Consider the following 104,624-nt stretch of genomic DNA (forward strand, 5'->3'; position numbering starts at 1 on the left):
GAATATCTGCATTAGTTTCTATGGCAATGACGTTGCATTGATGGAGGGTTTGCATTTGCAATAGAGATGTTGTCTTATTTAAATTTTGCAACATGGAAATGTGTAGCCGCCACGCGGGACTACTGCGTCTTGAGCCTGCTGCAGAACTGTAGGAGGCTGGTATGCACAGTTTTTTTCCGCGCTCTTGTCTCCGCCGGTTTCAAAATTCAAAAATAATAATAATAATTTTCTGCATGTCCGGCACTTTGCAACAACATAACAGCCTTGCATAAACTACGCGAAATCCGATCAGAGCCAGATTTCAGTCGGGTATGAACAAAAATTGGATTTGGACTGACAGTCTGAACGTAGCCTATGTCGGGATAAGAAATAGAAGGAAGAAGTGTTGGGTCGTCAGTCCATGACTAAGAAGCTAGCTTGTTCGGATCTTTACCACATATTAACGTTAGTTTGTCAATTTCGCGCTCTATATGATTTAGCAGCTTCCACGTGTTTTTTCTATGGTTTAGATATCATAAATTAGTGTAACAATGTGTTCAGTAGTACATAAACAGTGCAATCCATGCTGTTGTTTGCATCTGAGAATCTCCAATATGGCCGCACATCCGGGTAACTGACCAAACCATGGCGTATAGGTGCACACACTCTACACTATTGTATACTGTATGCTTATAGCTGAATTTGAATTTGTCTCATTTTTTATGAAGTTTGCATCACTGATTCTGTTATTTTCCTGTTTATTTCTGCGAAGCTGACTTTTGATCAATTTAAAATATGAATGTCATCAAGATTTTAAATGAATGTCAAATGAATGATTGAAAAATAATAAAAAACAACTACAAATATGCAATACAAGTATGCAGCTCAATGTACAGCAAGCAGATGTTTTCAGAAAGCACACTAATTATGATCTACCCATCACTGTTTAATATAATATTGCCATGAATGTAAGTTAGGCCTGTTATCCAGCGTTCCCAGTGTTTCTTGTTTGCTGTAGGAGCACACAGTGCACCTGTAGAAACTGATAGTACTGTAATTGGAGATGATGTGCCACAGGCAACAGATGCAGTGGAGCCATCGCAGTGGAATAGCCCTCACACCGTCAAACTAGGTCCTTTAGGAACTTTTTACAATCATTTTGACAATCCATTCTGTTTTAGACAATTTCAAATCGCTTTTTAATGAGAACTTTTCAATGAGGAGTGTGATCAGACCAATACTTCTGCATGAAGCAGAGATCATAACCATCTGAAGATGACACCAACAGCACTTTTTCTATATGCAATTTTTCTTGGGATTGGACTCCAATGTGTCCAGACAAGATTATTTACAAACCGTTGGGCGGTTAAAATGACTGGTGGTCCTGATGCTGCTGATCTTATTGCAGACAAATATGGATTTGTGAATATGGGCCAGGTAAGTACACTGTAAAATGTTTTGCCAGTTAAATGGGTTACACTTTATTTTGATTGTCCACTTTATACATTCTACTATCTATAAGTAACTTTGCAACTACATGTCAACTAACTCTCATTAAAGTATTAGTAGATGGTAGTAAACTGTTTGGTTAGGGTTCAGGTCAGTAGAATAAGTCGACATGTAGTTGCAAAGTTACTTATAGTCAGTAGAATGTATGTTGGGGAACTATCAAAATAAAGTGTTATCGTTAAATGTTTCATGTGGCAGCATCTTGTAACAATTGAGCAGTTTCACTTATATATAAGTGGGTGCTATCACATTTATTATAACTTTGTATGTATTGTGTCCTGCTTTAAATTCTTATTATACGTCTGAATGGCCTAAATATTGTGCGATTTATCAACCAAGACAGTATGCTGTTATGTCTTCATGTTTTCTGTAAAATCCCAGAATTGCAACTGGCAACTTTTCATCACAAAAGTACAGTGGTGATACTATGATACAGTGATGGTCACATATGGTAATAACATGGTACTTTGTTATATATTATGGAATTTTCATGCTAGTCAAGTCAAGTCAAGTCAAGACTTATTGTCATTGAAATTGGAAGATGTTGTTTTTGCCAGGACAAAACTTCATAGACAAACTAATATTTTTATTGCACCAACTATGTAAACAAACTGTAGTTCATTTTTACTTTTTTCTTTCAAACTAGTCTTTCATTATAACCAAGCCCATATCGCTGGGTCACTGGCTCTTGTATAATAAATGTGTTTAACAATGCAAGACGAGCTCCTAACCTCGATGGCATCTTATACCCTACTTCAGTTAGTTAACCAACTGGCACACTTTCTTTGTCCCCTTACTGCACAAATAAGTATAGCAGCGGTACATTTAAGAGAGAATTAAATGTAACAGGATGCTCATGGAGATGTATATAAATGTAATTTTCACTTAATTGAATATCTGAGATAAAAAAAAAGAGAAAAAAGAAAAGAAAAGGGTGTGCATAAATGCACTTGAAATGGACATTCAAAGTCTTGGGCATCTACTGTACACTTGCCCAACAGACCATTGTAAGTGTAATTGAAACACTTCTATTCAAAATGTATTTTGAAAGAAATGAATACTTTTATTCAACAGGGATTCATTAAAATGATCAAAAGTGACAGTAAAGTAAATTTTAATGTTACAAAAGATTGCTATTTCAAATAAATGCTGTTCTTCTGAACTTTCTTTTCATCAAAGAATCCAATAAGAAAAATGTATCATGGTTTATACAAAAAATATTAAGCAGCACAACTGTTTTCAACTCTGATAATAACAAGTAACATTTCTTAAGCACCAAAGCAGAATATTAGAATGATTTCTGAAGGATCATGTGCCACTGGATTAATGGCTGCTGGAAATTCAGCTTTGCCATCAAAGAAATAAATTAGAAATCAGAAAATATATTAAAACAGAAAACAATTATTTTAAATTGTAATAATATTTCACTATATTATTGTATTTACTGTATTTTTGATCAAATAAATGCAGCATTGATGAGCAAAAAAGACTTCTTTCATAATCATTACAAATTTTTATAGGGCTAAACTTGGAATATTCCTTTAATATTACTTTTAGGTCATTTCGAATCCCAATGGTTTGTTGTGCAATGCATCATGGGATTTATTTGGCCCACAGTCTCTATTTGTTTTTTTTGTTTGTTTTGCTCTGTGTGATTAGTCTATTTCGCTTTGTGTCATTGAGCACATTTTCAGTGTTAGCAAGGAAACTGACTTCCCACACTCAGTCAATGAAATGTGTAACTGCCGTCTACAGTGGGGCTTTTTAGTTCCTGGTAAATCTGGTATGTCTTCAGCCAACATCATAAAGTCAAGGCACAGGGTGTCAAAGAGATATCAGCAGCCAAAGTTTAAGCTCAGCTGAATTGTGCAGTGCTAGCTCAGGTTGCCTCTGATGGTAAGTCTATCAGCGGTGTAGAATAACCCTTTTGTTGTTTCGTAGGCATACGTCAGGGATGGATACATAATTTATATCTCTGTCAGTCACACCTGAGCAGCGGCTAAAACAATCTTCTTCCCCTTGTGCCTCTGCAGATAGGTGGGCTAGTGGACCATTACCAGTTTCAGCACAGAGGAACCATCAAAAGGTCCACTATTAAAAGCATAGGGAACCACAGTCTCATCACCACAGAGACCAAGGTACAAGGATCATATACCTTCAGTCACAGAGACACCACTGAATAGTTAATAAGTTAGACTACACCACCCTATAAACACCACACACACTTACCAAAACAGATTAAGACAGCGGTACGCCAAACCACACGGATGCATCCTTAAACTTGCCAAAAACAAAATGATACAATGATAATTATTCTTAATGAATTTTTTCATTTAATTGACTGTGGTTTGTGAAGCATGTTATGTATGCAGTAGAACATCATAAATATGTTCTGATGCTGAAGGTGGAGTGGATCCAGCAACAGATGGTTCAGAAGAGAGTAAAAAGAACTGACACAATGGACCAAATCCACGCCACCACCTTCAATGATGCCAAGTGGGACAGCATGTGGTACATTGTTAGTATGCAACACATTACAATCAGCTATTTTATATTCAGATAAAACGCATTATTTACAGTAACTGAACCGAACTACTATGTTAAGCCAATTAATATGTGAAAATATGTACATTTCATTGTATCCTTTAGTTTTAAAAAGAGTAAATTAAATAAAAAAAATTACCCAATAGGGTATAGGACATAAGTATTACTTCTATTGTCTTTAAGGTTTGGGCAATAAGTATGCTGTCAAATGTATTGACAAGCATTTATGGTTAACTAAAATATACGTCTAATGAAACTTGAGTCACACTTTAGATTCAAGTCCAATTCTCACTCGTTAAGTTTAGATACTGAGTAGGAATGTGGTAGGATTAAGGGATGTAAAATACAGTATCATGCAGAATAAATCATGAATATGTGCTTTATAAGTAGGCTACTAATAAACAGCCAATATCCTAATATGCAATTATAAGCAATTAGTTAATAGTGAGAATTGGACCCTAAACTAAAGTGTTACCAAAACTTGTATTAAACATATTTTTAATTACACATTTGTTTTGATTCATTTGCAATTTACATTTACAATGAATAAATGTGCATAAATGAATAAATGTAAAATACATGACAAGTACATTTAAAAAATATTAACTTTAAATGTAATATCAAATAACACTCTACAGTTGAAATCACAGTCAAGTAATTTAGATGTGCTCATACTTTAGATGTGCTTTAGTGTGTTAGTAAGCACATCAAAATAAGTGTACTGTATTAAAGAAGTGAACACTTCTTTAATACATGACAACAGATTATTGAAACATTACTTTAAAATGTACTTTAAAGTAAAACGTTTAAATTGGCATTATTACAAAGTGTACTTTCTAAAAGTTAAGTGTGTCGATTGAAAGATGTCATGAAAGTGTACTCTATAGAATTTTTATATATATATATATATAGAGAGAGAGAGAGAGAGAGAGAGAGAGAGAGATTTTTTTTTTTTTTTTTTTTTTTTTTAAGTAGGCCTATACTTTTAAGATTTGAAGTACAATACAAGTGCACATTCAGTAATTACGCGCACTTCTTTTTCACAATTTAAGGGACTGTAGTGATAACCTGAGACATACTGATACATACTTATATTTTCCTACTGTTCTATAGCACTGTGATCACAACTGCTTGACTGACATGAACATCCAGGCCGCCTGGCGCAGGGGCTACACTGGGAAAGGGGTTGTTGTCTCCATATTGGATGATGGTATAGAAAGACAGCATCCAGATCTTAAACAAAACTATGTAAGTGCTTTGACATCGTAAGATTATCTGAAACAAATAAATTGGTCACACTTTATATTAGGTGTCTTTAACTATAACGTACTTACGTATGTAAAAAAAAGAAAAAAAGAAAGAAAAGTTTGCAACAATCTACTTATTGTGTTAATTCTGTATTGCAAAACACTTTTGCTGCTATTGAGGTAGGATACGGTTAAGGTTTGAGATGGGTTTCTTGGTATGTTTAGGTTTAAAGGTAGGTTAAGGTGTAAGGAAAGGGTCAAAAGTGTAATTATAGAGGTGGCTGATACAATTCTAATATACTGTATTATATGTTAATAATAATATTATATATACATTAAAAATAAATGGAAAACAGAAAATGTACACTATCCATTGACAAACCTGGTGGTTTATTTTCTAGTAATCAGTCAAGTGGGAGTTGTTCACTGGTCAATATCAATAATCTCAAATACTGACTGATTAATTGTCAAGACCAATATATTGGTCTATCAGTCATTTTGATGGTTCAAAATTGTGAGTGAGATATGCAAAGCCCTATTCATATGTTGTTAGTATGCTGGTTTTGTTCCTGTTACTCTTAGTTCCTTTTTTGTATTTCCTGTGTTTAGTTTATGTTTCCTTTGTTACCTTGGTTCTCATTTGCTAGATTACGTTCACCTGTGCCTTGTTTATTTTTTCATTTACCATTGTATTTAATGCTTTTTTTTTCTTCTTCTCCTGTGTGCCTATTTTCTAGTGATCATCTTTGATAGTTTGGGTAAATAAAAAGAAGGCTGCATTTAGATCCTCTTTTTCTCTTCTTTGCCTGACCCGCCATGATGTTATTAATGTGTTATTATATATGTATAAGGATGCAAGAGCCAGCTATGATGTTAACGGCAATGATCCTGATCCAACACCACGTTATGATGCCACCAATGAAAACAAGTCAGTCCATTTCCACTGTGACCCAGTGCAGTCTCACTTCCCTCAGCCTCCGTATATGCTGATTTTAAATACATTTTAAAATACAACGCTCCATACAAATACAGGGTTTTCCATTTCTTTATGATTTCACTAAAGACATGGAACAAGATGTGCTGGTGTGGTGGCTGCCTCTGCAAACAATTCTCTCTGCATTGTCGGAGTTGCCTACAATGCAAAAATTGGTGGTGAGTTATCAGAAATGTATTTTTATGTTTGCATGTATTATACAACAATAAACATTTACAGAATGAAGTGTGGTATTCAAAACATAGCCTATGTTCTTGATATCTATGGAGCTGTCCACTCTCCTCCTGTAGGTGTGCGTATGCTGGATGGCGATATGACTGATATGGTGGAAGCCCAATCACTGAGTCTGAGGCAGCAGTATATTGATATCTATAGCTCCAGCTGGGGTCCAGATGATGATGGCAGAACAGTAGATGGCCCCGGCCCTCTCGTCCGGCTCGCTCTGGAGAGTGGCATACGCAAAGTTAGTGTGTGTTTGTGTGGTTATGTACATTATTGGGTAGAGTTTGAGTAAAGACAACACTGACATTTTATTTTATTTTGGACTAAAAATACTCTACTTTGTTGGTTTGGTCCAAATCTTAAATTTTGACTTAATATTAATTCAAAATATTTATTTTCCCAAATAGTAAAACATTAAACTAAAAGATTGGCAAAAGGTTTTTGATGTCATTGTATGTCATTATAATAATAATATTAATTATTATTATTATTAATTATTTTATTTAGCTTTTTACAACTTAATTTTACCATAAACAAAAGCGAAAGAAGCTATAATATGAAAGTAGAAAAAAGAACTTGTTCAGTACAGACCCTACAAGACCCAAAGACTAATACTAGACCTTCTATGACATATTATTTCATTGTTGCACTTAAAGCTACACAATGTAACTTTTGGTCCTCACACATTTAATTTTGATAAAACTGCATGTTATTTGTGGAGGAACAATGTTTTGGTAATTATGAGTTGTACTAATCTCTGGTACACATTGTACAATTTTGGGCTGTCCCAGATGAAAGATGACCAATCGTGGTGATTTCTGTGTGTAGGCTCCTAAACGGTGGTCATAGAGAGATGTTCATTGACACGGTCTTGCGACCAAAGATCATCATCTTACAGTCTACATATTATTTTCTTTTCTTTTTTTAGTACATATCAGAAAATGTGAATTAAATTTTAAAAAGACAACAGTAAACATTAAAGTCTTTCGAAATTGTTTTTGTTTATAGTAAAAAAAATTTTTAAAAATCAGTGTACAAGGGTTGACACCCAGCATTCAAAAGAAGGTCTCCTGTTATTATTATTATTTTGTATGTCCTTGTATTCTTTTAGGTGAATAATTCATTTAAATGTTGCAAGCAAAATAACTGAAAAAATAAATAAATAAAAAATAAGCAGTAAAAATCCATACAGTAAAAATCCATTAACAAATTTACTGATATATCGCTTGAGACTTACTAATAAAAATATTATGATTAAACTTAATAAAGCTTAATCTCTCTATGACCACCGTTTAGGAGCCTACACACAGAAATCACCACGATTGGTCATCTTTCATCTGGGACAGCCCAAAATTGTACAATGTGTACCAGAGATTAGTACAACTCATAATTACCAAAACATTGTTCCTCCAGTCTTTAAATGCAAGATATTTAAAGTGTACCTAAAGTATACTTGCAATAGTTTTAGCACAATCAAATATACTTAAGTATATCTTTAGTTGGACCTCGGCACTATTTCTGGATAACTAAAGTACATTAAGTACAAAATTAGTTTTACCAATTTAGCAGGCTTTATGTAAATCAATTTAGTATACCAAAAGTACAATTGCAGGCAATTTAAATTAAGTACATACATATGTAAATATATTGTAGTATACTTAACATAAAATAAATGTATTTCAAATACATTTTAGTACATTTATTTTTCACGATTCCTCTTTGCTTCTCAGGGCAGAAAGGGCCGTGGCTCCATTTTTGTGTGGGCATCAGGAAATGGTGGGCAGAGTCAAGACCACTGCTCATGTGACGGTTACACCAACAGCATTTACACCATCTCAGTAGGCAGCACCACTCAGAATGGACAAAAGCCGTGGTACCTGGAGGAGTGCTCGTCTACTCTGTCCACCACCTACAGCAGTGGAGACAGCCACAGCCTGGGCATTGTGAGTTACTCAATCAGTGTTTGTTTGCTATGTGGGAAATTGGTCGATTTTCCTCACTGGACCCGTACATATGTGTGATTTCAGGTGACAACAGATCTGAGGCAGCGTTGCACTGATGAGCACTCTGGCACTTCAGCATCGGCCCCCATGGCTGCAGGAATCATCGCCCTCACGTTGGAGGCAAAGTAAGCAGTCAAGTCTAGTTTATTTGTGCTCTGTCTGTTAGATGTAATCATCTTTCTGTTAGATCTGGCAAGCACTTTGTGGTCAAATCAAGTGTAGCGTTTTCAAACCTGAGGATCTGTCAAATGGCGAGGGTAAAACACTTATCTTGGATCACCTCATTTCAGACACTTTGACTCTTTCAATTGGTTCAGAGCTGAATTCTGTCATTGCTGCTCATGGGCTTTCAGTTCCACAGGTTTTATTGAGCCAATAATGTCTGTAGGACAAATTATTTACTGCCATCCCTTTTAAGCATGTGATGAATAAACTCATTTCTTTGTTCTTCGTCCTCAGTCCAGCTCTGACCTGGAGGGATGTTCAGCACATCATAGTGAAAACGTCACGTCGTGGTCACCTGAGCGCCTCAGACTGGCAGAGCAATGGAGCTGGATATGATGGTAGACTAAAATAAGCTTGTATATTAAAAATCACTTATTATATATTATTCAACATCTATTCAATTTAGCTTAAAAACCAATTTAAATACTGTACCAGCACACTTTTACTGGTAAGTGGATTTACAGAAACCCACACATAAAAAAAACAAGATATCATGCCCACAAATAGTGATTGAACGATATTGATTTTTTTTATGGCCCACCATTATTAAGTATGTTCAAGTACTGGTTCAATGAAATTATTTTACTGCTCAGAACCAAAAATAACTTCATGACAACAATGATAGACTGATGACTGTCCCAAACCCTATCCTGAGCTATGACATGAAATATTACAGTAAGTTGCTTGCAAAGATGTGTATTTTTTTAATGGCCTTCAATAGAGACAGATACTTTTAGATCTGTATGGTGTAGTTACAGCATCTATCAGCAGAGACTCCACAGCATACATTAAGTATGCCCACATACTTTTAGTAGTGATTTGAGAAGCAGGTTAATTCATCCAAAAATGACTCATCAATTACTCACCCTCATATCGTTTCAAACCCATAAGACTTTCGTTCATCTTTGAAATGAAGATATTTTGAAGAGCTTTCTGTCCCTCCATTGACAGTCCACGCAACTACCACTTTGTCGATTTAAAAAGAGATTGAAAACTAATCCACATGAATTGAGTGGTTTAGTCCAAATTTTCTGAAGAGACACGATTGCTTTATACGACGAACAGTTTGAATTTACACTTTTATTCACATATAAACATTGATCACCGAACATAAATAAAAGTTCAACCACACAAGCTTGACGCACGAGAACAAACCTCATTGGTTCTTGTGGAAGCTCAAACGTGCTGCGTAACACAAGAGAGAATGAACTCTATTGGTTCTCGCACGTCAAACAATCATGCTTGAGCTTCTATATCTGATGTGTGCCTTGATGAATAAAAGCCTAAATTCAATCTGTTCATCATATAAAGTGATCGTGTCTCTACAGAAAATTGGGACTAAACCTCTCAATTCATATGGATTAGTTTAATGATCTCTTTATGATTTTTTTTAAATCGTCTAATTGGTAGTTGCGTGGACTGTCAATGGAGGGACAGAAATCTCTCAATTGTGTTTCAAAGATGAACGAACAACATGAGGATGAGTAAATGATGACAGATTTTTTTGTCTGAACTAACCTTTTAATAGTTGCAAAGGAAATGAAGTGTGCTCTCAATAGCAGTATGTAACAAACTGTATCATCACTGGCTCTTGTGCAGTTAGTCACCTTTATGGGTTTGGCTTGATGGATGCTGAAGCCATGGTGAAGGAAGCAGAGACCTGGAAGCAGGTGCCCCCTCAACACATATGTGAGCAAAACATAGTCCAGAATGGAAGGTAACTGTTTGATCGAAATCCTTGTACTTTCTCACTGATGATTCCAAACTGCTGTAACGTTCCTGTATTCATACTAATGCACTTTCTTTACAAAACTGTATTTACTACAACTGTGGTGGTACCATGCTGCAGGGACAGTGGGCGAAATTATTAGAACACGTGACAGAACATTTGTTTGCCTCCAAAACATGATTTAATTTCATAATGTTCATGAAACATGCAGATGGTTGCTCTGAGCACAACAAATATCAAGTGAGTTTTTATCCACTTTTAACTTTAGTATTTTGTATGTTCACCTTTTGCAGCAATTACAGCAGCACATCTCTCTGGCATAGTGTCAATATATTTCCTGAGAACTTCAACACTAATGTCATCCCATGCCTTCTGCAACTGAAGCCAGAGGCTTTCCTTTGAAAGCACAATAGATCTGTCCAGTTTATTTTCCAACTCGCCCCAAATTTGCTCGATGGGGTTTAGGTCCAGACTTTGATGGGTACAGTCCATAATTTTCACTGTTCCAGCAGATTGATTCGGTAGTTCCGGCAATTGTTAGAAGAATGTTTAGGGTCATTGTCCTCTTGGAAAATAACAACTGAAACCTCTTAAATATGCCAAGTGTTCTAATAAGTTTGGCCACCACTGTATATATTGGCACAGTATTAAATGATTACCAATATCTTCTACCAGTGGTATTCCTAGATACTTTAAAGAATATATCATTATTTTTGTTAGTCTTATTGACTGAAGATTCACTCAGATTCTCTGTATTTATCTCAGGATCATAAGTCCAGAGAGGGTGTTGAGGTCAGTGTTCAAGTCCTCAGGCTGCTCTGCTCAGCGTCTGCAGCGGGTGGTCTATCTGGAGCACGTTATTGTACGTGTCACAATCACACATCCTCACCGGGGAGAACTGTCAATCACACTGACATCACCCTCTGGAACCAGATCTCAGCTTCTCTCTAACAGGTACAAATATACTGAGCCAGCTCAGATGGACTGAAATGAACGTAATAACTGTATGATTTATTGAAATACATGATTAACCCTATAAAGCCTAATTTAATCATATTTGATGCATACATTTCTGAGGCTTCTGAATAATCAGTATTATTAAAACCTGTTGTACACAATCTTCTACATGGCTTCTGTTGTCTGATAGTACTTTTTAGCAAAGGCTTTTTAGTGTAATTCTATGCCATTATTCAATACGCTCTAAAATCATTACTGATTTTTATAATGTAAACATAAAAATAAATGTTAAATTGTTAGCAATATTTCAACATGAACACTTACTGGACTAAAGCAACATAGGTTTACTTGATTATCACATCCATATGCATCTATTTTAGAAAAATCATGTTAAATTTGAGTTTCAAATATGAAACATCAGGCTTTTGAGGAACGTTTATTTTACATCTCTCAATTATCATTATATTGAATTAAATATGCCCTAGATATTGTCTAGCCTAAATATTTAAATATTGTCTAGACATATCATTGGGAGATATAGAGTGAAAACTGAAATTTATATGCAGTTTATGTAAGTAGTCTTCTTTATTAATATCAGCAACTGCACCAAATTCCACATTTTTGCTCAGTTTGGTCCTCTGTATAAAACTGTGTTTTTTCCCTCTTCATCGAGTATGATCTACATATTCTCATACATCTTATTATATGATTGTGACCCATAAAAGCCTGATGTATCGATTCTCAAAAAAACAACAAAAAAACATATATGCAAACTTTTTGTTTGTTTTTTTGTTTAAAGAATTAATAAACTGTTCCATTTAAAGAAAATCAGACTATTATTTCATGTCTGGCTTAACTAGTGTTTTGTTTTAATTTAATGAATCTGCTTATAAAATACTATCTACAATAGCTATAAATCTTTACCTTTTCTCACCAATTCTTTAGGATTATCTGAGTGATTGTTTTAATCATTCTGTGGTTATTTCCTGTCAGACCAAATGACCACTCCAGTGAGGGCTTCCTTAAGTGGGAATTCATGACGACTCACTGCTGGGGCGAAAAACCAGCAGGAGACTGGATCCTGGACATCAGAGACACCCCATCTCCACGCAGAAACAGCCGACTCCAAGGTGCCATACCACCTTAACATACTTTAAACTTAACTGTGGTAGAATCCATGGTATATGTACAAAATGTAAACTACAACTATAATAGAATGTAAATTCTTTTTCCTTCTCTATTGTTTATATTAGGGAAACTGGTAGAATGGTCCCTGGTGCTTTATGGAACATCCACACACCCATACATGAGACATGAACAGCCCCGCTCTGCCCAGCTGCCTTCTGAAGATGACATCACAGAGGAGTACAATGGTGATTTACCCAATTCTTTAAAAGCACACTGGCCAAACGACTTTATATATTATAAATAAAAAATACATTATATGAAGTTTATTTTAAGAAAGTTCGGTAGCATGAGAGGAATGCTGTATATATAGTTGTCTCTCACCTTTCCAGTTTTCCAGCATCACCTCCACCATCTCTCGGCTGGTTCCTATATCCCAACCAGGGATATTGGGGGGAGTACTCTGGCTTTGTGCCAAACTCCAAACTCCAAACCCTCCCCTCGAACAGCACACCAAATATGCATACTCTTTACTCTATCTGGTCATATGTAAGCCTGAATTTGTGAAACAGTGCACTCACAAAATACGTAGACACTTAAGTCACAATTAAAATGCATGTACTGCATTAGATAACAAAATAAATACCAATTAGCATCTGCAGAGATTTGGTCAGAATTACAGAATTTAATTTTAATAATATTGTTATTTTTAAATTACTTTTAACCAACTAGGGTCACAATGATTTTTAATGTATGCACGTATATCAGGTGATGTGCAAGTCAGTTCTCCCTAAAGTTCATTACACATGGACATGTTACATTAAAGTGTCCAAACGAGTATATTGTTATATTATTTCAAACCTAGCAAACTTTTTGGGTTTGTTTTAAAAGTGATTTAGCTGTTTTTCTTTCAAATAAATGCAACTTGGTTTGATGTTTTATTATCTAATGCTGGAATTCCCAAACCTTTTTGTCAGCTGAACTCCTTAAATGTAAAATATTTAATTAAATTACCCCCTGAAATTTAACAATGCATTCACATGTTCACAGTTTTCTGTGCTACTTCTACTTCTACTTCTGTCTCTACACTAGCAATATTTCTACTGCTGTGCTGAGACATCCATAGGCTACACAAAAAAATGCTTTACTGCTGATGAAAAAAAAAGTTACTTTTAAGGGTGTTCACACATGGGTTCACTTTTTACAACCAACTAATGTTACAAGTTACAATTTTTGTTTTGGCGGAATATTGGTGAAAAGCTGTAAACTTATGTCTCCACGAAATCTTGTGACTGTATTGTAAAAAAGTAAACCTAGCGCTCATTGCATTCCCAAATGCACACTAAATTCACAACACATGCAGAGATGGAGTACGTGAGAAGCAGCAATTACTGTGGACCGAGCTGCTCTGAAAACATGCTATTATAATCTGCAAGCGTGTAAATGAACACAGTGTCACACTTCACTTTGAAACACAAAGCGCAACTGACTGTAGGTCTATGCTTAATCCAATCACACCATTTATTTGAATGTTACATTCAATTTAATTAATTATTAGCTTTTCATCAACTCACGAACCCCCATCAGTTCCCTCATTAACCCATTTAAGAGCATTTATGTATTTTTAAGTGGGCTTAACTGCCCACTTTTGGAGCCATTGTAAATATAATTATTTGTGAATACTTTGCTTTATCCCTCTACTCTATATAAGGCTCTTGTGACCCAGAATGTAGTGAGGATGGCTGTGAAGGACCTGGATCCCACCAATGTGTTTCCTGCTTGCACTTTTTCCTAAAGTTCAAAAATAACACACGGTCAGGAATTTTTACTTTTCTCTTCGGTCCTTTCCTTCTTCATAAAAAGTTTACTGATGCTACACTAACTCATTTTTCAGGACCTGTGTGTCTGAGTGTCCAGGCGGGTACTGGGGGGATAAGAACAGGTGTAAGAAGTGTTACTCCTTCTGTAAGTCGTGTTTAGGCAGCCGCAGTGATCAGTGCACAGCCTGTAGGTCTGGATACTATCTGAACGAGGAAAAGAACAACTGTGTGACCAGCTGTGAGGATGGCTACTATCTTCACCACGGTAAGAGTGATGCCACCATGTCAATAAGACTGAAAAGCAAGTGGGTTACTTGTTTAAAAAAAATAAACCAAGTACATTACACATTACTCTTAGAGTCCCCCTGTAGTCAATAATTGTATAACTTAAAACTCATCTTTGCTCACCAAAATTACATATTTAAACATTTTTCCTTGAAAAAAAAAAAATTCTTCATGCCTTAAAATAGCTTGAATGTAACTCTACACCCTTGCCTCATATAGTATACATGGTTCTATATGCAAATTAGCCCCACCTCCACTCAGTCACACCAGAGATCCAGAGATCCACTTGAGATTGACGATCACACGTTGACGTGTTTGGTTACAAGGTAGTTTGTGACGTCAGAAACACCAGCGATTTCAAACCGCAATTTTAAAGAGAAATGACTCAGCAATTGTGTTGACTTATGAATTTGCACATGGTTTGTCTTAAACCGTATTAAAAATACCACATGGACATATAACCAACATTAAAAGCTTGATTTTCACCACAGGGGGACTTTAAGTAAAAAATAAAGGTTCTTTCTGCTGAAAAATCCAGCATTGCTGGTCAATGCGTGTTTTGCATGCTGGGACCAGGTTGGGATGTCCATGGGAAGACCAGCTGGTGGTGGACCAGCTACACCAGCTCAGTTTTGATTGAGAACAGCATGACTATGCTGGTCCACCAACTAGACAGCACTATGCTAACTCTAACTAGCATAAACCAGCCTGGACCAACATGGACTTCGTCCTATAGTTGGATTTTTCAGTGTGGCTCATGGGCGTCGGAACCATTGTATATGGGTGGGACAAGACCCACCCACTTTTTAAGACCAATGATATTGGACCCACTTACTTTTACCGTCTCTGATTCGGCACATTTGTCTTTTCATAGTGCTGTCAGTCAAATCCAATTATTAGGGAATTCCCTAATAAATTAAACTCCGCTGAATCGCTACATTATATTTCTCAACGAGCCGCAACTGACGAAAGTAACCGCCCATTGTACCTTTCCAGTCAAATATTGTGTTGCAAACATCAATAACAGCTTTAAATTGTCATTGCTGGCAGATGACCATGGTATTAGCGGGATAATCCACGGATAGCTGTGCATTTAATGCACGACTTGGAGGCAAAGAACTGCCCGACGTGAAGTGGAGTTTAGTTTACTTCCCAGGTGAAAAAGACGTACTGTTAAATGTGTTAAAAATGCATTAAAGTATATTTGTATTGTACTAAAAACATACTCAAGTAAAATTTTTATATATTTAATAGTACGTCTTTTTCACCTGGGTTGTTTTAATTAAAAGGGACCAGAATAGCCTACATGAAATGGTATTTACTCCAGTAAAATTTTTCTGGGGGAGGACCCACCCACTTTTTTTTTTCTTCCGACGCCCATGGTGTGGCTTATTGGCATCTATGGTTCCATGAAGAACCTTTAACATCCATGGAAACTTTAGAGGTTCTTTAGATTTCTTCACACACTAAGAAAAAAAATGGTTCTTTAAGGAACTGCTGACTGAAATGTTTTTTGTGGTACCCAAAATTGTAGTTCTATGGCAGGGATGGGCAACTTCAGTCCTGGAAGGCCACTGTCCTGTAGAGTTTAACTCCAACCCTGATAAAAATTCACCTGCCTGTAGCTTTCTAGTAATCCTGAAGACATTGATTAGCTTGTTCAGGTGTATTTGACTAGGGTTGGAGCTAAACTTTGACTAGGGCTCTGACTGCAGCCACAAAATCTCAAACCCCAGCCACAAAATCTCATTGATCCAAAATCCTATTCCACATCGCTGTATTTTAAACTTCGCTTTTAGTGTTGATGTAATTGAACATGACTTAAAACTGGTTAAGTATTAGAAATGTTTTTAAAACGAGAAAAAAATGTATATATATATATGATATTTTCTGTGACGTGCCTGGTTAGGACACACCTTTTGACTTATTCTGTGTTCATGAATGTTTTTTTCGATGCAGAGGAAAACGTGTGTAGGAAGTGTAATATTGAGAACTGTATGAAATGCACCTCAGCCTCCATTTGCACAGAGTGCTCTGAGGGCACAAGGTAATATATATTTTTATTAAATGTTTGAACCTACTGATATTTCATGAGGCAATGTAGCCATGTCAGTCCACTGTAATGAAAGTTGACTGTTTCTCTCTTCGGCCCTTTCAGTCTTGTGGGCAACAGATGCCAGAAGAGTTGTGAGGCGGGCCATTACTACAGTAAGCCGGAGGACTCATGTGAGCCCTGCCACCCAGCCTGTGCTACATGCAGAGGTGGACAAAGTACACAACTTCCTTACTTGTGTGAAAGCACAGATACTACTGGTCAAATATTACTCCATTACAAGTAAAAGTTGTAAAGACCGATTTTTACTTGAATAAAAGTACAGAAGTACTTGTTTTTAAAAATACTTGAGTATCAAAAGTAAAAAGTAAATGTCAATGCATTGTTTTATTATTGTTGCATTGTTATAGTACCTCATGCCTCTGAAGCAACCTAGTGAATACACTGACCAGTTTTTAGTATCTGTGGAATTAAGTGCTTTTAGAATGTTACAAAATCTATAGAAATTAAACAACTGAATTGATTAAAAAGACTGCCATATTCATCTTAATTTTATCTATTAAACACTCCTACCACCCCCACAAAAAAAGTACACATCTACACTATGTGTATCCATTCATGCACATTTGAAACAAGTGGTCTGTAAATACAGACTGATCAGAAAAAAAAGAAAAAAAAAACAGCTACACAACCATAGTTGTATAACTGCCCAACAGCAAAAAAAAAATCAAGCCCTGACTAACATAACTACTTTCTACTCAAGGACCTTGACAGAAATGTAGTGGAGTAAAAAGTACAATATTTGTCTTTCAAATGTAGTGAAGTTAAAGTAACAAGTTTCCAGTAAAATAATACTGTATAAGTACAGATACTCAAAAAGTGTACTTAAGTACAGTACTCAAGTAAATGTACTTCGTTACTGTCCTCCTCTGGCTACATGTGCTGGTACAACGCACAGAAGTACAACACATCATCAATGACATCCCAACGAATGAATTAAGAACAACATGCCCGAGTCGAACCGATTGTCCACAACAATATTCGAAGACTTCCTACTGTAACTCTAGTTTTGTTTTCATCTATGATCACTCTACTAAATTACATTTTAAAATTGCTAGGATTAAATTTTAGGATTCCATATGGTTTATTAGTTTTTATATTCTACACGTTTTAATCAATTAATTTACTTGACTCTTCTAGTTATCTTAAGTTGTTGTGATTTACTTGATAAGGATTTTTAAAAATATTTTTTACTCACAATATCTACCCAATAAAATATTTTAGAGCTTGACATAACGGGTAAAATATATGTTTGTTTTAATATTTTATTTATGTTATACATTTTATTTATGACTTTTCCAGGTCTAGAAATCACACTTTTAAACATTAGGTTCCTTAACATATCCATGTTGTCCAAGACAGTGGGAACCCTGGATCTTCAAAGGAAATAGTTGTTTTAGCTTATTGTAATGCTTGTTTTGCCTTATTTAAAATAGTTTTAAGTCAACTTGCTGCCCCCTTTGAAGTTTGCTAAGGCCCCCTAGTTGAGAACCAATTCCCACATGTACTTTAGGATTCTTAATCCAAATCAGTTGTAAAGGATCCTAGGAATGTTCATTAAGGAATTCAACATAACGCACAAAAATCTGTTATAACATAGTTCCCGATAGGACTGTTATGATTATGAATAATATACCTTAGCTTTAGAATATCCTAAAGCCACAGATTTTTAGAGCCCATTGACCCCTGGAGGTCTGAGATATGTTAAACATATATAATTAATTAAATATTTAATACTAATACTATTTAAATGAACATTAAGTAATGATCCAATAAGGAGTACATGATGTGATGACATTAATGAAATGAAATGTTTCATTTCTTTGTTCGGAGATGTTGAATGTTCAGAAAATTCATAGTTTTTATCCACTTGTTAGTCGTGACATATGCAAAAGCCGTTTATGAGCACTATATTTAAAGCACACATTTTAACACTTTAAGTATTAAAAAAAAACATGGTTTACAGTGTCTGGGCTCATGGTGCCCTGGACACCAATATTTTAACGATTCAGAGAATATGAATCACAGTCTAGCCAACTGAGATTTCAGGAGATTAAGGTTAGAATCATTTTCCGGTAGTACGAAAACTCACCGTGAGTGCACTGTATATTAGCACCGTTTGTTCTTTGCGTTTGTTATTTCATCTGAATGTTTGGAACAGTAGCAAGTGACGTAACAACTGAATTCTGTCATAATCTGGAACCAGTGGGATCAAACAAGAATCCTTGAAAATCAAATAAAAGTTCAATTCAAATCATTTTTAAACTGAATTTCAGTTTATAGTATGTTAATGGTTTCTTAAAGGATTATCATTCAGGATTAGTTCCAAATTATGATATACTGTAAATTCTATTAGCAATCAGCATTCCTTTAGCATATTGTAATTGTGGAACTGTAGGGCATCATACGATTTTTTTTCTTGAAATTATTATTTTTTTAACTATTGCACTCTAATACTCTTATAATCAAACAAGGGTAAAAAAAAAAAACAAATCTGTGGAAATTCTTGTGTTCTTGATTTATAATATCCAAGATTGTGATCAAATTCCAACAGCAATCCTGTAAAGGAACTTTTGACATGGACATTTTGTGTTTTTAACTGATGTGAGTTTGTTTTCATGTCTTTGTACAGCTGCAGGTCTAGAGTTATGTAATCGCTGTGCTGAAGGCTACCTGATGGAGAACTGGAGATGTGTGTCCTCCTGCAGTCAAGGTTTCTACGCTGTACAACCGAACTCTGACAGCACAGACACTCAGAGCACCTGTGAGAGGTGTGTGTGTGTGTGTGTGCTACAACCTCTCATCTCTTCAACATTTATCATCATCTCTTACCACTAGTTTGATTCTGTGTATATGTGCAGGTGTGATGTGAGCTGTCTGGCCTGTGTCGGGCCGGGTGAAGGAAACTGCAGTGAGTGTGTAGATGGACACACACTTCAGGATGGCATGTGTGTTCTCAGCCACAACTGTGGTGATGGTAAGTTCTGGTTCTTTCAGCCAGAGTATGCAACCTGTTGATGCAAAGTACTGTAAGGTTGTTGTAACACTATCAGATATAATTGCAATTAATTTATTTTTGTGTTTAAAGGGGAATATCAGGATGAGAGTGGAGAGTGTCAGTCATGTGATGTGTCCTGTCATAAATGTAAAGGTCCAAAGAGTGAGGACTGTATCAGCTGCTCCAACACACAGTAAGAAACCTTTTTTCAACAGTTATTTACCTGCTGAAAAGACTCCATGGCTGGTCCCAAGCATGGGATGCTGTTGGCCAGGCTTTTTAAAATCGGCATATCAAAATATTTTTTTCATGGATCTTGTGACTGTCAGGGTTATGTTCAGTTTCTGTTTGGCTGTTTTCCTTTGACCCAGTTTTCCCATGTGTTACACTGATTGTTAAGTGGTTGCACATTTTCCTTGATTTTCTCCTGTTTGGTGTGTTGAGTTTTATATTAAAAGTCTGCTTGAGTGTCCCGTTCATCGTGTGCTTAATTACAGCCACCTGCCAGTGACAATGACACTGAAGACTGGATTAATGGCTGCTGAAAATCTAGCTTTTTCCACCACAGGAATACATTACATTTTAAAATTTATTCAAATATAAAAATATTTTACAATATTTCATATATAATGAAAAATATATTTTTACTGTATTTTTTATCAAATAAATGCGCCATTGGTGAGCATAAGAGATTTCTTTAAAAACATAAAAAATCGTAATTATTACAAACATTTATTTATTTATTGGTGAAGTTTTTATCTTGGCAAAGTAAAGAAAGAATATATGTTGTTATTGTTACTTGTACAGGAGATATTCACAATATATAAAAGTGAATTGTGAAAAGTGATTTGCTGGGTCACAGGAGGCGAGAATAGAGAGAAACAGTTGGTCATTCAGTCAGTTACCAGTAGTTTCTGATAATGTACATTTCCTTTGTACTGCTTTTGTAGATGGCTGGATGAGGGACGTTGTGTGGTCAGCTGCTCAAATGGGAAATACCCATCCAGTGGACAGTGCCACCTCTGTGACCACACCTGTGCCCAGTGCCTTGATGCTGGTCCTGCTAACTGTACCAGCTGTGATACAGGTCAAGATTCATTTCTCATCCTTAGTCCAAATTGCTGCTGTTCCAATAACTCAACTAAATTGTGCAACTGACAGAAACCAATTAATCTTATTTCTAAGAGCTCCAAAATGAAAACTTGCCAAGCACCAAATGTGAGTAAAAAACGTGCTTCATAATACAGTCTGACATTTGCTGTTCAGACTTAAGCAAATTAAATCAAAGAGACACAGTTGGTTTAATGGTCCAATGTGACCAGTGTTTCAAATCTTATAGAAAATCTTTACCTTAGCTGATAATTTACCTTTAGCTTGGAAGAAAAAAAAAAATTATATCATGATCGAAACTCCTCAATTTCATTCCTGGCTTTAAGCCACCAAAATGAAAATAGGAGAAACAGCATCATGATGATCTCACTGTTTTTTGACAGGTGGTGAGAGACTGGCAAGTTTATGATGTTTTAAGTAACACAATGACCTGCAGTATTTGCTGCAAATGTACAAACGTGAAAATATGTATGACTAATACTTATTTTTTATCTGTCTCCATTTACAGTATGTGTCCCTGTGTATATAAATGTGTGTATGTGCTTGTATTATGTGTGCTGTAGATAAGTTTGGGATGGACCGACACCTGTATAATGGCGAGTGTTTGGATGCGTGTCCTCAGGCTCATTTCCACACAAAGTTGAAGGCATGTGAGCCATGTCCTTCACACTGCAAACTCTGCTCCACAGCCACACACTGCATCAGGTGTGACGACTCCTTCTACCTCAGTGATGGTCTCTGTAATAAACCGGGGTGTGGTGAAGGTATGGCTTATTGTACAGTTTTTTTTTTTTTTTGTTAGAACACACCAAAAAAAAGAGAAATATCAAGCGTAGCGTCAGTTCTGGCAGGACACGTTAGTCAAGCTCGCATCAACTGACTCTCAGCTGATCCACATCTACCTATAGACCTTATGTAGCCCCGCCCCTTTTCAGCGCTGCGCTCGTTGTCTTTTGACTTCCAGGCTGTATTTTCACAGCGATTTTCTGTGTTTATTAATGAATGGCTCGTTTTAAAATCTTCCCGGTCGACTGACATTTGTTAAGTCATCTGCTTTAAACAGTCCTCATGATAACTTTCGTTAACTTTACATTAAGTAAATCCTCTTCAAAAGCGAATTACTCCTGGACACCAATGCCATAGAAATATACAGAGCGACCGCAAAAACGGAAGTTAAAAGACAATATTCTAAAGATTTCTCTGGCGCACAAGGTCTATAGGAATACGATATCTATCACTGTATACATATATAAGCTCCTTCAGTATTATCAGCAGCTATCGTGTTTCTCAGGAGCTAATTACCCTAATTACCCTAATTTTTAATTATGTTACTTTAAAATCTTGAATTAATGATATCTGCAATACATTCATGTTGGTTCTGTTCTGTTTACCTGCTCTTATCCATGCTAGGCTGCATGGATGCGCAGGGAGTTCTTGCCCAGAACAGAACCATACTGCCAATCCTAACTGTATACTAATTGTCAATCGTATTTGAAGATAGTGGTCCTGACAGAATTAGCACAATGTCCAAGCTGCTCTTTTTTTATACAATAAAAATTACATTTTCATTTCGGGGTGAAATATTCCTTTAAATATTATTAGTGCTAGGCTTTGGGCTTATTTTTCACTTTCAGGACAGACCTCAATCAATGCAGTTAATTAGTTTGTGTGTGTGTTTTAGGGGAGGTGGAAGACCCAGAATATGATGACTGCATGTCATGTGAAGAGGGATGTAATAAGTGTGTTCTCTGTAAGTTCAGCAGTTTTTTTTTTTTGCATTTAGTAATCACTATGATAGTATTATACAATGTAAACCCGAATGCTCACAATAATTGTTTGGTTTGACTAAAGCAAACTTATATTAAACAAATTAGTTCAATCAAATTAACTTTTATGAGTATTTAGAACTTTCCTTTGATTTCACAAAACTGACACATTTTAAGCAAACTGAATTGTTTTATTGTTTTGAGTTTTGTGAACATGTTTCTTTTAAACTAGACAAACTTAAGTTGAACTGAAACTGGGCTTGGATTTCTATTTCCCAGTACGCGAAAGGGAGAGTAAATGCTAAAATTAAGTGTTGTATAATGTTTTTGTGCAAGATTAATGTTAAGTGAGAGATTTAGTGTGCACAGGTCTGATATGCTAATTTATCATTTAGAAGAGATTATGTTATGTGTTTTTTGTTTTTTTTGTTTTTTTGTTTTTTTGCATAAGTGGAGCATAAGCTTGGGTTGAGAACAGATATATGTTTACTGTTCTATATTGCCATACTCATTCAGCAATTGCTATGCCATGCTGATTCTATCAAAGCATTGTGTTACCAATTAGCAAGGTAGCATTTACTGAATTAGCTAATTAGCTTAATCAAATATTTCTAGTTAAGAGCAATTAAAAATCTGCCAGTTCTGCTCACTGAAACTTTGCATTTCCTAACTTAAAATGTTTTATGTAACTAATAACCTCAACTTTTTTGAGTTATGCCAACTTATTTGGGTTTACAGTGAGTGTTTTAGAATTTAGTAATCACTACGATAGTATTATATTTGTATGATCATTCTTGGGATTAGTTTTCTGTTGGAGCACGTGGCTGACATTAGTGTTTGTTTGTCATGTGCTTTTCGGAATTTCAACAAAATGTCTAAAGTAAAAAAGTACAAAAAAGTAGTTTTAGAACATAATTGACAGATGCCACAAATTGTTTTGACTTCACATTCCACCGTGAACTACAGTTGTCAACATTTAAAGTGGATCAAAAAAGACAAGAACGGGTATTGTTCAAAATTCATGTATAACTTTGATGAAAGGTTTTGATCCACTTCAAATATTGACTACTGTATATTCAGTTGACCAGACAGATGTTTCTGAATAATTTACAGTTCCTTCTACACTTTGCAGATAATCCCAAACACTGTCTGTCCTGCATTGATGGATATTACAAGTAAGAAACATGATGTAACAGAACTATCTGCTGGCTTGTATGTGTATGTTCTTGTGAAAGAAAGAATGGAAGGTTATTTTACAGATGTGTGCTGCTCTGAAATGTGACTGAAATGCTCTGTGTGTGTTGCACAGGTTTGAGGAGGGCTGCTATAAGAACTGTCCTGCTAAGACATACACAGTGGAGGAGACCATGAGCTGTGTGTCCTGTGAGCATGACTGTGTCAGCTGTGATGAAGATGAGTGCCACTGGTGTGAAGCTGACCTCTTCCTGTCAGGTTAGGCTTAAAACGATTTGCATTCATGGTATACATTTTATCAGTTCATGCATTTCCTTGGAATCAAACGTCTTCAAGGTCGAATCAAAGGTTATTCACAAGTTTAATGTACCCTACAGATGGGAAGTGTGTGCAGGAATGTCCCGATGGTTTCTATGGTGATGAAGATTCTCAGGAGTGTGAGGAATGTCACTCAGACTGCAGTTTATGTAGTGGGCCGGAGGACAGTGACTGTGACAGCTGCATTGATGGACTGACACTTGATAATGGAGCTTGTGTGTCTGAACAGGATGTCTGCCCTGCACAGATGTACCTCACTGGTGAGAGCAACACTCCAGAGAGGAAAAATGTATTATTTAGAGACTTCTCGTTCATAACTCCAGAGTTTAATTTAATTTAGTCTCATGGCATAGTCCAGATAATTTGGTCTTGGAAGAATTTGATTTCATACGAGTTCATATTGAATTCCATCTATCTATCCATCCAATTTCCAAACCGCTTGTCCTATATAGGGTTACAGTCATATTGGAATATTCCTTTTGAAATCCACTGTCAAAAGGAAGACTTTGGTATATCTGAGCTCAGACATTGAAACTTAAGGGCAGAGGTCTTGGAGACCAGTGCTGCGTTTGAAATCACATACTGTCATGTAGATACTACATTTGGTTTAAAACATAAGAAAGAATGTTCTATTTAGTAGGAATATGGGTTGTATGTCTAGAAAAGATGTCTAGGAAAAAAAATATTTTTAATAATGATATTAAAGAAATATCATTTGTGACCTATACTTCATTAGAAAACGTCCTGAAAGAGGGAACGGAGACGTTCGTCGGAGGGATCCGGCAGAAATGGGATCTTCACAGAGAGACCAGTCTACTAGAGAAACTAAACGAGCCAATGCATATTGGCACCAGCTGCTTCTATCACACAGTGCGGGTATATAATGAGCAGCAGGTGCAAGGCATCCTTGGTTTTCGTTGAGGAGCTGAGCCAGGGACCCAGCCATCTGCAGCGATGGTACAACAACATGGCGATGGGACGAATGTTGTGTATGACGAGACGTTCCCTTTCATGTCGGTCACTCCAACGTTCGTCGGAGGGATCCGACAGAAATGGGATCCCTACCAACACGCCATGTAGTGTTGTTGGCCCTTTCAGTGCCCTGCATAAGCCTCACTTCTTTCCCTTTATTAGGGACAGAAGCTTATGCGGGGAGACCTGGCCACTGATGCTCCGCAAGACCCACTCAGTGAGAACATTGGATAACACTGGGAAAGCATGCCCTTCCTAGGGGAAGGAGAACGCTGCAGAAGCCACGACCTGCCTGGAGGGAGGTAACGTGCAGAATACATATACTGTATGGACTAGCCTAGCAGGGTAGTGCAACACATGGAAGTCCCTGGGGTGGTTCCAACCTAATCCTAGGGGGGGAAGCGCACTGGCAGAGATAGCAGAGCCCGCTCTGCCAAGGGAAAGACACTGGCTAGCCAACAGGGTAGCCATACCATGGAATTTACACATATGGGGTAGCTGCAGGGACCGCTACATATGGACACCCAGCCTAGCACAGGTTCCTCAATGCATACGAGTGTTAGGACTGTTGTCAGACGCTCCGCAACGTCTGACTGCCGTAGGGGTGACGGAGGAACTCAACAGGGTTAGTCGTCTCTGGGGAACACACTGGAGCAAATAGACGCACGTATCTGGCCGACCAGGCGAGAATGGCGTAGCAAGCCGACACTTGAGTGGGTTTCTCGCACTACTGGCCACTTGGGGCGAGTATACGGGAGGATACCGGCTCTACACGAAGGCTATAAAATCGAGCGAACGTGTTGGGTGTCGCCCAGCCCGTAGCTCTACATATATCTGTCAGTGAGGTGCCTTGAGCCAACGCCCAGGAGGAAGCAACACTTCTAGTTGAGTGCGCTCACAACCCAAATGGGCAAGGCACATCTTGGGATTGATACACCAAGACAATAGCATCCACTATCCAGTGGGCTAACCTCTGGCTGGAGAAAGCTTTACCCTTCTGCTGGCCTCCGTAACAGACGAAGAGCTGGTCTGAGGTCCTAAAGCTTTTCGTTCTGTCCACGTATTACCGCAAGCAGATGGACCATCTGGGGATGGAGTCGCCACTCTCCCGGAAGCATAAACTGTCGTGAGAGCTCGTCTGCTGCACGAGTGAGCTCGCCAGGGATGTGAATGGCACGAAGTGACCTCAGATGCTTCTGACTCCATTTGAGGAGATGGCAGGCGAGTTGTCACATGCGATGGGAGCGCAGACCACCTTGTCGGTTGATGTACGCAACGGTTGCAGTGCTGTCCACACGGACCAGTACATGCTTGTCTTGAAGCGGCACCTTGAAGCGGCTGAGAGCGAGATGTACTGCTAGAAACTTGAGCCAATTAATATGCCAGTGCAGCTGAGGCCCCATCCAAATACCTGAAGCTGCATTCCCGTTGTACGTAGCACCCCAGCCGGTGGCAGAGGCATTTGTGAAGACCACAGCATGAAGAACGTTTTCGGCATGAAGACCGTAGAAAGCCTTGTTGAAGCAGCCTCATATGAAGCAACCCGAGCTCCAGTCCCAGGAGCCTTTGAAAAAGTTTCAGTGGGGCTGCTGTCCTGCGTCTGAATGAATTCAAGCAGTTCAACACCGACTGGACGCGCTCCTCTTTCGATCTCTGCCCGTAAGACAGGAGCACCATTAGCCATCACTGTGGTGAACCGGATGCCCCTGAACTTGGGAGGGCACCAGGCGAACTGAATCGCATAGCCGAGTCTGATGGTGCGGATGAGCCAGGTGGATGGTCTGGGGAGCACTAGCCAGGCTCCGATAGACTGTACCAGTGAGACCAACAGAACCACAGACGTACCGCGGAGGGGCAGCGAGGTGGAGGACAGGGACCCGACCCGAGAGGCACTAAGGCGGCCCGGAGTGGGGTCTGGGTGTGCGGTGCAACACTCACCTGGCTCCACGGGTGGACAGAGGATGCGTGGGAAAGCTTGACTGCGTTCTCGAACCCTATGCTGCTGTCCACTGGCGATTGCAGAAGGGGATGTGAGTGGCTATGTTTCGTAATGGTGCACACTGTCGACCTCGCCTTCTTGTGAAGAGGGGAATGAGAGTGACGAGTGCACTGTCATTCTCACCCTATTGCCAAGAGAGGAACGAGAGCTGTGAGGCATAGCATCGCAAGCTGCCATTCTGGTCCTCTAGGGGAGAGGGGAACGAAAGCGGCGAGGCATGGTGGCATACACTGTCGTCCCCACCCTCGTGGCACCCAAAGATTTCAGAAACTGCTTTTAATTGAAGGTGTGGGTACTGCTGGCTGAGCCGCCATAGCCGGAATTCTTTTTGTGAAATTCTGCACCCAGCCCTCCACTGGGAAAAGAGCAGCTTCATCCCGGTCCGGGTTGCCCGTCTCAGAGGTGATTTTTTACTGACCGTTCACCGGCTGAGACAAACGGCGTTGTTTCCCTGCGAGGCTCAACGTCACAGTAGAGCTGGCTGTGGCGGAGTCCGTTTTTTTTCTTTTTTCCTTTTTTTGCAGGGGAACGACGCCCTTGGCGACAAGCAGACTGAGGGGCAGCCCACGAGCGCTCTTGAAGTACAAAGGGGCAAGCGCTTTGAACGCTCAAGCCCTTGCGAGAAAGGGAAGATGAACAACGTGCCAACGTGGTCATGTTCTCCTGAGAGAACAAGAACCACCCACGAATGCAGTTTCAGCATGCTTAAGCCCAGGCATGTGAGACAGTGATTGTGGCCGTCACATGAGGACAGGGAACGACCACATCCAGAAACACACGAGTGGAATGTCACACTTGTGTAAGCTCTTTTAGGAAATTAGCTCTCTCTAGTGCTGAAGCGCACAGGGGGATGTCCGCGGCCAACAGGGGGAAATAGTGTAATCCACTGAGGCACTCAACCGAACCGCCATGCTCAGAGCTGTGAAAACAGCAGATTTTTTTTCTGAGATGATCCTGCTGTAGTGCGCCGTGACACGCAACACGAAAGTGAGGGCTTCTTCCAAAAAGAACACTCGAAAAGTTGTCACTTCTTTAGAAGTAAGACTGGAACAGAACATGAATCAGCTCGTCTCTGAAGCGAAATGTAAGGATGCGTTGCACCTGCTGCTCATTATATACCCGCACTGCGTGATAGAAGCAGCTGGCGCAATTATCGCATGTTGTTTAGGCTCATTTAGTTTCTCTCGGAGTAGACTGGTCTCTCTGCGAAGATCCCATTTCTGTCGGATCGCTCTGACGAACGTTGGAGTGACCGACATGAAAGGGAGCAAATGATACACTGGGACACTGCCCTAAAAGGGTATCTTTGCACCTTGTTTACCGTAAAAGATTTATAGTAGTACCTTTAGTGCATATTACTACTCTAAGGTAATAAAATACACATTTTAAGGGTTGATAAGGTACAAAGTTGACATTTTAAGGGTACTGCCCAAGTGATAAGCTGTTGTACCCCTAAAGGTACAATTTTTGCAAAACTTTTCTGACTTTGTTAAAATCGTTCTTGATTTTACATTATTGGTTTATTAGATCAATGTAGGCTATTGGTTGGAAGTTGGTTAAGTTGGTTTAGAATTAGAGAATAAAATCGTATTTGTAAAACATAACAACCCTTGTGAAAAAAAGTACACTTTAGCATACTTTTAGAATAATACATTTAAATGTATATTGCATGCCATTAGTTGAACTTGAGAGTGATTTTGACCCACTTAAATAAGACTTAAGTATATTTATATGTAATTTAATTTTCATTTATTTTGTCTTTGAAATATAAAGTGTACAGTCAAATGTACTGACAAGCATGTACTCTCATGTAATTTCTAGTTAAACTTGTAAATCGTGTTTTAAATATATTTGTAAGTAGACATTTGTTATGATTAAGTTGCAATTTAGTACATTTAAAAATTATCACCTTTAATTGTAATATTAAATAACAGCCTATAGTTCAAATTATAATCAAATGCTTTGTGCTTTAGTATGTTTGTCAACACCTCAAAATAAGTGTGCTTCTTTAAAGCATGGCAAAAGTTTATTGAAAAAATTTGAATGTATTTTTTGAATGTAGTAACTTTTAATTTGACATGTATTTAAAAGTGTACTTATGTGTGTAAAGATACATAAAGTGTTCTCTCTTAAAGTACACTTAAGTGGTCTTTATTCAATTCACATTTTTATGTGCAAGTACAGTTTTTTTTAACTTAAAGTACACTATGCACATTTAAAACAATTAAGCACATTTCTTTTTCACAAGGGACGGTTCAGTTATAAAATTTCTGCTGGTTATAACTGCTCTTTCAGATGATGGGGAATGTGAGGCCTGTCACTATTCATGCGAATCCTGTTCGGGGAGAATGAAGACTCAATGCATCACATGTGTTAAAGGTACAACAGGTGCAACTCAATGAAAAATATGATGGATGGAATAATCTTTGGTTGGATGCATGAAGGCTTGGATGAATGTGAATAGACGTTATGTATATGTGTTCCAGGTCGATATCTGACTGCAGATCAGATGTGTGTGACACGATGCCCGACGGGCAGATTTGGCAGCAAGGAAAGTGGGAACTGCGAGAATTGCCCACAAGGTTGTGCCCAGTGCCAGGACGAGCAGCTCTGCACACGCTGCCAGTCAGCACGTAAAAGCCTTCTTTATTTGCAGGCTGGCCAATGTGTGCGCAAGTGCACTAGGTTAGAACCATTTACAGATACTTACAGAATGTAATGCAGATGTGAAAAGAATACCTGAAAACCATATAAGTAAAGTATACAATTATTGTACTCGTACTGAATGTAGGCTCAAAGTCCTCAACAGCCAAGAGACATGCCAGTGCAAAAACAAGGGTTTCACTTTATTTTGATAGTCACTTTAACACATTCTGTTGACTATAAATAATGTTGCTGCTACATATCTACTAACTCTCATTAGAGTATCAGTAGACTGGTAGGGTTAGAATAAGTTGACATGTAGTTGCAAAGTTACTTGTTGTCAGTAGAATGTCTGTTGGAGGACCATCACAATAAAGAGTTTGCAGATATTAAGCAGATAGTCTACTAATACTGTAATTAGTTGACATGTAGCTGTAAAGTTACTTATAGTTAACAGAATGTTAAAAGGGACCATCAAAATAAAGTGTTACCAAAATTGCAATAAATCAAATTTGTGTAACACATTAGTGTTACATCAAATCAATTACATTATTTACAACAATTAATTAAAGTCTCCCTGTATTTTTGTATTTTTATTCTTTGATCACCAAAATTACATATTTAAACATTTTTCCTTGAAAAAAATAATTTATTCATGCCTTAAAATAGTTTGAATGTAATGCCGCGTTCCAGGCAACCTGTAACCCGTGTTTTTCCAACTCGTAACTGGGAGTACATCGATCTAGTACGAGTTCACGGGTGGGAAGTCACAGGTTTGACTGCCGTTCCAGTGCACTTTCACGGGTATAAGGTTGGAAAAACACGGGTTACAGGTTGCCTGGAACGCAGCATAACTTTACACCCTTGCCTCATTTAGTATACACGGTTCTATGCATATGCAAATTAGCCCCACCTCCACTCACTCACACCAGCTCAGAGATCCACTCGTTGACGATCACACGTTGACCTGATTGGTTTCAAGGTAGTTTGTGAGGTCAAGGTCTTTGGTTCACTGCAGTTTTAAAGAGAAAATACTCAGCAATGGTGTTGACTTACACATTTGCACATGGATTGTCTTAAAGCACATTAAAAACACCACATAGACATATAAACAACATTGAAGGCTTGATTTTCACCACAAGGGTACTTTAAAACTTTAAAACAAATTTACTTTCATATAAGAATGTCACATTTCCAATTTTTGATAGTTGTTGACAGACTGCTGTTACGGTATGTAGTAGGCTAGCTATATTGTATATTTATTTATTTTATCAAATGATGTGTGTGCTTGTGTGTTTAGAGGCTACCCTGTGGGTCAGGTGTGTAAGAGCTGTGCATCTGGTTGTACGTCCTGTGAGAAGAATGCAACACATTGTCTGAGCTGTGAGGAGGCGCTGCTGCTACACAAACATGAGTGTGTGGCGAGCTGTCCGTCTGGACACACGGTGAGGAACGGGGAGTGTGTGCAGTGTCCAGAGAGCTGTGTTATTTGCTCTGAGGACAGCTGTACAGGTAAGACTGAAATTTTTCACAGATGTTGCATGTTTTCGTGAACTAATCCTAAAATTATAGTAACAAATATGTGTTATTGATGTGCCAACAGTCTTCTACACTTCTACAACTTCTAAAGGGTGCAAATTAATTTATCACCTATAGTACATATATTATTATTCACTTGTAAATAACAATATTGCACACTTTATTTCTGAGAATGTAGTAGCTTTCTTCTCAGTAGCATTAATACCACAGTGTTTTTGCTTATATTTCATAGTTGTTAAGCTTGGATGATAATAGACTACTGCAGTAATTACATATTTTTGAAAGCCAATCCAGAAGTTAGTATCACCCTGGTTCCTTTGACAAAAACGCAATAGGATTTTATACTGGATTTTGGAATTTATTCATTTATCTTTTTTGTTGTTGTTTGTTTGTTTGTTTGTTTGTTTGTTTGTTCTTTTTTGGAAAATAAGCTATGTGACCAACAAAAGATTATAATTCTTACACATTTTGTTCATCATGATAAACAAACTTTTATTAATTTTAAAGCCTAATATACAATCAGCAGAAGTAAAAACCTAAATGTCACTGTCACTAAGCTTTTGACAAAACGACTTTATTTTAAAAAGAACATTTCCTTGAAAGTCTGAGTTAGAATACTTTGCAAGAGTCCGATTATAAACACAATGATACTGTAAAAGCCGACTAGTGAGTAGATGAGACCATATGACAGCTTAAAATGTAATTTTATTTAATACAAAAATATATACAAGACAAACTAAAATAATTTTTTCAATAAAATACAGTTATTCACTTTTTCATATAACCCATAAATAATTTTTTTAATAATAAACTAATTTTAGAGTTTGATGTACACGCTTCAAAACACAGCTATACAGCATAGTTCAGAACAATGTGGGCAAACAGATGCTCAGAAAAACATCCAAATAGCCTATTCAGAAAAACACAGAGTTAAACCCCTCCCCTCCCTCCACACACAGCTCTCTCAGAACAGGAGACAAACAGATGAGCCAGAATGCTTTACATTTCTTGAAATAATAATTTCTGAACATTGACTCTCAGTCTTTAATCACCTGTTTCTCATGGTTTCTCAATAAAATTAATAAAAGTAACTAATGTTAATTTACCGCTAATGTCATATACTTATGCATATGCTTGGGTTTCCTCCAGGTGCTCTGGTTTCCCCATATCAAAAAACATGCAGTATAGGTGAATTGGAGATGCTAAATTGTCTGTAGGTGTGTGAATCCCAAGCTATGTAATGGGGAGGGTTGGGGAAAGACCTAGTGACCTACCCCGGAAAATTCATGGACAGTCTCTCGCTTATGGCGAGATAGTAAGAGATGGCCCATAGAATATATCCAAGAGTCGGATATGACTAAAAATGTTTAATGAATGGGTAGTGGAGCACATTTTAACCTCCGACACCTGCGCAACCAGATTTAAACCTGGCTATATTGGGCCTTCTGCTAGTTAGCAAAGCATTATCTGAACTTCTAAATAACAGATTTGTGTCCTTTTAAATAAACACTAAAAACTGAGATGAAAAATTCACTTAAGAAATTTACTTTTGCTATGGTTAAAAAAAATATTCAGCGATATTTTCCCAAGATCTGTTCATTTTGGCACAATTTTTGTCTCTATATAGTGTTGATATGGCGACTAGTAAATGCACTCGTCAAGTTTCGTCATGCTTGCATGTTTGGAAATGTTTCTACCGTTACAACTAGCCCTGTTCAAACCTATATCTCACTTTATCTTTCATTTTTCTGTCCTCTAACTCTAGAGTGTAAGGAAGACTTCTTCCTGCATCAGGGTCAGTGTATAGTGGTGTGTCCTGATGGATTTTTCGAGGACCTGGATCAAGGTGTTTGTAAACGTTGCCACATGGATTGTTTGTTATGTGATGGACCTGAATCGAACAACTGTGATGCATGTTTTGAACGTGACAGCACACTGCACAACGGAGCATGTCTTGCCCCCTGTCCCTCACATACTTACAGAGAAAGCAGGTCCAAAGAGTGCATGGGTGAGACTACATTACTTTCCTTACTGTTGGAACACTGTAAAAAATGAATGTAATAGAAACCATAAAAGACTAAAAATCATAGGTAAAAACCTCTTAATTGGTTACCAGTAAGTTCCTGTACCAAATGCGGTGGAAAAACTTTAATATAGCTAGTGGGACATTTCATGTACTTTTACAGTAAAATATAATTTTTACTGTAAATCTTAGTTAAATCCATAAAATCAAAAATTTTGCTATATATATATATTACAGAAAATTCACAAAATAAATAGCACTTTCAACTAATATGTTTAAAGTCATGGTAACACTTTACAATAAGGTTTCATTTGTTAACATTAGTTAAAAGTATTAACTAACATTGAGCAATACATTTTTACAGTATTTATTCATCTTTGTTAAAATTGGTTAATAAAAATCTGTTCATTGTTTGTTCAAGTAAGTTCACAGTGCATTAACTAAAGTTAACAAATACAACTTTTGATTTTATTAATGTATTAATTAACATTAACTAAGATTAATAAATGCTGTAGAAGTATTGTTCTTTCTTAGTCCATGTTAACCAATGAAAACTTATTGTGAAGTGTAACCAAAATGGGAACCACAAACAATTCAATTGAATTCAAATTAAATTACAATTAAGTTGATTGTTCTATAAATTATGACATTTTTAATGACCATAACTAGGTCACATGATGTTGATGAAAGGTCTTTGTCTCTGTTCTGTAGCCTGTGATAGTTCCTGTCTAACCTGTTCTGGTCCTCACGACACATCCTGCACTAGCTGCCCTGAGGGCCTGACGATGGATGCCCACGGGCGCTGCGCCACACCCACCACCTGCCCCTCACACCACTACAGCAACCAGGATGGAGAATGTCACTTGTGTCACAAATATTGCCATGAGTGCTCCGGCCCACATCAGGACAGTTGCCTCAGCTGCAACCAGAACCATTATCTACTCAGTGAGTTCATGCAATTGAGGCTTGGCATGGTACTCTCTTGATTCGCAAAGTGGATGATGACTTCAGTGCAAAGAAATCGGAGAAATGGAGAAAGCTGTATCAGAGGGGCAATGAGTAGTCCCTTATATTTGAAATCAAATGCATTTTCTAGATCTTCTGGGTTAGTTTAGAATCCTAGGTCCATTCTTGAGACAGCCATTAGAGGGATAGTTCACCCAAAAATGAAAATGTTGTCATCATGAACTCACCCTCAAGTTGTTCCAAACCTGTATGAATTTCTTTCTTCTACTGAACACAGAAGAATATATTTAGAAGAATATGGGTAACCAACCAGTTGATGGACCCCATTGACTTACATAGTATAGAGGGAAAAAAATACTATGGTAATCAATGGGGCCCATTGCATTTGATTGCTTTTTTTATTTTTTATATTAGATAATATAAGTTATTAATTGTTCAAAAACATTAACATAATACAGTTTTTAATGTCAGCAGTCCATGGAAAAATGGACATCTGCAGACAAACCTCTGGGGCCCTATTTTAACGATCTAAGTGCATGATCTAAAGCGCAAGTGCACTTGGGGCGTGTCCGAATCCACTTTTGCTAATTTAACGACGGTAGAAATGGTCTGCGTCCCGGCGTATGGTCTAAAAGGGTTGTCCCTATTCTCTTAATGAGTAATGGGTGTGTTTTGGGCATAACGTGAAATAAACCAATCAGAGTCTCATCTCCCATTCCCTTTAAAAGCCAGTTGTGCTCACGCCATGGCGGATGGCTATTTACATGACATAATTTGCAAACAGAAAGACTGAACGTGTCTCCAGAGCACAAACAGATCTGCTTGTGCACAAGGTTAAAGCAGACCATCTACGGGACAAGCTGGATTCCACCATATCTTTATGTACACAATATTAATCTTTTACATTGTAATCCTTTTATTTTTTAAATGTAAAAATAGGCGTTGTGGACCCACCTATAGGCGCACATTACTAACGCGCTCTTTAAATAACAAAAAAAAAATTGTTTTTCAAAAAAAATTCAATTTCAGTTGCCTCAAAATAGCAACGCGCCAACAATGCTCCTGAACACACCTCGTTTTCAGACTAGCAGCACATGGGCGCACAAATAGGCGCAAATGCATTTGCTATTTAAACAACGTGGCGCAGGACGTGAAAATGATAACTGCCCCAGGCTGAAACTAGCATTGCGCCAGGTTTATGATAGGGCCCTCAGAGTTTATTGACAGTTATTATTTCACATTATTATTTCATTCACATTCACATTCATTATTTCATTATTTTTAATATTACACAAAGAAAACACAATTTATTGTTGACATGCTGTATTTTGATATTTATAAATGAATATATTACAGAATTCCTGTTGTCCAAATATTCAGCATCTTGAAAATACAGTTGTACTAAAATATCAAATGTAGACATTTTAACTTAGTTTCAAGCATGTTTGTTAGTATAGAATCAGCTGAATGTGTGCAGTAAATCCACAGGTTCAAATACTATTTCATAAGTAGTAAACAAAGATTCCACTTCATCCACAGATGGCAGCTGTGTGAATGTGTGTCCGGATGAATTCTTCAGAGGGGAAACACAGCGCTGTGAACCCTGTCATCCTAACTGCCTCGACTGCATGGGGCGGCACAGTCACGAGTGCCTGAGCTGCAGAGATCACCTCTACAGAGACGTCAAAGAATGTGTGGACACATGCCGCTCTGGGTAACTACAGTACTGAATACCTATGTTGGTTTATAAACAGTAGTGAATAAAAAATGACTGATAGATTATCTGGTGATTTTTTTTTATGTAGTTTCTTGTTGTGTTTTATAAGCCTGGTTTCACAGACGGGGCTTAGCTTAAGCCAGAATTAGGCCTTAGTTTAATTAGAACAACTAAGTAGTTTTTATAAACGTGCCTTTAAAAAAAACCTTACTGGTGTGCATCTTTAGACAAAACAATGGCACTGACATATTTTAATAGGTAGCCCATTTCATTACAATTTTCTGTTTTCTAATATTTATGACTGAATCTTTCCAGTTACTATGCCTCAGCTGGCTCTAGGACATGTGAGCGGTGTGATGAGAGCTGTGGGGAGTGTCTTCAGGCCGGAGCCGAGGGGTGTGTGAGCTGCAAAGAGGGGTTGCTGTTTATCAGGAAACAGGGTCGCTGTGTGTCCTCCTGTCCTGATGCATACTACCACGACACTCACCACAAAACATGCGAGGCATGCCACCCCACCTGCAGAACATGCACAGGTATGGAACAGTTTACAGATGTGACTAAATATTTCAGACAAACGTCTCGGTTACGTATGTAACCCTCGTTCCCTGAGTAGGGAACGGAGACGTTACGTCGGATGACGACGAATGGGGTTTCGCTTAGAAAGCCTATCATCTTCGAGTATATAAAACGAGCCAATGGCAATGGCAATGGCAATGGCAATGGCCATGGGTCTGCGGAATTTGCATAGCGTATCTCCGCCCCACCCTGGGGGTATATAAGGAAGTACGCCGACAACATGCAGATATGTCTTCGCTGAGGAGCCAAGACTGAACTCAGGCGTTCCAGCGGTACAGCGGAAGTGGCAGGGAGACGTAAGGGTTACATACGTAACCGAGACGTTCCCTTTCGTGGTCCCTCCGAGTTACGTCGGATGACGACGAATGGGGTCCCCAGTCTAATCACGCCACCTCGGCTGTCTTCCAGTGCCCTGCGTAAGTCTGAGCTCCCTGTCGTGAAACTGGCACGGACGAAGGACTCCTACTTAACACAGGAATACCAAGGTACACTGGGAAGCATATCTCAGTGGAAATATGCAATCATGCCCAACCCGAAGGGGGGGACTTGGAATACACATATGACCCCGAAGGGCTACATATGGAGAATCACTGGGGTGTCCAGCCACAGGTGGAATATTTCAACCCCAGGGGTGGCAAGGTGGCTTGCCAAGGGAAAGACACATGCTCAGAGAGGCTTACAGTGGAAATACACATGAGGGGGAACCATGCACATGGAGGCACCTAGCCAAACGCGAAAGCTGCCAGTGGCATAACTCTGGTGTTGACGTCGACAGTGCTGGAGGAGACTCAGGGCTTATTAGGCTCACCTGAGGAAATATCGCACGTATCCTGTCCGTAGAAAGGAATGGCGAGCAAGCGAAGACACCTGAGCAGAATCTAGTACCGGCTAGTTGAAGCGAGTACATGAGAAGAAACTGGCTCCACTCGGAGATTATAGAATCTCGCGAATGTGTTAGGTGTCACCCAGCCTGCAGCTCTACAGATGTCTGTTAGCAAGGCGCCATGCGCTAGACACCAAGAGGATGCCACACTCCGAGTGGAGTGGGCTGTCACACCAAGGGGGCATGGATGACCTTGCTGCTGGTATGCCAAAGCAATGGTGTCCACTATCCAGTGAGACAACCTTTGCTTGGAGAGAGCCTTTCCCTTCAGCTTCCCACCATGACAGACAAAGAGCTGATCTGAGGTCCTGAAACACTGCGTTCTGTCTACGTAAGCACGGAGGGCGCGTACTGGACAGAGCAGTGCCAAGGCTGGGTCTGCCTCCTCCAAGGCCAGCGCTTGCAGGTTCACCACCTGGTCTCGAAAGGGAGTGGTGGGAACCTTGGGCACATATCCAGGCCGGGGTCTCAGGATCACATGAGAGTTAGCCGGTCCGAATTCCAGGCACGCTTCATCAACCGAAAATGCCTGCAGGTCCCCTACCCTCTTGATGGAGGCCAATGCAACCAGGAGCGCTGTCTTCATTGACAGGAACTTAAGCTCCACTGATTGCAGAGGCTCAAAGGGAGCACTCTGCAGGGCAGTTAAAACCACTGAGATGTCCCAAGAGGGTACGAGGGGAGGACGAGGAGGATTCAGTCTCCTCGCTCCCCTCAGGAACCTGATGATCAGGTCGTGCTTTCCCAGAGACTTACCATCAACTGCGTTGTGATGTGCGGCAATGGCGGCAACATACACTTTCAGGGTGGAGGGAGACAGCCTTCGCTCCAACCCTTCTTGCAGGAAGGAAAGCACGACACTGATCGGGCATTTCGTGGGTTCTTGATTTTTAGAAGAACACCAGTTGATGAAGAGTTTCCACTTCAACGCGTAGGCATGTCTCATGGACGATGCTCTAGCGGAAGTGATGGTAGCCACCACCGCAGGTGGTAGGGTACTCAAACCTGCCTCGTCCCGTCCAGGAACCACACGTGGAGGTTCCAAAGATCGGGACGAGGGTGCCATAGGGTGCCGCGTCCCTGAGAAAGCAGGTCCTTCCTCAGGGGAATTGGCCAGGGAGGTGCTGTCGCGAGGAGAACTAGTTCTGAGAACCAAGTGCGGTTGTGCCAATACGTTGTAACGCCGCTCGAATTGCTTCATATGAGACCGCTTCAGCTTTAGCTTCGCGATCGAGTCCCGAGGTGGGCATGGCAGCACGGCACGCTCCGAGTCCCAGTGACTCCGACCTGCCGTCAGACCTTCACCCCGTGGACGAACCTCAGTTTTCTTCGGGCTGGAGTGCCCTTAGAACGAGTGTCCAGGCATGTTGCTGTATCAACAGATGCCTCCACCACGGGCTGGGGGGCCATGTGCAATGGACATGCTGCCGCGGGCTCCTGGACAGGACCCCAGCACCTTTGGCATGTCAATTGCCTCGAGTTGCTGGCTGTACGTCTCGCCCTGCACCGCTTCCGTGCGTTGCTCAGGGGTCGACATGTACTACAGTATATGTACAGTATACATACATATACATACAGTATATGTGCCAATACGGGGCAACCAAAATGACCTGCTCCTCGTCCTCCCTGATCTTGCGCAAAGTCTGCGCAAGGAGGCTCACTGGGGGAAATGCATACTTGTGTAGGCCCCGCGGCCAGCTGTGCGCCAGTGCATCCGTGCCGAGCGTGCCCTCGGTCAGGGAATAATACAGGTCGCAGTGGGACGAGTCGTGGGAGGCAAACAGATCTACCTGTGCAACCCCGAACTGATCCCAAATCAGCTGGACTGTCTGGGGATGGAGTCTCCATTCTCCAGCGAGAGGCCGAAGCCGAGACAGCTCGTCGGCCGCCTGGTTCAGGTCTCCCGGGATATAAATGGCTCGAAGCGACCTCAGATGCTTCTGACTCCAAATGAGGAGGTGGCGAGCGAGTTGCGACATACGGCGGGAGCGTAGACCACCTTGATGGTTGATGTACGCTACTGTAGCGGTATTGTCTGATCGGACTAGTACATGTCGACCCCTGAGCAACGCACGGAAGCGGTGCAGGGCGAGACGTACAGCCAGCAACTCGAGGCAATTGACATGCCAAAGGCGCTGGGGTCCTGTCCAGGAGCCCGCAGCAGCATGTCCATTGCACATGGCCCCCCAGCCCGTGGTGGAGGCATCTGTTGATACAGCAACATGCCTGGACACTCGTTCTAAGGGCACTCCGGCCCGAAGAAAACTGAGGTTCGTCCATGGGGTGAAGGTCTGACGGCAGGTCGGAGTCACTGGGACTCGGAGCGTGCCGTGCTGCCATGCCCACCTCGGGACTCGATCGCGAAGCCAAAGCTGAAGCGGTCTCATATGAAGCAATCCGAGCGGCGTTACAACGGCTGCGGATGCCATATGCCCCAGGAGCCTCTGAAAAAGTTTCAGTGGAACCGCACTCTTGCCCTCAAACTGACGAAGGCAAGTCAGCAGTGACTGCGCGCGCTCGCTCGTAAGCTGCGCACACATGGCGACCGAGTCGATCTTCATACCGAGAAAAGAGATCCTCTGCACGAGGCAGAGTTTGCTCTTCTCCCAGTTGACCCGAAGACCCAGACGAGCTAGGTGCCGGAGCACTAGGTCCCTGTGTTCGCAAACCTGATCTCGAGAGTGAGCTAGGATCAGCCAGTCGTTGAGATAATTCAGGATGCGAACCCCGTGTTCTTGTAGAGGAACAAGGGTTGCCTCGACGACCTTCGTGAAGACACGAGGAGACAGGGCTAGCCCGAAGGGGAGAACCGCGTACTGGTATGCCTGCCCCTCGAAAGCAAACCGAAGAAACGGTCTGTGTCGAGGAAGAATGGAGACATGGAAGTAGGCGGCCAATCCTGCGGCCGTACGCATTAGAAAATGCGTTTGGCCGTGAGCATTTTGAACGGCATCCTGTGAAGGGATTGGTTCAGAACGCGCAAGTCCAGGATTGGTCGTAACCCACCGGATTTCTTCGGTACAATGAAGTAGGGGCTGTAGAAGCCGGACTTCATTTTGGCTGGAGAGACAGTCTCGATCGCACCCTTCGCCAGTAGGGTGGCGACCTCCGCTCTCATGACAGGGGCATTGCCACCGACCATAGTGAAGCGGACTCCCCTGAAGCGGGGAGGAGACCGCGCGAACTGAACCGCGTAGCCGAGCCTGATGGTCCTTGCGACCCAGCGGGACAGTCTGGGAAGCTCTAACCAGGCTCCCAAGAACTGTACCAGCGGGGTCATGCGGACCACAGACGTACCCTCGGTGGTGCAGCGAAGCGGAATGACCAGCCCAGGCGAGGGTGGCATAGCGGCCCGGTGCGGGGGCACGGTCATTAGCCGCATCCTGCCTGAGGAGGACCAGCGTCCCACTGGGGCGTGCTCTGGCAGGGGTCTAGCGACAGAGGGGGACAAGAGTGGCGAGGCTCGTAAGCGGCGCGCACTGTCATCCGAGAACTCTGTGTGCTCAGAGATGGGTGAGTGAGTTCTTTCTTTAACCACAATAGGGTGCTGCCCGTTGAGGGACGAGCAGCGGGAGTGGGAAAACCAAGGATTCTCCCCCGGCCCTCCACCGGGGGAAGGAGCGGCCCTGCTACCGTCTCCTGGGAAGAACTCGAAGCCATCTCTGAGCAGCCCGTCTCAGGAGCGCCGTTTTGCCTGCCGTTTAGCGGGGCGTGGGGTTGGAGAGGGCTGTGGCGCCTTCCTGCAGCCTGGGATATGGGGGTGTCGAGGAACCGGGTTCGCTCGGCCTCCCGCATATCGGCCAGGTTGAGCCACAGGTGTCGCTCCTGGACCACACACGTGGACATCACCTGACCCAGGGAGCGTGCGGTCACCTTCGTCAAGGTCGGTGGCGGCACACAGCTCATCAAAGAGCCCTGGGTCAGTCCTCCCCTCGTGCATGTCACGCAACAACTGGGCCTGGTAGACCTGCAGCGTTGCCATGGCATGCAGTGAGGAGGCTGCCTGCCCCGCAGCTCTATAGGCCTTCGCCACCAGGGTGGAGGAGAACCTACAGGCCTTGGAGGGGTGCTTTGGGTCGCCGCGGGAAGAAGCACTCTGAGGACATAGTTGCATGGCAACAGAGCGTTCAACCTGGGGAACCCCAGTGTACCCTTTGGCAGCCGCCTGATCGAGAGGAGGCAAGGCGGAGGAGGCCGACGAGCGCTCACGGGAAGACAAGGGTGCTTTCCAGGACCTCGTGACCTCCTCATGCACATCCGGGAAGAATGGCATTGGGGTTGGACGCTGACGGGGATCAGCGGCTGCACCCAAAAACCAATCGTCCAGCCGCGAACGCACTGGACCGGGTGGTGGAGACCACTTGAGGCCAATGGCCGCGGCTGCCCGGGAAAGCATGGCCGTCAGCTCGGGATCCGACTCGGGCAATGCTGACACACCCGAAGGTGGTAGCACAGCCGAATCGTCACTTCCCAAGGACTCATGCCCACCTTGTGATGCAGCGATTGACATCTCATCGTCATCTGGAACACTCACGGGTTGCACTGTTGAAGAGGGAGGTGTGGAGCGTGGAATAGTCTGCGCTTTATTCCACACCGTAACCCTCAGGTCACCCTGGCCGCCAGCCGAAGTATCAGCTCTCGTGAAGCTCGTAGATCGGGGTGCGGATGAGGGGACTCTCCCTCGAACGAGGTCATTGAGTCTCGACCGCAACAGCGCGATGGTCATGTTCCCGCAATGGGAACATGATTCATCCACAAACGCTGCCTTAGCGTGGTCAACACCCAGACACGCAAGACAGCGATTGTGCCCATCAGAATCAGATATGAGTCGACCGCAACCAGAAGTGCACAGGCGAGACATCTTTGAAAAGACGTGCCACGTGCAATGCTCTGTTTGTGAAAGGAGATTCTCCGCAGAGTGTTGAAGCGACCAGGGAGAGAACACACAAACACTGGCAAATCACTGCACCAACACCTGGAGAGAGGCTCGTCTCGAAGAGAAGGAGAGATGAAACTCAGGATTGGCTGTGGAGTGAAGTACATCAACTTGGCTCCGAAGCGAAAACATATCTGCATGTTGCCGGCGTACTTCCTTATATACCCCCAGGGTGGGGCGGAGATACGCTATGCAAATTCCGCAGACCCATGGCATTTCATTGCCATTGGCTCGTTTTATATACTCGAAGATGATAGGATTTCTAAGCGAAACCCCATTCGTCGTCATCCGACGTAACTCGGAGTGACCACGAAAGGGAACTAGTCAATTCCACAGGCCCTTTGAAAAATAAATGCACTTAATTGTACTGAAAGTACACCTGTAGTGTGCGGCAAAAATCTGTACTATTAATCAAATAAAAGGCCACTTAAGTGTGTACACTTTCATGACCTTCTTAACACACTGAAGTACAGTTTTCTAAAATGCACTTGAAATAATGTCTTACTAAAAGTTTTACTTCAAAAAGTAAGTTTTAAATCATTGTGTTTTAATACTTTTTTAACATTCTTTAAAGAAGTACACATATTTTGGTGTGCTGACTAACATATTCAAGCACTTTTTAATTTTAACTGTGGTGTGTTATTCAATATTACATATGTTAAAGCTCCAATATGTAGGAATTTTGTAATAAAATTTCCGAAAATAACTTGCACAGTGTGATATATTTCCTCCAGTTGTGTACTTACAATATCTCAAAAGTCTCCAAAGATTTTTTATTTCAGAGAAATTCCGATTTTAAATAACTGGCCGTCCCGGAAAAGAAATGTCGCGCCTCAGTGACGCAATGTCCGCTCTATCCTTTTTTTCCGGTGTGGACCATGTGATAGGATATTCCACCACACCGGATTTTTTTTTTTTTTTTAACAACAACTTTATTGAGTTTTTTTTCTTATCACAATAAACAATAAAGACGTCTGACAAAGAATAAAAAAAGAATAAAATAAAAAATATGACCCACCACACCGGAATATCACATGGTAAAATGCGGAAGTGGTGGTTAAAGCGTTATAGCCATAGACTGTATGGTTATAGCTGTTATGGATCACGATTACTCTTTGGCGAGTATTGAAGTGCCAACAAAACGAAAGCGTCCATATTCGGATACACGCGGAGTCACGGACTGTGTGACAAACGGAGGAATAAAACCCGGATAATATCAGCCAGGCGTTTTCGAGATGGAGAGAGCTGCGCGTCAATCTTGGACTTGACAGAGACTCTCTCGCGAGTGTAACGTTATTGATAGACAGGTAAGACATGCAACTGTCAATAATAGCACTTATAAACAAAGTTATATTGCTCTTTGTACTTCGGTAAGGCTTGTTATCACGTGTGGTGACCGAGATTATGGCAGTACAATTAAATACAATCGGATATGTTGTTAAAAAAATATATTTAGTCATTACTTGCAAATGTTCGTTCAAATTTACTTTTAGATATTGGTTTGAACACGTTAAACAACACGCCATTAACCATAAAAACGTAAAACTGCACAACATAAACCAAACAAATCATTTGACAAATAGCTGTATGTTGTAACGGGATAATATAGCATAACATTTCACGTTCCTTGCAGTTCATTAATTATGATGACATAAAATAATACGATCAGACATACAGGTAATACAAAAACGAATAAATTACCTCATCCGTGATCATGATTCATTAATTCCATTTAGATACATTGCTATGGTGAAAACGCATTAAAAACGACATCTCCCATCGTCACCTCCTTCATAGCGTCATCAAGCTTCGCCTTTGTTATTGTTGAAACTGCGCCCTCTTGTGGTCAAATACCAAAGTTACATAGTGGAGCTTTAAATGTATCGTAAATATATTCTTAATGCACTAAATTCCAACTTCATCATTACAAATGTGTAATTTCAAATATATCTTGACATACAATATTAGAAACATCAAATTTTAGTTTAGCATAAATGCTTGTCAGTACATTCAGCTGTACACTTTAGCCAAATTAAATTGACGTAATTATGAAATTGCCTATAAATAAATATGTACTTAAGTCCTACGTATGTCAAAAATCACTGTTAACTCTTAAATTTCAACTTATTGTCTTTAATATAAATTTATATATAACGGTTTGATTTGATTGCGATTAACGTGCATTTTTAACAATAATAGAATATATTTGAATGCAAACTGAATATTATTTCCATAATAAAGGTATGTCTCACACCAACTCAAAGCAAAAAAAGGACATTTCACATTAAATTCTATATTTAACCGTGAATTATTCAATAATTCAAACCTAAAATACTGGGATGTCCTTTCGATTGACAGGCAAGAGTGTTGAGGATTGTGAGTCATGTCACCCAGGTTATACACTCACAGAGGGTGCTTGCGAGTCACCCTGCATCACAGGAGAATACGTTAAGTCTGAGGTAAACTTCTGTTCTAGTGCAGTTTAACACTCATTTTACTTTAATATTTTTTTTATGAATGTGGTCACCTGATAGCTCTTGTGATCTCTCTACAGGAGCAGGGCTATAACTGTGAATCATGTGATGAATCCTGTTTGGAATGTAAAGGTCCTGGGCATTATAACTGCACCATCTGTCCAGCACAGTTCATCCTGACAGCAGGGGGGCGCTGTCTGCCCTGCTGCACCAACACAGAACAGGAAGACACAGCCCCAGTTCAGCAAGAGTGCTGTAACTGTACTGAAACTAGAGGTATTTGGACTTAAAAGTGACATTTCAAAATATTACCAGTAGGCTACTAACAGATTCATCAATGACAAAAAAAACAACAACAAAGGCTTGTAGGAAAATGTGCCTCTACCTACATTTTTGCAAAACTCCATAAGCTTACCTATTCATATACTTAGCTCACATGGCTAAAAGGAACACTAGTGGCAGTAAAACACCAACAACTTTTATTCCTTTTCATACCAATTATGATTACAGGGGCAGATTATTGATTAATAAAGACTTCTTTTGATTTTCAGTTCCTTGCACAATTACCTCAAAGCATTTTTACCATAGCCCATTATTTGTAAACTAATACATTTTGATATTTGCATAACTTGACCCAGATCCATATGCATGGCTTTGCTGATATTGTAAACTAGCTCACCTGGCACACCACTATACACAAATACGAGTTCTGTGAAATACGAAAAAAAGACTTATGATTAAAAAAAAAGTCACAAGAAAAGAGCTCAGAGTCTTATAGAAACAAGCTAATGGTAACGTTGCTTCAGTGATCATGTTTTTTTTTTCATGCTTGGTTAGGCTTAGGATACGTAACAGTAAATGTAATAAAACCCTGCCAGATTTACAATGATCGAACATAACTGATCATGCTTTTAGGGCCTTCACTGAACATTTCACTTTGAAAGTGCTGCAAAACATGCATGAAGTAACATAATATTTAGCAGAAATGTCATTACAGTTATGTTTTTACAATGAGCCGGGGATGGAATTTTCATTTGAGGGTGAAATGTTCCTTTAATACTAAAATAGTTAGTAACTTAAAAATAGTTGTCCTGTCTTGGTTTATTTGTTGTGTCAGACACTAAAACCAATATTTTATCTCTGTTTAAGGTGAGTGTGTCCTCAGCACTAACTTTGCCTTTCGAAACCATGAGGAAGAAGAGTACACAGGAAACCTGCCACTCTTTATCACCACCTCCATCCTGCTTGTCTTTGCCTCAATCTCCGTAATCATCCTCATTAAGCGTTCTCTTTCCAAACGACCCATGCCAGAGACCGCTATCCCACGTGGGTATGAAAAACTGGGCCATGGTGGCGGCAAAGACGGCTACTACACATCATCATCCACCTCTGCCTTCGGTGGTCAAGCAAGCTCTAGTTCTGGACTTTTCCGTGAGTCACAGCTAGTGGACCTTGGTGATCAGAAGGGGACTCAGGATGATGACGATGAAGATGATGAAGATGAAGATATTGTGTACATGGGGCAGGACGGCACTGTTTATCGTAAATTCAGATACGGGCAACTGGGAGACGAGCAGGAAGATGAGTTAGAATATGACGATGAGAGCTACAACTACCGATAACACCTTCATCTGTTTAAAATTATTCTGCAGGGTTACTGAAAATTGTCACTTAGCATGCAATAGCAACATTGTGTTTGAAAATTATATTTAAAAAGTTCTGTAGAGTTCAGCAAAGTTCTGAACTCATATGTGAATAGTAATATATTGTGTAGGATGATACAATGGCAATCACAAATTCTAGTGTAAAGTCCCCCTGTAGTCAATAATTCTATCCCTTGAAACTCATCTTTGATCACCAAAATTACATATTTAAATGTTTTTTTTTTTCCTTAAAAAAAGTCTTCATGCCTTAAAATAGCTTGAATGTAACTTTACACCCTTTCCTCATTAAGTATACACGGTTCTATGAATGTGTAAATTAGCCCCGCTTCCAGAGATCCACTCGTTGACGATCACACGTTGACGTGATTGGTTACAAGGTAGTTTGTGACGTCAGAAACACCAGCGATTTCAAACATGATTTTGAGACTGTCTTTGGTTCACTGCAGTTTTAAAGTGCAAATACTCAGCAATGGTGTTGACTTACACATTTGCACATGGTTTGTCTTAAAGCACATTAAAAACATCACATATAAACGCCACAGGGGGACTTTAAGATTTTATGCGGTAGTTGGTCCTTTTAGCTTCTTGTCTTTTTTTACATTAATTTTTCATCTTTTATGAAGATTGCTGAGGTTTGTCTCTGTTCTTTTTTTTTTCGTTCTACATGTGTGAGTGATTTATTTATTTATTTTTTGGAACGTGTGCATTAAGTCAACAGATCCTATGCAGTACTTTTGCTAGTAGCAGAAATACAAATGAGCTGTTTTTTGTTTTGTTTTTACCAGAAGACTTCTGGTAATTTTTTGTTGTGAAAGTGTGTCAACTGTAAATTTTAATAAAAGTATAACAATGGTATGTGTTAATTTACCATTTCAATGATCCAAATTAGATTCTACTTCTGCCCCAAGATGTTTGATTGTCTCTCTGGTTTCATTTGTATTTTCATCAAAATTATGATCATACCAAACTACTCAAAAAGTATTGAGCCAAATTTGATTATGCTTTGCACAAATTACTAATCAAGTAATATCAGAGGAAATATTTATATTTGTATGTGATTGACAAATTGCACTGTAAGAAAAAATATCCTGGTAAAAAAAGTCCTGGTAATTTTCTGTCAGGACATTATTGTCACACAATCCTCAATCCATGAGGAAGAAGACAATAAGCCTGGCAAATCTAATTGCTGTGATACTTAATACAAAAGGCAACAATCCACAAACAAAATAAAGGCAACGTATCTGTGCAAAGTACAGTAAACACCAGACAAAGAATATCTGACACTGAGGACTAAATGTACTGAGAAAACTAATGATCTAATAAGGAACAGGTGAAAATCAATGAAAAAATAAATAACCACGACAACCAATGAAAACATACTTAGTAACCAAGGAAATCAGGAAATACTCAGAAACAAACTAAAAGTCAACGAAAACTAATTTTAACACCGTAACAGTCATCATCATAGTTTAAGAGGACCAGATCTGAAAGAAAAAAAAAACTCTTTGTGTGATTCTCAAGGGAGCGATACCAATGGGAGAGGAGGAGGATCCAACCCGATCTCATAGCAATTCGTACAAATTTTATGAGGTGGCTAATTCGTACGAATTCATACGACCTCACTCGTACGAATTCGTATGATTTTTGCGTAATTCAAAATATGGTTAAAAAAATCTTCGTATTAACACTATTTTTATGTAATTTTCTTAGGGTGCGGGCATCTGAAAATTTTATTTTGTTTCATTCAGAATAATCAAGTCAAAATTCAAGTCACTTTTTCATCCAGATTTCAACAGATACATTATGTGCCAATGTGGTAAGGTAAGGATGGTTGCCAAGATTAAAATTAAATTAGGGTTAGGTTAACTGTGAACATTAAATGTTCCAAGACAAATGTGTGTGGCAATCATGGCAAAAAGTACTTTCATCACAAAAGTACAATAAAAGTAGTCCATGACTCGTGCACTTTCTAAGACTCCAAATAGTCTGAAGCCATTTGATAGATTTATGTGAGAAACAGATCAGATTTTATTTGTTATTCATTGAACATACTGATGCTAGAAGTTTGTGTGTGTGTGTGTGTGTGTGTGTATTATTCCTTGAGCATAAAACTTTAACAAAATAGTACATAAAATAGTATCACACAACTGTTCAGATATTAATTAAATTTATTGATATAACTCTGCAATATGACATACATCTCAATCTCAATATGCTCTGCTGGAGAAGGCCTCTGGATCAAAGTTCATATTCATATTCTTAGATAGAATTTCAGTCTAAAAGGATCACATATCAACAACCAGGGACACATGCAGTGATACAATCACACACATAATGTCTCTCAAATATTCACACTCACACACTTGCACACTTCATTTAAATACTGTGCTTGACAGCAATCTTTTTAAGTCCCTTTATTTTAGTTTCCAAACCTGTTAGCAGGAAGAACTTGGTACCTAACAGCATATAAACACATTCACAAACAATCACACACCAAAATACAAACCTATACACATACACTCTTACACACTGACACAAGAGGTGTTCGAAAGTAGACAGAGCAGTCACAATGAAAGTGAAAACCTCTGAAACAGCATGCTCTTAGGATTTGACAGACCTTTGATTGTGGCAACTATTTTTACCTTTATACATGGCAAACACTCAATAAGACATCAAAGTTCTGAAACATCTAGGACTGTTTTTAGTGCTTTGAGCACAAGAACGACTAATGCATTACTACATGGCTTATGATTCTTAAAGGTGAAGTGTGTCATTACGGCACCCCTAGTGGCACCAAACAGAATAGCAAAAATAACTTGTTAAAGACCGACCAACATATATATATATATATATATATGTGTGTGTGTGTGTGTGTGTGTGTGTGTGTGTGTGTGTGTGTGTGTGTGTGTGTGTGTGTGTGTAAATATACAGTTTTTATTTGATTATTTCATTCTCATTGCTTTGTGAGAATGTAGTTCTCTCTCATTAAAGCCTTAAAAGACACATAGTCTTGTAACTGTGTCTTTTTGAAGAAATGTAAAATATTTTTTTGCTTCAAATCAAAGTTTGTAATGTTATGATTCATCTCTTAGCTGATGAGTTTGGTTTGTGGCTTATAACTTTTTTAGAATCCCTATAGGAAAAATGTTTGGGAAAAATACTTCAGGACCCAAGGACACTGAAAAAGTGAGCACTGTTGAACTCTATCATGTTTAAATTAGCAAACACCGGGTTTCGCAAACGTTCTGAGGCCACCTCTTGTGGCAATATCCACTATTGTTAAAAGAAATTCACGTAATTGATTGAGCCAGACATGTTTGACAGCAAAAACTATTATGAAACAATTTTGTGAAAGAGCCACAAAAGTCCTTATGCTACATTGTTCACAGAGTTAACGTATGAAGGGCTTAAAGGGTTAGTCCCCCCCCCCCCCCCCCCCAAAAATAAATAAATATATATATATATATTTTTCATTAATTACTCACTCTCATGTCATTCCAAACCTGTAAGACTTTCGTTCAAGCTTGTACGGTTGAGCTTCTGTTTATTTGTGAACTAAATTCAATTTGTTCATCATATAAAGCGACCGTGTCTCTTCAGAAAATTTGGACTAAACTGCTCGATTCATATGGATTAGTTTTACAATCTCTTTATGAACTTTTTGCAGCTTCAAAGTGGTAGTTGTGTAGCTGTCAGTGGAGGGACAGAAAGCTCTCAGATTCCATTTAAATTTTCTTCATTTGTGTTTCGAAGATGAGCGAAAGTCTGGCAGGTTTGGAATGACATGAGGGTGAGTAATTGATGACAAGTTTTAATTTTTGGGTGAACTAACCCTTTAATGTAATAAAGAAAGCATTTTAACATAATACACTTCACATTTAAGAACTACAAATGATTTATCTCTGCTGGTTTTGAACTGATACATAAATTGATATGAGGCTAAGTTTAAATTCAAACCTGACTGGTACTGTTTCTGTCCATGGAAATAAGTAACTCTAGTCTCTTCTATCTTCTATCTTCTATGTCCCCAAGTCATCAATTTAGCATGAGAGGGTAAAGAGTTAGCATTGGTGCTAACATGATGCTATGCATTGTCTTTGTGTTTAGAATAATCTTGCATGCATTAATATTGATACACAGCAACTGAAGTGACATGATTATTTGCCTATTTTGCCTTTTATACATGCTCCAATTAGAAAAATAACTGACTGTGAAAATTATGAGCCTAAAGGGGAAAAGTACAACATGATATTATTGCTAAAATGCCTCTCATGCATAATTCAAGTAACAAGAGAAACTTTTGCAAGACGATAGGAGACAAAGAATGTTTAAAGCATTGAGCTGGTTTAAGCTACTGTTCTGTGGTGCAAATTCAAATGTGAGAAGAATTATTATATATGAGGTGATTTGTTTTTAAGAATATGTGGTGCTGCTTTAATCATCCCAGCACTGCGAGCTAACAAAAATACCCTTTTCTCTTATTATAAGTGATTATTGCATCCATATTAGCGTGCAATCATTACAATTTGAAAAACTCAAAACCTTTACAGACATATTGTTCTTGCACCCACAGCCAACGACTCTTATGAATTGCTCACATTGGGTTGAGCTCTGCAAACAGATATAAAAAAGTGATATCATTATTATTATTTATATCATTATTTAGTATTATTTAAAAAAAAAATATATATAACTTAAAGTTTACATGAAACAGCATTCATATAACATTTTACTTCTGTAATATGACATTTCCAAGTAAAAAAAATAAATAAATTGAGATGAATGTAGGGTTATAGTTCACCCCAAAAAAATCAAATTCTGTCATCAATTACTCACCCTCGTTCCAAACCTGTAAGACTTTTGTTCATCTTCAGAACAGAACTGAAGATATTTTTAATAAAATCTGAGGAATTTTTGTACCTCCATTGACAGTCTACACAACTACCACTTTTGACGCTTCAAAAAGTTTGTAAAGAGATCGCAAAACTAATCCTAAAAGAGAGGTTTAGTCCAAATTTTCAGAAGAGACACGATCGTTTCATATGATGAACAGATTGAATTTAGGCTTTGAATGACAAAAACATTGATCAGTGAAAATAAACAGAAGTACAACCGAACAAGCAAAAACAAACCTCATTGGTTCTTGCAGAAGCTCAAACGTGCTGCGTAACACTAGAATGAACCTCATTAGTTCTCACACGTCAAGCAAGCGTGCTTTAACTTCCATTTACCACACCTGATGTGTGCTTTGATGAACGTTTATAAATGAATAAAATCCTAAATTAAATCTGTTCATCATATAAAGTGAATGTGTCTCGGACTAAACCGCTCAATTCATATGGATTAGTTTTACAATCTCTTTATAAACTTTTTGATGCATCAAAGTGGTAGTGGCATAGACTGTCAATGGAGGGACAGAAATCAGATTTTATTAAAAAATATCTTCATTTGACTTCAGATGAACGAATGTCTTAAAGATTTGGAATGACATGAGGATGAGTAAAACATAATTTAAATTTTTGGGAGAACAAACCCTTTAAAGGCACAATATGTAAGACTTTTGGATAAAAAAAAAAATCCACAAAAACAATGTTATATATTTTGTTGACTCTTGTACTTAATATTTAAATCAATGTTTAAATCCAGGGAAATCAGTTATTTCAACAAGTGTGTAACGGCCCACATTATTGTGACATCATATCCGTTCTATCCTTGATATCTGTAAAAACCACTGAAACACCAAAGACACTTTAATAAAGACACACAATTTATTGTGTTTTATTAGACAGGTGAGCTGTTTGGATACCTTTATCGACAGAAAACGAATCATAGTTGTATAGCTTGACATGGTTAGTCTTATTGTTTGAATCTTGTTTTCTTGATTTACCGTGAGTAACATGTTTGTACCATGCCTCAAAGACAATGGGTCACATTTTTTGGCCCCATACATCATAAAGAATGTCTTATTTCATAACAGTAACCATTATAAAATGTACTGTTATTCCTAGTGAAGCGTAAATTGCTGTAATGTCAGTTTACTGAAATGAAGCAGCCCCAATGACGTATGCAGCCGACAAATGCAACCTCCGCAGCTTTTGAAATCAGACAGAGCTAATGCTATTTTGTCAAGTGGCTAACATAGCATAATCAGAAAGAGCTTTATTTTAGTAACAGTAATACAGATGTTTTTCCACCATACAATATATTTAAAAATTAATTGCATGCCATTTAGCAACAAAAGACACCCAGCTTTTATTCATATGATATTCTAATATCGTTCTAGCTCACTGAAATGTGCTTTAAGTGTCTCATACCAACCATCGAGCTAACGCAACTTTCAACACACTCAAATGTATTTCTAGTATGATTGTTTTGACACGTAAAAAAATACTGTGTTATCCCGCAAATAATGTGAATTTAATTGATCAAATGTAACTGTAACAGAGTACAAGTTCAGGGAAGGAGGCGGACTTTAAACATAACTTTAATCGTAAAATAAGCATAAGACGAAAGGAGTGGCAGTGGCGGACTGCGGCATATAAGCATAATAAAAACAGTAACGTAAAATGTCCCATACTTTCTGCCTTGCCCTGCCCTTCTTCATCCTACAGTATTGTTAATAAAAATGTAATACATTAGCTCACCCATGAACATAATTTCTGCCTGATTCCTGTTGGATTGCTTTCCATCGGCTGTGAAGGTAAAGACAACAACTCCTATGATTCCACGCTCATTCATAGTCTCATCAAGCTAAGCCTTTGTTATTGACCTCTACTGGTGAAACTTACATACTGTGCCTTTAAGAATTTATTGTATTGGGGAAAATTGTCAAGAATTGAATGGGAGTTTGCTCTGGATTATAAAGGAGCTCACATTACACATTACCACCTGTGCTGTCAACATTTTGTTTTATATATATTGCCAAAATCTTCACTGCATTAATGCTAAACCGCAGTAAATTATTGTGTTAATTATTGGCATTGTTTAAAAAAATGTCTGCATAGCAATTTAGTTATTAATGTGAACCAATAGCCTGCATAATGTTGGTGATGTCAGCAGAAAATGAGAGTTCCCTTACAAAGGTGAACTCAACACTTCATCTGAATCAATGCTATGGGGATATACTATCAGCATGATCGGTGTCTGAAGTACGTTTGCCAACACAAAAAATGTATTAGCCAACAACAGTCCATGAATTCACTACCTGAGCGCCCGTGAGTATAAGAGGGCACCTGCAATGAATGTAATCAGCTTTTCTGTCTTCAGGAACCGTTTGTTTGTGTTAGCGAGTGTAAATAAATGTATCATGGATAAGCACTCGAACAAGCATTTCAGGAAGTGTGTGCCTCTGTTTCTCAGGTTTTTTAAACTTGAAGACCAGCACAACTTGTGCGTTGTGTGTTTAGGTGAGGAGAACGTGTGTTAAGATCTCGGGGAAGCTGAATGCGCTCATTGAGAGAGATTTAAAATGAGGAAGCTCAAGCTGGCCGAGGAATATGAGAATGGTATGTCCCTCTCATGTTCCTCGGTCACTGGCTCGAGCGATCTTCTATATCAGGATGTGCTTTCTCTTGAGTCTTCGGATCCAGCAGACAGCATGTTGCTGGCACAATCCAGCCAGGATGAGGTGGATGTGGTTGAAGAAGGTGAATATATCACTTTTAGTGGGCCCTCTCAGCCTATCAGCCCAGCATACAAGGAGTTTCTGGAGATAATGGTCCGCACCACAACTAGATTGGGTCGGTAGTTTTCAAGAAGTACATCCAGCCCAATCTGAATCTTCGCCTAGGATCTCTGGGGGTCCTGGTCCATCACAGTCTAAGGACTGGAGGCAGGGCCAGAGGGAGAGTGTGGCCACTCGTGCTCCTCCTCCTTTGAGGAGTAGAGCACAGAGGAGGCGGATGCTAGGAGGAAGAGACAAGATCTCAGGGAAATGACTGAAAGAAAGCGATTTGGTAAACAGGTCAGAATCACTGAGGAAAAGTCAAATCCCTTCTCCTTCTCTTCCTTCCTCCATTACTATATATTATATTGTTCTTGTCACTATGGCTAGTGCTGACTGAATCAAGTACAAGCTATAGCAGGTCCTAGAGGAGTGTGTTAGGAGGGTTGAGCTGCCTAGTAGGATAGGATAGGAAGTAGGATAGTCCCTGGTGGCTCCCTTCTAGAAGGGCAGCAGTATCGATGGTTGTAGCAAGCGCTTAGCAGGCTCCCTTTGGTAGGCTGCTCTTCGGGGTTAAGTGTTGAGTAGAACCCTCCGCTGCTGTTGGGGTTTTAAAGTAGGGTCCTCCACTCCATGTTGGAGCCCTAACCGATCTCTTAGAACCTAACAAGTAGAGTTAAATTGCCTTCTAGCATCCCTTCTTGTTATTGGGCACCTTTGCAAGTGCCCCATTTTCTTTGCAAATTCCCCCAATTGTGCGGTGATGGTAGAGCTGAAGCTCCCCTGTGGCTCCCTATGGGTTGGAGTACTATGTTATGAAGCTGATGAATAATTATTCTAGGTGTGACCCCCATATGTGCTCTCCCTGAGGTAGTGGTAGGCCAATGCCGCATTTTAAAATGTTCTCCCTGGGCCAGTATTCCCATGCAAGAGAAATTGACTTAGCTAAACCTAGAGCTCTGTTCTTGAGCCGCATGTGGCTATGCCTGGCCCACAAGGAAGGGAAGAAGGCTGTAGAGGCTGGGACTTTCCTTGTCGGAGCATAAGAGCTTGAGTGTTGACCGAGGGAATATTACAACTTGACAGCTATGAGGCATCGGAAGTGCCTTGAATGATTGACGCATCTGACTCCGGCTAAGTACGTCTCTCCATAGAGTAAAGTGATGTCGTTGACTGTCATCGGCCAATTAAATTGTTGTGTTTGCACACGTGCTTCAGAAAACGGTCACGCTGATGGCGTTACCCATAGCGTCAATTCAAACGTTGAGTCTCGTTCCCCTTTTCAAGAAACCATGGTTACAGTCATAACCTGAGATGTTTTTTTAAATGTCTTTTTTTATTGTTTTGCACAGTAGGACCAGGAACATGTAAAATGTTTGTTGCTATTTCATGTTGACTTTAAAAACCACAATATGCTAATATGACTGTTTACTAAAATAATTTAGAAATCTTACATAGATCCTTGTGGAATCTCACTTCCTTGGAGAAAGCTGCTGATTCTTCATAAAGAAATGAAAAAGATATATTTTGTTATATAGCTAGTGCACTGTATTATATTTTGACGAAAATAGTCAAAGACCTCTAAAAAAATTCTCTAATACTCACGTAGAGCTCTCCGATGCTTCCCGTAACTCCTCATCCAGTCTAGAGATGCAGAAATTAATTCATTTATATTTTAGCTCAGTTATATTTTTAACTTTCTTTAAATTTAGAAAAAAATGTAGAATATATAAATATATAAAATATATTTTAAATAAATATATAAAATATATATAAAAAATGGACAATCAATTCATACAGTATTTATTACATTATTAGATTGTTAGATTATAGGGGTTTGGCAGAAAAAAGGTTGGTGACTCCTGGTAAAACAGATCAATCTTATAATGTTACTCTTCACCCCAGCGTTTTAAATGTCTGTTCCCATAGAAACGTGTCTTCACAGGTTTTAAATTATAGAATCACAACTCCTGTGCAGATTCTCATAAACACACTCAACACCTCTTCAGCAGCTACATCTGTCAGCGATTGTCTCGCTCTCACAATCTATGTGTGCTGCTGATGATCAGTGCCATGATGATCCCACCGTTTACTTTCTCCCATTGTATAGTTCAGTGCCAAAAATAAATTGGCATACATTTAATGAAAGACAGTTAAACATGTCACTCACTGATACTTGCTCACCTGATGATGCACTCGGGTATGTGGACGTACTCCATTGGGATGAGCTCCTCCAGTTCAGCTAAGCTGTTCACATACTTTATTTTACTGCTGAACTTTGAGCTGGAAAACATTTATGAATCCATTTTATTTTGTTTGTTTTTGTCTCCAAAGCCAGTATTTTGTACACTACGACTATGTTCAGACTGCAGGCAAATCAGATTTTTTTCTAAAATCAGATCTTCTCAGGCAGACTGTCCGCACTTTTAATTGCAAGTGATCAAATAAGATTTTTGTATTCAGACATAAACAACCCATCTGCATGGGTTGCTTCGGTAACAATAAGGCGTACTCATGTACAGTTGTGGTCAGAATTAATGGCACCCCTGGTAAATTGGTGATTAAAAATGGTCCATGTTGGTGCTTCTCCTCTTCAGTTCACTCCACTCACCAGGTTGGAGAACTGGGACGGTCATGGCAGAAGCTTCATTTTGTGCTCCGTAACACATTTTTGTGTTGATTTTGATGTTTGTTTTGGATCGTTGTCCTGATGGTAGATCCAACCATGGCCCATTTAGCCAATAAGGTTTCTAGCAGAGGCTGTCAGGTTTTGATTTTTTATCTGTTGGTATTTGCTAGAATCCATGATACCATGCATCTGAACAAGAAGTCCAGGACCTCCAGCAAAAAAAATTGGCCCACAATATTAAAGATCCAGCGGTATATTTAACCGTGGGTATGGGGTACTTGTTTTCCCTGTTTGCACCAAACCCATCTGGTGGCTTTGCTGCCAAAAAGCTCTTTTTTTAAGTTTAATCTGATTATAGAATCCGGTCCCTTTTGAAGATCCAGTCGTGTCTGACAACTGAATATGCTGGAAGATCCAATATTAAGTGTTTGCTCATCTATCCATAGAACGTTTGAAAAGTAACTGACACTACTGGATCTTCAAACGGGACGGGTTCTATGGTTAGATGAGCTTTTTTGGCAGCAAACACTTAATATGGGTTTGGTTCATACAGGGATAAAAAAAATACCCCATGTGTAAAATGAAATACTCTGCTGAATCTTTAATGCTGTGGGTCTAATTTTCTGCCAGAGGTCCTTGACATCTTGTTCAGATACATGGCATTATGGATTCAATCATATACAAACAGATATTAAAAATCAAATCCTGACAGCCTGTGCAAGAAATCTTATAATGGACCATGTTTGGATCTTCCAACAGGACAGTGATCCAAAAACAAACATCAAAATCAAAACAAAAATGTGTCACTGAGCACAAAACCAAGCATCTGCAATGGCCATCCCAGTCCCTGACCTGAACCCTATAGAAAATGAGTGGGCTTAACTGAAGAGAAGAAGCGCCAACATGGATCTGGGAATCTGAAGGATCTGGAGAGATTCTGTATAGAGGAATGGTCTCTGATCTCTTGTCAGGTGTTCTCCAAACTCATCAGGCATTATAGGAGAAGACTCAGGAGGTGTTATATTGGGAAAAGGATTTACAATGCAGATTTATTTTTTATAGCCATCTTTGATCATATTTGCCAAGGGGGCAAATAATTCTGACCAGCACTGCATATTATGATTTGAAATAACTATTTTCTATTTTAAAATGTAATTTATTTCTACGATAGCAAAGCTGAATTTTCAGCAGTCATTACTCCAGTCTCCAGTGTCACGTGAATCATGATCCTTCAGAAATCATTCTAATGTGTTGATTGGTGCACAATAAACATTTCTTATTATCAAGTTATTTTGCTCAATATTTTTGTGGAAACCATTATACATTTTTTTTTCCAGGATTCTTTGATTCATTCTTTAAATGCTGTTTAAATTGTAAATGCTGTTCTTTTGTACTTTCTATTCATCAAAGAATCCTGGAAAAAAAAATGTATAATGGTTTCCACAAAAATATTGAGCAAAATAACTTGATAATAAGAAATGTTTATTGTGCACCAATCAACACATTAGAATGATTTCTGAAGGATCATGATTCACGTGACACTGGAGACTGGAGTAATGACTGCTGAAAATTCAGCTATCATCTTTGATCAATGCAATGCATCCATGCTATTAATCTGCTTTTTTAAAACTTAAGGTAGTTTTTATTTGTCTACAAAACTACTTTCAAGCATTTAAGCATTAACCTTTAGATGATAAGGTTTTTAAGATAATGAGAAACGTATTCTGTCGAGTGCATCTTAACTATTGACCAATACTAAAAAACTAAAACAAGACCAAAAATTGCCAGTCAACATACCTGATAAATGGCTTTGTGATGGCTAGAATTGTCCTAATGAACCATGATGGGTGAACAATAATGAAAGATTTTAAGTTCTTTCTAAGCCTGAAAAAGTGTAAAAAACAAAACAAAAATAAGTCATCATTTTTAATATACTGTATATTGTGCATTGCACATTTTAATATATTTAACATACTGTAAATAGGCAGAATATTGATAAGTAAGGCATATTATATATACCTCCTGTCAATCATCTGGTAACATCTCTTAAGCCAGTTGAGGCCAGGCATCCTCCGGTGTGGAGTGGCTCCATTCAGATAGATGATCATGTAGTCCTCTGCTACCATGAGCTCTAGTGTACTGATAACATACCTGAAGAGTAATTCACATTCATTTAGTGATTTGTTCTCAAAACATTTAATATTATTATATTCTAGGATTATTCTATGGAGGGTATGCACATGACGTCACAGTAGGTGGGAGGTGGGAGTGGCAAAAAAAAGTGACAGCATTGTGTTCAGCTTGAATGCCGCGAAAAACATACAAAACACTTTTAAAATGGGAAAGAGCTTTGCGGTTGACTGTACAAATAGATTTAACAAGAAATCTGAGCTATCTCTTTACATACTGCCGAAAGCAACAAAAAAGAGAAGCAAATAGATTACTGCAATTCGGAAAAAATATACCCTAGCTTATACATTGTTTTGACAACTCATCAATTAAATATTTACCATTTACATTCTACATAGCTGTAAAAATTTTGTCAGCGTTTATTAAAAAACACCCATTATGATGAGCATTGTGTTCTACAAATAGGGATGGTTGGATGTTAGTTGGATGGTAGTTGGATGTAACCTAGGTTCCCTGAAATGAGGGAACGAGACATTGCGTCATTGATGATGATATGGTGAAAAACCTTTCTCCTAGAATACTGCTTTCAAGCACGCGAATCAGGGGTGGATATGCATATAAACAGAGGGCAGCCCAAAACACTGAAGGTGCTTGATGAGCATTCTTTTTTGTTTGCTCAGCGCACTCTCCGAGAGAGCCATGAGCAGCCAATCGTTCAAATAATTCAGAATGCGCACTCAGTTTAGACACAGAGCGGAGAGAACAGCATTTGTGCACTTTGTGAATGTGCGGGGGGCCAAAGATAGGCCGAAAGGAAGGACTGTAAACTGATAAGCAACTCCTTTGAATTCAAATCCTAGAAAGCACCTGTGACGAGGTGTTATCTGGATATGGAAATCTGCATCTTTTAGATCTACCAACCAATCCCTTGCCATACGAGAAAAGGGATTTATTTTACAGTTATCATTCTAAATGATCGCTTCATAAGTTTCAGCGAGGCGTGATTTTCAAGAAACGGCTGTGCTAGACTAACTGGGACTAGTCACAGCACTTACATATTGTTGCTCTATTGTTGGTTTGATTGTTCCTATTGTTCTCAACATTTGCAATTCACTTAGGATAAAAGTGTCTGCTAAATGATTAAATGTTAAATGTAAATGCAAATGCTAATACACAGTATTCTTGGAGAAAGTTGTTTCACCATAGCGTCATACTTGACGCAATGTTGAGAGACCGATATTACAAGGATAGATAGATAGATAGATAGATAGATAGATAGATAGATAGATAGATAGATAGATAGATAGATAGATAGATAGATAGATAGATAGATAGATCTATCTTTGCTTTAGTCCAACTGCCTTTAATTTAAGAATATAATCAATTGCTTTACTCCCATTTTTTCAGTTTCCTCTATTAAGTCGTGTTGCAGGATGTTTTGCCACTCAGTACGGCTGAGGGAAAGTGACTTCAATGCATACCCTCTATTATATTACAGGATTAACAAGCCTTGTAAGATATTTTGACATCAGGGCAACTGATTGGCTCATATTAGACTGAACTCACAGAAAGAGGTTTTCCATGATCTCGTGATAGTCCTCTCTGTCACTGTCAGGGAGGAAGCATGCAGCAAACACAATGATGGCATTTGCACCATTGCTATAGTAGCCTGTGGGTAAATATTAAATATATTTCATAATATTAATTGCTCAACACAATTTAAAGCCATATTACAGGTTACCCTTGTGGAAAAAGTGGGCTAAATTGTAATAAATGTGCACTAAGTAGTGTATTTCAAATATAATTAAAAAATGTACTTGCAGGTGATATAATATTGATGAAATAAAAGCATACTTAAAGCTACACTGTGTAAGATTTTCTCCAATCTAGTGGTGAAATTGTATATGACTACCAACTGAATATTACTTTCTAGCCCCTCCCATTCGGATGTTTTAACTTCTATGGTGGCCGTATTATTCCAAGATTAACATGGCTTCCAGTTTGACTTTGTCCATGAGTTTTCTTTCAAATGATGAGGTTACTTTAGAAAACTATTACAAATTGCATTTAGTTATTTAGTCAGTTAACATGTAGGTTATGACCTCTATGTAAAACGAATAATAGTTTTACGTTATTTTGGTACCATTTCATTGCTAACATCAGCTATCAGGTTCCCAAACGAATGCAAGCTAATTTTAGTAAAGTATCAGTGCTATCTTTATTCTGTATATTGTACAAGATTAATAGTGTAAGGCAATGTTTACAGCGTAGGCTACATAATTTTCTCCGTGAGCAGAGTCAGAGATCTGCCGGCAGTCGCGAGTAATCTCCCCCTTGCATTCGTCACAGAGCCACTGAGTGTAAAAGCGCGAAACTTGAAAACGAAGCTTGAATTTCTAGGTATGTCCCTCTTTGGCTAATGTATTTTCAAGATGGAGGCGCAACATGGCTGCCGCCATTCGAGCAACTCGCTCATATGTATTCTGAATGGCAGATTCTACGTTTACGAGAATACTTGATTAGTTGGTGGAAGTAATTACACATGAATGAGCACATATAATTTTGAAAGAACATAATTATTTGCTAAGAATCAACTTAAAAAATTACGCAGTGTAGCTTTAAAGAGAGTGCACTTTCATAACTATGTTTCTTAACACACTTAAGTACACTTTTAAAAAGTGCACATTTAAGTCTGTTGTCATGCTTTAAAGAAATACACTTATTTTGAAATGTTGACTCAAATACTAAAGCACATGTGAAGTATTTGATTGATGTAACTGTTAATATATTTTAAATGTACTAAACTACAACTTCATCATTGCAAATGTGTAATTACAAATATATTTAAATACATGACATGTTTCAATAGAAATTATCTTTCTATTAATACACAATAAATGCTTGGCAATACATTCGACAATATGCTTTTAGCATATTTCAAAGACAACAGAATTATGAAATTACATATAAACATGCTGAAGTCATACTTTAGTGGGTCAAAAATCACTGTTATGTTTAACTAATTGCATTTAATTGTCAATAACATCTAACTAGATGGTTCTAGATGGTTAGTATCCAACTTAACTAAGAGTTTACATTTAACATTACATTTTACATTTAACATTACATTTAATTTGCACTTAAGTATATTATTTTAAAGTATATTGTTTCCGTATAATAATAGCCTACTCTTTTTAAAAGTATGCTAAGTGTACATCTTTTTCACAAGTGTAAATTCACCTTAAGATATATCACCAGTGTCTGTCTGCTGTTATAATTATATAGATTATATATATATATATATATATATATATATATATATATATATCGGGTAAGAATACAGAACCACAAATAAATTAAAATGCTTAAAAGTATAACCACTTAACCATAACTTTCAAACATTACTCATGATTTGATAGAATCTCTTTACCATCATTTCTGACCAAATTAAATCCTTAATTGGAAGATTTAGGCATTACAGCTCAAATATCTAATATCAAACATTATATTCCATGTCCATGGAAGTCGGGGTGTCCAAACTCGGTCCTGGAGGGCCGCTGTCCTGCACAGTTTAGCTCCAACTTGCCTTAACACACCTGCCTGGAAGTTTCTAGTATGCCTATTAAGAGATTGATTAGCTGTTTCAGGTGTGTTTAACTGGGGATGGAGCTAAACTCTGCAGGACAGTGGCCCTCCAGGAGCAGGACTAGACACACCCTGTTGAAAAATAGGAGCTTCACATTTTTACTTTTGATACTCCATTGACTTCCATTGTAAGGCTATACTGTACATGCATTCTCCTTTGTTTTTGAACACTGAAAAAAAAAGTCTGAATTATTCTCATTGCTAATCACTGTGTCCTTGCTTTATATTTAACACCTGGTCATAAAGGGATAGACATTGTCAGCAACAATACTCAGGTGGGCTGTGGCATTAAATGATGCTCAATAGGGGAAATAAGGCTATCGCAACTTCCGTTTCATGCTGACAAATCGGAATTGTTGGGTCGAGGTTATTGGCCCACCCTCGTGTTAGTGAACACTTCATCAGATGAATAAAAATATGTCATTGCAAAAGGGCGGACATTTTTTTTTGATTAAAGAATATTTGGGCACATTAATTTAAAAAATATATATATGTGTACAGATTAATAATTTATAATAAATACTGCAAAATTCCATCAAAAATAAGAATTGTCTGTTTTGATTTCAGACAGAAAACTACTTTAAATTTTCCTGGAAATATTCCTTTAACGTACCTCCATGGGATATGACTTTTTGGTAAGGTTCAATGCTCTTCATGTTGATGCGGTGCTCTTGCTCTCCAATGATGACAGTTCTCCAGAGTTTGGAATCCTGCCGCTCTTCTTCAGCACTGTATGTGGGAATGGGCTCAGCTGTTTCTTTTACTGAATCTCTCTGGGATGCTTGAGGCTCTGAAAAAATACTGTGTATTAGTAATCTCTTTTTAATAATAAACAATTATTTACAAGTGTTTATGTCCAACCTTCCCAGTCTATTTCATGGTCAGTATAATCTGCTTCATCAGGTGTGTCCAGATCATCAACATTGATGTCGAGGTCATCTGGTGTGTCAAACAGGTCATCCTCACTTTGGTCCAATGATAGACTAATACGAGGAGCGGACAGCTTTTTCCTCTGAGAGGCCACACCCCCTTGGCCCTGTAGGGGCAGGGAGGTGGGCGGAGCTAGTGGAAATTAACAGAAAATCAATTAACATTTATAAAATGATCCAGCATTACACATGGTTCTGTACACTGTTTCATATTGGGTTATTTGAATAGTGTTCCAGGGCCTACAAGGATTCAGAACATGTCCTACTTGAGTAATTATCTATTTCAGTTATGAAACTCTAGAGGGCGCATGCTGATAGGTCCACACATCATTACTGCATGGCACAAGCTGATTGGCCTCTACCGATCCTGCAGCCAATAACATTTCTTGCTCTGCATTTAAATAGTCTGCTTCATTGTTTGCTGTTAGCGAGTCTTGCATTGTGCTATCAGAGTTCCTCTGAAACCCTACACCTCCCCCAGCTCCACCTGCCTATATCTGCTACAGCATTTATCTATACGTCCATTTATGCGTCAGCCGCATATCTTACATGCACACAGCAGCGCGTCTGTGTATCTATTGGCAGTAGCAAGTCCATACTTGCTCTGCAGCAGCAATAATCAAAAGCAGCAGCAACATAGCAGATCTAGTCCGCCAAGACCATATACATTAACATTGCCAAATTCAATAACATGCTAAAACTATTCAGAGAGTTGCTATGATTGAAATCATGTTAAGCCTAACAAGATGAACAGAAGAAGAGAATGTTACTTTACACCTCTGATTTATAACCGATCCACTGTTCTGTGAATCTGAAGCAGTCTTTTTAAATGTATTCAGTCTACTTATATCTTCGGGCAGATTCTATAAGTGTGAGTATTTAGCAGTCTTACCTGGTCTACTCTCTGCACCTTCAAAGCTCATCTTTCGTTCATGAGTCAGGTCCATCCCCACATCGCCAGAAAGGGAACTGTGAGAAACACACACATAACAACGAGAGATCATTATCACTTATCAATGCAGGAAACTATAATAATAAAAATAAATAGATACATTAATAAATAAATAGACCTTTATTTAAAGTTAAAATTTAAAAAACAACAGCAACAACAACAACTCAATAATAATAATAGTAATAATAATAAACTATCCTGTACTTAAATTTGACAGTTTTAACACACCCTTGTTAAAATTGGTGCTACAAACAAGGACTCACAGACACAGAGAGCTGTTTCAAATGAGTCTCCAGCAAAGTAGATGACTTAATACTGTGAATCCGGAAATGTTGTCGCTCTTCAATATGTTGTAATAGCAGTCTTGCATTTGCTGCAGCTGCAATGCACAGCAAACAAACTCACTTAACAGAACTAGTCTCTTTAAATGTATCTGCTCTAAAAAACTGTCCATACCATCCTTTTACCATTCCTGTTTGGAATTTAGAAGCAGTGTGAATTTATCTGTAAATGTATGCATGGACACACAGCCACATGAGAAGAGAAGCCTATCTCGCGGGAGTGTCTACAATAAGCTGCCAGATGGTTGCCAGTTCTCAGACAGAGAATGTGTGTTGAGAGAGACGAGGATGAAAGTGGAAAGGTCTGTTGCTCTCTCCTTCCATCAAGACTTTGGCTTAATCCATCTATTTTTCCATCCTCCACAGCAGGAAACAGGAAAAGTGGGCGGGCGTTATGTCATCATCATCATCATCACCAACAATCCTTTCTACCCTGCTCTCTCTCCCCTCTTCTTTGTGAATCACTCTTCCGCATCAGTGTCCACACACATTTACATTTACAAACACGCAATCACACACACACACACACACACACACACACACAGGCAAATAAATGAGCCATACATGCAGAGCCATGAATTTGAATGATGGCAAAAGCAGGTCAACTGTGCTTATAAGCTGAAACCTCATTACAACAAAACGTGTTTGTATTAAACATGACAAACATTCATTTATGATCCATGCACAAACAAAAGCAGCTGCCCATGTCTTGCATCATAAAGGATGCTGATGCTAAGCCTCTTCCGTCACCAAACACTGATGCATCACAAACAAATGCCCATCCCTCCCTCTTTCCCTTCCCATCTCAACACTCAAGGTTTCAAATAACAACATGCCTGATATAATCACCCACAATACACTCACCACTACAGCTGAGGCACAGTTTTTTCTCCTGCCCTGCGTTTCAGATCATGGATGTGTGCCTGTATCTCTCTCAGTGTCAGGGATGCTCTGTTCACCCACTGCTGAGAGCCTCCACCATTTTGTGGTCATGTGACCCTCTCAAGCACCAAACAAGAGCGTGAGGCTGTTCTCTCCGCCCTGAGCTTGAGATACAAATGAGTGAGACTCGGCACAGCAGTGCACTGCTGTGAGGCGAAATGAAGCTGATGGGCTCTGACTGTACAAGTGAATTGTGAGTGAGTCTGACTGTGCAGATGAGTAAAGAGAGGTGTGTCTGAGGATGAATGAACATTAATGAGTCTGTCTGTGAGAGATGGAGTTTTTCACAAAGCCCATTAGAGCAGCTGTTGAGTCACATGTGACTGGGATCAGATTCATTAAATAAACCGAATCTACTCTACTGAGATTTTGCTTTATATTGACATGACAGCATTGCACAGTTACTGCAGATTTGTTGACTGCACTATGATGTGAATCTCCACCACACCACAAAGGCTTGAGATCTGTGACTGTGGAGGCCATTTGAGTAAAGTGAACTAATTGTCATATTCAAGAAACCAGTTTGAGATTATTTGAGCTGTGTGACATGGCGTGTTTTCCAGCTGGAAGTAACCATTAGAAGATTGGTGCTCGGTGGTCAAAAAGGGATAGACATTGTCAGCAACATGCTGCATACTCAGGTGGGCTGTGGCATTTAAACGATGCTCAATAGGGAAGAAAAGACTATTGCAACTTCCGTTTCATGCTGACAAATCGGAATTGTTGGGTCTACTGTAGGTTATTGGCCCACCCTCATGTTGGTGAACACTTCATCAGATAAATAAAAATATGTCATTGCAAAAGGGCGGAAGTTTTTCTTGAAAAGAATATGAGGGCACATTAATTTAAAAAAAAATATGTGCACAGATTAATCATTTAAAATAAATACTGCAAAATAAGAATTGTCTATTTTGATTTCATGATGACTAAGTACAATTAAGTGGCTTTTGATTTAATTAACATTATTTAAAAATATACTTTAAAGATTTGAAGTACACTTCAAGTCTACAGCTGACAAATAATGCCAACATTAATATTTTTTTGTTGTGTATCTCACAAACCCTGCCAAGAACATGTCAGTTTTATATTTCACCCCAAATTCATAAAGACATTGACACTTTGCATAAAGAAAATGAACCATATGTGACATTATATAATTTTCACATTTACATTTACATTTACATTTAGTCATTTAGCAGACGCTTTTATCCAAAGCGACTTACAAAGTAGGACTAGATTAAGCGAGTCATCATGAAGAGGCAAAAAACAAAAAGCAGCGCAAGAAGTGCTCAAGATACAAAGTTCAGGCATTATTCAGAGTAGCATAAGCCCGATAAGTGAGGTTTAGAGGGAAAGGGGAGGTTTTTTTTTTTTTTTTTTTTTATGTGGTTAAGTGCTCACGGAAGAGATGACATTTTCCCCCAAATTCACGTTCACATAATGTAAGAAAATGTAATTCTCATTAGTGTAATAAAAAATAATAAAAAAAGATATATTATTTATATTAGAAATTATTTTTTACATAGTGGTAGTATTGGTAGTAAATTTATGCTAATAAAAAAATAATTCAAACAGAACGAGATTGTATGTTAAAGGGTTAGTTCACTCAAAATTTTTTATTCTGTCATTATTTATTCACCCTAATGTCATTCCAATCCCGTAAGACATTAGTCCATCTTCAGAACTGTTATAAATGAGGCTGGCACCCATTCATCCAACTGTCAGAGGGAGCTCTCTCCTGAATACTAACATGGACTATTGCTTTGTTGGTTACTTCCTGCCTCACACCAGTATAAATAGCCATGCATTTCCACTGCTTCCTTATGAAGTATTACCAGTCTATCACTGCCTTAACGAGCATTATTCATTGCTTATTCTTTGCCTTCTTGTTATGACCATTGCGCTTGCCTTATTGGATTACTGCCTTTTGGATTACCGTTTTTGCCCTGTTTGCCTGTTTGGACTGATTACGTCTCTGATTACCCTGCCTGCCTTATCGACAACGTCTCTGTCTAGTGTATTGGATTTGTTTGCTGAGCTTAAACAAACTTCCAGTAGGCTATTTGGATTCTATTTTGCCTCCATGTCAAGTCAAAGAGTATAGAAGTAACAAGAGGCGAAACTCCGTTGCAGTTTTGACAACAGCCACTAGGTGGCGCTTCGGTAGCGCGGCCGCCATTTTGGACTGAACCAACGGCTTTACCGTTAGCACAACTACTGTTCAGCATTAACATTATGTCTGGAAATAATTGGAAACAAAGAAAACAGTGTTCTGCCATCAACTGCAACAACTGCAGTGTACAACCAATCAACTAGCATTTCATAGATTCCCCAAAGATCCAGAGAGGTAAAGTAGAAAAGGTTTTTATTAACTTTAAAGTGAGCTAACGTCAACGATAACAGGTGCTGTAACGTTAATGTAAGCTATCCCATAACCGCAGTAACAGTTTGCTAATGTTATTTGGTTATTTGGTCGAAATTGTCAAGACTCGAAATGGGCTTTTTAAATCGCATACTTTCAGAGATATATGAACACCTAACCTGGCAAATGACCGCTTTATTAATTCATTGTTATCACTAAATTAACCCTTTAACTAGTGTCACCTTTTTTTCGCATAAACATGAAAATCACTATCCAAACTTAAATGGTTGTAATTCAAGAATGCTTTGGAATTTAGACCTATGGTTGGTCTTGTTTTAATTTGTCAGATTATTGTTGAAGTGAAATAAATTATGAAAGTGAAACAGAAAAAAGTTATATAAGTTTGAGTTTATTAAAATGTACAAATTTAAAATATAATTATTTATATTTTATATAAAATATATATATTACAAAATATATTTTACTCTAGAACTGCAAGAAAATGAAAGCAAAAAATCTGAACAAGTTGTGTTCCACATTTTAGGTTGATATGTTGATATTTCGCTTCCTCGCCCTTTCTGCCGTGTGCTCTAAGGTTACACGGTTTGGAGCTGCGCGCTCTTGCTCGCTCGCTCTAGATTCCGGGTGATTTTAGCTAATTTGTGGGCATCAGGAAGCCGCTATCAATATGCGGGAGACATGGGATGTCTGCTCTAGAGATATTAAAAACTAGAAACTACTTTTTAGTTAATTTAACCGTTTTTGAATTTGAACCGGTATCGTTCAATTCTATGACAGCTGTGTTGCGTTCAGTCCAAGATGGCGGAGCTGCAGCTCTGCGCATGGGTGAGTTTGTTGCAATGGAACGTTCTATTGAGTTTTGCCTCTTGGTACTTCTATACTCTTTGGTCGAGTCCCTCACAGAATACTTTGCTACAATGGATCCAGAGCAGGTTTCTCAGCTCCAGGCAGCTTTTGCTTACCAGAGTGAAATTCTTAAGGGCTGCCAGGTTCAGCTGACTAATCTGAGAGCTGCCAATGAGAGTTTGACCCAGTATATCCGCTCTCTTCCATCCCCTCAACTTCCCCGGTAAGATTTGCTCTTCCTGACAAATTTGATTGCTCACCTGAGAAATGTAGAGGATTTTTAAGACAATGCAGAATCTACTTTTCAAGTCAACTTGAGTCATTCCACCAAGACTCGAAGAAGTGTGCATTCATGATTACGTTGTTAACTGGGAAAGCTTTAGACTGGGCATCAGCGTTTTGGGAGCGTGACATGCAACTTCAAACGTCATTTGACAACTTCGTATCACATCTACATGAGGTATTTGAATATCCTGAGGGAGGTAAGGATATTTCTGTCCAACTGCTCAATTTACGCCAGGGTTCACGCTCAGCAGCTGACTATGCTATAGAATTCAGAACGCTAGCCGCTCAGAGTGGATGGAATGATGTAGCACTCAAGACAGTATTTAGAGAAGGACTCAATCACAACCTGCAGGCAGAACTGGCATGCAAAGGTGATGAATCTAACCTCACTGATTTCATTTCTTTGGCTATAACAATTGATAACTTACTACGGATCTCACCATGTTTTAGAATTAAGCCCAAGTTACCAACATCCACTCATGGACAAGTCCTGACCTGCCCTGACATGCCAGAACCAATGCAGATTGCATACACTCAGATTTTTACTGAGGAACGGGAACATCGGGAATGACTGTTACTACTGTGGAGGGAAGGATCATCAAAACTCTGCTTGCCCTCACAAAGGGAGGAAACGTCCAGTCTCCAAGACAAGTGTGAGTACCAAGAACCTTTCTTCTCCCTGTTCACACAGTTTTTCACTTCTAATTGAACTCTCTTCTGATGATAAAGCAAAATACGTTTCAAAGCTAGTTGACTAAGGAGCCACACTTAACTTGATCCACCAAGATCTCGTGCAAGAACTACAGATACCTACAGTACCTGGTCTCCCTGCAATCAATATTACTGCTGTAAATAATGCACCCATCGGCACAGGCATCACTCACCAAACCGTTCCAGTAACCCTCCGATTTGGACTATTCCACATAGAAACAACTACCTTGTATGTCATCAACTCCTCCAAGCACACTCTCATCTTGGGCCATCCATGGCTGGCTGTCCATGATCCCATCATTTCCTGGAACCAGGGTGAGCTCAAACAATGGTCAAATTATTGTATGTCAAATTGTCTGCACTTCACTATTACCATGCCATGTCTCACCACAAGTATTGAAAGTCAAGTCACCTTCATTTATATAGCGCTTTTAACAATATGGACTATTTCAAAGCAGCTTTACAGTGATAATAGGAAATTAAAGTAACAGAGATTGTTTTGGCTTTACAGCAACATTATTTTCCAGTTATTTTAGTTTTGATCGATTCACTTCCGTTGCAAAGATCATTCGTTATTAACTTAAGGGCCGCTTACACAACACCGTTCTAACAGAAAACCCTTAACATGCTCCGTCCCACTTCATATATATATATATATCATTATTTTTTTTATTTTTTTTTTAAGTCCTGAGATCCAAACAAAAACCACCATACCCAAGGAATATTCAGAGTTTTCGGAGGTCTTCAGCAAAGTCAAAGCAGCTCAGCTACCTACTCACTGTCCTTGGGATTGTGAAATTTAATTATTACCCTACATGGCACCACCCAAGAGCAAAGCCTACCCATTACCCAGACCTGAAACCATGTCAATGGAGAAATATATTGAAGAAGCACTCGCATCCGGGTTCATCTGTCCTTCTACTTCCCCCGCTGCGGCTGGTTTCTTCTTTGTTGAGAGGAAAGATGGAGGTCTCCTGCCATGCATTGATTACCGGGGTCTCATTACACTCACTGTCAAATACAGGTACCCACTACCTTGAGTCTCATCTGCTCTTGAACAGCTTCGCGAAGCCCATATTTATACCAAGCTGGACCTGAGATGTGCCTATAACCTAGTTCGCATTAGAGAGGGTGATGAGTGGAAAATCGCATTCATTACCACCAGGGGGCACTATGAATCAGGTTGTGCCCTATGGCCTGGCTAACTCACCAGCAGTGTTCCAGCCCTTCATCAACAAAATTTTCAGAGACCTCCTTAACAAGTGTGTCATCACCTACATTGACGATATGCTCATTTACTCTAATGACAAGAACCAGCATATCAAGGACGTCAAGATGGTCCTCTCACGTCTACGAGAGGACCAGCTCTACGTAAAGGCAGAGAAATGTGAGTTCCACACAACCAAAACCACATTCTTGGGTTATATCTTCAGTCATCAAGGTGTTTAAATGGACAACTCAAAGATCCAAGCAGTCACAGAATTGCCAAGACCCTACACAATTAAGGAGTTGCAACATTTTCTAGGCTTTGCAATCTTTTATAGATGCTTTTACAGCCTCATCTCTGCTCCTTTAACTTCTCTTTTAAAGGGAAAACCCTCTAAATTGATCTGGAGTAACACTTCTCAGGAGGCCTTTGAGACACCCAAAACAAGCTTCACAGCCCCCATACTAAAACACTCCGACCCCAATCCACCTTTTATAGTGGAAGTTGATGCATCCGACTGTGGCATTGGTGCAGTCCTTTCCCAACGCCATAGTAATCCCGGCAAGCTGTATCCATGTGCATTCTTCTCACGTGAGTTGAACTCTGCAGAAAGGAACAATGATGTAGGCAACAAAGAGTTACTCTCCATGAAGGCTGCACTGGAAGAGTGGCGCCACTGGCTTGAGGGGTCAATCCATCCGTTCCAAGTAATACCGACCATAAGAACCTTGAATACATGAAGGGGGCCAAACGACTGAATCCAAGACAAGCCCGCTAGTCACTCTTCTTCACAAGATTTCAATTCACAGTCACTTATCATCCAGTAAAAATAGCAAAGCAGATTCCCTTTTCCTGCCATCATGATCCTCCTCACCTTACACCACAAGATGAACCCATAATACCACCATCCGTTATCATTGCACCTATAAGCTGGAATATCATGGAAGAGATCCAAAGAGCACAACAAGCAGACCCAATACCACCTGAATGCCCTCCAACCAAGCAGTATGTACCTTGTACACCTTCGTCAAAGAATGATACAGGGAATTACCTCCCCTAGTACTGGACATCCTGGCATCCACAGAACCATTAGCTTGGTACGTAACTCATTCTGGTGGCCCTCTCTCACTAATGATGTCACAGTTTTTGTTAAAGCTTGTTCAGTATGTGCACAGTCCAAAACCCCCAGAGATCTCCCAGTCGGCCTGCTTCAACCGCTGCCTATCCCTCAGACCCTGGTCCCACCTGTCCATTGACTTCATCAAGGATCTGCCTAACTCCAATGGGTATACCACTATCTTTGTTATCATTGACAGATTTTCAAAGTCATGCAGATTAAATCCCCATGAAAGGTTTACCCACTGCTATGGGAACTACTGGTGCTCTATTCCACCAAGTCTTTAGGATTTATCACCTGCCAGAAGACATTGTGTCCAATCGAGGACCCCAGTTCACCTTCTGCAAACAACTAGACATCAGCATCAGCCTCACATCAGGATATCACCCAGAGTCAAATGGACAGGTGGAAAGGCTCAACCAGGAGATAGGAAGATACCTCAGTTCCTACTGCAGCCGTGAACAACAAAGATGGAGCGACTTTCTTCCTTGGGCGGAAAACGCTCAGAACTCCCTCACTCACTCCTCAACCAGACTCACTCCCTTCCAATGTGTCCTAGGCTACGTGCCTCCATTGTTCCCTTGGACAGGTGAACCCTCTACAGTGCCTGCGGTGAATGATTTGATCAGATGCAGCGAACGGGTGTGAATTGTTCAGAATTGTTAAACAGATCAATCCTGTGACATACCATTTGGAGCTTCCTGCTAACAACCATATTTCTCCCTCCTTTCATGTGTCCTTGCTGAAACTGGTCCACCCGGCATATGGCCCCGGAACCATGGATCAGGCTTAGTAGAGGGTGGGGTTCTCTAATGAATGAGGCTGGCACCCATTCATCCAACCGCCAGAGGGAGCCCTCTCCTGAATACTAACATGGATTATTGCTTCGTTGGTTACTTCCTGCCTCACACCAGTATAAGGCTGGATCCCAAATGGCACACTCCGGCCTAGTAGACCTCCGAGTCCACAAGAGAGTGTATTTTGGGACAGGCTTGATGACATCATGCCACCGAAAGTCAAACAGCCACGAAACTCCTCCCCTCATTTATCTGATTGGGCGTTCGCAACTTCACAATGATTCCTGGGTAGGTAACTCGTGTGAAGGGTGCGAAAGTGTGGGCTTCGCCTAAGTCCGCATCGAGAGCATAAAGGCGGCACTCACGAGCACACCTCTGAGTGATGAAATGCCGAATGGGACACCCTAGGGACACCCTAGGCAATTTAAGGCCATGAGACCGCAAGTCCACATGAAGTGTGCCATTTGGGATCCAGTCTCAATAGCCATGCATTTCTACGACTTCCTTGCGAAGTATTGCCAGTCTATCACTGCCTTACCGAGTGTTATTCATTGCTTATTCTTCTTGTTATCTCCTTCTTGTTATGACCATTGCACCTGCCTTATTGGATTACTGCCTTTTGGATTACCGTTTTTGCCCTGTTTGCCTGTTTGGACTGATTACTTGTCTCTGATTACCCTGCCTGCCTTATCGACCACGTCTCTGTCTATTGTATTGGACTTGTTTGCTGAGATTAAATAAACTTCCAGCATTTGGATTTTATTTTGCCATAGTCCCTCACAGGAACACAAACGAAGATCTTTTTGATGAAATCTGAGAGCTTTCTGTCACTCCATTGACAGCCTACGCAACTACCACTTTCAAGCCCCAGAAAGGTAATGCTATGGTTGGGAATCAAAAATCCATTCCAATTCTGGAATCGGACACTTGTTATAAAATAACTTTAAACTTTTCAAGCACAAGAAGACCCACAAGCTGTTTAATGTGCTGCGCACACATCCAAACCATGCGCCTCTCATACTGTATAGTGCACGATACTGAACTGAGTTCTATTCCGCATTACAGATACACAAACACACACAAAAATCAAAATATCCTAGTAAAAATAGTCGGTTATGTCTTAAGTGAACGTAAACGGTTGTCAAAGAAAACACATGTGTAACAGTATATTGGATCCGTGCAGAATTTTAAAGTGACAGCAGCCTAATATTCCTGGGATATATATTATTCCTATAATAACGTTAATCAGACAACAAAAGACAAAGAGAAAATGCACTCACTGTTCTTGACTGAATAACTTTGTAACTATATTTGCAATGTATATTTTATTTATAAAGTGCAGTGTTATTTTACTTTCTTTTTTTGTGTGTAAAAAAATTATTTGTTTCTGTACCTGAATACCTGAAAATCTTAAAACACTGTTAATTTCAAACGTTGTTTTTGCTAAGGTATTTTTAAACCATAGGCAAAAGTTCCATGTGTAAGTGTTCTTTAGCCTGTTGATTTTTGTTCATGGTATTCAGGTTCAATGAAATGCTTTGCAATACGACTTAGAATAAATGTGAATGATATCTGTCAGTACGTCAGTACAGTGGTAGTTCCTTAGGCTGTCAATAGAGGGACAGAAAGATCTCAGATTTCATTAAAAAAGATGTGTGTTCAAAGATTAACGAAAGTCTTACGGGTCTGGAACGCCATGAGATTTTTGGGTGAACTAAGCCTTTATGGTTAATGTTTCTCAAAATATACAAGGGAAAGTGCATATTTTTATGCTTTCCATTACATGTTTCCCACTATTATGTACTTTTTTCATTTAAATAGTACTACAGTGTAATTAATCGTACAAGAAAATATTCAACATATAGTCTCTAAATTAAAATGAGATTTATGACTTGTTTATTGACCTCTTTTTAATTTAGAGACTATATGTTCAATATTTTCTTATGATTACAACCATCATAGTTACAACCAATCTGTACATACTCAAATCATGTACACTATTGTGGTTACTATGTTATATACTGTAAATAGAGCCTTGTGTTCTCAGTTGATCATTCTCGTGATCACCCATAAAGACTCACTGTCTTGAATCTGCCCCATGAAAGTGTCCATAAAAGAATTTACACCTTAAACCACAAAAGGTAAAAGAAAAAATGTCCTGCTATCCTATGATTTATCATGTTCTGTGATTTAAGATCCCCACAGTGTTGAGAGAACCGTGTTGTGTGTTCAGTTACTCACCAGCTTTTGCAAGTCTCTTTCTGTTGCAAGTCTCTCGTAAGTGTTAAAGGAAGCAATGGGAGGTGCTCTATGACCTCTTACTCAGAAAGTGTTTGGTCCAATGTTCATCGCTACGGCAACTGCCACACCTTACATGACTAAGTGTAAAGTTATAAATCTCTGCTGGAGTTATTTCATTGCTCAGAAACATCTCTCTCTCTCTCTCTCTCTCTCTCTCTCTCTCTCTCACTCACTCACTCACTCACTCACTCACTCACAGGGAATTTCCATAGATATAATGATTTGTATACTGTACAAACTGTATATTTTATCCCCTAAACCTACTTTTAACCCTAAACCTAAACTTTCTGCATTTTTATATTTTCAAAAAACATCACTTAGTATTTGCCTTGCCTTGCCTTGACATTAGTTAATGCATTAAGTAAACTAACAATGAGCAATTTATTTTTACAGCATTTAATAACCTTTGTTAATGTTAGTTATGCAATGTTCATGTTCATGTTAGTTCACAGTCCATTAACAAGTATTAACATATGCAACTTTTGATTTTAATAATGTATTGGTAATGAGCTCCTATGATTGGCTATATTATTCGTTGAAATTCCTTCATTAATCTCCATAACTGGAATAATTTTTAGTCTATTAAGTATCTGGAAATGTAGTATTGTTGACAGAACACAATTTACGCCGAAAAGGACGTAAAACACGACCAATTAGCAACACTGCCGAAACTATCGACCTCGACGCTAACCAGTATGGCCGAAGATGTGGAAGGTTATATGCGCCCTCAATGTGCTGATGCGGGCTCCGCAGCAGACTTCTTCCCGACAGTCAAAGCGGCATTACGTCACGAAAGTGCGGACTCGTAGGAAGACCACAAGTGCTTAGGGTGCCATTTGGGACAGGGCCCTTGTCGGTTACTTTAAAGCTCACGTCGAATGGCTAGTACTTTAAATTGTGTATCATGGAATGTTAGGGGTTTAAATAATCCAGTTAAAAGAAATAAGTTGCTTTCATATTTGAAAAGGGTTAACACTGATATTAGCTTTTATTCAGAAGACTCATCTTACGGATCAGGACCATAGAAAACTTAAGAGAGAATGGGTTGGTCCGGTCTATTACTTATCATTCTCATCTAGTGGTCAAGGTGTAGCATTATTAATTCATAAACAATTAAAATTTTAACCTGATTAATGCACACTCTGATAATACTGGGAGATGTGTAGGCTAATTGTTGAATGTGAGTTGAACAGGGAAAATATAACCTTTGTAAATGTCTATGGTCCTAACCATGATGTTCCAATCTTCTGTTGATGCTTAAATCTTTTTTAAATAAAATACAGTTATTTTATTGATGATGAAGATAATAAACTATTGAATTCAGACATAACTGAGAATGAGGTACTTAAAGCCATGAACGCTTTGGAAAATAACAAGGCCCCTGGACCAGACGGCTTCCCGATTGAGTATTTTAATTCCTTTTCAGATATATTATTAACTCCTTTTACAAGCATGATTAAAAAATCACTTGAGAGAGGCTCACTTTCACTCTCCATGGAATTGGCAACAATAACACTACTTCCTAAACCAGGGAAAGATAGGCAAAAATATCGGACACACCAAACCTGAACTCCTAAGCGAAAGGCAACTGGTGCGTGCATCCACTTCCGTGCTTATACCCGCGCTGCGGGGCGGAGCATGTAATCAAGCACGCCAATGTTGAATTGGCTTGATTAAATAGTAGTACGAAGAAGACAGGCTCCCTAAGCGTGATCCCCCTACGTCTGACGTTCTCGACTGAAAGGAAACTGGCGCTGCAGATAGGCCTACACATAAACAAAGCAGTGTGTGCTTACCGTTTTGAATATTAATCCTGCTAAACACTTTCTTTATTTCACTCCGCTCATGTTAATATTGAAATATTCGCCAAGGAACACTCAGTTAAGATGATTTAACATTAGAACAGCCTTCTATCTGTACCATTTTGACTTCTTTGCTTGCTGTTTTGCTATTATTCTCGTGCAGTGACTTGTTCACTAAGCTGAACAGCCAATCAGAGTTCTCTCTCTCACCGACGGCCCGACGCCGATTCAACGAGTCGAATTGGCCGAAAAAAAGCCGACGAGGACCAATTTCAGCCGACGGTGCGGAACACACTGAGAAAACGTAGTCAGCCGACGCACAAAATTGCCCGACAGCCGACCGTTGGCTTGGTGTGTCCAGGTCCTTATAGGCCGTTAAGTCTTCTTAATGCTGACTGTAAAGTTTTGACCAAATTGCTTACCCTAAGACTAGAAACTGTTATAACAAAAATAATACATCCAGATCAGACAGGATTCGTTAAGAATAGACAAGGCTCCGATAATATTAGAAGGCTATTACAAATAATTGATATTGCTCAAAAGTAGAAATTATCAATGTTTATTCTGTCTATGGATGCCGAAAAGGCTTTTGACAGAATTGAGCCTACTTTTCTTTTTGCAACCCTAAGAAAACATGGGCTTTGGGTCTAAATTCACTGGATATTTAAAAACTATTTTTAATTCTCCTAAAGCACAAATATACACCAATGGTATTATGTCAAGCACCTTTACATTGTCTAGAGGTTGTAGGCAAGGCTGCCCTATATCTCCCTTATTATTTGCCCTGGCTGTTGAACCTCTCGCTATTGCAATAAGGTCCCTGTTCTGCTTCTAGTTTAAATGTCACTTGTATTGTTTTGTATAGTTGTTTTAGTTCTGGCGCCCCCTGTGGTAGTTCTCTAGAAATATAAGTGATCACATTTCATGCAGTCAGCTTCTCCTCGATCTTTGGATGCCATCCTTTGTTTTGCGTTTGTAAAAGCATCATCTGTAAGTTAATTCTTCATTACATAATGCTTGATGATATATATTTGCATATATTTGTGATAGGTTTATTTGAAGCTTTGATTTAAAGTTATTTTTTGTGATAGCCTTTAGCTATTAGCCTAGCCTTTCTTTGATATAGCATTCAGTGTGTTGATTCCATTCTACTTTGATGTGATAACTTCACTATATGAGTCAATATCTGTATTTGTTGCTATTTTCTTTGTTATCCGATAATTCCATTTAAGTAAATTGATGACACTGATTTCATTTGGGGTATTTTCAGATAAGAGTTTCAGAACTACATGAATGGTCTTTAGTCATTGTATTATTGTTCTGATTATTGTTTATTTTGCTGTTATTTACAGTTTTACTCCTAATTCAATAATGTACTTGGCATCTTATTAAATTGCAAAGACTAAGATGAATCCTGACTCATCTGTACTTTATGGATGGAGTTTGGCTGGCTGTTAAATTGCATCTGTACATGCAAGGAGAACAGTACAGTCCCATACTGTAATAAAGGAAATTGGTACTAATGAACACAAATTATCCCTTTATGCTGATGACCTGTTAGTATACCTGACCAATCCACAATTCTCTATCCTCCCCTTACTACGTATATTTAAAGGAATACAGTGATATATCTGGCTATGAATTTAATTATGACAAGAGTGAAGCATTTCCTATTAATATACCAGATGAGTTCAAATATATAGTTACACCATTAACACTGTGCACTAATGGATTTAAACATTTAGGTATTCAGATTGATTTAACACATGATGACATGTTAAAAAAAACATTACTCCATACTTCTGGACAGAGTGAAAGATGATATTATTCTTATTTTAAGGAACTAAAAGTGCTTTCTGCCTTTCTGTGGAAAGGCAAAAACCCTAGAGTAAAACTTCTTAAACTTTAAGCACCATATAAGAAAGGCGGGCTAAACCTTCCCAATTTTAGACCTTACAATTTCGGCCTATATGGATCTGGTTGCATCCTAATAAGGTTGATACTAGCTGGACAGTGATAGAACAGTGGGAGATGAGTTCCATCCCACTAAAGGTTATTCCTTTTTTGGGGTCAAAAAGATGTTTGTCTACATTCACTAAAAATCCAATAATACTTCATACATTTTCTGCATGGATGGAATCGCATAATCTGTTTCCATCATTCCAATCTCCATTTGACAACGTAATCTTGAAGCAAATAAAAACAACAAGGAATGATATTAAATAGAGATTCAAAACAGAAAGCTTTTCGGAGCTTACAGACACAAATCAGCAGCAAGGCAGACAGGAGCAATCCAAGCCGTAGGGATGGGGAAATGAAGCCTCATGAATCACTGAGGCTTTCCCCTGACTATTCCGGGAAAAGATTCAAAGCTTCGAGAGTGTCGAGAACAGCGCCATCTGGTGCTTATTTAAAATAAAGCAGCCAGAAGCCTGTGTTAGAAGCTCTGGCAGATGAAGCAACCACAACACACTCCATAGTTTCAATGTTATGTGTACAAATAAAAGCCTTACATGTTTGATTTGTTCATTAAATAAATTAATTTTCTCTCCTCACAAACCAATCAACCAGGCTGAGCCAACAATGACTCGTTAAATAAGATCTGGGGTTCGAGCCTTCTGACACCCAAAGCGAAACGTGCATGGGATTGGACAGAAAGTGAGGCTTCATTTGTCGTCGATCACGTGACTCTAGTAAACCAATACACACCCCGATACGGGGCTTCGCTAGAAATTGTGCCGCATGTGCGATACGCACATCGAAGCTTCAGTGTCATACGTAACATCACTACCAAGCCGTCCGTCTGCGTCAAGGTATTCATGATTTTTTTTCTGTTATGGACTGAACAAACCCCTTTAAGATAAACTTGACCGTCCATGATGGTCCTTGATGGTCGTTTATGGAATTTCTGGATTATGCCCGTCTGCTTGCTGGTTGCCCTTCTTTTTTGGGGGGGAGGAGGGCAGTAGGCAGCAAGCTCCGGTGGCCACGGATCTTGACCAACCATGGATTCGAGCATGCCATACATTTAGGGCCACAAGCCCAGTGTTTGTAGCAACTTCCACATCAGAGAGTTTTCACAACGTGGCCACCACGCCCGAGTCTTCAGCCAAGATGGCAGCCATATAGGCCACAGTTATATTGTGTGTTTGTGTGGGCTGCACACACATCGGCTCCAGCCCCTGACCAGAGTCCAGTGATGGCTCCAGCCCTCGAGTCCTGTTCAGTGCCGATTCAGCACAGCCAGCTCGGCCCTGCAGCCACCTGCTTAGCTTGCGCCGCCCTGTCCACCTGCTCAGCCTGCTCCGCCTTGGGTTCCTGCTCTGTCTTGGTGTTTAGTTTTGCTTCCATTCCATGGATTTTGTCCTCCATCCTGCTCTCTGGTCCACCTCCGCTCTGCCTCCCTCCAGGATCATGTTAGATGCGTCTGTAAGCTGCTTCTTAGGAGGGGGGCTATGTCACAATCCCTGCTTGTGTTCCCTGTGTCTGTCTTGGACTCTTATTTTGAAGGTCTGTGTATCCTTTGTTGCATTGTTCACTTCATGTTTCCCTGCTGCTCCTTGTTGGTTACCATAGTTACCCTTGGGTGTTCCTATGACAATTAACCACGCCCTCTCATTACCTTGTTAAGCTTGTCTTGTGTATAAATAGCCCTTGTTAAGGGCCAAGCCCCGAAGGGGATAGCCCCAATTGTATCTGTTAGTCTTCTTCTTATTATTATTTTTCCCGAATGGGAGTCAATGGCAGCCCTATCAACGGAACATGGTAAAATTATGAACTTTTGAACCCTTTGATCTAGAGAAATGAAATTTTGGTTCTCATTATGGTGATCACAATCAATATCTTATATTAAGACTCCGCCCATTACAGTAGTGGCCATTTTGAAAAGTACAGTGGTCAGTTTTTTTGCTACTCTTTGCTACTAAATTTTGTGAAATTCTTACAAAAATGAGTGCAGATGATCTTCGGACTGAGCCGCACAGAAATGACTGAACAGGAAAAAAAAATGTATTCATCTTTGTTCAATAAGTTTGGGTGTCGTGAACATAATGAGGTCAACCCAAAATTGCTTCAGAGGCTGTATCTCGGCCAAACTTTGATCAATCGAAACGAAAATTGGTACGCTTCATCGGAACCATGATCTGAGGGGCCATTCCAAATTTAGGAACAGGGCCACCAACAGGTCATGAAATCTGGAAAATGGAGAGTTCCTTTTCATCTGTACTTCTGAACCAGCTGTTTTTTCATGTATGTTCAGTTTCTGATGTTTTTACTCTTCCTGCTCTTCACTGCTGTTGCTGCTGCTTCAGGGGCTTGGCCCCGTATTGCTGCTTGCAGCTATATTGTTATACTTGTGTTTGTCAGTCGTTAAATGTTTGCTGGGATGGCATGTTTTGACTCCTAAATGCAAAAATAAATAGTTACTGCTTGATGGAAATTAAGTATTAAAATGCATTTGATATGCAATCAATTTTATTTTGTTGCACTAAAATACAACTGTATTGCATCTGTTGTAAAAAAAAAAAAAAAAGTAAATACAATTTAATGTCATACTAAAATTTTACACACATTAATTTAGCTTCTACCTAAAGAAATGATCACATTAGAAATTGTGACTGTACATACAGTAAATATTTACAAACATGATACATAGAGTTGTTCCATACAAGGGTAAGTAAATTAACACATTATTATTGTTGTTGAGGGATGGGGAGGCTATTTCTTCAACTTTAAGAAAGAACAGAAATCAGTACACATGATTTCTTTAGATGATCTCATGTTTCTTCAATCACTTCAAACATGATCTCATGTTTTTTCAATCTCATGATCTTCAATTGCTGCCCGGGTGCTACAGAAAATGACTGCCCACTGCTCTGGGTGTGTGTGTCCACGGTTTACAATGCTTGTGTTCACTTCTCACTACACCTAATGTGTGCACTAACTTGAATGGGTTAAATGCAGAGGAAAAATTCTGAGTATGTGTTGGTTACCATACTTGACCTTCACTGTCACTTTCACTGTTTGGTTCTCACTGCAAAAAGGACTTTACATCACTAAATGTAGAAAGTTTAAATAATATCTAAATAAAGTAAAACTATATTTAGTCAATGCACATGCAAAAGTTGGACTAATTATTTTAGAGCAACAGCATTTATTAAACACTACATTATTTTAACTAGTTAACTGCAGTTTTTCCTCTTGTAAACTAAGTAAGTAAGGACCACCCAAATAATCTGTGATCAGATGCATCAATGTCACAGTGAACATGCCACGATATATGTACTGAGGTATCATTCTGGTATCCATGTCAGTGTTGGAGAGACATTGTCTACACATGATTTGCATGGATTCAAATTCTGTCTTTTATGCCACGTCTTAATTCATATTTCATTTAAATTTTGTGTGGAATGGCAGATACTCACTGAGACGGCCACATGAAGTGTTAATGAAAATATAGCACTCATTTACCTGATACCACACATTTAGGGTTTGTAAGGTTGATGGCAAGTTGGCAGGGTCAGAAATCACTGAATTACTGAAAAATAATTAATTAAATTGCTGGTTGTGTTTTTAAATAACATTTAATCAGTTTTTCACATTTATTCTGCATGGGCCTATCAAGCATAATATGGGTTTTAATATAATTAGAAAAATGCTGTCATGAAGGAAAGAAAAAAAAAGTCCCCGGAAATCCAGAGGGTGAATACTAAGAACAAAACTAAAGAGAATATTCACCCAAAAATAATAAATAAAAACATTTTCACTGACTCAGAGGTAAAAAAAATTCAATCTAGCCATATATAAAAGCACTTTTATCACCTAACTCAAGTTAAATGTGGACAGGATGTTCTGCAGAATGGTGTCCTTCACAGCGTTAAAAACAAAGCGGATATTTTCAGTGTCGGTTGCGCATGTGAAATGTGCATAGATGCGTTTATTTGTGTCCCTGTTCTGTTCCTCATACATACTCAAGATGAACTTCATTGCGGCATCTGCATCATTTTGAGGGCCTGTTGAGTAAGCAGATAACACAGATTTCATTATGTCTGTGGAGTTCAGTGGCACTGCAGCAGTGTTGGGGAGTAACTAACAAAATCATTTTCAGTATTATGATAGTAGTTCAAACCAGAGTAATGTAGCTTTTCTTTTTATATATATCATAATTTCATTGCTTTTAAAATAGCTTTCCCCACACTGCACTCTAGAATATTTACCACAATAAATGGCATCTTAATTTATTTTTATTTAGTAAACACTGCATAAAATAAGACTTGTCAGAGAATGTGTCTTTTAAGTCAGTATGAAACGGAAGTTGCGATAGTTTTTCTTCATTATATGACGTATATCCAAGTAAAACGGCTTCTTGAACTATACATTTTTTTGGAAGGGACTTGATTTTGTCCATCAGGAATTGATTAGATCATTGGATTGTTGTTGTTTGCTAATTGCTGCGATATCACGTAAGTGACAGGTCGCTGAACGGGGGGTTTTGGTCCTGTCCTCACGCCAGTGAAACCATCATAAGAGAATATAAGAGATGACGTTGTCAGGGGCAGGGGAAATTATTTTTATTAAAGATTACAAGGGCACATGAATTAAAAAATAATAATAATTATGTGCATAGATAAATCATTTAAAAAAAATTCTGCAATATCCCATAGAAACATTTTGTTCCAGTGTACGGGCAGATTTTTTCTCTTCACTTAAATTGTTTTTAACATGTTTATACCTAAAACAAGTGAAAAATCTGCCAGTTTGGAAAGACAAATTATTCTATGAAAACAAGTCTTATGCAGTGTTGCTTCTCAAGTAAATGGACGTTGTTTAAATAATTTTTAGATATTTTGACTGAAAAAAAAAGAAAAAAATGCTTGTTAAAAATAGGAATTTAAGCCATGTTGTTGGCACTCCAACCTTTATACTGTGGAAAATACGTTTTAAGGTCTGACTTTAAGATCTTCTCCTTCAGGATATCTGTCTTATTGAGGAAGAGGATGATAGATGACTCCTGGAACCAGGGGTAAGAGATGATTGTCTTAAAAAGTGCCTTACTCTCCTCCATGCGGTTCTGTGGTGGTAGAACAACATATCAACAAAATAAACCACCATGAATCCAGAGTTTATCTGTCAAATGAATCACCTATGATGTAATGATGGCAAATCTTAATAAACCATAAGAGCTATTCGAGAATGCAAGGAAGTGGGCTAACCTCATTCGCACACTCATATAAGACCTGATCGTACTCGCTCAGAGCCACCAGGTAGATGATGGAAGTAACGTTTTCAAAACAATGGATCCACTTCCGTCTTTCTGACTTTTGGCCTCCGACGTCAACCATTCTGCAGCAACAGCAGGGATTTTATGATTTACAAAATGGGTTACAGTCATCTTCACACCACCAATAAATTAAGAGTTACCTGAATATGACAGTCTGAAGGTCAAAGATGTACTCAATGATGCCTGTGGTTGGAACTCGGACTCGTAGAATATCCTGCAGAGTCGGCAAGTAAAAAGCTGCAGATATTCTGTCAATGTCATCAAGGTAACTAGTAAAGAGAGAGAGAAAAAAAACAATAAAATATCTTTAAAATGATTTGTCTTGAACCCAATGAACACCAAAGCTCACCAAACACAGAATTAAGCATATTTCAGATTTGCTTGATAAAGAGATACAAAACATTTGTCCTTAAATTACCAAGCATATGCCATATTAATTTTCTGTTTTCATAGATCTGTAGTATGTTTGATTGTGTACTAAAAAATTCACTCATTCAAGGCATACATTTTATCAGTTCATGAATTCCCTAGGAATCAAACTTTGCCGGTGCTAGAGTCATGCTGTACAGTCTGAACTATACAGGTATTAAAAATAGCAAAGAGCAGTTTTCTTCTAAATTGTAAGTAGAGCTCTTACAAAAAGCACTATAACACAGTGATAGTATCAGGTGGTAAATAGCAGGGTTTTTTTATATATACCAAGTCAAGTCAAGTTTAATACAATAGTAATTGTTTCAATACAGCTTCACAATAATAAACAGGAAATGTCATTTTAGCTCGCCAGATGTGGGACAGTTCTGCTTCATTTGTTTTGTTTATGGCTGACATGCGGCATTGCTATGGCTTAATTGTGGCCCAAATCTGGCAAACAGGAGCGGACCCCCCAAGTGCTATCATTCCACGCGGTATGTGGGCCAGATGAAAGTGTCAGGTGTGGGCCGGATCTGGGCCACGGCAATTTTGCTATCTGGGATTCATTTCAATAACTGTAAAGTTCATTCATTGTGAAACAAGTTCAAATCAAAACAAAAAACAATGTCTAAAAAACACTGCATTACCATGGTGCACATCTACAATATGGTAGCCTATATAATACAATGGTTATTTTTGTTAGTGTCAGAAATGAAATATTCACTGCACTTACTATTTGGTAGAGTCTGACAGCTGGAACTCTCTCCTGCGTTCGAAGCATTTCTGCAGGCCTTGGTCTTTCCACATACTCTTGATGGCTTCAGCATATTTAGCCTCCAGTGACAGTACTGTTTCGGGGATCACATTTTTAAGCATTGCTGCATATGTCTACAACACACAGATAAATTTCAGTCTTCTCTCTTTCTTTTTTTTTTGAGGGGAGAGATAATACATGTTTAGTTAGATAATATATATAAATTTGTTGAATAAAACATATGCTTTGTCTTAGAATTCCTGATGCATACTGTGTTTTTTCCATCAGCAAAGGGGATTTTCAGGTTCTCCATTGCTTGAAGCATGCTGTGGATGGAAACAATGATATTTTGGAACACCAGCTTGGAAAAGGCCCTCCTGTCTTCCTCACTGTAGCCGCTGCCATGTATAATTCTCATCTGCTTGATGAAAGTGCTCTTCCCGCTCTCCCCTGTGCCTGTGGAGGAACATGGAAAGTTTTATCTGTGAGACATAATGCATTCGATTTTTGTGTAGCTACTTGAAAAGTTTCTTGTGGGAGAAAGCTGTACCATTAGCATTAAAAGGATAGTTTAACCAAAATTTTAAGTTCCGTCATCCTGTCACTTAAACCTTCTTATTTTGCAACTTTATCTGGTCACCATATAGTTTCATTTTATGGAAAATAATAGCTTTTGGACTAAGTGTCTCTATTTGTGTTCCATGAGGAAACATACGTTACATATATTATGGTGAGTAAATGATGACAGAGATAAGGGTTAGGTTTCTTTTTTGGGTAATTATTCACTTAAATATAAATGGCATAGCTTCAAAGACCTCTAGTGTACTACTGCAGTGTGTTCACGACTCACTGCTCCTAATGTGTGTGCACTAACTTGGATGGGTTAAATGCAGAGGACAAATGCCGAGTATGGGTTACCATACTTGGCATTCTCGGCACTTCACTTTATTGCTGCTCCCTTTTTTTCATCTCAGTTTTGAATTCCACTTTGCTCTGATGTTTTTTATTTTAAGAAGTATGTAATTCATACAGAAAATATTCCTGTTCTTGAGGAACCCGATGGTGCTGTATGTTGAGGATAAGACTGCAGGGGCTAATAGTTATCATACTCATCTTTTCTTTACCCACATATAATTTGAAACCAGTTTTATTTTATTTCCGTGGAACACAAAAGTAGACATTTTGACCAGTTCACAATCAATAAAGCAAACAGAACAAAACTAAACAAAACAAAACAAAACAAAAAACCCTTTTATTTATTCCAGAATATTCCAAAGGTCAGGCAAAGCAATCAAATATTCCAAAGCAGTTTGAGAACTTTTTGTTATAAACAGATCATAATCCATTCATCCATTTTCCAAATCACTTGCTGGATGCTGGAGCCTTTCCCAGCATCTCAGGTCATGGGCAGATAAACACCCTGGACAGATGGCCAATCCATCACAGGGCTAAACAGACTGAAATATTTCTTCATTGTTCACTACTTATTAAAGTTTGGTGTGGAGCGAAAACGCAGCTTGGCCAATCTTCAAAATATCTCCCTTTTTTCACGAGTTCACACTTACATACAATTAGAGGGGGTAAAGTTTAATGTGTATTTGATAAATAAATGAATGACAGATTTGTGTGTGTTGGGGGGAGGGGAGGCTAGGTGAACAATCTGTTTATAATATTACTGTTCTAACTGTTATTTTGCAGGCAGCCAACTTTACCAACAATTCTCTCACGCAAAAGGATCTATTCACTCATGCTCATTTTTAGAAACACATAAAGACCAGACAAAGACTTCTAGTATGGATTTACTAGTTTGCATATTTGCCTTATATAAACATTGTGTCATCAAAATAGTCTGCCAGTAAGGTGTGAATGATTTGTATATGATTTGTATTAATATGAAACCATAGTTAAACTGTATTTAGACACAACTATTCAATATAATAATCTATAGACTGCAATACATCAACTGAAATCATTTTTATTGTAATTGTGAGTATTGTGGTTGATTATTGATGATTGTTTTATTTTTGTGTCTCTGTTTGAGGCCGTCAAAAGCATATTTTACTTGACTACTAAATAGTATGGACAAAACCACTTAACCACGTAATAGTAACACAAAAACACGTATGATGCCACCCACAAATAAATCATTCCAACATTGCAGCATGTCAAACAGGTCTGACAAATGGGAATTCTGTTGAAAGGGTGTAGATTACTATCACAATTATAACAAGGAAACACTGGATAAGCTTATTCATCTGTTCTTTTATTAAACTAGTATACTAGTAACTTAACTGATCAGAAACAGACTGGAACTAAAGAAACACACTATAAGAACACACCAAGGAAAACATAAAAGAATCCGAATCACATGAATAAATGCTTGATTAAAAATTGTTGACATGCTGGAGCTGATCCTATCACTATCCTATGCGTGAGGAATTCACAGAATGTTCTTGTTTGCATGCTTACCCTGACATGCTTACTTGCATTTCAGATTAATTAAGAATAGAAAAAAATAACGCCGTACTGTATGAGATGTGTATGAATGACTTTCCATTGACATCTTTTTGCATGTTTTTGCATGTGACCACTAACAGTTAGAGGAAATATGTCATCTAAAGATCTGAAGAGTGAATTTCATAAGCTGTAAAAAACATATTGTATAAAAGTTGTAGCACATATCATCTGACATTGTGTAATTGTGTAAACATTTAGTAAATAAATGATTGTTTAAAGGTTATTCAATTAGGATGCTGAACAACTCGAATGATTGATATTTACCATTAAAATTTTTTGGGTGTCAATAAAAATAAATCTACATACATAAACAAACAAACAAACAAAAAACCCAAGAAAGTACATACCTAAAAGCAAAAGTTTCAGTTGTCGGGCTGCATCCTTTTTGTCCATTCTAAGCTGTCTCTCAATTTCATGGTGAATCCTGGCACATTCTCTGTCTTCACCTGACATGCAGCAGTCCCCCATCCTGGACAGCTTGAACCTCCTCCAGTACTTAGCAGTTAATGCATTCATCACCTCACTCAGCAGTGTTAAAAGAGCTGTCTTCAAGAAACTCTGTAGGAACACGCCTACCTCAGCAGAGGCTTGATGCAGTGTAATTTACAGGTGAAGTTTCTTCCTCATTCAATGGGTGGGTGGTGTCACATAAGGCATTTGTTTCCTTTTTCCTCTGCACTAATGTCAGTTGCTCTCTGCTTGGTAAATAATTATTAACAAAAAGTATGACTTTCTTCACTGTAAAAGAAAATTCAACTTCCATTATGTCAGACAAACTCTGTTTGATTGAACTATCGAATGTGGAAAAAGTTGGTATTACATAAAGTATTAAAGTCGATTTTTGACCATTTACTTTGACCAATATAAAATATTAAACATGAGTTTAAGTTTGGTGTTATATACAAATTTCTGTGGTAGAAGTAATTTGAAATAACCATTTCAGTTTTATACAAGTTAAACTAAGAATGTTCTATAGCACTATTATATCAATGCTCATCCCAGCAAACACAGAACGTTGGCACAACGTACCCAACCTTCTAACAACGTTTTAACAACATGGCCAAAAGGTTGCCATAACTACGTTGTGTGGTGAAGGTTGTTATATAACAGGTTCCTCCACCCAGCAGGGAGTCCGGGTTTTACACCCGGTACTCCATGATCCCAAGAAAGGATGGGGTGGTTTCATCCGATTTTAGATCTGCGCTGTAGGGAAGCTCAATAAAAAATCAAGATGCTTACTCTTAAGCAAGTCATGTCACAATTCAGGTCGAGGACTGATTTGTCACGTTAGATCTAAAGGATGCATACTTCCACATATCCATCCTTCCACAACACAGGAAGTTCCTGAGGTTCGCTTTTGGGGGCGAAGCATACCAATATTGTGTTCTTCCTTTCGTTGGCCAGCCACTGTAAAGCAGTTTCAAAAACTGTTAGGTCTGATTGCAGCAGTGTCCAACGTTATACCTTGCGGCCTGTTGTACATGAGACCATTGCAGTGGTGGCTCAGGACCAAGGGGTTCTCCCCGAGGGGAAACCTACTCCGCATGATCAAGGTCACGCGGCGATGCCTTCGTGCCATAGTTATGTGGAAAGAACCTTGGTTCCTGTGCTTGGTTCATGCTAACGACGGATGCTTCCCTCACGGGTTGGGGGGCGATCATGAGTGGTCGCCCAGCCCAAGGTCTGTGGCAGGACCATCATCTTTTGTGGTATATCAACTGCCTAGAAATGTTGGCAGTGTTCCAGGCTCTGAAACACTTCCTCCCAGACATGAAGGCCATCATGTGCTTGTTTGGTCAGACAATACATCGGTGGTCTCCTATACAAACCATCAGGGGGGTCTGTGATCGCACCCCTTATACAAGCTGGCTCATCAGATCCTCCTGTGGGCCCAGGGGAAGCTACTGTCTTTGAGAGCGATATATATCCCAGGATACTTAAATCAGGGGGCAGACATCCTGTCGAGGCAGGGGCTGAGGCATGGGGAGTGGAGACTCCACCCCAAGGTGGTGGAGCTCCTTTGGGAGAACTTCGGTCGAGCCGAGGCCGACCTGTTCGCAACCCAAGAGACCACACATTGTCCACTGTGGTTCTTACTCAGCCATCCAGCCCCTCTGGGGTGGGACGCTATGGTGCAGACATGGCCGAGGTCACATCTGTACACATTTCTCCGATTGCTCTTGTGATGGATTTTTTAATTAATAAAATAGTAAACTGCATCAAACTAATCATAACTCTAACATCTAACATTCTAACACTTTGAAACACGATGTACTAAGACGTTCTGTTCTTTGGCTAAATGTATGTGTGCCCTTTCAGAAAACTTGTGACTTTGAGTGTGTGTGTGTATAAAAAACAAATAGGGGAAATTAAACTAGACAGATGACTAGGTTTGATTATGAAGGAATCATTACCTAGCAACAGAAGGGCTTGTCTATGAAAACCAATCAAATTGTGGAGAAATTATGTAAAGTTTCATGTAATTTTGCCATACCCCTTATTCTATAAAAACTGTTGTATTTGTGTTTTCGGTGGGATTCTCAATGGAATTTGTCTGAGATCCTCCGGCCTTGCTTCTTCTTGGGAGATGCTCTGGAGAACTGCTCTGAGATTTCCCGGTCGTGATTAAAGCATTTAAAGGACATTTGCTGAAGTCTGTTTGTCGATTATTCCTGTGCAGGAAGTAAGTTAGTTAGTGGAACAAGTTATTTAGCGAAACACTAGAGACCTTACTACCAGGTGATAGTTTGGATCGAGTTAAGAACACTAGAGATCTTATTCCCAAGTGATAGTGTTCGATAGGGGGCGAGACGTCGTTCGACTCTTTGTGAGACTCTTAGGCGGGGTTAGATTGCGGCTTAGGCGTCAGAGGTAACTCAAGGACACCAGGTTCAACCTAAGTCAGGTGCGTAGGGGAAAAAATCTACCACACTCTGCTCCCAGGAGTTCTGGAAATGGTTCGCCAGCGTCTCGCTCCCTCTTCAGGGAAGTAGGGTCACATACGTAACCGAGACAATTTCTATTGTAACCTTTGTTCCCTGATGGAGGGAACGAGACGTGATGTCGATGACTGACACAAGGGGGTAGCACTTGGGAGCCCCAAACACCTCTGATACTTTGAGAAAAGGCTGATGAGAATTGGCGAAAGGAATTAGCATGCTACTCCCCCGGACATAAGGACATGCATCACTCATTCAGGTTTGTGCTGAGGGGCCAAGACAGTGTCCCAGCTATTTCAGCATGCACTTCAGCGTTTTGGCAGTAGGGACACCACGTCTCGTTCCCTCCATCAGGGAAGAAAGGTCAGAATAGTAACCGAGACTGTCCCAATCTGTCAGTCACTTAGACGTAGTGTTGATGACTGACACTAGGAGTCCCACAGGGAAAACGCCACAACAGCTGAACCATGTAACAAGGTTTTGGTGGTGTATATGTCGGCATGCCCTGCACAGGTTTGATCAGTGATTATATTAAATTTCATCTGAGGCTGTCCCTGAACGCTTCAAAGATCTCAGATGAAATGTTGATAAACAAAATGAATGAAGCAGCTGGTGATGAGACAGAGAGACTAAGGCCCCATCAACACTACTGCGTTTTCGTTTAAAAACAGAGACCTTTTGTTACGTTTGCACCTCCCATCCAGACTAAAACGGCAAAAAAGGAGACCCAAAACGGAGAAGTTTAGAAACGCTGCCGACCCATTTTTCGTTTTGAATCTCCGGAGGGCGTTTTAGTGAAGACGGGTCAAAACGGAGGACTTTACAAACGATGACGTAGTAGAGGCTCACGCTCGGATCTATGATTGGGTGTCATCAGTCATGGCGTATATCTTTGCTAGCAGCTGTTGTGCAAGTAAATTCTGCATTTTACAATGCTATAACTGCCTACATGCGCCGGAGGCAAGCTATTATTCGAGCGATCTGTGACAATTCCCGTGTGCAGCGGCGGTATCGACCGTACATGGAGCGTCAGTTTTGGGTTAACCCGGGAAGAACCAGCGCATGGTGGGATAATTTTATCAATGAAGTTGTGTTTACACCGGCACGCACATGCCCAGTGTTGGTGAATGGTCACGTGATCCGCGTTTTCAGTCGTTTAAATGTGGACGGAGATCAATTAATACGCTGCTAAAACGCTGGTGTGGACGGAGATCGTATTCGTTTTAATTCTCCGTTTCTAAACTAAAATGCAGTAGTGTGGATGGGGCCTAAATAAACAAAAGAAGAACACAGGAAGTAAAGTGGCAAAAGTACACAAACTGTTTCCAGAAATGCAGGCTCATCCATGCAGTCAGGATGAAATGGCCGCCAAAGTATTGGTTCAGAACAGTCAAGTGATGTTGTCAGGCAAATGCAGGGAGACACCAGCAGCAGAGGGGCGGAGAGAATCAGAGATATATGAGATGGTTAAACTCCAGAGAGGGTCAGAAAAGGTAAAAACAACCCTCCTGAGCTTACGGCCAATGGAAGATTCAGCTACAGAAAGGAATGCAGAACTTGTCAGGAGAAAGGTGCACAATATTGGAAAAACTCATTGGTCCTAGATGTATAGTTGACTGCTTCAACTTCAGATGTAAGGTGTGCCTGTGCAGGCGCTCAGGGACACAGTCCCAGCTCATCATCAGTGAGGAATGGAAGAATATTTGCTTTCCCCACATTGTGACACGCAGCCAGAGTGAGCTGCTGGACGAAGGGGAAACCCTCTTTGGCCAAGTGGCAAACCAAACAGATATACACTTCTCTGAATGGGTAGAGTTGAAATTCCAATTAGGGTTGAAAAGAGGGGCCCAGGCAAAACTCCTGGTGCCTGTGCTTCTCTCAAGTGAGCAAGGCATAGAGCAGCCTCCAATCATAGGCTATAATGTTTTTCAGCAGCTGGTGACAAAGGGAATGGAGCAGCCTCCTGATATCATTCCAGAAGTGGTAAAGGAAGCTTTCTCATGTGATTGCAAAAAAGCAGTTGTATTGATTAGAATGATGCAGAACAGGGACCAAGTTGAAAAAGGAGTAGTGAAAGTTGGACGGATCACTACAGTAGTTGCCGAAGGACAGACAAAAACTGTGAAATGTAGTGTGAGGGCTGGTCCTCTTGTTGTAAAGAAGGAAGTCCTGTTTGAACCAGAAGCTATTCCACAGTGGCTGGAGTGACTTGTCACTGAAATGGTAATCAGTCTTCAGAAGGGAAAATAGACAAAAGTTCAAATCCCAGTTACCAAAATCAGCAATGAGGACATTATGCTTGCTCCCCGTGCTATACTAGGATGAGTACAGCAAATCAGGTCCATTTATCCAGCAGACACGCTGGATAAAGACCTGCTATTTTCAAGTCAGACAGGAATAACAGTGGTGATGGTGTGGTGGCTGGAGTAGTGGTCACTGAAAGTAAGGACATGACCTGTAGGGATGTGAAAAGGCTGAAAGAGATCTGTGGGACCCACACTGTGGGACCCACCAGTGTCAATCGATCATCTCACCCTGGAGAAACAGAGAAAAGTTAAGTAGCTGCTGGGGGAGGAGTGTGCAGCATTCTCGAACGATGAGAGCGATGCGGGGTGCATCCCGTCATTCCAAAGACACCAGTTAAGCGTACTTATGTCTCCATATCAAAACCACTACACAAAGAGGTGAAAGAATATGTAGAAGAATATGTGAAAGACCTTTTGAATAAAGGATGGATTCAGAAGTCTTGCTCTTCTGGTAGCTTGGATAGCTTGGAAAAATGGTAGCTTAAGCCTCTGTATAGAGTCCCGTGAGCTCAAGTGCAAATCTATCCCAAACAGTCACCCTATCCCATGGGTACAGGACATGCTAATCAGTTTAAGTGGAAGTGCATGGTTCTCGCTCCTGGATCAGGGGAAGGCGTATCATCAAGGGTTCGTGGAGGAGGGCTGCTGCCTCTTTAGACCTAGGCAACACCGTATGCCTATATGCTTATTAGGGCCCAAGCCCTGAAAGGGCGAAGGCCCTATTGTTTTCGTAAGGATTTTTTTTTTTTTTGCCACTTTTGGGGCCCTTAACATGCTCAAAAACTCTTGAAACTTTGCACACAGGTCAGAACCTGCGGCCATCAGGGCCGGACTGAAGCTGGTACCCGGGCATGGCAGGGGGGCTCGACAGCGCCCCCTGGAATGGGGTCCGAAATCTTGGTCCATATATCAAACACGCTTGCATGTAATAATATGAAACTCAGTACACATATAGAACAACTTTCGTGCTCTAAGTTTTACAAAAGCCCAACAGGAAGTCGGTTATTATACGTTGTTTGGAAAACGCATACAATGGAATGTGAAATACTCCTCCTAGGGAATTCATCCGATCACCACCAAACTCTGTGTGAATGAAGTCAAGACATCGAGGATGAATTCTTGCGAACAGATTTTTGATATCTCGAACGGTTTGGCCGTGGCGAGGAAACGAATTTATGGCGAATAATGGGACACAGGAAGTGTGTTATAACTTCTGCATACATTATCTGATCTTGCTGAAACTTCAGCAGTGTGTTCGTTGTAAGAGGCCGATCACATGGATGTGACATTTGTGAGTCAAAGTTATAGCGCCACCAACTGGCAATAGGAAGTGTGTCACTTTCAAAATGCTTTGAAATCACCCTCTTATTTTTACCCGATTTGCTTAAAACTTTATGTGTATAATGTAGACACACGGCAGATGTAGACCTGTGAAAGGATTATTGATATCTTAGATACTGTTGTCGTGGCAACGCATCAAACTTTAATATTCTTTTCGGATGCTTTTGAGACTCTTCACATGGTTGAAAATGCATGAAACTCGACAGACACATCACATTTATTATCCAGTAGACATGTGCAAAGTTTCAGAAACGGGCGTGGTGGAATGGCTCAGTAGCGCCACCTTTAGTCAAAAATGGGGGCTTAGTTTTTCCTAGAATCACAAAACTTGGTAGGTGTATTGTTCTCATCAAGCCGGACAACTTTCTAATTTATAGTCATTACCTCAGACCAACAGGAAGTCAGATATTTTGGTTTGAATGTGGATTTTCTGGAGAATTTTCTGTGTCTGTGTGTGTGTGGGGGGGGGTTTGTCTATTCCATTTAATCTTTGTTTTTCAAGGTTTCAGGGGCTTTTGTGGCCCTTAATGTGCTCAAAAACTCTTGAAACTTTTCACACAGGTCAGAACCCACGGTCATCAGAGCCGGGCTGAAACTGGTACCCGGGCGTGGTGGGGGGCTCAACAACGCCCCCTTGCACACGGTCTGAAAACTTGGTCCATATATCAAACACGCTTGCGTGAATTAATATGAAACTCGGTACACATATAGATCTCATCGGGCCGAACAACTTCCGCACTCTAAGTTATTAGCTCCGCCCAACAGGAAGTCTGCTATTATGGGTTGTTTGAAAAACGCATGCTGTGGAATTTGGTGTACTCATCCTAGAGAATTCATCCAATCGCCTCCAAACTCGGTCAGCATGAAGTCAAGACATTGAGGATGCTAAATTGCGGACGGATTTTTGATATCTCGAACGGTTTGGCCGTGGCGAGGAAACAAATTTATGGCGAGAAAAGAGAAACACGAAGTAATATAACTTCTGCATACGTTAACTGATCTTGATGAAACTTCAGCAGTGTGTTCGTGCTTCAGCAGGCCGATCAGATGGATGTAACTATTGTGAGTCAAAGTTATAGCGCCACCAACTGGCAGCAGGAAGTGTGTCACTTTCAAAATGCTTTTGACCGCACTGACATTGATAATGGTGCAGAGCGAGCGTTTTCAATTAATTCCTATGGAAGTAGGAATGAACTAAAAAACATTCCCTCTTCTCTGCCCGTTCCTCGCCGTGGACGCACACCATATGTATATATATATATATATATATATATATATATATATATATATATATATATATATATATATATATATATATATAGCTGCGAGCAGCGATGGAGGGCCCAAGCCGGTGACACCGCCACCCCGTTGGCTTTAGTGTAACTAAAGGCACCAGGGTGGCGGTGCCACCGGCTTGGGCCCGCAATCGCTGCTCGCAGCTATATTTATAATTAATTTCATGAAAACACACAAACATTTTCAATAATTAGGCAGACTATGAGGCAAATTGAAATGATTATATCCAGACGTGGTGGAATTTGGGAAAGTGCGACTCATAGACTAGTGTCGCACACAAACTAGCTGTTGTCAGCCTATTCCTGCTTTTTGTTTTTGTTGCAGTCACTGTTGAAAATCCCAACTCGCAAAGACAGGTAGTGCTAAATGGCAAGATAAACTTCGTTGCACGATCTGCGAGTTCTGGAAATTTGTGTCTGGCTTGAATCCAGAAGGAGCCTGTTTGATGAATCTGAATGTAGTGTTTACATGAACGCTAAACGTGACCGGGTTGATGTGCCAGTTTTTTTGTCACAAGCTTCAAAACGGAATAGATTTTTTTGACATGCACACACTGCATGAATATACAGAGTTTCCTGCTGTTTGCGCATACTAAATATTCTCTTACATTGGTTCTTTATTTGTTTCAAACAGCAGACTTAATAGTCTGGTCATAATTTGGAGACACTGAGCATATGAGTCGTTGTGCTATGCTGCTTATATTTATCACGCATTAAAAATCCCCCTTCCCACGCCTAAAAGCAGTCGTCTGTGGATGAGAGTCTGAAACAAGGATTGGTGGGACGTTGTCCTGCTCCACTTCACAGACGCGGAGTGAAAAGAGAATTTTAGGATGACGGGACACTCATTTAAAATGACACTTTATGCAACAGGAAAAACAGCTCGTTCAGCATGTCATACATCATTACACTATTTCAACGCCATTGCACATGCACAGTCCTTCAGTTTCGGTTTTCAATCCGATCAAGTGTTTACATGTCCTCTCAATCAGATTAGTTAAGGAATAAACCACCCCTTTCAATCCGATCGAAATTTAATTTGGATCGATTAAGGTGTTTACATGAAGGCTTTTCAGCCTGATTGAGCCGTCAGTACGATTATTAACGAATTATTTGGTTGCATGTAAACGTAGTCTGTTGCAATGAGCCTTTTGTGAAGCTCACTTATTGGCTGTGCCGGTGTAACATCGAGAACACAGAGAAAGTCTCGCGACCCCCTATAGAATGATCCGGGACCTACTAGTGGGTCGCGACCATTTCTCAAAATATTTTATGTTCCACAAAAGAAAGTCAGTCAATATGAGGGTGAGCAAATACTTTAACCTTTTTTTATTCTCCTCGTGCACCTTGTCTAACACTAGAGATCATGTTACATGCTGTACAAGGAACTAGTAGCATTACACCTCATGCTCAAAATGCCAATTATCAAAAATTGTTGGCTGACTGGTTTTAGAAAGATTTTAGGCACTTTTCAGATGGCCAGATTAGGAGCCAAGCTAAACCAGCTTTGATCAGGTCAAACCAACTAAGACCAGCAACCCTGCTTAGACTGTTTTGAGAGCAGTTTTTGTTTGTTTGGTTGGTTGGTTGGTTGTTGTTGTTTTTTGTGTGTGTGTTTTTTTTTTTTTTTTTGATGACCTGACATGGCGCAAAATTAACATTTTAAGAAGATGACTATGCTAATACTAGTTTTATAACATTTGAAAGGCAAATTCAGAGAAAATGCTAGTAGCATAACCAGATGGTTATGCAAATGTTAATATACAATATGTCCTCATTCAAGCGCGTTGCAAATGTAAATATACAATAGGTTCTTATTTAAGCGCTTCACAGAATGAGCTTAAACCAATGTGCAAATGTCACCCAGATCATCAGCTTGCACATCCAAGAGATTTTTTTAAATGAAGGGAATAAAATGCATTACTGTGATAATGAAATTTTAAAGATTGATTATGAATTTTTATAATCAATTATAATGACTAATTATGCCCAGTGTTAGAAAGAAGGTTTGAATGCACTCTAGCAACAGACTGAGAACTGAGGAAACAAGCATGCTCTTTATTAAGAAAGTTTACAGATATTAGCTTTCTGCATTATTTATAATTGTGTGAATCCAGGTGAGCAGAATACATGCTTTTGTTTTGGAAGTTAACAATTGTTAAATTAACACATTTTTATTTGTCAATTATTATGAAGAGTAACTGAGATTTTTATGACAACCCAAATAAACAAAAAAAAAAAAAATAATAGTAGTAATATTCTTCTTGTTGGAATACGAGTAGCCGAAAACACGCTTGCATGCCTTTCCTCCGGTGGCCCTGCTCCTGCAGGTCATTAGCCAGATCAGGGAAGACAGATGGTTGGTCCTCCATTTGGCCCCGCTCTAGCAGAGACAGTCGTGATTCCCCGGCATGGTGCAGCTGCTGATGGCAATTCCCTGGCCTATTCTGCTGCGGAGGGATCTCCTCTCCCAAACGGGCGGCTCAATCTGGCACCCTCAGCCGGAACTATGGAGCCTTCATTTGTGGCTCCTTGATGGGGACCTTCGCACTAATCTCGAAGTGTTGATGAAAGGAACCTAAGATGTAGGAGCCCAATCACCCCAAGGTGTCTCTACACCCTTAAGTGATCTGTCTTTTCCAAATGATGCGCAGTCCGAATTCATGTCCCTGTAACTTGTGACGTGGCATCAATTCTTGCCTTTCAGCAAGAGCGGCTGGGCGACGGGCAGACTCCATCCAGACTCAAGGTTTGTGTGTCGGCCCAGACAGCAACATTGTGTCGGCCCAGATCCGGCCCACATCTGGTACACATGTATTCCACACGTACCAGATGTGTACCGGATCTGGGCGGACACTATGTTGCTGTCTGGGGGCTATTGGGGTATATCACACCCCCATTGCTGGCCAGTCGGTGAGTAGGAATGAGCTGGTTGTTAAGTTCCTTAGGGGAGCCCGAAGGCTGAACCCACCTGGCCCCCATATGGTTCCAACTTGGGACCTGTCCACCGTCCCGAGAGCCCTTCGAGGCAGTCAGCCGACTTGCAGTTGTTCTCACCAAAACCGGTTTATTGCTGGCACTAGCTTCGGTAAAGCGAGTTGGAGATCTGCAGGCACTTTTCGTTAGTGCATCCTGCCTTCAGTTTGGACCGAGTGACTGTAAGGTCATCCTTAAGCCAAGGCACGGTAATGTGCTTAAGGTGTTATCACTCCATTTAGAGAACAGGTCACAAATTTGACAGTTCTACCTGACTCAGCAGATTAGCAGTTGTTACATTTGCTGTACCCGGTTTGTCAATGAGTGTACATCAAGCGCTCCAGCCATAAAAGCTCTCAGAGCAGCTTTTTGTGAGCTTTGGAGTCTGCACCAAAAGGGTGCCGGTAATGAAGCAAAGAGTGTCCTGTTGGATAGTGGATGTGATTGGGCTGGCCTGCGCATCACTAAGTCTGCAATGCCTTATTGGAGTGAAGGGCCACTCCACCAGGGGAATGGGCTCCTCCTGGGCTTGGTCTTGCAGGGCCTCTTCTATGCCTTATAGGCTGGAACAGTCCTGCGTTACACACAGCATTAATAGCTACTGATGGTCAAGTGAACCGTTATCGAAAGAAACGTTTTGGTTACTAACGTACTCTGTCCCATGATATATAACAAGACATTGTGTACGCTTGCTGTGTTTTGCTTTCACTGTTAGCGGTCACAAAAAAATCTAATGAAATAGCACTCAAGGGCCGACCCTTTTGTGTGCGTTGAGATGCCATTTGTCTATGTAGTTACACAAATGTGATTTTATCAGGCTTTGGTGAAAGGGACTTTTCCTATAGTCTCGTTCCCATCCCTTTTAGGGTAGTAGTAAATACAATTGTGTAAATCAAGTAGTATACCGCGGCAGCCCTCGCGTGAAGCCCTCATCGCGTGAAGATCGAAAAGTGTAAAGACCAGCGACTCTACCTGCACGACTCCATCGAGCAAGGACACCGACAAGGCACTTGAGTATTATTTTCTTGTTATTTCCTTCCTCTTCTACACAATTTGTTCTCATTTTTTTGTTTGTGACCTATCTTCACTATGTGCTTCCAAACCCCTACTATTATACTATTAACACACGTAAATCAAATATCACAACTAGGAGGCAGTGCAATCCTAACAACCTGCATACTTTTCCTGTCTTCTAGTACATTACTCTCTTTTCCTATCGGTCTCTGGAATTGCCAGTCTGCTGTAAACGAAGCTGATTTCATTACATCTATTTCTAGTCATTCAGGTCAGCCTATTGGCCCTGACTGAGACCTGGATCAGACCAGAGGACACTACCACACCTGCTGCCCTCTCCACTAACTTCACTTTCTCACACACCCCTCGCCTGATTGGAAGGGGTGGAGGTAATGGTCTGCTAATCTCCAACGATTGGAAATGTTATCCTTTACCATCTCTGTCTGACAACAGCTCATTTGAATCGCATTCAATTACTATCCCCAGTCCTATTAAAATCCATTTTGTAGTTGTTTATCATCCCCCAGATCAGCTTAGCAGTTTTTTGAAGGAGCTGGATGTGCTACTCTCATCCTTCTCTGAGGATGGTACTCTTCTCGTAGTTCTTGGAGACTTCAACATCCACCTAGAAAAGCCTCGGGCTGCTTATTTCCACACTCTGCTTGCCTCATTCGGCTTCAAACAAGTATCTACTGAGGCTACTCACAAATCAGGTAACCAATTGGTCCTTTTTTACACACGCTACTGCTCCACTGACCATACAGTGGTCACTCCACTGCACACCTTAGATCACTTCCTCCTCACTCTTAACCTCAACCTGCCTCAGAACACAACACACACTCCACTCCTCCACAGGTCACCTTTCGGCGAAACCTACGCTCACTCTCACCCTCCCGCCTTCTCTCTGCTCTCAGAGGCAGAAGTCTCCAAACTCATCCTTTCCAGTCACCCTACTACCTGTCTGCATGATCCTATTCCCACTCATCTACTTCAAGCCATTTCTTCCTCAGTTGTACCCGCACTCACTCACATCATCAACACCTCTCTTCACACTGGTACCTTTCCCACAGCATTTAAGCAGGCTCGGGTAACACCACTGCTTAAGAAACCCACTCTAAATCCAGCACATCTGGAAAACAGACCGGTATCCCTTCTTCCATTCATTGCAAAAACACTTGAACGAGTTGTTTTCAACCAGATCTCTGCCTTTCTTAAACAGAACAACCTCCTGGACAACAACCAGTCTGGTTTCAAAAGCGGACACTCAACTGAGACTGCCCTGCTCTCGGTTATTGAAGCTCTGAGACTGGCAAGAGCAGCTTCCAAATCCTCAGTTCTCATCCTGCTGGATCTGTCTGCTGCGTTTGACACAGTTAACCACCAGATCCTCCTGTCAAACCTAAAGACGAAGGGAATCTCAGTGGCCGCACTCCAATGGTTCAAGTCTTACCTCTCAGGTGGGTCTTTTAGGGTGAGGTGTCTAAGTCGCAACATCTAGCTACATGGGTGCCTTTGTCTGTGCTTGGACCACTTCTCTACTCCATCTATAAGTCATAACTATGATTCGTCATTCAGAAACATGGTTTCTCCTATCACTGTTATGCTGACGACACACAACTCCACCTCTCATTCCAACCAGAGAATCCGACGGTTGCTGCTCGCATCTCAGCCTGCCTGACAGACATTTCTTGCTGGTTGAAGGAACACCACCTTTAACTAAACCTTGGATCAGGCCCTTCCTGCATGCTACACAACTCCTTGTCCAAGCGCTTGTTCTATCCAGAACATTGTAATGCTCTCTTGGCAGGTCTTCCAGCTTGCACTGTCAAACCTCTGCAACTGATCCAGAATGCTGCAGCTAGAGTGGTCTTTAACGAGCCAGAGAGAGAACACGTCACTCCTCTCCTCACAAAATTGCACTGGTTGCCAGTTGCTGCTCGCATCAAATTAAAGGCACTGATGATTGCCTACAGAACAACCACTGGCTCTGCTCCCTTTACCTAAACTCATTACTTCAGACTTATGTGCCATCCAGAAACTTGCGTTCTGCAAGTGAACGTCACCTTGTGGTGCCATCTCAAAGAGGCACAAAATCACTTTCACTGACCTTTACCTTGACTGTTCCACACTGGTGGAATGACCTGCCCAACTCAACCTGAGCTGCTGAGTCCCTAGCCATTTTCAAGAAATGGCTGAAGACACATCTGAAGACACATATACTGCGTTAGACTAAACTGGGAAGTTGACTTGTCATCGTTGGAACAAGCCTAACATAGAAGTTGCTTGCCATAGAAAAGCACCTCTTCAGCGGACCGAATCAACAGCTGCTAACACGCCACTCCGCTGCTGTGCTTGTTCCAGTGAGAAGACGAACAAGAAGCTGAGCTTTGAGGCGCTGTTAAAAGCAGTTATTAAGACGCTTTTATATATTGTTTATATTGTGTATATATTTTATATATGGTATTGATTTTTTTAAAGGTTTAAAGGGGGGCGCGACCAAAAAAGTTTGAGAATCACTGCTTCTGTTGCTCTCCTCATTTGTAAGTTTCTTTGGATAAAAGCGTCTGCTAAATTATTCAATGTAAATATAATGTAAATGCACTGAGGTTATATTAGTAACACAAACGTTACTGTCCACAACCAATGAGGGGGAATCCATACCATAGTTTATATTTCCTATATGAAGTGAAACTATGTTTGGAAAGATAAATAAATCCAGAACTTGATTTTATATTTATTTATTTATTTTGAATAAAATAAGTTTGTTAATATAGCAAAGAATTCCATGCTACATGACACATATGTGGAATATTCCACTCATTACATCACCCAAATGAAAATATGAGAAACAAAATCACGTCATGATAGAAACAGGCTGGCTCATCTATGATGCTACGAGAGTCAATAACCTGTGGTGTTTGCCACAAATATGCAGAGAAAAGCTTTATTGTCATAAAGACAAAAATCAATTTTAATAAAAAAAAAATTCATGGCTAGTAAGAAATATTTGTGGCTATTAAAGTGTTGTCTTGAAAGTTTTGTCAAAGGGGGTGCCTTGTCTAACTCCTGCACTACATGTTCTTCAGATCATCATAATTTCAGATCATCATGGTATTTAAGCAGCAGAAGATGGTTTTGTAAAGAACTAGAAAATAATACATTCTTTGTGAAATGTAAACTTCTGCTGTGGGAACAGGCTGTATACTTAAGAGTGTAAGGTGTCTTGTGTTACAGCACATTTATGCAACGTTTTGGGATGGAATGAGGAAGTATGAACAAAAACATGCTATTAAATAGGCTTAGTAGGTCCAGTCTAGTCCAGAACTTATTAAACTGTTAAACTTATGTTTAAGTACAAAATATGTACTTGATTCAGTCCAATGTCTCCTGAAATTTCCATCAGAAGCCTAAAGATATTGCAAAAATCTGAGCAGAGAATAGCCATGTCCCATTCCAGCAAACCTGTTCTGTAACCTGTTTTTAACACTGTGCAGTAAAATCATCAGGAGCATTTATTAACTTCTTGAACTGACTTATAGGTGTGGAATGAAGGTAAAGAGTTTGACTTCCACTTTCCACACCAGATATGTTTTCATGCTTTTTGTGAAATGATCAAAGTGTGGTTCTGCTAATGTTCTTTAAAATAAATACCGCTTGGTTTGATATTTTGTTTAATGCAATGACATTCAAAAATTTTAAGTGGCTTAAGTGTCTATGGGGTTTTATACTTTTTGATACATTTTAGCAAACATTATACAGTTCTCTCTAAAATAGCAGCCTTTTATTGCAAAAAATGTTTTAAAGCAGAAAATTGTCCAGTGATAAACCCAAATTCAGCATTGTTCATACTATGCAAACCACACAATTGTCAGCTTCTCTCCAAAAAAAAGTTTCAGAGGATCACAACAGCAATTTGGTCCTTTACTCATGGCTGAACACAAAACATTCATTTGTTTGACAAGCATCTAATCACATGATACTCTTTACAAATCCGCATCATCTTTAAAAACAACTGCACATATTGACCAAATCTTAATTACACCACACTAACCACACTGTAAAGTCAATACAATACCAGTAAGAGCATCATTGGCTCACTGAGAACACTTGTTGGGTAACTTATCACACACACACAAAAAATTCAAAATGTATGCAAGTGCTACAGAAAATATGAATGGCACATTTGTAGTTTAAGATAAGGATGATTGCACAGAAATCGTCTCTCTTAGCACATCGTTCAAGCTTTGTTATGGAACACTGATGAACTTAATGGATGAGATCATGAACAGTATGTCATCATCTTTTCTGAAAAGCGCAATGAGAAAATACAAAGAGCTGGTATGGTATAAAAATAAATGATACTGGCAAGTCCAACTTATTGCCTGTGGTATGATTATTAGTTTGGCAATACATAAAACTACCACATTAGAGGAACTTTGGCACTTTTAAATGTAAATGTTAATGTAATCTAGCTGTTGTCTATTCTTTACCAATGCATGTGCCGTGAAAGGTAGAACAGACCCTTATCTACTAAGCTTGCTCTAACTCTTAAAAAGAAACTACGGTGTCACAAAACTAAATA

At 39.5% G+C, this 104,624-nt stretch overlaps 4 protein-coding genes across 9 annotated transcripts in view; 1 reads left to right on the top strand and 3 right to left on the bottom strand.

Moving 5' to 3' along the window:
- Positions 1–1,254: 1,254 nt before the first annotated feature.
- Positions 1,255–47,451, top strand: pcsk5a (proprotein convertase subtilisin/kexin type 5a; the record flags this gene model as incomplete). Its single annotated transcript, XM_084114100.1, has 37 exons — positions 1,255–1,416; positions 3,522–3,626; positions 3,893–4,006; positions 5,146–5,280; positions 6,131–6,207; positions 6,343–6,431; positions 6,564–6,736; positions 8,226–8,438; positions 8,523–8,623; positions 8,958–9,061; positions 10,323–10,440; positions 11,218–11,406; positions 12,403–12,539; positions 12,663–12,782; positions 14,246–14,348; positions 14,429–14,619; positions 16,599–16,686; positions 16,798–16,901; positions 19,385–19,523; positions 19,614–19,729; positions 19,841–19,943; positions 20,701–20,837; positions 21,424–21,624; positions 22,542–22,610; positions 23,759–23,801; positions 23,936–24,078; positions 24,198–24,398; positions 29,405–29,488; positions 29,596–29,794; positions 31,053–31,264; positions 33,057–33,299; positions 34,026–34,259; positions 35,820–35,994; positions 36,313–36,530; positions 44,751–44,851; positions 44,947–45,142; positions 46,016–47,451. The coding sequence occupies 37 exons, from the start codon at positions 1,255–1,257 to the stop codon at positions 46,486–46,488; spliced, it is 5,610 nt and encodes a 1,869-aa protein (XP_083970226.1). The 3' UTR covers positions 46,489–47,451.
- A 1,229-nt stretch (positions 47,452–48,680) lies between these two features.
- On the bottom strand, positions 48,681–65,837 carry prune2 (prune homolog 2 with BCH domain; the record flags this gene model as incomplete). 6 transcript variants are annotated; one of them, XM_084115875.1, is made up of 13 exons in its annotated part: positions 65,684–65,809; positions 64,742–64,857; positions 64,419–64,495; positions 63,459–63,659; positions 63,211–63,387; positions 60,519–60,621; positions 58,842–58,973; positions 58,620–58,706; positions 56,378–56,476; positions 55,799–55,837; positions 55,648–55,692; positions 53,175–53,222; positions 48,681–51,141 (listed from the first exon to the last, which is right to left on the bottom strand). In XM_084115875.1, the coding sequence occupies exons 3-13, from the start codon at positions 64,471–64,473 to the stop codon at positions 51,114–51,116; spliced, it is 1,014 nt and encodes a 337-aa protein (XP_083972001.1). In that variant the 5' UTR covers positions 64,474–64,495; positions 64,742–64,857; positions 65,684–65,809. The 6 variants fall into 6 exon arrangements, with proteins under 6 accessions (XP_083972001.1, XP_083972000.1, XP_083971999.1 ...); XM_084115874.1 differs by lacking the exon at positions 65,684–65,809 and adding an exon at positions 64,935–65,280; XM_084115873.1 differs by lacking the exon at positions 64,742–64,857 and having other exon boundaries at positions 65,684–65,837.
- Positions 65,838–81,650: 15,813 nt separating this feature from the next.
- On the bottom strand, positions 81,651–88,697 carry gna14 (guanine nucleotide binding protein (G protein), alpha 14). Its single transcript, XM_084115870.1, has 7 exons — positions 88,519–88,697; positions 85,926–86,110; positions 85,634–85,788; positions 84,630–84,758; positions 84,422–84,551; positions 84,126–84,279; positions 81,651–83,221 (listed from the first exon to the last, which is right to left on the bottom strand). Exons 1-7 carry the CDS (start codon positions 88,685–88,687, stop codon positions 83,031–83,033), a joined length of 1,113 nt encoding a protein of 370 aa, XP_083971996.1. The 5' UTR covers positions 88,688–88,697; the 3' UTR covers positions 81,651–83,030.
- A 15,018-nt stretch (positions 88,698–103,715) lies between these two features.
- Positions 103,716–104,624, bottom strand: part of gnaq (guanine nucleotide binding protein (G protein), q polypeptide) — an 11,577-nt gene continuing 10,668 nt past the window's right edge. Inside the window, exon 7 of the mRNA XM_084115871.1 lies at positions 103,716–104,624. This exon is cut by the window's right edge and continues 654 nt beyond it. The gene's annotated coding sequence lies outside the window, so the exon portion shown is untranslated.

The sequence above is a fragment of the Abramis brama genome, assembly GCF_963993115.1.
Source record: "Abramis brama genome assembly, chromosome: 5".
Classification (NCBI taxonomy): domain Eukaryota; kingdom Metazoa; phylum Chordata; class Actinopteri; order Cypriniformes; family Leuciscidae; genus Abramis; species Abramis brama.

Bases quoted from the DNA above. Each gene is read 5' to 3' on its own strand.
- gna14 (XM_084115870.1), bottom strand. From the start codon at position 88,687: ATGAATGCATTAACTGCTAAGTACTGGAGGAGGTTCAAGCTGTCCAGG. The intron at 86,111-88,518 runs GTATGTACTTTC...GTTCCTCCACAG, and splicing joins ACTGAAACTTTTGCTTTTAG to GCACAGGGGAGAGCGGGAAG. The intron at 84,280-84,421 runs GTTAGCCCACTT...CTACCACCACAG, and splicing joins TATATGAGTGTGCGAATGAG to AACCGCATGGAGGAGAGTAA.